Source organism: Heteronotia binoei, chromosome 20 (genome assembly GCF_032191835.1).
Source record: "Heteronotia binoei isolate CCM8104 ecotype False Entrance Well chromosome 20, APGP_CSIRO_Hbin_v1, whole genome shotgun sequence".
NCBI lineage: Eukaryota > Metazoa > Chordata > Lepidosauria > Squamata > Gekkonidae > Heteronotia > Heteronotia binoei.
This window is the reverse complement of record NC_083242.1, coordinates 8,530,564-8,640,587: the sequence shown is the minus strand read 5'-3', so window position 1 is coordinate 8,640,587 and position 110,024 is coordinate 8,530,564. Positions and strand designations below refer to the sequence as shown.

Sequence of the window (110,024 nt, the reverse complement as noted above, 5' to 3'; positions counted from 1 at the left end):
AAACTAAAAACACACAAAACACAGCAAATCGGATGGTCCAAAATGAATACTAAAAAACCTGATACAATATGCATTCAGCATCGTAAGAACACAAATGTTGTGATCTTGCCGGTCTTGAGGACAAAAGGAGCTTGAGGAAGAATCGCACTGCTATAGCACCAACCCCAAATCAGACTTTTCCCTGCAGCCACTGTGGCCGGACCTGCCTGTCCCGCATTGGTCTTGTCAGCCACCAGCGAGCCTGCAGCAGACGTGGACTACTGCACCTTTTTTAAATCTTCGTTCGCGAAGTCAAGCCGAGAGAGAGAGAGATCTTGCCATTCTTCAAGCACCTATGAACATAGTTTTCACCATTTAAAATAGAAACATATCTCTATACCCAGGTTTGGAAGGTAGAATATCTTTTTCTGACAGAAGTTGTAGCATAGGATTACTGAACACTTACAAAATAATGATTACTTTCTTTCTGAAAAAGGGGGTTGCCAAGTTCGCTGTTATTTTAGACGGTGCAAAATAAGACCATATTTGAGTATACTTTATGTTCAAATAGAGTTCTGTTCTCTTTTGGTACTGGGGACGGTGGCGTTGTTATACTAGCCATTATCTTTTCAGACAAAAAAAATAACCGCTATGTTTTAGGATGATCATTGTGACCTGAGATTGTTAGATATTAGGGATGCCAGCCTCCAGGTGAGACCTGGGGATCCCCTGGAATCACAGCTCATCTCCAGACTGCAGAGATCAGTTCCCCTGGAGAAAATGGCTGCTTTGGAGGGTGGACTCTGTTGCATTATGCCCCACTGAGGCGCCACCCTGTCCTCCCCCGGCTGCACCCCCCAAATCTGCAGGAGATTCCCAATCTGATCTAGCAATCCTACCCCCCCCCTTCAATTCCCCAGCGGTGGACAGGGGGGACTTGGTAACCCTATTGGGTATTCAGATAACATACAATATCTTCGGTGGTAGGGAGATGAGTGAATCGATTATATATACTATTCCTTAATATGCTTAATAGGTAAGGTACTGCTTTGGAAGAAGAGTCTTAGTGTATCAGACTGACTTGGTGAGTTTTATTGCAAGCAATTGTTCAGATCTTAAGAACATAAGAGAAGCCATGTTGGATCAGGCCAACGGCCCATCAAGTCCAACACTCTGTGTCACACAGTGGCAAAAAATTTTATATACACACATACACTGTGGCTAATAGCCACTGATGGACCTGTGCTCCATATTTTTATCTAAACCCTTCTTGAAGGTGGCTATACTTGTGGCCGCCACCACCTCCTGTGGCAGTGAATTCCACATGTTAATCACCCTTTGGGTGAAGAAGTACTTCCTTTTATCTGTTTTAACCTGTCTGCTCAGCAATTTCATCGAATGCCCACGAGTTCTTGTATTGTGAGAAAGGGAGAAAACTACTTCTTTCTCTACTTTCTCCATCCCATGCATTATCTTGTAAACCTCTATCATGTCACCCCGCAGTCGACGTTTCTCCAAGCTAAAGAGTCCCAAGTGTTTCAACCTTTCTTCATAGGGAAAGTGCTCCAGCCCTTTAATCATTCTAGTTGCCCTTCTCTGGACTTTCTCCAATGCTATAATATCCTTTTTGAGGTGCGGCGACCAGAACTGCACACAGTACTCCAAATGAGACCGCACCATCGATTTATACAGAGGCATTATGATACTGGCTGATTTGTTTTCAATTCACACATCTTGCATCCTTTAACTTTCCACTGGTGAAGATCGGCGAGAGCACGGTCTGAACCCTCCTCCATTGCTCATCTTTTGCTAATGAATCAGCAGTTTCCAGTTCAGCTGTTGGACCAAAGTCCTGATTGGGAGACCAGAAAGAGAGAGGGAGAGAGAGAGAGAGAGAGAGAGAGAGAATTTCTATTATTGCATAGGCAACTATTTCTTTAGAACTGATGAGAATACGGCGAGGATTCCCGAGCAATCTCCCCAGATCAGCACTGTGCTATTTTTCTGACTTTTCTCAGGGTAGATTGTCACTGTTTGTTTGTTTTTTAAGCAGGCATGGTCAAACTGCGGCTCAGGAGCCACATGTGGCTCTTTCACACGTATTGTGTGGCTCTTGAAGCTTCCACTGCCCCGTTGGCTGGCTTGGAGAAAGCATTTGACTCTTTGAATCATTTCTCCAAGCCAAGCCAACCAGCAGCATAGAGAATGCATTTAAAGTTGCTTTCTTTCCACCTTCACCTCCCCCATCTATTAGCCTGCCTGCCTGCCTGCCTTCCTGCTTTTTGGCTCTCAAACATCTGACATTTATTTTATGTGGCTCTTACATTAAGCAAGTCTGGCCACCCCTGTTTTAAAGTGTCATATTTCAAATGTTCTGTTTTTATGGAACAACCAGCATCCACTCAGATTTGCCTGTTGAGAGCATATTGGGGAGCGGAGATTGCTCAGTGAAGGAGCATCCGGTGTGTGTGTGTGTGGGGGGGGTGTTGCCAGCGTGGTGTAGCATTTAGAGCAGGGGTCTCCAACATGGTGCCAGTGGGCACCCTGGCACTCGCTGACACATTTCTTTGTGCTTAGTGGGGTTTTCACCCAGCGGCCTTCCGATTGGTCACTGGAGATTTGATTGGCTGTCAGATTTTTAAAGATGTTGCTGGGGCAGCAGCTGTGACCAGAGCTCAAAGACCTTCACTGGGGTAATTTGTGGCAGCCATTTTGTTTCTGGCTTCACCTCCCACAGCAGCCATTTTGGGGCTGTGACCATCATGCTGCGTCAGAATTCCAAATGTGCCCACAGACTCAAAAAGGTTGGAGTCCCTGGTTTATAGTGCGAGGCTAGGCCTGGAGAGACCCAAGTTCAAATCCCCATGGTCATCATGAAAATGACTTGGATGCATTTCATCCAATCATTTTCATTCTTTCAGTCTCCCCCAACTCAGGAGGAGGAGGAAGAGATTGGATTTATACCCTGCCCTTCACTCAGAATCTCAGAGTAGCTTCCAATCCCCTTTCCTTCCTCTCCATGCAATGGATACCCTGTGAGGTAAATGGGGCTGAGAGAGCTCTGGGAGAACTGCCCTTCAGAGAAAAGCTCTGAGAGAACTGGGACTGACCCAAGGTCACCCAGCTGGCTGCATGTGGAGGAGTGGGGAATCAAACCCGCTTCTCCAGAGTAGAGTCCACTGCTCTTAACCACTACAATAAACAGACTTCCTGTACCGCCATGGAGGGTGGTTGTAAGGATCCAGTAGAGGATGGAGGAAGAAACTATGTACCCAGAACTCCTTGGAGGAAGAATGAATGAAAAATGCACTAAGCAAACACCTACTGATTGTATTCCCTTTGAAGAACTTACCCGGTGGTTCGTGAAGATGGAATAACACTCTTTCACCAATACTGTTTAAATGATGGCTGGATCAGTGATAGCCAATATGGGCGTTCGGCCGTCATAAATCCTAAGGCAAAGCGTTCAAGTGATTAAATTGGGCCATACACTGTTGGTTGCCAAGAGGAAAATAACAGGCTCTGTGGAAATTCTTGTCTCAAAGCTCCCATGGTCATTACGGTTTTAAAGGAAGCTTGGTGCTCTCGCAAAAGCATTGGTTTACAATCATCAAAAGCACTGGCAACTAAAATGTGGAACTGGCAGCCAGAGGATGCAGTGATGGCCGCAGGGAAAAAACAATTTTAAAAGGGGATTAGGTAGGTTCATGAAGGATAAGTCTATCAATGGCTAACAGCCATGGTGACTGAGGGGAAACTCCACATTCAGATGCATTAATCCTCTGAATCCCAGAGCCAGAAGGTAACATCAGGGGAAGGCCTCAGGCTCTATGTCCCATTGTTGGCTGTCCAGAGGAACTGGTTGGCCACGGTGTGAGTCAGGATGCTGGACTAGATGGACCACTAGGCTAATCCAGCAGGCTCTTCTGATGTTCTTATGAAGGCCTCGGCCTCTCTGCCCTGCTGTTGGCCCTCCAGAGGGACAGGTTGGCCCCTGTGTGAGTCAGGATGCTGGACTAGATGGACCACTAGGCTAATCCAGCAGGCTCTTCTGATGTTCTTATGAAGGCCTCAGCCTCTCTGCCCTGTTGTTGGCCCTCCAGAGGGACAGGTTGGCCCCTGTGTGAGTCAGGATGCTGGACTAGATGGACCACTGGATTAATCCAGCAGGGCTCTTCTAAAGTTCTTAGGATGGGCCAAAATTGTGCCTGTGCCAGAACAAATCAGCTGGACGGTTTTGCCCGATGATGTGTGACGATTTTTGCATGTAAACACTCTTCCCTGGTTGTCTTTTTTTTTAACACTGGACTAGCTGGATTTGACAATGGATTTAACACATGAAGAAGAAGAAGAATTGCAGATTTATACCCCGCCCTTCTCCCTGAATCAGAGACTCAGAGCGGCTTACAATCTCCTATATCTTCTCCTCCCACAACAGACATCCTGTGAGGTGGGTGGGGCTGAGAGGGCTCTGATAGAAGCTGCCCTTTCAAAGACAACTCCTGCGAGAGCTATGACTGACCCAAGGCCATTCCAGCAGCTGCAAGTGGAGGAGTGGTGAATAGTCGGCACACTTCACCACGACACCAAACTGGCTCTCCTGTCTGATTGACGCTGCAGGAGGATGCAACTGCAGATCCCCGAGATGACCTGGGAAAAGAGTGCAAAAAGATCTGCTCCTGGCTTTTAAAAAGACCCTGAAACTTCTATTTCATAGGAAATTTTCCAGAGCAACTTAGTTGATAGCTTAATTTCTGGTGTGCTCCATTATGGTGGAGTTCCTAGTTCATGTTCTGTTTATAGAATATTCCAGGTGTGGGTGGGAACTTGGAATAAGATGACATTTTAGAGAAATAGTTGTTGTTAAAGGAAAAGCTGGTGACTCCTGGTTTCAGACATTTGGAGAGGGAAATCCTCCTCTACTGTGAACATGGTAGGGTGATTAAGGAAGCAGTAATTAAGTTTCTGATTTTTGGGGGGGAAGGTGTTCCTTATAGCCAAAATACCCTCCAAGGATAAACCTACAGCTCTTCCAATTAAAATCTGCCCCTTCCAATTAACAGTCTAGAGCAGGGGTCCTCAACCTTTTTAAATAGGGGGCCAGTTCACTGTCCCTCAGACTGTTGGAGGGCCGGACTGCCATTACTGTACAAGGCCGCGGGCCGTCAGTTCTCCGTCTTCTGCATCTCTCTCCCTTCCCCACACCACACACCCTGGCCTGGGAACTCACCTCACCTCGGTATCACCTCACACTCTGTCTCCACCACCTCAGCCCAGTGCCGGAAGTGTGCGTTGCTAACGCAAGTTTAGGTCGAACGTCACTTCCGGTCTGATTTTGCCATAACCCGGCGGGCCGCATAAACGTCCTCAGCGGGCCACATCTGACCCACGGGCTGTAGGTTGAGGACCCCTGGTCTAGAGCTTCAGTGGATTGACTGACCAACCAAAACAATTGCAATTTACAGCGTTATGGGGAGGGAGTGGGGAAAACGGCATACTCACCCCCAGATTTTTCCATATTTCTTATAACAATCTTGATCAAACGTCATTAACCCCTGCAAAGGACATTTTAATGTTCAGTTGTATAATGCAGCATGGCATTTTAAATGGATGCAAAGAGGGCTTTTTTTTGTAGAAAAAGCACAGAGAAACTCATTTGTATATTATGCCACATCCCCTGATGCCACCGTTGTTTCACACAGGGGTTTTTGTTGAAAAGGCCTAGCAGGACCTTATTTGCATTTTAGGCCATACCCCCTGATGCCAAGCCAACTGGAACTGAGTTCCTGGGCGTTCCTGCTATTAAAAAAAAAAAGCCCCGGATGCAAACAGGATTTGCCTACAGCATTTCAGGGGGTTTTCAGGATGTCCGGGAAAAGGAGCGCAATCCAGAACATGGGCCAAAGAGGGAAATATATTGGCAGCTTTGGGATTTTTTTTTTTTTTGGGTCACCTGCAACCTTATATCATAAGGCTCCATCTCTGAGTTGCCTGTTACCGCCCAACTCTGCCCTCCACCTGCTGACTCATCACGTGACATCACCTATTTATCGCTAGGCTCCACCCCCTTGTTCTAAGGCCTTCCATCAAGCTATGAACTTACTTGGCGATAGTGCAGTGCTGTGCCAAAGAAGGGGATGGGTCTTGGTCTAAGGATGCCGAACTTCTTGAAGACTCCATAAGACCAGATGCCGTACCTGTAAAACAAACGGGAGACTCTGAAGAACTGTTGTGAGTCGGAGTGGACAATACTGACCTTTATGGACCACTGGCCGGATTCAGTATAATATGCATTCATACAAAAATACCAGCAGAACAGTACATTTTAAAGGGAAGGCAACAGTCAAATCTCATACAGTTCTCAATTCAACAGGTAAGTGCAGTTCCTTTTCTTTCCAGGGTGACTAGTCACTTCTCCCACTTTATGTAGATATTAAGACGGACTTCAGGATGCAGAAAAATATGCTCCAGTCCGAAAGAAGGTTCTTTAATGTGCAATAATTTCCAATATTCTCTGTACAGGCTGTGCAAGCTAAATGGGCCTCCCGGGATGTTTAGACCACGCTTTCACCCAAAAGGGCTTTATGCAAGCTTTCATACATGTCAGTACACTTCCAGCCGATCCAGTGTTTCAAACTCTTACACTTCCCATCAAGGTTTCAATTCTTACTGCACATCGAAGAACCTTCTTTTGTCCTGAAGTCTCTCTTAATATCTACAAATTTTTCTCCAAGTGTGAAGACCCCTGATTCATACATTCCATCATTGCCAGTAGCCAAGTAGCGCAGATCCGTGTGCAGATCAACCTCGGCAGGACATCTTAGAGACAGTGTCAGAGTTCCCGCGGACATGGATAGTGCTAAATAGTGATGAGAAGGGGCGGGGGGGAGGGAACTACCTGGGGAAGAAGGAAGTACGTGTCAAGCATGCATATTTCTGTAACACAATGGTTCCTTCGACAGGGAACAGGTCAACCATCGTTTGCTGCTCCCCCTTCCTTTACAACCTTTGGGCAAGTAATAAATCCATCTGGCCCAAGGATGTTTATGCTACAGCCTGGCTGTTACCACTTTCTTGCCGCCTCTCCCCCAGGTTCACCAGACAGTCTTATCTGAGCTGAAGAGTGTGAGAAAGGGAGATGTTTTTAATAACCTAAATTCCTTAGTAATAAAAGAGATAGCATGTAGTAAGCTTTGAACCCAGGACTCAAGCTGCATCTGCATGGTACCCTTTGAAGTTATCCTATATAACAACGGTGGAACTCTGTGTATGTCATTGCTATGTAGTAACTGTATAGTAACTCTGTGCATGTCATTGCTATATAGTAACTGTATGGTAGCTCTGTGTAGGTCATCACTATATAGTAACTGTATAGTAGCTCTGTGTAGGTCATTACTGTATAGTAACTGTATAGTAGCTCTGTGTATGTCATTACTATATAGTAACTGTAGAGTAGCTCTGTGTGCGTCATTGCTATATAGTAACTTTATAGTAGCTCTGTGTGCATCATTACTATATAGTAACTGTATAGTAACTCTGTGTGCATCATTGCTATATAGTGACTGTATAGTAATTCTGTGTAGGTCATTGCTATATAGTAACTGTATAGTAGCTCTGTGTAGGTCATTACTATATAGTAATTGTATAGTAGCTCTGTGTGCATCATTACTATATGGTAACTGTATAGTAGCTCTGTGTACATCATTACTATATAGTAACTGTATAGTAGCTCTGTGCACGTCATTGCTATATAGTAACTGTACAGTAGCTCTGTGTACATCGTTGCTATATAGTAACTGTATAGTAACTGTGTATGTCATTGCTACATAGGAACTGTATAGTAGCTCTGTGTACATCATTACTATATAGTAACTGTATAGTAGCTCTGTGTACGTCATCGCTATATAGTAACTGTATAGTAACTCTGTGTATGTCATTGCTATATAGTAACTGTATAGTAACTCTGTGTATGTCATTACTTCCAAGGCTTGTGTCCTTGGCAAAGCTTCTGAGTTTCTTAAATAAAGCAACTTTTGATTCAACAACAAAAGACTGACTATTGGGAAATATCGATGCTTGACATTACATCCCAGGGGATCGGAGGAGGAGGTGGAAGAGAGAGAGAGATCAGTCTTTATGAGCGCTAGGGCTTCACCCAAGGTAGGTTCCCTTCCCAGCCCATCCTATGAGATGGAGCTGTAATCTGTTCTGGGCAAAAGAACTTGGGCTTGAAGACTGTTGCAGAGAAGTTTAAATTTAACTTCAGAAGTGGAGGGATTCTTTGACTCTTTAACCTTCCTCTGCAGTTTGCAGCTGTGGTCTAGGCTGGGGAGGGACAAAGTAAGAAACTGATGATGATGTTGTTGTTGTTGTTGATGATGATGATGATCTGATTTATTGGGTTGCCCTTCCCTGCCAGCAGATGCCAGTCCATTTGTGGGTCATTGTGTTGTGGAGGTTAGAAGACAAAACCAGACTTCTGGTTGCAGCTGATAAACAAAATTTAAAATGTACCATTTAAAATGAAAATTAGCTTACCTGTTCAAAACACCAGCACTCCGTCCCTTAATAAATTGAACACAGTGCAAGGATGAAAGATCTTCAAACCTTTCCCGGAGGCACTGAATTGTTAATGCAAACTCAGGAATTAAGCATTTACGCAGGGAGGGGAGGAAATGTTCAATACCCCCCTCTACCCACCCAGATAGCTGCTTTGTAAGATTGTTTAATAAGAGTCGGAGTTGATAAAAGCCGGATGCCTGCTGCTTCGGCAGAAATCTTCAGAGAGAGAGAGAAAGAGAGAGATAACCCCAAGGTAAAAGCAATCATTTCATAAAGGAACGGGCGCCCCTGTAGAAGCAGTGCCTTTCAGAGGCATCAACTCACTTTTTACAAGGGCCGGATCGGACATAAAGGTCACTTTGTCAGGCTGGATCATATGTGCCCTAAAAAATAATGCCAGGTACCAGGGATGTAAACTGTATACAGGAACGCCAACAACAGGGCAGAGGCTTCCCCTTGATAAGAACATCAGCAGAGCCCCACAGGATCTAGCCCACCGTCCTGTCTCGCACAGGAGCCAACCAGTTTGGATAAAAGGAAGCACTTCTTCACTCAAAGGGTGATTCACACATGGAATTCACTGCCACAGGAGGTGGCGGCGGCTGCAAGAATAGACTGCTTCAAGAGGGGATTGGATAAACATCTGCAGCAGAGGTCCATCAGTGACTATCAGCCACAGCATATAGTTGGAGCCAGTTTGGTGTAGAGAGCCAGTTTGGTGTAGTGGTTAAGGGTGCGGACTCTTATCTGGGAGAACCAGGTTTGATTCCCCACTTTTCCACTTGCACCTGCTGGAATGGCCTTGGGTCAGCCATAGCTCTCTTTTCTGGGAGAACTGGGTTTGATTCCCCACTCCTCCACTTGCAGCTGCTGGAATGGCCTTGGGTCAGCCATAGCTATTGCAGGAGTTGTCCTCGAAAGGGCAGCTGCTGTGAGAGCCCTCTCAGCCCCACCCACCTCACAGGGTGTCTGTTGCGGGGGGAGAAGATATAGGAGATTGTAAGCCGCTCTGAGTCTCTTATTCAGAGAGAAGGGCAGAGTATAAAGCTGCGGTCTTCTTCTTCTTCTCTGTCTGGGGCAGTGATGCTTTGTATTCTTGGTGCTTGGGAGGGGGCCACGGTGGGAGGGCTTCTAGTGTCCTGGCCCCACTGATGGACCTCCTGATGGCGCCTGGGTTTTTTGGCCACTGTGTGACACAGAGTGTTGGACTGGATGGGCCATTGGCCTGAGCCAATATGGTTACTCTTATGTTCATAGGGTCAATAACAGAGTATAGAGATCGAGGCCTTCTTCTGATGCTGCCTCCTGGCTCTGGGATTTAGAGGTTGACGGCCTCTGAATGTGGAGGTTCCCTTCAACTGCCAATGGCTAGTGGCCACTGATAGCCTTCTCCTCCATGCACGTAGCCAATCCCTCTTTCAAGCTGTTTATTCCTGTGGTATTTTTGAATGTTTCCATCTGGCCCTGGGGGTGTGTGTCACCCTGCCTGCCCGCCTGGGAGGGCAGCCGCCCTCTGCAGCTGCTCGGGTTGCCAGATCTGGGTTGGAAAACTTCTGGAGGCTTTGGGGGTGGATCCAGGAAAGGGCAGGTTTGGGGAGAGGAGGGGCCTCAGCGTGGGCCAATGCCCTAGAGTCCACCTCTCAAAGCACCTATTTTCTCCGGGGGAGCTGATCTCTGCCAGCTGGAGAAGCAGTTGCAAAAGCAGGACTCGCAGGCAGGGTTGCCAAGTCCCATTCAAGAAATACCTGGGGACTTTGGGGGTGGAGCCAGGAGACTTTGGGGGTGGAGCCAGGAGACATTGGGGTGGAGCCAGGAGACATTGGGGTGGAGCCAGGAGCTAGGGTGTGACAAGCATAACTGAACTCCAAAGGGAGTTTTGGCCATCACATTTCAAGGGACCGCACAGCTTTTAAATGCCTTCCTTCCATAGGAAATAATGAAGGATAAGGGCACCTTCTTTGGGGGCTCATAGAACTGGACCCCCTGGATGCTATACTGGATGCTATACTGAAAATTTGGTGCCTCTACCTCAAAAAACAGAGCCCCCAGAGCCCCAGATACCCGCAGATCAATTCTCCATTATTTTCTATGGGAATAAGTCGCCATAGGGAATCATGCGTACCCAGCAGACATTTCCCTCCCCCCACACACACACACCGCTTTCTGATGACCCTGAAGCAGGGGGAGGGCCTCCAAATCGGGGAATCCCCTACCCCCACCTGGAGATTGGCAACCCTACTCGCAGGGGGGCTCCAGGCTCCACCTGAAGGCTGGCAAACCCTAGGTGGTGTGGCTCCCTCGGCCTCAGAAATGAAGGGGGGCCCTTAGGCTTACCCCAGTCCCCCTCCCCAAATTGGAGAGCCGAGCACCCCCACCCCAGTGCGCAACTCTAGACGGCCCCTGGAAAAAAAACTACCTCAGGAAATGTATTAATAATTTGGAGAAAACCGCCCTGGGCAGCCCTAGCGGAACCAAGATGGAGTCCAAAGACCAAAATCTGTGCCTGCTGCTGCCCAGGAAAGCCTGCAGTGCCCGAAACTGAAACTTGGCTGCTCTTTGAGGAGCCACTACCAGACTCAGAGTGCGACACAGTTTCACATGTTTTTCTTTTCTTTTCAGAGATGACAGGTCAGCTGCAGAACATGAAAGAGTGTGAAGGAAATGTCAGGCTTTTTAACTCACAGCAACAGCAGGCTGACAAAGGCGGTGAGAAACACCCAAGTCTGGAGGGAGAGAGCTGAAAGGATCTATATGGCCGCTGTCGCTCCAGGTGGGTCTCTCCGGCTTCTCTCTCCCTCCCCATCTGTGCCTTGGAAAAGAGCAGGGGTCATTTTGTAGAAAAATAGGTGGTGGAGCTCATCCAGGTATTATTATGCAGCTGCACATACTAGTCAATGGACAAGGAGTTGGAACTCTCAGAAGGAGGTGGTGGAACTCTCAGAAAGGTTCGGGAGCTTTGCTCCTGTGAGTTCCCACTGAATCGGAGACCTGGAAAAGAGCAAAGTCCAAGGGCACCGTGAAGTCCGGCAAAGTTCTCAGCTCTGCCTGGGGAACTTGGGGGAACAAAGGGATTGGCCTTGGATGTCCTGTGAAAGGGGTGGAACCACCCCCCACCCCCCAAAGAGAGAGAAATAAGCCAGCCTGGAAAGGATTGTGCCATGTCAAAATAGGGACGCATATAAATAGGCAAATAAATATAGAACACCCCGTGAGGGTTTTTACTAATGCATGTACCAAAAACAATTTTATACTAAACAATATTCAGTATTATTCCAAAAAATTCCTTTCTACAGAAAATTGTACAATGTTCTCTCTTTGTAGAGCTACACAAAGTCCCCAAAAAATTCCAAAATGTGACTGCTTCCCAAAACAGGTGTGGCTGCAAAAGGACTGCAACTTCTGTCCTCTTTCGGAGTATCCTTCTTCAGGCAGCTCACCAAGGGGGTAAATTATTTCAATTGGCTGTGCTCTGTGTCTTCAACGGATCCGGCTCACCACTTCTTTTTGCTCCGGGCTTCTCTGGCCCTTTCAAGAGTATGTGAAGAGCCAGCAGTTTCATGGTTACAAAGTGTGTATTGGATTCGCGCTGGCCTATCCCTAACCCTATTGCGCTAACCCTAACCCTAACCCTATCCTCCGGTGAGGTCACCGGAACAGTGGATGTGAAATCTAGCGCTATGGAGGGAATATTCTTCCTTCTGGGGCTTGGAGTGATGGGAATTCCTCCTTAAACCAGAGACCCAGGCTTCTGGGACACATGCCAGTGTTTCTGATTTATAGCAGGAAGGGTAACCAAAAGGTATGGCTAAACACGCAGCGCTAATGCAAAAATATACCATGTATTTTAATTATACCTAGAAAATGTTATAATCACAATAACAACCCACATATCTATGGTTCTGTATGTAAGTACTGATACCTAATGTCAACACAAATGCCAAAATATATAAAGGTAAAGGTAGTCCCCTGTGCAAGCACCAGTCGTTTCTGACTCTGGGGTGATGTTGCTTTCACGATGTTTTCACAGTAGACTTTGCCATTGCCTTCCCCAGTCATTTACACTTTACCTCAGCAAGCTGGGTACACATTTTACTGACTTTGGAAGGATGGAAGGCTGAGTCAACCTTGAGCCAGCTGCCTGAACCCAGCTTCTGCCAGGATTGAACTCAGGTTGTGAGCAAAGTTTGGACTGCAATACTGCAGCTTTACCACTCTGTGCCATGGGGCTCGTTCCTGTCAAAATATATACATACGGTTAAAAGGCACAAAATGTATCCCCCATACAAGAATCAAAAAAAGCCTTCCCCAGTGGTAAAATAGAAGCTAAAAAGCCTTCCCCAGTGGTAAAATAGAAGCTAAAAAGCCTTCCCCAGTGGTAAAATAGAAGCTGAGCACTCCATAACGTAAACATCAATGCATTTCAAACTAATCATACAGAACAGACCTAAAAACCAGCAATTACCAAATGTAGTGAAAACTTATAATGGTAGGAAAAAAGAGAATTAAATTATCTCCATAACCTCCCTCCCCGAAAAAAAAAACTTTATATGAGGCAATTTATTAATAATTTGAAATAAATGAAAACCAAATTACTACCTTACACAGAAATGTTCTCACTTGGAATAAGTAGGAATAAATATTCTTAAAATGCAACACCAGCCACTCATCCAACCATGTTTTATTTCATATGCCCATGGATCTTTAAAAAAAAAGCCATAAAAGAAAAACTAAAGAACTGTAAACTCAAAAACGACAACATTTTAAAAGGGAAATATAAGCCAATGTAAAATACCTGATTAGTGAAATATGTCACCTGTTTAAGCCCAGTCTGCAGTATTCAAAATCCAGCTAGAGTGCTCAGCTGCAATACAGAAAGGAGCAGCTCTATGGTAGTCCGCACTCCTGATTATATTGATAATGTGGGTGTGGGGGAAAATACGATGCAACAGCGAATGCAATGTTTATTTCAGATTATTAATAAATTTCCTTATAGGAAGATTTTAATAGCAGTATGCTAGCCCCTGTGTTGCCAGTGACTTCGCTTCTGTAGTGACCCGGAAGTGGCGTTATCATGTCATCAGCAATGCTCTAGCATTTGCCCAACACTCTATGGTTTAACCATAGAGTTTTGAGTGAGCCTGGAGTGTTGTCCAACATTATGAAGTCACTGTGCCCCAAGTGATGCCATGGTGTTGGGTGGCACCTATTTCTCCTCCTTTAGTTTCCCCTCCTCTGCCCAGTTAGCAGTACTGGCAAAAAAAAGGGCATCCAATTAAAATTGGACCCCAAGCAAAGCTGACAGAATGGAGACACCAGACCCCATCTGTGTACTCTGTAATGTGTGAATCAGCAAAATAAGGGTTTAGGGAGAGGGTTGTTAGCTCTAAGGTCTGAACTCTTCTGGTTCTGGCCAGTATTCCGGGTCCTGATGGGGAATGTTAAGGTGAGATATCACCACGTCTTTCATAATTGTCACATCATTTCTTTCAACGTCTCTCTCTTGCTGAGGGGAGGGTTGTCTTATTAGAAGAATTCGAAGGAAATGTTTTAACTAGGTGAGGTCATGCGGACAAACCAGCCTAAAAATGTAAAAGTGAACGGCCATTGGCCTGTCTCGCCATATCCCAAAGCCAGCGAGAATCGTTCTCACGCTGAAGAAAGCCATCCCTTCCAAATAAATAGTCCTGTCAGTTTCTCTGCATCTTGTTGTGCTTCCTAGAAGAAATGCAACAAAACAAACTTTCATTTCTGCAATCTCTAGGAAAGAAGTACGGAAGAAGCAAAACTTTAAATATTTTGAGACATCGAGAGAGGGTGCGGTTGGAGGATCTTCATGCTTCATAAGAACATAAGAGAAGTCATGTTAGATCAGGCCAATGGCCCAGCCAGTCCAACATTCTGTGTCACACAGCGGCCAAAAATATATATACACACACACACACACTGTGGCTAATAGCCACTGATGGACCTCTGCTCCATATTTTCATCTAAGCCCCTCTTGAAGGTGGCTATGCTTGTGGCCGCCACCACCACCTGTGGAATTCCACATGTTAATCACCCTTTTATCCATCCCATGCATTATCTTGTAAACCTCTATCATGTCACCCCGCAGTCGACGTTTCTCCAAGCTAAAGAGCCCTAAGCGTTTCAACCTCTCTTCATAGGGAAAGTGTTCCAGCCCTTCTATCAAGCATCCTGGGCCCCACTTATTTGTAGTATTGCAAATATAAATATTGTTGGCTGGAGAAGGCAGGAGAGAATGGTGGGTGAGGAAAACAACAGAGGGAACAAAGTGTAAGATACAGATGCTGCAGTGCCTGTGATCATTTAAGAATACAGAGTAGACCATTCCCTTCCTCGGATCACCACAAACAGTGAAATCCACAGAACAAAGTTGAAGTCCAGTAGCAGCTTGAAGACCAACAAAGTTTTTTTTTTTTCCAGAATATAAGCTGTTGTTCTTCAAAGTCCTACTGGACTCCAACTTGGTTCTATTGCTTCAGACCAACACGGCTGCTCGCCTGGCTCTATCTACATGAAATCCACAAATACTTGTAGGCAAGATTCTACTGTCGGCCAATAGATTCTACTGCTGACCAAATTTTGTGGGAAATTTAACAATGCAACCATTATAACGGTGCAGTGGGAGTGAAAAAAGGCGAGAGGTCACATTATGTGATCAGAGCATGAATAAATTAAATTGTGAGTCATGAATCCACAAACGGCGAGAGTCTTCTGTCTAAGCACAATAAGAGCTGGCAATTCTGCCTTCTATGGAGCTCAGCAAGACTTGGTAACAAAGGCTCCCTTGTTAAACTACTGCAAAATGTAAGAAATTAAGCAGCCATCACTCCAGTATGGTGTTATCCCAACGTTTCACGTGAGAGTAAGTTGGTGATGGTGTGGTAAAGCACATATAGAATAAGTGCATAGATGTGTTTTGTTGCTCCTGATAATGCACAGTTTTTTTGTCGGGGGGGAAAGTCACTGGTGAATTAAATATAGAGACAAGGGGTGAACATGGACTCCAGTGTTGCTTATAGGGCTGCTAATCCCATTGGGGGCAGGGGACCCCCAATTTAGATGTCCTCCCCCCGCTTCAGGGTCCTTAGAAAGTGGGGGGGGGGGAGAGAAATGTCTGCTGGTCACTCCATTATTTCCTATGAAGAGCGATTCCCATAGCGTATAATGGAGAATTGATCTGTGGGTATCTGGGGCTCTGGGGGGGCTGTTGTTTGATGTAGAGGCACCATATTTTCAGAATAACATCTGGTGCCTCTCCTCAAAACACCCTCCAAGTTTCAAAAAGATTGGACCAGAGGGTCCAATTCTATGAGCCCCCCAAAAGATGCCCCTATCCTTCATTATTTCCTATGGAGGGAAGGCATTTAAAAGGTGCGCGGACCCTGTAAATGTGATGGCCAGAGCTCCCTTTTGGAGTTCAATTATGCTTGTCACAACCTTGCTCCTGGCTCCACCCCCAATGTCTCCTGGCTCCACCCCCAAAGTTCCCAGATATTTCTTGAATTGGACTTGGCAACCCTAGTTGCTTATATTCGCAGAATATCCTCCCTGTTTCATTCAGGTCACAAACTTGCTTTTCTTCATATTTTTCCCCTCCTGCAAATGCCAAAGATTCCTCTGGAATTAGACAGCAAAGACTTCATGTGACCCATAAAGCTGAAGATGTCCCCAGAGCCCATGCTGAACCTGAGTAATAAAAGAATGGACGCCTATAAAAAGTCTGGTACCAACTCTTCCCCCACACTATTTTCACAAAACGTGTTTACTGCACATCCCGGTGGAATTTTTTTAAGTGTTTCCCACAGATGCAAAAGAAAGTGCAGTAATATAAACTGCTGAATATTCTGTAGGAAATGTTGCGAAAGAAGGGTGCACGAGCCACTTAAGAGAGCTGGTAAAGTTCTCAAATGCTTTACTCGAAGGACAATGTGATATGCTGAGGCAGTGTGTTACCAGCCATTACTTCTCTCACTCCTGAAATGTTCAGTTGAACAGAAATGACACGTGTGGGAGAAGGTTTCTTCTATTAAAACTGACAATGTGTTTGGTATGCTGAGTGAGTGCTTCAGCGATACTCTCCATAATCTCTGTCACTGTCTTGCTTTTGTACACTCTTCCGCCCCCCGCCGGCCCCATTTCTGGTTGATGAACACATATTTCTTAATCTCTTATGTTGCTCTCTTTTCCACAATAAATCCGGTTCAATGCATATTTTGGTTTTAAACATCTGTTCACACATACATGAATGCCCCTTGTTCTTTGCCAATAGGCTTTTCCCGCCTTTTTCATAGTTCTCCTCACTTAATAAATGGAAATCCAAATGCCTCAGTTAGCTCAGTATTTCTGTATGATTATCTGTCAAAACAGTGCTCGCCAGTTAAGAGGGTTTGCAGAAATCTTTGATATTTTACACAGCTTGAGTGTTATTTTTCTATATTTTAAAAATGTTGTCTTTTACCCCCTCCAGGTATTTTTTTTTCTTATTTTCCACACATTCTCTTATTATTCTGCCAGGAATTGTGTCTTGAAGAGAATTCAAAGGTTCTTCTGCCCTTCTTTTTTGGATTATGAAAACAATTGTATTTATAGATATCTCCTGCCTTTTTTGTGGTATATTTTTACAATACTTCCTTCTACTTCCCTTTACTTACATTATATGAACCTTCTGTGTTACTCTAGGCCCTTTCGAGACATATTTCCAAATATCTGTCTTAATTAAGCTCAGACACATTTTCCCCCACTCTTTCCATACCCATTTTTATATCAAGAGCCAGTGTGGTGTGGTGGTTAAGGGATTTATATCTGGAAGACCTGGGTTCAAATCCCCACTTGTGCCATTGAAGCTCGCTGGGTAACCTTGGGCCACTCATGATACTCTCTCAGTCTAACCTACCTCACAGGGTTGTTATGAGGGTAAAATGGGGGAGAGAAGAAAAATGTAAGCTGCTTTGGGTCATCACTGGGGAGAACAGCAGGGTATAAATGATTTTTTTTTTAAAGTCTTTGACTATCAATCTCTGGTACTGAACTTCAATGGAACAATCCCTGTTCTCCTCAGAGTTTGTTTTATATTATTTTTCTGAGGAAGAAATGTAAAAATATCCCCTCCCTTTCACTGAATATGTTCTATTAATTTTCTGTTCCATTTCTTCAGCATGGGCAATGCTGCCAACAATCCATCCCCTCACAGATTCTTGCACTCTGATTCATATCTTTCACAGGACATCTTCTTTTGTGGCTTTCTGTCACTGTCTTATTTTTCATTTTTATCCCTTTCCTAATTGTTCATCCTTGCTGCCTTTTTGCCCTTTGTAATAGTGCCTATCACGTTGGTGATATATATATTTTTTCTCCTCAGTTTCAGAAATTGGCTCTGGTTCAGTCAGTGGCCCTTTTTTCTCACACAATGTCTACAACCACGTTGGAGAAGTTGCCGTTTTTCAGACCAGCTGTCAAGGTCAGATGTAACTAAGAGTCTCTCCCAACTGCCAATTTCTTCTCTCTTAGCTCTTGACAGAGATTTCACAAGGGCCCTATCGGTAGTGGCATGTGGGGCTTTTTGGATACACACTGAAGAAATGAGAAAGACTTGTTTGTAGGACTAGATTTGGATTAGGATTGCCAATTTCCAGGCGGTTATTAGAGATCTCCTGGGATTACAACTGAATTCCTGGTCAAAGAGATCAATCATTTCACCTGGGAAAAGTGGCTGCTTTGGAGGCTGAAGTCTATGGCATTGTACCCTACTGAAGTTCCTCCTCAAACCCTACTGTCCTCAGGGTCCACCCCCCAAATCTCCAGGTCTTTCCCAACCCAAGGTTGGCAACCGTAATGTTTCCGCCTACTAAAACATCATTCACTGTAGTTAGATCCAAAAGGGCAGCCGTGTTGGTCTGAAGCAGTTGAACAAAGCAGGAGTCAAGTGGCACTTTTAAGACCAACCAAGTTTTATTGAGAATGTAAGCTTTCGTGTGCTCTCTAAGCACACTTCATCAGATGAGGGGATCAGGTATTGTGGGCTGAAATACATGCAGTTTGTTGTACCTAAGTGTGCAAACTGGCTGTGATCACATGATAAAACAGTGTGGCTTGGCCATTTGGTCTGCATAGCCATAAAAGGTAATAAAGTTCCCTGCCAATTGGTGTTTTTGCAAATCACAGAAGGACACAGAAAGACATGTCCTTCTGTGATTTGCAAAAACACCAATTGGCAGGGAACTTTATTACCTTTTATGGCTATCCAGACCAAATGGCCAAGCCACACTGTTTTATCATGTGATCACAGCCAGTTTGCACTCTTAAACAACAAACTGCATGTATTTCAGCCCACAATACCTGATCCCCTCATCTGAAGAAGTGTGCTTAGAGAGCACACGAAAGCTTACATTCTCAATAAAACGTGGTTGGTCTTCAAGATGTGACTTGGCTCCTGCTTTGTTCCATCATTTACTGTAGTACTCATTTCTTTTTTTCTTTTAAAAAATTCTTAAAACCATAATATTGCTGTGAATATATATATATATATATATATATATATATATATATATATATAGAGAGAGAGAGAGAGAGAGAGAGAGAGAGAGAGAGAGAGAGAGAGAGATTAGTAAATATTAGCAAACTAGCATTAAAATGGAGTTCTATTATTGCCTAACTGCTGAAACATCAATATCCTAACAATTTTAATTATCACATTTATTAGACATGCATAAAAGTTAAAACAAAATAGATGGAAGGTATCTAGGATGCACATAAAACACAAATATTAATATGTGAACCATTCTACAACCTCTGGGGTTTAATTTCTAAAGCAGACATTCAATGGAATTCTAATTTGCCAGGTAGTCACACTTCCTTACTTGAAGTTCTTAATCTGTGGGTATAACTAGTGGGTTGTCTGACAGTTCATTGGCATCAGATGTCCCCTCCATTAGTCTCTCCTGGCTTGAAACAGGTGCCAGTTGGCTCTAACCATTCCAAAATTTTCTTCTTCCTGACCACTGCATACTTTGAATGGGGCTGAGTTTTGCTTGTTTTCCTTCTCTGCCCCTTGTTTTTTTTGTTTGATAGATGTTTGTACATTTATGCACAGGGTAGAGAGAGTGGACAAAGAGAACATTTTCACCCTCTCCCCAAATACTAGAACTCGAGGGCATCCAATGAAGCAGATAGACAGTAGAATTCTTGATGGACAAAAGGAAGTACCTCTTTACACAGAGGCTGATTAAAATGTGGAATTCGCTGCCAGAGGATGTAGTGATGCTCACAGGCATAGACAACTATGAAAGGCAATCGGATGGATTTATAGAGGACAGGTCTAATAGTGACTACTAGACATGGTGATTGAGGGGAACCTCCATGTTCAGAGGCAGGCAACCACAGAATCCCAGTGCCAGAAGGTAACATTAGGGGATGGCCTCGGCCTCCATGCCCTGCTGTTGGCCCTGTGGAGGAACTAGTTGGTCCCCACTTCAGCTCGGCCTGATTAATTCTCCACCCTTTCCTTAGGGTTCCCAACCTCCTTGTGATACCTGGAGATCTCCAGCTGCTGCAATTGATCTCCAGACAATCAAGATCAGCTCTCCTGGAGAAAATGGTTGGTTTGGAAGGTGGACTCTATGGCACTATGCCATGCTGAGGTCTCTCCCCTACCCAAACCCCACCCTCCCCAGGCCCCGCCCCCCAAAACTCCAGATATTTCTCAACCCAGCAATGAAAAACCCTACCTTTCTGGGACTTTGGCAATGATTGGGGGAGGGGGGAAATCAGTGGAGAACAAGAGCACTTTTATTTATCCGTGCATTTATTTAAAATGTTTATCAACTTACACCGTTCTCCTGACCCTTTAAAGGTGATGAAAGTGTTTGTTTATTTATTTGTTTATTTATTTATTTATTTATTTATTTAATTATTTATATCCCGCCCTTCCCAACAAGTGGCTCAGGGCGGCTCACAACACAAAGTTTCATATAAATAAGATTTAAGCATAAAACAGTTAAAATAATTAATACATTTAAAATTTTAAGACATTTAAACCATTTAAAACATTTAGGGACAGCAGAATTCTAGTATAACCACTAGGCTTCCCAAACCTCCCGCTCTGGCGGGAGACTTCTGGGTTCGCAGCCTCATCTCCCGCTCTTCAAAACTCTGGAAGCGGGGGTGGGGGGTGGAGGGGGGGGAGAACATACCTTTAGGCTGCATGTTGTAGAGCTCCTGAGCCGTTTGCAAAATGTCTGCCCCTTTAAGGCTGGGCAGGAAGCAGGAAGCAGAAAGGGCTTCTGAGAATGGCCCCTCCCTTTCTTTTGCTTTCGTTTTCACAGGAAGTAGAGTTGTCTGGAGGAAGATCTGGTAAGTGTGTGTGTGTGAGAGGGAGAAGGCAGGGGATTCCCTTGTTTGGAGGCCCTCCCCCCCTTTAGAAAGCGTGGGGGGGGGAGGGAAATGTCTACTAGGCACTCTATTATTCCCTATGGAGAACGATTCCCATAGGGAATAATAGGAAATTGATCCGTGGGTATTGGGGGCTCTGGGGGGGTTATTTTTTGAGGTAGAGGCACCAAATTTTTAGTATAGCATCTAGTGCCTCTCCCCAAAATACCCCCCAAGTTTCAAAACGATTGGACCAGAGGGTCCAATTCTATGAGCCCCAAAATATGGTGCCCCTATCCTTAATTATTTCCTATGGAAGAAAGACATTTTAAAAGGTGTGCTGTCTCTTCAAATGTGATGGCAAGAACTCCCTTGGAGTTCAATTATGCTTGTCACATCCTTGTTCTTGGCTCCACCCCCAATGTCTCCTGGCTCCACCCCCAAAGTCTCCTGGCTCCACCCCCAAAGTCCCCAGATTTTTCTTTAATTGGACTTGGCAACCCTAATAACCACACTTGGTTTCTTGAACCAGCTAGTTATAGGCCAGCCGGAAGAGGGTTGTCTTACAGGCCCTGCGGAACTGAGCAAGGTCCCGCAGGGCCCTCACCTCTTCCGGCAGCTGGTTCCACCAGGAAGGGGCCACAACTCAGAAGGCCCGGTCCCTGGTAGATTTTAAACGGGCTTCTTTTGGCCCGGGGATAACTAGGAGATTTTGAGTTCCCGATCTCAGTACTCTCTAGGGAACGTGTGGGGAGAGACGGTCCTTCAGGTAGGCAGGTCCTAGGCCATATAGGGCTTTAAAGGTAATAACCAGCACCTTGTACCGGACTCGGTAAACTATTGGCAGCCAGTGCAGATCCCGGAGCCCCAGCTGGATATGCTCCCTTCTTATAAAAGAACCGCCCCCCCCTCTCCGGCCGCCTTTTAACTCCGACCTATGAAATAAGCACTGCACATGCATTGTCTTCTTTTGGAACAGAATGAGCAAAATCCATCTCTCCTGATTCTCCTTCAGCCATGGGCATGCTTACATACAAGCAGTAAAAAAAAAAATGTACATAATATCGCATGCACACACACCAATGATGTTATTTGGAAAAGAAAGCTGAGATGTTCTTGTAATTCCATGGCAATTTTTCCTGCAAATTAGCCCGCAAGCCGTGGTTATGCCAGAATTGCAAACAAGAAGCTATGTGGAAACAGCAGATCTGGTGGTGCAGTAGCTGAGATAATATTCTGTCCACAGTTCTGTACAGGTCAGACTTTGGAACAGAAGTCCAGGGGCCCCGGTGCCTGAATTCAGCTAAAGAGCCCTCCGGGTGGCCTGAAGCATTGCATTTGAAGTTATACAAGGGGACTCTCAAGTCTAGACTCTAAAATTACCAAATGGTATCACTGCATTCCTAAAAGAGTTGGTAGACAGAAACTCCACTAGCATGTGGAGCTGGCTCTGGGAACAAATTTCAGGATGATCGGTTTGGCAGGTCTTGCGAATCCACGCGTAGACAGCTGCAAAGGGATCTAGGACATCAAACAGAAAAAAGGATCATGCTGAGAAGCAAAGTTCCCTCTAAGCTGTGGAATCTTGTGAGCAACAATTCTACTTTGTGAGCTACTAGCATGAAAGTTATGAGCTTACTGCATAAATTAGTGTGCTCTGGGGCCATTTTTCCTGAGCAAAGACAAAAAAAATTGTGTGATCCAGAGGCTTAAAAATTGTGAGCTAGCTCACACTAACAGCTTAGAGCAGGGGTCCTCAAACTTTTTAAATAGGGGGCCAGTTCACTGTCCCTCAGACTGTTGGAGGGCCGGACTGCCGTTACTGTACAAGGCCGCGGGCCGTCAGTTCTTCGTCTTCTGCATCTCTCTCTCTTCCCCACACCACACACCCCGGCCTGGGAACTCACCTCACCTCAGTATCATCTCACACTCTGTCTCCGCCGCCTCAGCCCAGTGCCAGAAGTGTGCGTTGCTAACGCAAGTTTAGGTCGAACGTCACTTCCGGTCTGATTTTGCCATAACCCGGCGGGCCACATAAACGTCTCAGCGGGCCGCATCTGGCCCGCGGGCCGTAGTTTGAGGACCCCTGGCTTAGAGGGAATGCTGCTGAGAAGCCAGGCAATCAGTGTTCTTGGGTCTTGTGTGTCATCTACTGTTTTGCATGCAGAAGATCCCAGGTTCAAATCCCTGGCATCTCCAGTTAAAAGGACCAGGCAGTAGATGATGTGAAAGACCTCAGCCTGAGAGCCTGGAGAGCCGCTGCCGGTCTGAGTAGACAATACTGACTTTGGTAGACTAAGGGTCTGATTCAGCGTAAGGAAACTTCATGTATACTAGCTGATCCTTTTAACTGGAGATACTGGGGGTTAAATCTGGCATCTCCTCTACAAAAAAAAAGAAGTTCTACCACTGGGTTATGTACTTTCCCTTACCTGAGAAGCTTGCAACCTCTGCTAATTCAAGATAGCCACCCCCATTTTGCCCCTGGAGACACAGAGAAGAGAGGATAGCGGGGAAGGAAAAAGAAAAAACAGGCATGATGGACATCCAGTTCCTTATCTTTATCTAATGTCCATGGCCAGGAGAAATGGGCCTTCTCATGAACAAGATCTAACTCATAAATTAAGCCCTGCTGGGGAGTAGAGACCTACTCATCAGACAGGAAAGGAGGGATAATGCAAAAGAAGCTTGGTGGTTTTCTATGACCAGAGAAGGAGCCAAAGTCCCAAGAGAAGAAAGAATGGGATAGAAATGTTGGCTGAGGTGTTATAGCTTGCCCCCCCCCCACCTCCTCACAAATCTGGATATGGGGAAACCAAAGCAGTTGTCTCAGGCAACTAGGGCTGTGTACCAACTCCCCTTCCAAGGCAGACGTCTGTCCCAGAACACCTCAAAAGGTGCACGTAGCTGGTTCATTGAGGGCCTAAGTTGAGCAGCCCTTAGAAGATGTTAATATAACATGTTAATATAATGTGGCGTTCCCTCTAGGGGTTAAATTGGCCACACACTGTCTTCAGCAGGAGATACTTGTTGCATGCCACGTCTTGGCTGCAGTGGGAAAGCGTGACTGAATTCCAACTGCTGTCTAGATGAGTGCAAATTGATCCAGGTCTCTCACCTGTGTTTCCTTGCAGGGCTTGAAGCTGAAATGCTGCAGAAGACCAATGATAGCCGTTTTCATTGTCAGCATAGCAAATCTCATTCCAATGCAAATTCTGGGTCCGGCTCCAAAAGGCATGAACACGTAGGGATCTATTTTGTCTCTCATCTCCTTGCTGAACCTGTTTCCGGACAAATGAAAAGGAGGAAGAAGAAGACTGCAGATTTATACCCCGCCCTTCTCTCTGAATCAGAGGCTCAGAGCGGCTTACAATCTCCTTTATCTTCTCCCCCCACAACAGACACCCTGTGAGGTGGGTGGGGCTTAGAGGGCTCTCCCAGAAGCTGCCCTTTCAAGGACAACTCCTACGATATCTATGGCTAACCCAAGGCCATACCAGCAGGTGTAAGTGGAGGAGTGGGGAATCAAACCCGGTTCTCCCAGATAAGAGTCCGCACACTTAACCACTGCACCAAACAGAGAAGGCTTCGTTATTTGCAACATGGGAAATGGCTGGTTAGCCTGATAAAAATATAAGGTACAAATTCACTATCAAATCCCGCATATATCAGGATTTATCCACAGCTGTAGGATTATCTGGACACTGGATTTTGCAGCCCCGGAGAGAACTAAGGAAAGAGGCGGGGCAAATCGCAGCTCCACGGCAGCCTGTTCAAGATTGGGCAAAAGCGCCATGGGGAAAAGGGGCTTGAGAACCTGGCAAAGCTAGTGGGGAATCGGTATACCATTGAACCACAAAGGCAGTTTTCACCACTAGCTGAAGATCCCAACCTTTACCACATACAAAAATGCATAGCAGAAAGGAACTAACTTCACTTTTTTAGCAATAGAAAAAGCCAGGAAGCAATACGGTGAAAAATTAGGGTTGGACCTGGATCTGGCAGAACCAGGTTTGAATCTGCCATGGAAAGGTGAAGTGATGACTTTGGGCCTGTCACTCTCATGTTAAACTACCTCACAGGAGGACAAAACAGAGGGGAGGAAAATGGGGGTAAGCATTTGTGTCTTCACCAGAGAGGAATGCGGAGTATAAATTTAAATATTTTTAAATGGACATGCAGAGACTTCAGGAAAAGAGACTGGTCACTCAAAGAAAACACTTTAGTTTCACCAAAGTGGGGGGATAACCTGGTACTGTTCAGAAGCACTGCCCAAAAGCCCCATATGCTCATGAACCAGGTACATGGACTGGTACAGGACATGGGCTACTACAGAGGTGGCCAAACTGTTGCTCTTTCATACATATCATGTGGTTCTTGAAGCTCCCACCACCCTGTCGGCCAGCTTGGAGAAGGCATTGGTCTCTTTAAACCCCTTCTTCAAGCCAAGCCATCCAATGGCTTGGAGAATTCATTTAAAGTTAAAGTTGCTTTCTACCTCTCCCTCCCTCATCTATTTGCTTTCTTTTCACCTTTCTTACCACCCTTCCTTCCTTCCTGTCTTGTGGCTCTCAAACCTCTGACATTTATTCTATGTGGCTCTAACATTAAGCAAGCTTGGTTACCCTTGGGCTACTAGCTGTTAGTTGCTGGGCTGTAGAAACAAGTAGAAAACTTTTGATCCCATTATTTACCTTTCAGGTCTAAATTCTTTGGGTTCGGACCAGTATTCTGGATCAAGATGCAAGACGCGTGGTGGAACCATCACCACAGTCCCCTTTGGAATGGCAATGCCGTTGATCTCCACGTCTTTCTTGCACTCCCTTTCAAGCCGAAAAGTGTTCGCATACAACCGGAGGGTTTCGTTCATTGTCATGTCGAGGTATTCCATTTGCATGATGGACTCGTAGGTAAGAGGAGCCTTTGGGACAGAACATTATGGAAAAGTTTGCCACTGCGTATGAAGAAGGAAAGTAGGGGAAAGTTTCTCTTCCTCTGGGCCAATTGGCCTGTTTTGTGCAGCATAGCAGCACCACCACTGGAGATGGTCACAAGATGCTATTAGGAATAAGATGAAGTAAATAGATGATGACTTGGAGTTACAATGCTATAATGTTATAACACCGTACAGTAGAAATAAGATGAAGTGAATAGATGAGGACTTGGAGTTGCAATGCTATAATGTTATAACACCGTACAGTAGAAATAAGATGAAGTGAATAGATGAGGACTTGGAGTTACAATGCTATAATGTTATAACACCGTACAGTAGAAATAAGATGAAGTGAATAGATGAGGACTTGGAGTTGCAATGCTATAATGTTATAACACCGTACAGTAATAATAATAATAATAAGTTTTTATTTATACCCCGCCCTCCCTGCCAAGGCAGGCTCAGGGCGGCTTACAGACATGATACGATATCATGATATCACAATAACAGATAAAATCAATTGACAATATAAATACAAATATAAATTAGTTTTAAAAAGCTAAAACAATACAGTGGTGCTACAGTCTCTATTTATCCAGGCAGCGTAATATTCAGTAGAAATACAGTAGAAATGAAGATGAAGTGAATAGATGAGGACTTGGAGTTGCAATGCTATAATGTTATAACATCATACAGCAGAAATAAGATGAAGTAAAGATGAGGACATGGAGGTGAGGAGAGGAAATACATCTGGTTCTGACCACAGCTTGCTTCTCAGGGTCAAATTTGATGAGTCGGAGATCATGGATATTCATGTGTCTTTCAAGGGGCCCAGTTTAATCAAAACTCTGTGCAAAATCTCACGGATGAGTTCTTTTGCCTCAGCCAGCATCAAATTTAAATTGGGTCTTAAAAGCATGGTAGGCAGAGAGACTCTGCTTTTGCTCTGTGGGGTAGGAAATGCACTCTGCGCATGCACAGGGGTTCCTTTATTATGCAGTACCACTTCACATCTGGGGGTTTTTTTGGCTGCAATGTCTGACTGGTGTGGATGAAGGCAATCCACTGATGCTCATACGTAGCCGTACTGTACCTTATTGGGCAGAACCAAGTCAATCTCCTCCTGCAGTTTCTGCTGGACGTCAGGGTGGAGAGCTAATTCGTAAGCCGTGTAACTGAGGTTGTTGCTGGTATCCTCATATCCTGCAACTATTAAGGTAATAGCTTGTGCCAGAATCTCACTGTCCGTCAAAGCTGTTGGTGGAAGGGAAGGGAAAGGTGAAGGCCGGCAACAAAAAGCAAGCAGCATGCATTGCACTTTTGGATACAAAGATGGGCTTTACCTCCTTTCATGTGACAGGGCAAGGCTAGAGGGTGGAACTGGACTCCCATTCCTGGTGTTATTTATTAGTGTTCTCAGGGTGCTATCAAAGGACTCATGCCAAGGGTCCCATGTTTGCTGACCAGTTCATAATCCCTTATTTCTTCTGTATTGCATTCACAAACCCACCTTGGAATACCCTTGGAGTTGTTCCTGTTGGAAAACTTGGGGGGTGTTTTTCCCCCCATGGGTTGCATAGTTTGGATTTGTCTTTTCTGATGGGCAGCAGCTCCCCAAGGTCTCAGACAGAGAGTTTTTTGCCGACAGCTGCCAGGGGAGACCCTTGAACTGAAGACTGAACATGGGACTTTCTGCGTGCCAAGCTTGTGCTCTCATCTGGCTCTCCTCCTGATTTCTTCCTCCTGGGAGCTGAGAGCAGAGTGCATTGGCTCCTGTTCCTCATTTGCTCCTCACAACAAGCCTGCAGTGTAGGTTAGTCCAAGAGAAAGAGCGACTGGCTCAAGATCACCCAACAAGCTTCATGGCAGAGGCTGGATTTGAGCTAGGGAGACCTCGTCACACACTCTGATCGTTAAGGGAGACACCCCTCTGGCCTTTCTAAGCAGCACGTCCACTGCACATGCTCAAGCAATCTCTCTATAGGCCACTTCAACTGGGCAATGATTCTCTATGTAGCTTTCACTGCCACTGCAGCAATGAAATGATCACAGAGCAATTTTCCTTGTCTCAGCGCCTTGCCCCATGACTACTGTTTCCCCTTCCCCAGAGGGTTTTTCAGGCTTTGGGTTTAAAAAAAAAAAAAAATCTGCAATTAACTTATTGCTGTAGCATTACAACATTATAACAACCCATCTGCTAGATCCTTTGACTTAAAAAAAAAAGGCATATTTGCGATGTACAGAACCTGGAAATACAGAGGAACTGTTAGACATCATTACAATGCTATAATGTTATAACGCCATTAATAACATTATGGTGATATGTCAGCTGAAAATCCCTGTGATGGCAGATAGAAAATGGCAGCCACCACGAGGAGGCTGTGGCAATAATAATAATAATAATAAGTTTTATTTATATCCTGCCCTCCCCGCCGAGGCAGGCTCAGGGTGGCTCACAAGACATGGTGTGTACCATGATTATAATAATACAATTCATATAACAAAATTCAGTTAATAAATACGGTTAAAAGACAGTTACATAAATATTTAAAAAATCACAATAAATTAGAGGTGCTACATTACAGTAAGCAAAAGAGTACCGATGGAGTATAAAAATGATCACCTTCCCATCCAGGTAACATGCTTAACATACTTTAATTGCGATCTTTCCAAAAGGATTATACCAAACTAGATTTGGAAAAGACTGCAACCAAGAAATGGAAAAGCTAGAAATTATGAAACAACATGTGGATATATGCTCCAGCGAGCACTTCGGTCTGGGTTCCAAAACCTGTTGACAGTTCCCAGCACCAGAGAAGCGATGCTCAAAACAATGAGAGGCAGGGCCTTTTCCGTTGCTGCCCCTAGCTGGTGGAATGAGTTGCCGGAGGAGGTTAGGGCCCTGTGAGAGCTCTTACAGTTCCTCAGGGCCTGCAAAACGGCACTCTTCCGCCAGGCATTTACATGAATGGTAACATCTGCAGCAATGGGACTGGCCCATAAGAACACCACCAATGGCCTACTTCACTACACTATGGTGATCCTGAGACCTCTGAGTAGAGCTAACCACCAGAATTTAAATCGCTGCCTGAAATTATGATAGTAGCACATGCAACTGTTTTAAATTGTTTTTATGTTTTATGATTTTATTGTTGTTTATTGTATCGGTCACACTAATGTGGTTGTGTCGACCCTTGGATTGTGAGCCGCCCTGAGCCTGCCTTTGGTGGGGAGGGCGGGATATAAATTAAATAAATAATAAATAATATAATATAATATATTTTTAAATTACTCCAGTTTAGACACCAAACTGGACCAAACCCTCTATGTGGACACAGGTAGATTCCCAGCTAGATATACTCTGGCAACAAAATGAGAAGAAGAAGAAGAAGAGTGCAGATTTATACCCCGCTTTCTCAGAGACTCGGAGCGGCTTACAATCTCCTTTACCTTCTCCCCCCCACAACAGACACCCTGTGAGGTGGGTGGGGTTGAGAGGGCTCTCACAGCAGCCGCCCTTTCAGGGACAACTCCTGTGATAGCTATGGCTAACCTAAGGCCATTCCAGCAGCTGTAACTGGAGGAGTGGGGAATCAAACCCGCTTCTCCCAGATAAGAGTCCACACACTTAACCACTACACCAAACTGGATTTGAGACCTCGCTCATTCCCATTCAGCTGAGGACAATTTGTTAGTGTTACCTTTGTTAGCTACCTCATTGCTTCTTTTTGCGTCGCTTGCTTTTTGGTACTCTATCATCAACTGTAAGAAATCCACTCTGCCCTGGGAACAGAAACAACAGAACAGAAATCAGGATGTCCTGCCACTCAGAAAAGAGACAGGTACCCCAAACAGTACCTGCTCAGACGTACTTCCTGTTATTTCCAGTGAAAGCCACTTCTGGGAAAGTTCCATAGCTAAAGATGCCACTGAATTTCATCCTGCTTCCTGGCTATAAATGTGTAGCTCTAAACCTGGTAGATTAGTGTTGGGCAGTCCAGTGCAGGATAGAGTTGGGGGTGGGGATATCAACCATGATCTAGAAAGGTCCAATACTGTAAGTACAGGTTAACATAGCATGACAATGTGGTGGCACTACATGAGCATGTACAGAGTGGCCGATTTATCACTGTCTAAATTATTGATATCCTGCCTTTATATTTTAAAGGTGACGTGTGCATATTTCTGTGGTGACATCCCATGCAAGCACTGACCAACCAGGTCAGTTTTTTCTCCTTATGCCTGTGCTCTTACTGCTTGGGTAAGGGGGCTGTTAGCCCTCTATTTTTTTGAAATGCATGTTTCTAGAATTCCCCTGAATTGTAGCTATGGGCTGACCCCCTTGTTCAGATTTTCTATCCATATGGGGACCAGCTGTTTCTTATGTATTTCATTTGTACTCTGATTCCCTCACCCAGCAGGGAGTCATAGTGACTTGCGTCGTTCTCCTCTTTCTCTTCACACCAACCCTGTGAGGTAGGTTAGGCTGAGTGTGTGTGGCTGGCCCAAGGTCACTCAGCAAACCTCCTTAGCAGAGCAGAGATTCAAACCAGACTATCTGAGATCCTTGTCTAACCACTACACCACATTGCCTCGCTCCAGCTGTTAAATGTAACTATTAATAGACTCCCAGCTGTAGGGTTTGAGTTCCTGGCAGCAGGCCCCATTTTGGAGCTCCAGAACCTCTAAATTTTATTGTGCTTTTTCTTTTTAACACCCCCCCCCCAAAAAAAAATGGTTGATTCTGGGCTCCATTGTTCAAACCCCCTGTGAGAATTTTGCTGAACTCAAATTTGACAAAATTTCTAATACGTTTCCCCACAAAAAGAGGGGGGGGGGGAAATAATCCAAATATAAAGCAGACGGATGGAAATCTTCATCTTGCCACTGTGGCCACAGAGGAGAAAGTAATTTTAAAAGCATGATGGGAGTAAGGCTTCATTATGGCTCAGTGGTAGAGCATCTGCTTGGGAAGCAGAAGGTCCCAGGTTCAATCCCCGGCATCTCCAAAAAAAGGGTCCAGGCAAATAGGTGTGAAAAACCTCAGCTTGAGACCCTGGAGAGCCGCTGCCAGTCTGAGTAGACAGTACTGACTTTGATGGACCCAGGGTCTGATTCAGTATAAGGCAGCTTCATATGTTCATATGTTCAAATCAAGAAGCATTTTAAGGTAGAGGCTGAGCTGATTTAATTGAGTCCCCCTTCTGGCGATGTCAGGGGTGTGTGGCATATGCAAATGAGTTGTGCTTATAAGCTCCAGCACCTCTTTTTCTATGAAATGACGCCTGCCTGCCAGCCGCCTCTTTCGTCCTGCCTGCTCTTTTTCAACGTGCAAAATCTCCAGTCTTGTGAAATACGGTGAATGGGAAACAAAGCCCTTGAGCTTTAATCAAGCCTGTGTCACTTTGTACCGCTAATACTGTGCTTAGATCGCCATTCCAAATGTTGCATGCATCAGCGTTAACTCAGGAGAAGGCAACGGACTGGGCTTTCTTGCTCTTACCTTTTCACTCCCTTTCTCCCGATTCTCCTTGATTTTGGCAAATGATTTTGCAAAGAACTTCATGGCGTCACGGGGAAAAAAGCTCATGCCCATCATCGTCAACAGAGGTCTCAGGAACGGGAATACATCTAGAGGAGAGGGCAAAAGGCGACATCGTAAGAAGGGCAGAATATCCACCATAGCTAGCAAAAAGTGGGAAGGTATAAGGATCAGAAGAACATTAAATGGGTGCAACATCCGGACCGCTCGTCCCAATGTGAGTGGATTCAGATGGCATGCTTTATTAACGAGATCCAGGGCTTTTTTTGTAGCAGGAACTTCTTTGCATATTAGGCCACACACCCCTGATGTAGCCAATCCTCCTGGAGTTTACAGTAGGCCCTGTAAGCTCCTGGAGGATTGGCTACATCGGGGTGTGGCCTAATATGCAAAGAAGTTCCTGCTACAACAAAAAAACCTGAAGAGATCTGTTGGCTGGAGTGTTGGAGAGGTTAGCTTAAATGTAAGCTCTCCGGATGTCAGAGCTGTGAACTGGCATACTAGGAACGAGGCCCAGACAATTTGGGGTCCCCGAGATGTCTTCGCTTCCAGCCACAAGACTCCTCCTTCAGTCACCATGTCCCCAGCCATTTATAACCGTGGCTACCTCCCCGATATCTCCTGGCTTCCATTTTCCATGTGTAAATTGGGTATCAAACACTATCTGCTTTAGGACAGGTCTAAACTACTAATGCAAAGCTGTAGGTGGATGCAACTGCCACTGTTTCCCCCCCAAAAATACTGGGAAATTGTATTTTGATTAAGGCATTAGGGATTCTGTGTTAGATTATCATTAACTCTTCTCACAGAGCTATGTTTTGCTGGGCATAAGGAAGGGCTGGTAAACTAGATCCAAGAAGTTTATAGACTCATAATGTAAATATACCCTTGGCAGTGTTCCCTCTAAGTTGAGTTAGTGTGAGCTAGCTCACAGTTTTTTAGCCTCTGGCTCTCACATTTTTGTCTTTGCTCAGGGGAAAATGGCCCCGGAGCAAGCTAATTGATGTAGCAGCTCACAACTTTAATGCCAGTAGCTCACAAACTAGAATTTTTGCCCACAAGACTCCACAGCTTAGAGAGAGTATTGGCCCTTGGCAGCATATGGGCAAAGATGAATTGTGAAACATATTGATCTCCCACTAATTTTAATGTATTTTTCTCCTAATGGCAAACTATATGTATGTTACATGTCAAAAGGTAAATTAGTTGGATGGGAAATCTTCTGAGATATAAATACCTTCCTTTTGACCCAGGCTTAATACAATATAGCAGGGGTGGCCAACGGTAGCTCTCCAGATGTTTTTTCCCTACATCTCCCATCAGCCCCAGCCAGCATGGCCAATGGCTGAGGCTGATGGGAGCTGTAGGCAAAAAACATCTGGAAAGCTACCGTTGGCCATCCCTGCAATATAGTCATTAACAGGCATTCTCACATTTTAACATATTACTGTTTTGTTGCTTTTGCATGCTCATGCTACTCGGATCAAAAGTTTGCTCAGTTTGTTAATTTTACTATTTTGTCACTAAGTCTTAAATTTGTACCCTTTTGCATTCTAAACCACTCCCTACCAGATAATTTTACTATACTGTCATTGGTAGTCACTGACTGCCAGCTATGTGTGGCTTTGCTCACTGTACCGGATTCCTCGACTGATGAAGTGTGCTTAGAGAGCGCACGAAAGCTTATGTTCTAAATAAAACTAAGTTGGTCTTAAAGGCGCAACTTGATTCCTATTTTGTTATATTGATCTACAGATACGCTATAGTCATGATCAAGGTTTGCTTGCTCTTAGAGGCCCAGGGGACATCTGCCACACAGAAAGGTGGTTTCACTGAACATGATTCTCAACCCCTCCCTTCTGCATCCATTTACCTCTTGCTTCCCAAACCTCTGTGCCCAGACTTTGGTGAGAAAAACACTGGGGAAAAGAATTTCCCAAAGTTGCAGCCTAAAATCCCTGAAACCTGCCCTGCCCTGGATAGTCCAGGCAAGTCTGTTCTTGTCAGAAATGGAAGCTAAGCAGGGCCAACTCTAGCAAGTATGTGGATGTGATACCTCCTTGCAATACCAGCAGCCAGGAGGGCAGGGGCAGGCTTTATCCAGCCATCTCCCTGAATATCCTCCAGGCCCCCAGTAGGGGTCAGCCACCAGAGGTTGCATGATTTCCAGGTGTGCATGCTCACGCACACATGCATAAAAGCACACATGTACATAAAAATACAAAAAAAAAATCACAGAAACTTGAAACAAGCTAGTTTGGGGCATTGGAGGTTGTGTGAAGAAGAAGACCGTAGATTTATACCCCATCCTTCTCTCTGAATCAGTCTCAGAGCGGCTTACAATCTCCTTTATCTTCTTCTCCCACAACAGACACCCTGTGAGGTGGGTGGGGCTGAGAGGGCTCTCACAGCAGCTGTCCTTTCAAGGACGACTCCTGCGAAAGCTATGGCTGACCCAAGGCCATTCCAGCAGTTGCAAGTGGAGGAGTGGGGAATCAAACCTCGTTCTCCCAGATAAGATTCCGCACACTTAACCACTAACACCAGACTGTGCATGTGTGTGTTAAGTGCCGTCAGGTCATTTCTGACTTATGGTGACCTGGTGACAGAATGACCTCCAAACTATGCTATTGTTAGCAGCCTTGCTCAGGTCTTGCGAATGGAGAGCCCTGGCTTCCTTTATTGAGCCACTGGAGGTTAGGAGTACCCCCAAATCCCATTGGGACAGAGTAGAGTCACTAGAGGGCCATCTGGTTGCCCCACATTAGCCTTTCTGGAGTTCCTGTTACGTGGGATATTCCAGATTGGGTAAGCATCAGAATTTGGCTGCAAGCAATAAACGTAAAGAAGATGACGACAACTGCAGATTTATACCCCGCCCTTTTCTCTGAATCAGAGACTCAGAGTGGCTCACAATCTTCTATATCTTCTCCCCCCACAACAGACACCCTGTGACTGTGAGGTGGGTGGGGCTGAGAGGGCTCTCCCAGCAGCTGCCCTTTCAAGGACAACCTCTGCCAGAGCTATGGTTGACCCAAGGCCATTCCAGCAGCTGCAAGTGGAGGAGTGGGGAATCAAGCCCAGTTCTCCCAAATAAGAGAGCTATGGCTGACCCAAGGCCATTCCAGCAGCTGCAAGTGGAGGAGTGGGGAATCAAACCCGGTTCTCCCAAATAAGAGTCTGCACACTTAACCACTACACCAAACTACACTAAAGCCCCACCCAAATAAATTTCTTCAGGTGGGAATAACTTCTTCCATTTTCCAACCAGGAGATGCCACTTGTCTGGTCTTTTTTTCCCTCAAAAAGGAAAACTCAGTGGCTATAGATTGCAAATACAGATTTTGGTGGTCGCCAAGGCAACTTACTCAACAGCATTAAAACAGGAGAAGTGAAATTAACATCGATTAACTTCTCCACTTCCTTGAGAAAGGGGTCATTGGGGTTGTTGATGGAGTCGGTGGTCACGCCAAATGAGGTGCTGGTGACGACGTCCATGCTGTATGCTCCAAAGAGGCTGAACAGAGGCGGGGAATAGGAGAGGAGAGAAAATTCCAAAACAGGTCAATTTGGGTTTTTTCCCCATCAATGGTGGTTTATTCAAAGGAAGCTGCCTTTTTGACTCGGGGTCCATTTTGTGGTGTTCATGGGAAACTCTGACCCCAAGCTGAGGCAGATGGTGTAGGCTGTTTCATAGCCTTTTGCTCCACCATGTCACAGGTCTGTAGTGGGAATGCTCTAAGGTTGCCAGATGTGGGATGGAAAATACCTGGAGACTTTGGGGGTGGGTCCAGGAGAGGGTGGGGTTTGGGGAGGGGAGAGGCCTCAGCATGGTACAAGACATCGAGTCCACTCTTCCAAGCAGCCATTTTTTCCAGGGGAACTGACATCTGCCAGCTGGAGATCAGTTGTATAAGTGGGAGATCTCCAGGCCCCACCTGGAGACTGGCAACGCTAGAACTCTCTAAAGCTTTAACGAATAGGGTGAGGTCCCAGGCTGCAGGGAGGGGCAGCTCAGTCCTTTCAAAGCCTAAATTTGGAAACCAGAACTGATGGTCAGAGGTGTAACTGTAGGCTATTATTTGGTGATGCCAGTGTATGGCTCTAGGGATGGAATTCTAGCAGGAGCTCCTTTGCATATTAGGCCACACACCCCTGATGTAGCCAACCCTCCAAGAGCTTACAAAAGAGAGCCTTGTAAGCTCTTGGAGGATTGGCTACATCAGGGGTGTGTGGCCTAATATGCAAAGGGGCTCCTGCTAGAATTCTACCCCTTCAGGCTCTTTGCATTCAGGGGCAAAGAGTTCAGTGAACTTCCTTGGGAGGGGCCATCAAGAGCATTTTGAGGTCCTGCACATCCTGATTCCAACATGGGTTCGGTTAGCTAAAGCAGGCATTCGGGGTTTGTGACCCACTGCTGAGACTCAAATTGTATCGTATGGTAGCAGATCGGTGTGTTTAAATCTAGGCCTGTCCCAGCTGCATAGAAAGCAGGGAGGGGTCTGGTTTAAGAAGGAGAAGGAGCGAGAGAGCAAAGAGGGTCTTCCCACTATTGGCTTACCTCTCTGTTCCATCTCTTTATCCCATTTTTTTTTCCTGAACTGGGCAGGGCCGGATTAACAAAAAGACCAACCAGGCACTGGCCTAGGGGCCCCCGCACCTTTAGGGGCCCCACTTTGCTTCTCTCTGCCTTTCCCCTGCAGCTTTGTCAAAGGGGCTTTTGAGAATGTGCCTGCAGGAGATATTAGGAGATAATTTGCCCCCCCAAAAAAAAATATTTCAACTGTCTAGCGGCCTCCATGTCCAGCACTGGAACTAGGCTCACCTGTGTCCTGCAATCCCAACTGAGCATTCAGTTTAACTCCTTTCCCCCCCTCTTGCTTTACTTCTGAGTAGAGTTGCCAATCCCCAGTTGGGTATGGGGGATCCCTTGATTTAGAGATCCTCCCCCCGCTTCAGGGTTTTCAGAAAGCAGGGAGGGGAAATATTTTCTGGTCACTCCAGTACACCCTATGGAGACTAGTCCACTCAAGGTGTAATGGAGAAGCGATCTGTGGGTATCTGAGGCTCTAGGGCAGGAGTGTCAGATATGAAGCCTGGGAGCTGAATCAGGCCCCCAAGCAACTGGCTGTTGTCTGCTTCCTTCTCCTTCCTTTTCTTTCTTCTGCATCACAGCTTGCTTTGCCAGGCTTGCTCAATTGCACAGGAGCTACAGAGCAAAGCCTCTGTTTCTCCATTGGCTGAGGCCCCTTCCTTGGGGAGGAAGGGGGGAGGGATAGCTTGCTTTGCCAGGCTCTCTCAATCACACAGCAGAGCTACTGAGCCAAGCCCCTCCTCTTTCTATTGGCTGAGGCTCCTTCCCCTCCTGGGGAAGGAAGGAAAGAGCCAGTGCTTTCTTTGCACAGTTCCCTGGACCTCAGAGGAGAGATACAAAGAAAGCACCTTTAAGACCAATGAGTGCTAATGTTTTAATCATGTTTTATTTAAAGTTTTATTTTTTTAAAAAAAAAATCTTTAATTGTGTTTGTCTGTGTCCTTTTTAAAAGTTATATCTCCGCTACCTGACATTACATTTTGTGACACATGGCCCGGTTTGACAAGGTCTCATTTATGTCAGATCCGTCCCTCATAACAAATGAGTTCGAACCCCTGCTCTAGAGGGCTGGCTGTTTTTTGAGGTAGGGGCACCAAAATTTCAGCATAGCATCTGGTGCCTCTCCTCAAAAAAACCCTCCACGTTTCAAAAAGATTGGACCAGGGGGTCCAAGTCTATGAGCCCCAAAAGAAGGTGCCCTGATCCTCCATGATTCCCAGTGGAAGGAAGGCATTGAAAAGGAATGTGGTCCCTTTCAATGTGATGGCCAGAACTCCCTTCAGAGTTGCTTGTCACAGCCTTGCTGCTGGCTCCACACCACCCCCCAAAGTTTCCTGGCTCAACCTCCAAAGCCCCCAGATATTTCCCAAATTAGACCTGGCAACCCTGCTGCTGAGGTAGCCCCAGGTTCAAGGGCTCTGCTTTGCCACTGTTGCAGTTAAGTTTGAAAATGCTTGGCTCCAGCTGAAGAAATTGCATATATCGGCCTAGTCCAGTGCTGATTGCCCCGAAGGCTCAGCCTGACCTCAGCGGGACTGAAAAGCCATTTTCCTTTAAGAAGAAAAAGGGGGGAAGTTTCTTTTTAATCTGCAGGGTTTCTTCCAGTGCATCTATTCTGGTCTGAAGGAGGCCTCAGTGAGTCAGTTATCTTTTTCCTCGGGAGGTTATTCCACCAGCTTCACTCACAGTCCTCCTAAATTTTCCTTTTCCCGCCTAGTTCTCCAGGTGGAGCCACCCATCACTTGGAGAAGTACATTGCTCTCTTCCCTCCTGCCCAAGGCATCCTCCAGCTCCCTCCGATGATGAACGAGGCACCTGCGGTACCAGGCTGTTACTCACCCTTTAATGTCCAGCGGTTCTTCCCTCTCCACTTTGGCTTGAACATTTTTCATGAGGCTTTTCGCATAGTGCACAATGATGGGAAACATCTAAGTTTGGGTTGGGGAAAGAAAGAGAAATTGCCAAAAAGAAAAAATTTATGTGTTCCTGTACATCAAGGCCCTTTCTACACTCAGGTTTGATCCAGATTTTGTGAGCACTCAATCTGCCTGCTACAGAGCCATATCACCTAAATTGATGCTGCTTTTATAACTTTGTTTTGCATCTTTCCAAATGAAAGAGTTTGCTGTGGAGAGCCAGCTTGGTGTAGTGGTTACGTGTGCGGACTCTTATCTGGGAGAACCGGGTTTGATTCCCCACTCCTCCACTTGCACCTGCTAGCATGGCCTTGGGTCAGCTATAGCTCTGGCAGAGGTTGTCCTTGAGAGGGCAGCTGTTCTGAGAGCCCTCTCAGCCCCACCCATCTCACAGGGTGTCTGTTGTGGGGGAGGGAGGTAAAGGAGATTGTGAGCCACTCTGAGACTCTTTGGAGTGGAGGGCAGAATATAAATCCAATATCTTCATCTACCTCACAGGGTGTCTGTTGTGGGGGAGGAAGGTAAAGGAGATTGTGAGCCGCTCTGAGACTCTTCAGAGTGGAGGGCAGGATATAAATCCAATATCTTCATCTACCTCACAGGGTGTCTGTTGTGGGGGAGGAAGGTAAAGGAGATTGTGAGCCGCTCTGAGACTCTTCAGAGTGGAGGGCGGGATATAAATCCAATATCTTCATCTACCTCACAGGGTGTCTGTTGTGGGGGAGGAAGAAAGGAGATTGTGAGCTGCTCTGAGACTCTTCGGAGTGGAGGGCGGGATATAAATCCAATATCTTCATCTACCTCACAGGATGTCTGTTGTGGGGGAGGAAGGTAAAGGAGATTGTGAGCCGCTCTAAGACTCTTCGGAGTGGAGGGCGGGATTTTTTACTTCTGTATTTGCATTGTTTAATGTGCTTTTGGGCTATATTTTTCTTTCAAAATCAGCATTTTTGTGGTTCTATAGGTTGTGTGCTAGATGGTGGTGCCTCTGCAATATACCCTTCAGCTTGATATGTTTAACAAGACTAACTTTGGCTTTAGTTTAAAAGCGACAATTATGTTCACTTATCAAAAACTCTACAGATTCTTTCATTGTGTTGAAGATGGGGCGGGGGGGGGGCATATCGTAACTGAACTGCAGTCCCCATACAAATTAAAATTAGAAGCTAGATCGCCATAGAACATACACTATGTGTAAATTAACACAACAGTCTTAAATTTAAACGCAAACTATGGCGGGTTGGGGAGGAGTTTGGAAACCCAAAGGAAAAGTTCTACAATTAAGACTTGGATCTGGAGCGAGCTTTAGGCCAAAACAAGTTTTGAGAACTGCAGGGCAACAGGAGGGTGAAAGTGGTGTTGGTCTACATTCGCACAAAACAAATGTAGAAGCTAGAGGAAACCACGAGGCAAGACAGAACTGAAGGTGGTTTGTAATGTAGAAGGTAGTTTTGGAATACACACAAAGAAGGGATCAAATGGCTAGTGTAGAAAGGGCTAAAGTGTCTTATGAAGGTGCAACGCAGCGTGTAAATAAAGGAAAAGACCCAATGAAGTGACAAAAACAAACTCATTTAAAACTATTTTTTGGGGGGGAAAGTAAACTGTGATTATGGCAAAATTAACACATGTTGTTAGAGTAATAAAAGTAACAGACAAAATTGCAATGCTAATGAAAATTGGCATTTGTTTGTTCAGCTCCAGTGCAGCAAAGCAGCAAACACCAACTGATCTTAAGTACCTTTTTAATTTATTCCAATTTTTGTTTCTTGTTGTAAGCATGCCAAGACACAGCTATTTGTATCAATTACCTTCTGAAGATCAGAACTTTAAAAAATGGAGGGGGGGAGTAAAACCAGCTACCAGAGTAAAAATAATGCATAGAAACAAGTGCACACCCAACAAAATACTTGAAAAGAATAACATCAAAATTTATGTAATGTTTGTATGTGCCATTTTCACCTCTCATCCCAGATTTGTGTTAGAGTAAATATAACGGGGGAAAATCCAGAGGGACTAAAGTGAACCAACAAGTATGACAGAATAAACATCATGCAACATAACTTTACAAAGTCTCTATATATTGTACTATGCAAAATCCTGTATTCCAGGACATAGTCACATTCAGGGCCTTTTTTTTTTTTTTTAGCAGGAACGCACAGGAATGCAGTTCTGGCTGGCTTAGTGTCAGAGGGTGTGGCCTAATATGCAAATAAATTCTACAAAAAGCCCTATGTGAAACAATGGTGACATCAGGGGGTGTGGCCTAATGTGCAAATGAGTTCCTGCTGGGCTTTTACGCGAAACAATGGTGACATCAGGGGTGTGGCCTAATATGCAAATGAGTTCCTGCTGGGCTTTTTCTACAGGAAGCCCTATGTGAAACAATGGTGACATCAGGGGTGTGGCCTAATATGCAAATGAGTTCCCGCTGGGTTTTTCTCCTACAAAAAGCCCTATGTGAAACAATGCTGGCATCAGGGGTGTGTGTCCTAATATGCAAATGAGTTCCTGCTGGGCCCTACGTGAAACAATGGTGACATCGGGGTGTTTGGCCTAATATGCAAATGAGTTCCTGTTGGTTTTTTCTTCTACAAAAAGCCCTATGTGAAACAATGCTGGCATCAGGGGTGTGTGGCCTAATATGCAAATGAGTTCCTGCTGGGCTTTTTCTACCAAAAAAGCCCTGGTCACATTGATTTCCTTTTGTTTTAGTAAATATACATCAAATACACATTTGAACAACGGTACCAAAAGGCTTTGGAAAGCACAAAAACATACACAAGAATCCAAATGCAAAACGTAACATCACTGAATTAGGGTTCCAAGAGACTCCAAACAGTCTGTGTAGGAGTCCAAAATAGACCAATGCACAAAAGTGTCAACTCCCTGAATAGGGGACCAAGAGTTACCAAATGGTCAGTGTACAGTTCCAGAGTGTCAGAGAGTTTCCAATCTTCGTCAAGACCAGGGGTCGTTTTGTAGAAAAATAGGTGGGGGAGCTCATTGGCATAACTCATTAGCATATGCAACCACCACCCCAGCAAAAGCAACCTAATGCAAGAAAGGAGAGCCTTGGGCAAGCAAGGCCTGCTTGGGCTGGCTAGAGATCCAGCCAGCCCATCAGGCCTCGCTTGCCTGGGGCTCTCCCGGGCTGCCCCCCCCCCTCCAGTCAAAAGACCCAGCAAGCCACATAAGAAGCCGAGATAGGGTGGTGTAGATTTCTCCAGGGGCTAATGAGGGCTGCTGGGGGTGTGGCAAAGCCCCTGGTGGCTGGCTGGCTGCCTGCTCTCTTAATCCAGGGGTTGTTTTGCAGCTGCACCTACTATTCAATGGACAAGGTAGATGTAGAGGAAGAGGGGGAACCCTTAGGAAGGTTCAGGAGCTGTGCTCCTGTGAGCTGCTGCTGAATCTGAGGCCTAGTCAAGATCATTGAACAAACGGAACCTATAGCTTAACAGTAAAAAAAAATGCTTCCCTTCGAGCCAGATGACTGTCTAGTTGATTTCTAATCAGCAAGACAGTTGGCAAGATGGAATTTGATACTTTTGTGCATTGATCTATTTGGGATTCCTATAGAGACCTCTTGGAGTCTCTCGGGAGCCTAATTGAGTGACTTGTTACATTGTGCACTGGGACTCTTGTATATGTGCTTTCAGAACCCTCTTGGCGTTTTTGTTCAAATGTGTATTTGCTGTAGATTTACTAAGACAAAAGGATATAAATGTGACTATGTGTGGAATACAGAATGTGCATAGTACAATAGAGAGAGAGACTTCATTAAGTTACTTTGCACAGAGTAAAAATAACAGAAGAGTTTGAACTCTGTTTTAAAGAGATGTGTGTTTTTGAGAGCCAGTTTGGTGTAGTGGTGAAGTGTTCGGACTCTTATCTGGGAGAGCCGGGTTTGATTTCCCACTCCTCCACTTGCACCTGGTGGAATGGCCTTGCGTCAGCCAGAGCTCTGGCAGGAGTTGTCCTTGAAAGGGCAGCTGCTGTGAGAGCCCTCTCAGCTCCACCCACCTCACAGGGTGTCTGTTGTGGGAGAGGAAGATAGAGGAGATTGTGAGCCGCTCTGAAACTCTGATAAATCCAATATCATCATCAACATTTTAATCCCTTTAGGGATTAAAGAAGAGCAGTACGGCTGTTTCCTTATGCTGCTGCTTCTAAAGCCAAGGGGGCCACCCCAGAAAAAGCCCTGCATTAGTGCTGAGACTTGAGCCAATTCCACACTAGACATTTAACCCTGGCCGAGCCCTGACCCCAAACTGAAATTCTACAGAGAACCAGTTTGGTGTAGTGGTTAAGTGTGTGGACTCTTATCTGGGAGAACCGTGTTTGATTCCCCACTCCTCCACTTGCACCTGCTGGCATGGCCTTGGGTCAGCCATAGCTCTGGCAGAGGTTGTCCTTGAAAGGGCAGCTGCTGTGAGGGCCCTCTCCAGCCCCACCCACCTCACAGGGTGTCTGTTGTGGGGGAGGAAGGTAAAGGAGATTGTGAGCCGCTCTGATAGTCTTCGGAGTGGAGGGCGGGATATAAATCCAATATCTTCTTCTTCTTCTTCTACGCTTGAATCATGGAATCATAGAAACCAACTCTATGTGTTTATAATTCTATTATTCTAATGTAGAAAAGAGTCAGGGTGCTGGAGGTGGCTATTCTAGTGAGGTAACCTTGGAAGTCAACATCATCCAAAATAACAGAGAGAGACTTTTGGCATCTTAAAGACTAGCAAACTTATTGTGGCATAAACTTTCAAGAGCCAGAGCTCACTCTGTCAGATGCACAAAGCGCTACAGATGTGGAGAAATACGGAACACTCAAAGATCAAGCAAAAAGTTACCCAAAAACTCTGTCGCTTGAAAAAAATAGTTTGCTTAAAAAAAAAAAGATGGAAACAAAGCCAACAAACAGGAAAGTTCAACTCTTACAGATCTGCTGAATGGCAGAAATCAGAGATTCTGCTTTCTGTGTGTCTTGATTATATGCTACTCCTTAATATGCTTAATAGATAAGCTACTCCTTGGGCCAGCAACTGGGAGAAGAGACTTAGAAGAAGATAGTGGATTTATATCCCACCCTATACTCTGAATCTCAGAGTCTTAGAGCAGTCACAATCTCCTTTACCTTCCCCCCCATAACAGACACTCTGTGAGGTAGGTGAGGCTGAGAGAGCTCTCCCAGAAGCTGCCCTTTCAAGGTCAACTGCTGCAAGAGCTATGGCTGACCCAAGGCCATTCCAGCAGCTGCAAGTGGAGGAGTGGGGAATCAAGATAAAAGTCCGGGCGCTAAGCCGCTACACCAAACTGGCTCTTAGCGTATCAGACTGGCTCAGTGAGTTTTATTGCAACCTGTCATCTGGGTCTTACATCTTTTAGCTTTCCGCTGGTGAAGGTTGGCGAGAGCAGGGTCCGAAGCCTCTTCCATTGCTCATCTTTTGCTGTTAAAACACCTTCTTCCAGTTCAGCCATTGGACCAACGTCCTGAATGGGAGATCAGAAAGGGAGAGACAATTTCTATTATTGCATAGGTAAGAATTTCTTTAGATCTGGCGAGAATATGGCAAGGATTCCCAAGAATCCAGAGTTGACTGCTCCCTAGATCAGTGCTGTGCTATTCTCCTGCCTTTTTCAGGATGGATTGACAGTCATAAAGTGTTCTGTTTTTGACTTTGTGTTTTCCTAAAACAGTGGTGGCCAAACTGTGGCTTGGGAGCCACATGTGGCTCTTTCACACATATTGTGTGACTCTTGAAGCCTCCACTGCCTCGTCAGCCAGCTTGGAGAAGCCATTTGTCTCTTTAGATTACTTCTCCAAGCTCAGATAGCCGGTGGCTTGGAGTATATATTTAAAGTTAAAGTTGCTTTCATTCCACCTCTCACTTCTACCTTCCCATTTATTTGTTTTCCTTCCTTCCTTCCTTCCTTCCTTCCTTCCTTCCTTCCTTCCTTCCTTCCTTCCTTCCTTCCTTCCTTCCTTCCTTCCTTCCTTCCTGTTTTGCAGCTCTCAAACATCTGACATTCATGTCTTGTGGCTCTCAAGCATCTGGCGTTTCCCTAATGTGGCTCTTAGGTTAAGCAACTTTGGCCACCCCTGGCCATGAGCCTGACATAGATGTGCTTGGGCCAATCTCTTTCAGTCTTCCCTACCTCCCAAGGTGATGGCGAGGGACCAACGGAGGAGGGAAGAAGCCATGTACCCTGAGCTCCTCAGACAAAAGGTGGAAGAAAAAGGCTCTAAGCAAATACCTAATGATTTTATACTGTTTGAAGAACTTACCCGGCGGTTTATAAAAGTAGAATAGCACTCTTTCACCAGTACTGTTTTAATGATGGCTGGATCAGCAACACCCAACACAGGCGTTCGACCGTCATAAAACCTAGGGCAAAACATTCTGATGATTAAATTGGGCCATCCACCGCTAGTTGCCAAGTGGAAAGTCATGGCCTCTGTGGAAATTCCTGTCTGAAGTTTCCTCTGATGGTTCCAGGCTCTTTTCTTTGTGCTTTGATAGAAAGCTTGGCTTTCTTGCAAAAGCATGGGGTGGGTTTAATTGGATCGGCTCACTGGTTTTACCCTAAGATGTGTGACAACTCTCACATGGGCACAGTGTTCCCTGGTTGCCAGTTCTGTTGACACATGATGCTCATAAGCGCCTGTCTGACTGACACTGCAGGTGGATGCAGCTGGGGATCCCCAAGAAGACCCAGGAATTGATCATGCAAAGATCTGCTCCGGGGCTTAAAAAAAAAAAGTTCTGTTTCATAGGAAATTGCCCTGAGCTGCTTAGCTTCATTTCTGGTGTTCTTCATTATGGTGCGAAGAGTCCCGTGGTGCAGAGTGGTAAAGCTGCAGTACTGCAGTCAGAGCCCTCTGCTCATGACCTGAGTTCGATTCCAGCAGAAGCTGGTTCAGGTAGCCGGCTTGAGTTTGACTCAGCCTTCCATCCTTCCGAGGTCGGTAAAATGAGTACCCAGCTTCCTGGGGGGGAAGTGTAATGACCGGGGAAGGCAATGGCAAACCACCCCGTAAAAAGGTCTGCTGTGATAACGTTGTGGAAGCAGCATCACCTCAGAGTCGGAAACGACTGGTGCTTGCACAGGGGACCTTTCCTCCTTTCCTCATTATGGTGCACTTTCTAGTTCAGGCGTGTCAAACATGCGGTGCGAGGGCCAAAACAGTTCCCTGGAGAGCTCCTATCAGTCCCTCAAGTAGCTCACTGTCATCTACTTCCTTCTTTCTCTTGCCTCCTTCTGCATCACAGCTTGCCAGGCATGCTCAATCACACAGGAGCTACAGAGCAAAGCCTTCTATTTTCTCCATTGGGTGACCAGCACAAGAAGTAACTTATGCCCAGCCGTTTCATGTTTTCCCCTGGGTTTTAGGCTCAAAGCATTGACCGTGAGATTTCTGTAATAAATGTCAAATCAAAAGTAGGTTTGCAACTTACAGACACACACCTGAACAGCATACTCGGGACTGCTACAGCACAGACATTGTGTCCAGATTTTGATGCGGTAATTCAGAGCAAGAGGTTTCAATGATCAGAAACCGTTAAATAAACAAAATATTGCAAGAGTGCTAATCTTTTAAGCATATTTTATTTTTAAGTTTCTAAAAAAATCTTTAATTGTGTTTATCTGTGTCCTTTATAAACTTTACATCTCCACTCCCTGGCATTACGTTTTATGACACACATGGCCCGGCCCGACAAAGTCTCATTTATGTCAGATCCGGCCCTCGTAACAAATGAGTTTGACACTCCTGGACCTTTAGTTGATCAATGGACCAGCCAAACCCATTGAAACTTACAGTACTGGGTGTGTGTTTGGGGGGGGGGGCAGGAAGAATTGCATACTCACCCCCAGATTTTTCCATATTTCTCATAACAGTCTTGATCAAACTTTATTGACCCCTGCAAAGGACATTTTACTGTTCAGTTGAAAATGCAAGATGCTGTTTTAAATAGATGCAAACAGACTTTGCCTCCAACATTTCAGGGGTTTTAACTTCCTTTTCAGGGTCTCCGTGATAAGGAGAAATATCCAGAATGTGGGCCAAAGAGGGAAATACATTGGCAGCTTTGGGATCTTTTGCATCCCCTGCACCCCTCCATCATGAGGCTCCGGAGGCCTCTGAGCTGCCTGTCACCACCCAGCTCTGCCCTTCCTCTGCTGACCCAGCAGGTGACATCGCCTACTGAGAGTTGCTAGGCTCCACCCCCACACTTCCAGGCTCCACCCCCTTGTTCTAAGGCCTTCCGTCAAGGTCTGCGCTTACATGGCGATTGTGTAGCATCGTGCCAATGAAAGGGAGAGGTCTCGGCCCAGGGATGCCGAGCTTCTTGAAGACTCCGTAAGGCCAGATGCCGTACCTGTAAAACAAATGGGAAGCTCTGACGAACTGCTGTGAATAGTAGTTGACAATACTGACCTTTATGAACCATTGGATGGATTCAGGATAAGGCAGCTGAATGAGTGCAAGTTTGAAGATCCCTGATTCAGACAACAAAATCTGAGCCCTAGAGGTACCTTTAAAATCGACAAGGTTTAAAGCTGAGTATAAGCTTTTGTGTGCATGCACTTTTTCAGATGAAAGCTCATACCCAGAATAAAACTCTGTTGGTCTTCAAGGTGCCACCGGACTCCACCTGTGTTCTATTGAGAGCCAGTTTGGCGTAGTGGTGAAGTGCGTGGACTCTTATCTGGTAGAAGTGGGTTTGATTCCCCACTCCTCCGCTTGCAGCTGCTGGAATGGCCATGGGTTAGCCATAGCTCTTGCAGAGCTGTTCTTGAAAAGGCAGCTTCTGGGAGAGCTCTCTCAGCCACACCCATATCCCAGGGTGTCTGTTGTGGGAGAGGGGGGAAGGTAAGGGAGATTGTGACCACTCTGAGACTCTGAGATTCAGTGTATAGGGCAAGATATAAATCCAATATCATCATCTTCTTGTTCTTCTTCTTCTCAACACAGCTACCCATCTGAACCTGATTCAGTCAAGGGTGGGGGTGGGTGGGAAAATGACAAGAGTATGGGGGGTGGGTGGGTGTTACTGTTAGCCAAGGCTGGGAGTGGGGGCGTGAAGACAGCTATGGTGGGTGTGTTGATCCCAAGGTGTCGGGGGGGGGGGGGCTATGGGAAAACAGCCCTGTACCTCTCCCCCCCCCCCCCCAGCACCACACCATGCCAGGGTACTCAAGCCCAATCTTTGTCTAGTGCCCCTTGTATTTTTGGGCACAAAGGGCCTTTCTCCTAGCCATTTCATAAAGGAATATAGGTGCTCCTGTAGAAATGGTGTCTTAAAGGCTTTAGCAAAAAAACATTTTTTTAAAGGGCATGGGTGGGTGAGAAATAGAAATTTCTCTTTAGGTTCGTTCCCCACTCCAGACAAGAAGACAGAAAAAGGCTGGGAAGGAGGGAGCGGAGAGAAATAAAAATGTGAGCAGTATGTCAGAGTGACTTTACTTACAGCATCAGTAGACTGATGAACGCAGTTAGAAACACCCAGGTCTCGACAGAGAGATCCAAAAGGAGCCACATGGTCACTCTGTATCTTGGGCTTCCCTCCGCCTCAGTCTTCACCTATGAAGTCTTCGCCTTTGCGCTCTGGGAAGGTGGGATTGAAGAGGTTTGTTGCTGCTGCTGCTGCGACTGGCTTTGCCTTAGGTAACTTGGGGAATGAACAAGTTGGCTGTTTATACCCTGTGAAAGCGTTGGATCCACAATCCCCCAGAGAGAGAAATAAACCAGCCTGGGAAGGATTGTGCAACTTGCACCTAATCTCTGGATACATAAGGTCTTGCAAAAAAAAATAAATCAATGAGCAAGTAAGTGAACAGCCAGCAGTTGTTACTTTGGCCCTTTGTGAGTATGTCAGGTGAAAGAGTCAATTATGTGTTTTGTGGCGTAGACTGAAAGGTTGATGACAGATGTACTCCTAAACGACCTGTGAACTGAGCCCGTTTTGGGAAGGACGGAATAGAAATGTAAAGTAATAAGTAAATAAACAATAAATCATGTATTGGCATGTTCTCATATCCATATGTGAACCTTTAGTTGTAGATTTTCCATGCTTTATAGTCATGGTCTTGGCAAAGTGGTACCTGACGTTTTGCCAGAAGCTGTGACCGGCATCCTCAGAGGTATAACACAGAAAGAGAGTTCTCTCTGTGTCGAAGGGAAAGGAAAGAGAAAGAAATAGTAGGAATTTATATCTACTCAAGAAGGTGGGTTGGGGCTGAGTCATTATCTTGTAAGAATTTCCCAGGCTGTGACATGTTATTGGAGATTTCCTGAGGAGGTTCCTTTGTATATGGAGCTTTCCTGAGGAGGTTCTTTTGCATATGTTGGAATTCTAATTTTATCTGTGGTACTCTTGAAAGCTATAGAGCATTTTTTGTTTTTTCGGGAATGGAAACCATGTCCTATCCATTTTCAGACTCTCTTATTTTCTGTTGAAAATGTGTTTATGTTTGTGGCTTTCAATGGCTTCCCTGTGTAATCTGACATGGTAACTGGACGTGTTGTTGATCATTACAGTGTGTTGGAATAAGATACTGTGTCCTGTTTGAGTTAGGCTGTGTTCAGCCACTGCTGATTTTTCAGGTTGGCCTAGCCTTCAGTGTCTTTCCTGTTCTTTTATTCTTGTCTGGATGCTACATTGTGTGGTCTCAATGTAAACCTGTCCACAACTGCAGGGTATGCGCTATACTCCTGCAGAAGTGAGGGGGTCTCTTCTGTCTGTTGCTGATCATAGCATCTGTTGTATTTTTCTGGTGGGTCTGAATATTGTTTGTAGGTTGTGTTTTTTCATACGTTTTCCCATCTATCTTTCTGTGTTATACCTCTGAGGATGCTGGTGACAGCTGCTGGTGAAACAGCGGGTACTACTATGCCAAGACCATGGACATACAGCCTGGAAAATCTACCACGACTAATGGACTCCGGCCGTGAAAGCCTTCGACAACACATGTGAACCGTCCACATGTTGAGATTACCTGAACAGTGGTTGTGAAACCTAGTACGATGGAGGGAATATTCTTTCCTCTGGGGTCTCAAATGTCAAGAATTTCTCCTTGAACACAGACACAGACATCATAACAGATTTCTTATAATAACTATTTTCCCAGCGCCCTACGTTTTATGGTTCTCACCTGAGGCAAAGTAGTATTTCAACAAACCCAGCCATTTGGAGGATTTTACTTGTCTTGGATGCATGTTTCTGGAGAACCAGTGTGGTTAGAGCGTTGCAGAGGGGTTAAGAGGGCAGCAAATGAGTGGTGAGGAGGGGTTGGGAAGGTTGTAGTGGGGAAAGCACTGTTGTCGTGCACGTACTCAAGCAAAAAGGCATATCTGTATTCATTTTGACTCATCTGAGCAGCTCTTTGGTCAGCGACCCAAATCTTTCTGTTGCTTCAACGAGCGCAGTGTTTCTTTCCTGCCGATAGTAGGAGCACTTAGAAGTAGCAGAGGATAAAAAAGACAGAAGAATTGTGTTCTGGTAGATTGTCCTTTTGGGGAAGTGGTGATGGTGGTTGTGGAAAGGAAAGAACTGTAAAACGAGGGGGGCATAAACCTCGGATGTTGGGAGCGGGGTGAAGAGGTTCTTGGAGTAAGCAGTGTCTGGTGTATCAAAGAAGAGAAGAACTAACCTTCAGGAGACAGTAAGAGGAAAGACCCGTTAGATAGGATAGTGAAGTCAGCACCTTTTTTCCTGACAAGTGCCATTCCTTGCCTGTCACTAGTTTGCTATTCTTAGAGTAACGTCCTACTTCTCCTTTGAAGTTCCATACTCGCAACTCTCTCTCTCTTTCACTCTCTCGCTCCCTTAGTGATGTAGCTACGAGCCTCTGTCTCTGCTCTTTGTTATCAAGTATGCTAGTTCCTGAATAAAGCTTTCATTACATTTTAATCCATTTGTGAAGCTCTGTTGTGTAAACACTCAGCCAGTGCTGTGAACTTGGAGGGAGGAGACATAGGGTTGCAAAGTCCACCCTGGTCACTGGCACGGGGGTGGGGGAATAGAGTTGCCGGATCCAGGTTGAGGAACTCCTAGAGATTTCAGGATGAAGTCTGGAGAGGACAGGGACCTCAGAGGGTACAAGGCCAAAGAATCCACCCTCCAAAGCAGCCATTGTCTCCTGGGGAACTGATCTCTGTAATCTGGAGATGAGCTGTAATTCCAGGAGATCCCCAGGTCCCACCTGGAGGCTGGCATCCCTAGGGCAACATCTGTGATGGGAGGGGTCAATGGACAATTTGTATTTTTAAGACTAGAGGCCACAAATATCGGCAGCCATCCCTGGGGGAAGAATCCAGTCTCCCAACACATCTGTTTTTTTGGAGTTCACCACCATCTGGTCCCTGTACACTTCTGTGTGCATGTGACTGTCCTAAAAACCTATATTGGCACCCATAGTGAATAAATATTTTCCCTGCCGCCAGATTCCAGGAATGCTTTTGGAGCATTTGTCCCTTTGTGTGCGTGTGTAGTTCTTTACAAAGACGTGCAAGCAGAGTGTGGTAACCTCACCCTCTTTGCAAACATGTTTGATGTCTGCAATGTGATGTTTTCCGCATGCATAAGTACAAGTTACTTGTAAGTGTCTCTGTCTCACCCTTCCAGGAAAGCAAGGAAAGAGTCTTCCCCCGTACCCCTTCTTTGGGTTTGTGATCTCGATCACCAAGGGCATTGACTCCTTGAAGAAAGGACTGGCTAAGGAAGGAATTAAATAATAAACATTGGGATTGGGATGGGGCTGGAGGGATGCTGAGGTGAAGCCGAAAGCCTGTTGAATTTTAATTCAGAAAGCTCAGCGCTTTTTCTCTTAACAATCTGCCAGACAGACCATGTGAAGAGTGAAAGAAGTTCGCATGCTTTACTCACTTGGACCTTGGCCTTTTGCGAGTGTGTCAGGAGAAAGCGCCAATTATCTGTTTTGCAGTGTGGACTTAAAGTCTGATGACAGATGAACTCCTAAGCGACCCATGAACTCATTTCATCAGTCATTAGAGTGCAGTCTCTCTGCAGATTGACAGGGGCCAACTCTCTCCCCACTTAAAACCCTCGTTCAGAAACCTCACAGACATTCTTTCTGCAGTGTTTGTTTGCATCCTCCTGAGCATACCGCCATGATGGCAGCTGCCAATTTGGCCTCAAACACAGAGACAGTGCCAGTGGCAAAGCCCAGTGTGGCATTGAATATGCAGCCAACATAACTTTGCATATGCAGCCAACATAACAGAAACATAACATTTCTGGTTCTTTAACCTCTGTTAAATGCAGCAGATCAGGTCTGACAGGAGGCATTAACAACCCCCTATCACAGATGTCCCCAGCTTTTTAAAAAAAATCTTTTTTGAGCCTGAGGGCACTTTCGGAATGCTGACACAGTGTGGTGGGCACAGCCACAAAATGGCTGCTGCAGGAAGAGGAGCCAGCCACAAGATGGATGCTGCAGCTTACTTTCAGCAACACAGCAAAGATTAGGGTTCTGAGCTTCCCACCAGGGGCAGGTTTCCCCCCAATTTTGGGCCCCCCAACTCACCGCCACCTAACTGCCTGCCAGTGGAGCCCCACCCCCAAAGAGCGCTGGCACACCGCAATGTGCCTGGTGCAATGACATTACCTGGAAGTGACGTTATTGCACCGAGCATGTTGCCAGGGGTATGCTCTATCACTCAGGAAAAACTCTATGGTAACCATAGAATTCCCCCCCAAATTACAGAGTCCCCCCCCCCCGGCAACATGCCCAGCATGATAACATCACTTCTGGGTGATGTCATCTCACTGTATGCACTTTGCATGCATGAAGGAGATCTCCTACCTGGAGCCAGGAAGGACCTGGCAACCCTAGCAAAGATCCTTGTACTATGGTAGTACCCACTGCCAAGCAATGTTTCTAAAATCGGCATAGCCAGTTAAATTGCCAAAAACACTTGGTGGGCACCAGGGGTCGATTTGTAGAAAAACAGGTGGTGGAGCTCATCCAGGGATTGTTATGCAGCTGCACATACTATTCAATGGACAAAGAGGTGGAACTCTCAGAAGCAGGAGGTGGAGCTCTCAGAAAGGTTCAAGAGCTGTGCTCCTGTGAGCTCCCACTGAATCTGAGGCCTGGTGGGCACCATGAAAGGTGTTGGCAGGTGCCATGTCATCTGCAGGCACCATGCTGGGACCCCCTGCCCTACTGGATACCACCTCTAGATAACGATTAAATTGAAACGACTTTATCACAGATCCCCACAACATAGGCCAGGACTTAGTTTTGTTAGGACCCTCAGAATTTCTTAGTCAAAGCTTCCCGGCTGCTAATTAGAATGATTGTACCAAGGTTTCTTGAGAAAAGGAAAGCAAGAAAAACCATCAAAAATAGGATTGTCCTGTTGGCTCATTTTGTATTACAGTGCCTTGGCCTGAATGCAGGATTCGCCTATTATGCTTGGAACTTCAGCAACACTCTCCACAATCTCTGTTACTGGCTTGTTTTTGTACAATCTTTCTTCCCCCTGTTTCTGGTGGATGAACACATATTGCTTAATCCTTTTTGCTGCTCTCTTTCCCCCCAAAAAATCTGGTTGAATGCATACTTTGGTTTTTTTTTAATCTGTTCGCACAAACATGACACTAATGCCCCTTCTTCTCCATTAGCATTTTCCCACGTTTTTCATAGTTCTGCTCACTAATCAATGGAATCCCAAATGCCTCAGTTAGCTGCCGTCTATTGTATTTCTGTATGATTATTTGTCAAACAGTGCTTGCCACTTCAGAGATTTTGCAGAAGTTTTAGATATTTTATATAGCTTCAGTGTTATTTTTAATCTATGTTTTAAAAATGTTCCCTTCTACCCCCACCAGGTATTTTTTATTTTCCACACACTCTCCTATTACCCTGCTAGGGACTGTGTCTTGAAGAGAATTCAAAGGTTCTTCTGCCCTTCTGTTTTGGATTATGAAAATAACTATATTTCTAGATTTCTCCTGCCCTTTTTATGTGGTACATTTTTACAATACTTCCTTCTGTTTCCCTTTACCTTCTGTGTTGCTCTTGGCCCTTTTGAGACATATGTCCAAATATCTGTCTTAATCAAGTTCAAGCACAATTATGAAGAGATTTCACCCCCCCCCCTTCCCGTACCCATTTTCATATCAAGAGCCTGTGTGGTATGGTGGTTAAGAGTGTTGGACTAATGTCTGTAAGACACGGGTTCGAATCCCCAACTCGTGCCACTGGGTGAACTTGGGCCAGTCACTTTCTCAAGTCTGACCTACCTCACAGAGTTGTGAGGAGAAAATGGAGGAGAGGGGTATGTAAACTGTTTTGGGTCTCTGTTGGGGAGAATGGCAGGTTATAAATTAATTATTTTTTTTAAAGTCTTTATTTGACTATTAGTCTCTGGTACTGAACTTCAATGGAACAATCCCCCTTTCTCTCAGAGTTTGTTTTATGTGATTCTAGGAAAGAAATATAAAAATATCCCCTCCCCTTTCTCTGAATTTTCTGTTCCGTTTCTTCAGCATGGGCACTGCTATCAACCATTTGTCCCTTCACAGAATTGATATTCTTGCACTCTGATTTGTATCTTTCACAGGACTTCTTATCTGTGGTTATCAAACTGCCGTTGTCTTATTTTTCATTTTTATCCCTTTCCTAATTGCTTCCTTGCCACCATTTTTTCTTTGTAATAGTGCCTTGCCTATCACTTCAGTGATGTATTTTTTTTCTCCTCAGTCTCAGAAATTGGCCTCTCGTTCAGTCTCTGTACCCTTTTTTCTCTCACAACCAGGTTGGAAGAAGTTGCCATTTTTGAGACCAACTATCAAGTTCAGACATAGGGTGGCCAGACCGTCCCGGGCTCCTGGGAAAGTCCCTCCCCTGCGCCCAAATTCCCGCCTCCCGGCTTAGCTATCCCGGGACCATTAAAAGTCCCGGTTTAGCTAAAATGGATCCAATGGTGAGGGCTCCACGTTAGCTGCCAGCCTGCCCAGCCACTGGGGAGCAGTCTTGAAGTGGTGTGGGGGCATGGCAGGCAGCTAGGGGCCCTCACCATTGGTCCGTGGGACGTGGCTGCCCACCCCCGCTTCCCGCTTCCCACGCTGCTTCTAATTCTTTCCCTTTCTACTCTGGGCTGGGCAGCAGACGAGCTGCTCGATCTGCTGTCCTTGCCCATTGCAGAGAGAGAGAGAGAAAGAGAGAGAGAGAGAGAAGAAGAAGAAAGAGAGAGAGGAGAAGAAGAGAAAAAGATTCCCTAGACTAAGGTAAGTGGCCCTTCCCCCCTTCCCCCCATTTGCCCCCAGGGATCCCCGGCCTGGCCCCCGCCCCGCCCTGCTCCCCTGCTGCCTGGGTGGCTGGGCCCGCCGCCGAGAGAGAATAGTAAATGTTAGTAAACTACCACTAATATGGCATTCTATTATTACACGATTGTTGAAGCATTTATAGCATAACAATTTTAATTATAACATGCATTAGACATGCATAAAAGTTAATGCTTACAAAATAGTTGGAAGGTATGTAAGAGGCACATAAAATACAAATATTAATCTGTAAGCCATTCTACAACCTCTAGGGTTTAATTTCTAAAGCAGTCATGCAATGAAATGCAAATCTATCAGGAAGTCACATTTCCTGACTTGAAGTTCTATGCTCTTAATCTGTGGGTATAATTAGTGGGTTGCCTGGCAGTTCACTGGCACCAGATGGGCAGACATGTCCCCTCCATTAGTCTCTCCTGGCTTGAAACAGGTGCAAGTTGGCTCTAACCCTTCAAGAATTTTCTTCTGCCTGACTATTGCATAACTTTAGGTATGAGTTTTGCTCGTTTTCCCTCTCTGTCCCTTGTTCCTTTTGTCTAATAGACGTTTTTAAATTTATGCACAGGGTAGAGAGGGGGGACAAAGAGAATTTTTTCTTCCCTTCCCCAAATACTAGAACTCGAGGGCATCCAGTGAAGCTGATGGGCAGTAGAATTCCAGAAGGACAAAAGGAAGTACCTCTTTACACAGACACTGATTAAAATGTGGAATTTGTAGGGTTGTCAGCCTCCAGGTGGGGCCTGGAGCTCTTCTGCTTTTACAACTGATCCCCAGTTGGCAGAGATCAGTTCCCCTGGAGAAAATGGCTGCTTGGAAGGGTGGACTCTGACATGACATTGTACCATGCGGAGGCCCCTCCCCTCTCCAAAACCCTCCTGGATCTACCCCCAACGTCTCCAGGTATTTTCCAACACTGACCTGGCATCCTTATTGCTGCCATAGGATGTAATGATGTCCGCAGGCATAAAAGAAAGCAGTCCCCTGTGCAAGCACCAGTCGTTTCCAACTCCGGGGTGATGTTGCTTTCACAACGTCTTCACGGCAGACTTTTTACGGGGTGGTTTGCCAGTGCCTTCCCCAGTCATCTATACTCTGCCCCACCCCCAGCAAGCTGGGTACTCTTTTTACCGACCTCGGAAGGATGGAAGGCTGAGTCAACCTGGAGCTGGCTACCTGAACCAGCTTTTTGCTGAGATCGAACTCAGGTCATGAGCAGAGGGCTCCGACCGCAGTACTGCAGCTTTACCACTCTGCGCCACGCAGGCATAGACAACTTTAAAAAGGAGATCAGATAGATTTATGGAGGATAGTTGGAGCTACGGTGACTGTGGGGAACCTCCATGTTCAGAGGCAGTCAACCCCTGAATCCCAGTGCCAGGAGGTAACATTAGGGGAAGGCCTCAGCCTTCATGCTCTGATGCTGGCCTTATTGAGAAACTGGCTGGTCTCTGTGTGAGAAAAGATGCTGGACTAGGTGGACCACTGATTCAGCAGGACTCTCTTTATTTGGGATGGGCACAGACCAGAAAATGCTGGTGCAGTTCGCGAACCGAACCAGACCAGTCTCTGGACTAGTTGGCAAACTGAACCACAGCCTGGTTCACAAACCGGTTCGCGAACCAGTCTGGTTCATAAAAAAGCTCCCCACTGGGTCTCAAGGCTCCAAAATGGCGGGGTGTCTCCAGATCACTCTCCTCAATGTACCCACAAAGTTTGATCCACATTGGACTTTGGGGGGGCTGAATCACAGACCCCTAAAAAGTCACTCAATTAAATGCTTTTCAATGGGATGTCACCTCCACTGGTTCAGGAGTGACAAAAACTGACCTGGGTGAGCTAGAGGCCTTCAACAAACATAGTTCCTCCCTGGGGTGACCCTCCACATGCCCCACATGTTACATGCATGTCAGATTTGGGGGGGGGGGGGTCCAAGTAGCAGACCAGACCACCAAGCAAGGTACCCCCCCCCCAGGAAACTGTTTTGGGAGACTTGTCCAGGGCTAGTTTGAGACATTACAATGTGGACCTGGTAGCTCCCCAGGGACCACCCACATGGTTGCAGGCAGCTGTGTCTTCCTGGGACCAGCCACCCAGGCCTGGTGACATGACTGATTGAGGCCAAACCTCCCATCCTACCTGGGAAGGAGACAGAGACAACCAAGCCTGACAACCGGGACATCATGGGTGTTGGCTGTGGGGCAAGCCCAACACCTCCCGGCAGAGGCGGCCTTCCTCCCACCCAAGCGCCACCCTGCAGGCAGCATGCCGGGATCACCTAGAGAGGAAGGAAAGGGCGGGGGGATACGAGGAAGGAAGAACGAAGACCACAGACTTACTCCACCCCATCCAGAGCAGGGTAGCCGAGCGTTGATAGACTGACCTTCAAAAAGGACAGCTCATCCACCCTGGCCGGGTCAAGGCGAGCTTGATGTGGGCAGAGGATGTCTCCCAGATGTGAAAATACCCACTTACTCTGGACACTAGCTGGAGGGCAGGAGAGTAGACTGATGGCCACACTGGCAAGATCAGGCCATAGGGTGGCCTTGCTGCACCCAGTACTCAAGTGGGTCTGAGTTGGCGGGCTCAGAAGGCTCAGCCAGGAACTCACGGACCATCACATCATATGGACAGTTTGCCCTCGTGCCTTGGCTAGCTCTGTTTTGACCAGCCGCACCGCGGAGTGATACATGGAAGGCACCACTCGCTGGCTCATGGTCCTCCTGGAGGGGATGGTATACCAAGGGGCCACGTACTGTAGAAGCCCCCAGAATCCCACATCCTCCACCAGAGAGAAAGGCTGACCATCCAGCGTGATCATCCGCCCAATTTGCTGAGTGATTGCCTCATGAGCCCTGAACCTCATCCTCCGCCCTGGTGATGGAGAGGACCCCAGGAGCATGACCTCTTGAAGGGTGGCTTGTCTGAGGGAACTCATGGCAGAGGCTGGAGACCCCGTTGTACTGCCCCGCCCCTTCTGGCTCCCCTCTCCTCATTGACTGGGAGTGTGCAGCCCATGCCCAGCAGCAGACTCTGAAAGTCCACTCTCCAGTGGTGTCAAACTAGGGTGTGACCTATGCAAGTGCCTCTGTAGAACGCTAGTGGTTAAGTGATGTGGGTCTCATCCCCTACGAATATGTGCCTTGCATACCTGGCACTCTACCACACAGGGATCACTGGGTGGGATGCGGAAGTACTTCCATGCAGGAGACCGGAGCCATGCCTGAATTCCCATCGCTGGGGCACTTTGCAGGGATGAATGATTGGAGGGGGTGTCCCAACAGAAAAGGAATAGGCAGGGGAACTTGATCGGGAATCTCTGGGCACAGAACAGGAAGACATTTTGTGGCCAGCATCACAACCCTCAGCACTAGTGATGACAGCTTCCCCTCTCCCACTCATACTTTGCCTCTGTAGCCCATCCAGATCTGGTGGGAGCTCTTGAGCGGCAACCACTGTGGATACTGCAGTGGAAGCTGATGTGGAGGCCACTGATAAGGTACTGGTGTGGGAGACGGTGGTCTTATCCTTCTACCTGCGTTCACTTTTGCCAGTCTCCCCATCTGCCTGCATTCATGGCCACGACCCCTTCTGCTCCCCTTCATGACCCTGCACATCAGACACTGGTAGTAGGGGTGGAACGATTATATCACAATTTGCAAGGGAAGACAACAGTGGTGGATTGGTGCTTATGTGGCAGAGGAGAAAGGATGCTTTTTTGGAGGAGCGCAAAAGGAACCCACAGCAGAGGAAGAGGCAGTTAGCCAAGCCCCCCAGAAGTCTGCAGGAAGCTTGGGTGTCTGAGTGGGAGAGGAGAGAGGGGACCCACCCAGGCAGAGACTGAAGTGACCCAGGAAGAAAAGGGGGTGCTTTTTGGAGGGATGGAAAGCAGAAATCTATTCACGTTTCCCACTCCTCACAGCAAAGAAAAGGGGGGGGGGGAGGGAAATGCAGAGAAAAGGGCAGTTTTCAGAACTTAAATCAAATCAAAAACCTATTTTAAAAGTTCAGAAATCTATCCACGTTTCCCACTCACAGCAAAGAAAAAAAATGGGTGGTGGTGGGGGAGAGAAATGTAGCTCTTAATGCAAGGAAAGGAGAAAAAAAGGGAGAGATGATGCTTTTCCTCTGGCAGTTTGGCTAGAAGCCAGGAGATTCCATAGTTTTCTCCACCCACCCCAGTAATTCCCCCCCTTCAGTCCACCAAAAGCATAAACAAGCATGGACAGCTTCAGGAGGGGATTGGATAAGCTGATGGAGCAGAGGTCCATCAGTGGCTATTAGCCACAGCTTATCGTTGGAACTCTCTCTCTGGGGCAGTGATGCTCTGTATTCTTGGAGCTTGGGGGAGCAACAGTGGGAGGACTTCTAGTGTCCTGGCCCCACTGGTGGACTTCCTGATGGCACTCGGGAAGGAGAACAGGACTCTCAAAAACCCAACGCAAACAGAGGACAGGAACGCACCTCCAGTGATTATATACATCCCCCCCTCCCATCCTGAGGAAGTCAGATCGATGCCTGTCATTGGAAATTAGACTTGCCTGTCAGCTTCAGGCTGTCACTATTGCTCCCGAGGGCTGGAAAAGTGGATATTTTAGGCACAAAATACCGGGGGGTGGAGCTGCTTTGCCGAGAGTGTATGAAAACTTCCGGAAGCTTCCGAGCCAGGCAGAAAGCTCGGGGTCTTTCTGGTTTGGACATGTGATTTCGAACCAAGTTATCCAAGCCTGGAGCAAAATAAAATCTGGACCGGATTTTAGTTCGATGTTCGGGTCTCTGCCCATCTCTACTCTTTATATTTCATTTATGTTAGGTTCCAGGAAAGCCTGTTCATCTTTTTTTCCCTCAAAACAAACAAAAAAAACCCCCTGAAATTCTAAGTGGTAAATAAAATGCTCTGGCTGTCCATGGGGTTCGATTAATAGCCACAGAAAGTACGGAAGAAGGAAGGAGTCGGTATTGATCCAAGACAAAATGTGTGCATTTCCTGCACATTTGTTGATTCTCTGGATCCAGAATCGCTTGTCCTTGTGAGACTCTCTGGCATGCCAAAGGCATGCGTGTCATCTGGGTTCAGGAAAATAAATGACGCTTTTGGTGTTAGGAAGCTTGATAGAGCCTGCATAAATTATGCAAAGCTGGGTGGCTTTTAATAACTCGCTCAATTTGCATGGATTTATTTCCCTGTGTTTGTCCTTTTGCATAATATATTCTGGTTCTGCTAGTCGCGAGGAGAGCAAAGGGCACAGAAGCCCCACCCTGGACTGTTAAAAGTCTTATTAAGCCATCTCTCTGGCTTCGAGGTTTTTGCAGGCACGCTTCCAAAAATAATTTTGCAGCCTTAAAGGGTGGGAATACTGGCTGTTTTCTTCTCTTTCAGAGTTTCAGGACAGACACAGGCTGTGAGGTCTTGTCCTCTATATTCTTCCTATCGATGGGCTATCTGGCAAGTAAGGTTGCCACCCTCTAGGTGAAACCTGGAGAATTGCTATTACAATTGATCCCCGGACAACAGGGATCAGTTCCCCTGGAGAAAATGGCTGCTTCAGAGGGTGGAGTCTATGGCATTATACCCTTCTGAAGACCCTTGCTTCCCCAAACATAAGAACATAAGAGAAGCCACGTTGAAGCAGGCCAATGGCCCATCCAGTCCAACACTCTGTGTCACACAGTGGCCAAAAACCCCCGAGTGCCATCAGGAAGTCCACCAGTGGGGCCAGGGCACTAGAAGCCCTCCCACTGTGCCTCCCACAAGCACCCAGAATACAGAGCATCACTGCCCCAGACAGAGAGTTCCAATGATAAGCTGTGGCTAATAGCCACTGATGGACCTCTGCTCCATATGCTTATCCAATCCCCTCCTGAAGCTGTCTATGCTTTTAGCCACCACCACCTTCTGTGGCAGTGAAAGCTAACCCTACTCAGGCTCCCCCCCCACTCCCCAATCTCCAGAAATTTTCCAACCCAGAGTTGGTAATCCTACTGGTAAGCTGCAGACTTGGAGCAGAAAACCGTAGCTTTGCCTTTCCCCCCCCACAAAGCTGTATTGCATCAAAAGGATGTGCTGCTATGACTTATATCCCACCCCCTCATTCTCAAAAACTGGACTATTTGATGGCTGGCAACTGGTGACAGTCATTCTGGACCCTACTATCATCAAAACCATCCCGGTGAAAGAATTATATACCTATTCCATGAACTGCTCAATAGGTATCCTATTGGAAGTTGTGATTGTAGACTGGATGACCCATTGGCTTGATCCAACATGGCTTCTCTTTTGTTCAGTGAAATGTTGATGGCCTTCTACTGATGAGTTGCCTGCTATAAATACTGCTGCCTGTACAATCTTTATTTACCCCTGGGTGCTAGCTTGGCCTCTGGCAGCTGACTGCTAGAACAGGGCTATGATGACTCAGCGAGCTAGCAATTTAATTGTCTGAGAGCGCCTCTTGTGGAAATGTCTGCTGTGCTTCTCACGTTGGGTTCATCTAACGTCCTTCAGAGTTCAGCTTTTTCCTTGTTTGAAACGTCTCAAAGATCTGGCAACAGGATGAAATACCTCCTCCCTCCCCTTCCCCCCACCCCCAGCTTTGAATTTCTTAGAGCAGAGGAGTCAAACTCATTTGTTATGAGGGCCAGGTATGCCATAAATGAGACCTTCTCAGTCTGGGCCATGTTAGGCCATGCCGTGCTCTGTGTGTAGCTATTTAAGGTTTAGAAGCAGAGGTATAAATATAAAGGACACAGACAAACACAATTAAATATTTTTTTAACTTAAAATATGCTTAAACAGTAGCACTCATTGGTTTTAAAGGTGCTTTCTGACTCTTTCCTTCCTTCCCCAGGGGACCAGAAGGGGGAGGAGCCTCAGCCAATAGAAGGAAGAGAGACTTAGCTCAGTAGCTCTAATCCACGCAAATAGAGAGAGCTCAGCAAAGCAAGCTCTTCCTCCCCAAGGGAAGAGCCTCAGCCAATGGAGAAAACAGAGGCTTTGCTCTGTAGCTCCTGCGTGAATAGCAAGCTGTTATGCAGAAGGAAGCAAGAGAGAGGGAGAATGAAGCAAATGACAGCCAGTCACTTGGGGGCCTGATTCAGCCCCCGGGCTGCATGTTTGACACCCCTGCCTTAGAGAATCTACTGGGGATCATTTTATCTAGAGACACTACACTGTTGAGAATGGAAAACGCAACTTGCTCCTGATGTGTTCTAAGCCCCTCAGGTGTACATGCCTTGTTCCTGAACTCCACACCCTTGCAAAACATCTTTCTAAATTGACTGCTGCCTTTCTGTCTGTCCCGCCCAGCCCGGGCAGGGACTGCGCGGAGGAGACCCCCCGGCGCCTGCCAGCCGCTCCAAGCCCCCGGCATCGCCCCAAGAGCCCCCCCCACCTCTCCAAGCTCCTGTGGAGGCCCCACCCCTCACCTCGACTGACGGGGCGAAAGCAGCCACCCGAGCGACGCCTCCCAGACGGCGAGCCCGGCTTCGAGTCCGTGAGGTCTGGCCGGGGCAAGACGCCGGAGAGCAAGAGGGAGAGCCATTCAGCTCGTCGCAGCACGAGACGCTCCCTTGCAGCACGCCGCTGAGGGCTGGGACGCCTGAGGCACGCCCAGTCAGCCCGGCCCCGACGCACCTCTCCTGGGCGTCTGGGGCTTTGAAGGGGGGAGGAGCCAGAGAGGGGCAGGTCCTGGGAGGGGGGAGGATGGGTCGGGAAGCATAAAAGGAGGGAGGGAGGAGGTCGCTGAGGAGAGCTGGCTGATGCGCAAAGAGGCTGCCTCGCGAGAGAGAGGGACAGGAGCCATAGCACAGCCAGGAGGGAACGGGGGCCTGCGGTGAAGTAACCCAGTGCCCACCCCCCTGTTTCTGAGACCTCCGGGGAACGCCCCAGACTGCCCGGGTGGAGCAACGGCGACGCCGGGGGACCGGGAGGGGCACCAAAGACCTGACAACGTGGTGGAGGAGGCGGGCACTCTCCCGAGCCTAGGACGACCACGCCCCCATATTCCGGCCCCGCCCGGGTGGCACTCAAGCCGAGTGGCGACCCCAACCATTGAGCCGGAGTCCAGCGAGTCGTCGACGGACGAGTCAAGTGAGGACTCCGTGATACACGTGGGGCGGACCGCCGCCATGGACACTAACCCCGCCCCCGTGGATTTGGCCCAGTTCGGGCAGTGGCTCGCAGACCACCAGGCGCAGCTCCTACGGGAGGTCACCCAGCAGCAGACGGCGGCCCAAGCCACCCTCGTGCGGGATCTTCACCAGGCGCTCCTCGCCCGCCCGGAGCCCGCAGGGCCAACACCATTCGGCGCCGGGAGGAGCCCCTGGCCCCCTCTAACGAAGCTGGGGGCGGAGGACGATGTCGAGGCATACCTGGAAGCGTTTGAGCGAGTGGCTGAGGCCGCTCATTGGCCCAGAGAGCAGTGGGCCTTTATTTTGGGACCCTACCTGACCGGGGAGGCCCAAGCTGCCATGAAGGCCCTGGAGCGGGCTCAGGCGGCGGACTATACAGCGCTCAAGGCAGCCATCCTGGACCGCCTGGAGATCACGCCTGAGGCCCACCGCCAGAAGCTGCGTTCCTGGCTGCCTACGGGGGAGACGCGACCACGCTCAGCAATAGCGACCCTCAAGGATGCCGCCACCCGGTGGCTCAACCCCACCACCAGCGACGGGCGGCGCATCGTGGAGCTGGTGGTAGTGGAGCAGCTGCTGCAGGTGCTGCCGCCGCGTACCCGCCATTGGGTGGCCTGCTGGAAGCCAACCCGTCTCAGCGAGGTCCAGGAGCTGTGGGAGAACTTTCAGGCCGCCGACCACCGCGGCCTGCCCTTCCGCGCAGAGGGCGGCAAGCCAGGGAAGGGCTTGCCCCCACCCGGCGGACGGGCCGCCCCAGGAGCGACACCCGGGAGGGCGCCCGGGGCCGGAGACCGGGGGGGCCGGGCGCGGACGCCGCCGGCCCGTGCCACGCCGGGGTGGTGGAGGCCCGGAGCACGCCCGGCGCTACCCGGACTTGGTCTACGCCCCGGAGGCCGCGAGGGGGAGAAGGAGGGGCACCCGCCGCCGGAGGCCCGCCGTCCAGCAGGAGACATAGGGCCCTGCTTCACCTGTGGCCAGTGGGGCCATCTCAAACGCGAGTGCCCCCTGATGGAGTGCGACGTGAGCTGGGAAGAGTCCTGGCAGACGGCTGAGGCGGGGGCTCGCCCCCCCCCCTGGACGATCCCGGTGTCCTTGGGAGGGCGGCAACTGCAGGCCATGGTCGACAACGGCAGCTCGCTGTCTATGATACGAGCCCACTTGGTGCCCGCCCCGCTGCCTGTCATCCGCACCGCCGCCATCCGGTGCGTCCATGGGCACATCGAAAGAAGCCCGGTGGTGTCCATCCCACTGAAATACTTAGGCCGCTACTGGAGCGTGCCGGTCGCCAAAGTAAGCAGCCTGCCCTACCCAATACTGCTCGGGCGGGACGCTCCGCGTTTTGGCGACGTAGTGGAAGCAGCCAACCCCGGCCGACCAGGCCAGCCTGCCGGGGCCGGTTATGATGACGCCGCCCCCGCTGGGGAGACAGAGGACAGCGACCCCGGGGAGGGCCCGTCCAACGCAGAACGTCCCGTGGCGGGGGGCCGAGAGGCGTGGCCGGCGGACCCGCAGTTCGTGGAGGCTCAGGCCGAAGACGAAGAATTGGAGGTGCTGCGGCGGCACGAAGCAGTCCGAGACGGGGTGGTTGTAGACGAGCGCCGGAGCCGGCGCCTCCCTCGAATCATCCGGGAAGAGGGCGTGTGGTTCAGAGAGGTAAAAGGGCGGCTGGGCCCCGGGAAGCAGCTGTTGGTCCCTCACAGGTACCGGCCCGAGGTCCTGAAGGGCGCCCACGACCACCAATGGGCGGGCCACCAGGGGGTGAAGAGTACTCTGACCCGGGTGCTAGCCAACTTCTTCTGGCCTTCCGTAGCCCGGGAGGTCCAGGCCTACTGTCGCTCCTGCGGTATCTGCCAACGCCTCGCGTCTAGGGCCGAGCCGCAAGCCCCCCTAGCCCCCTTGCCCATAGTGGGGGTCCCGTTCGAACGAGTGGCTATGGACTTTGTCGGGCCCCTACCCCGCACCCCACGTGGGGCCCGCTACATCCTGGTCCTCATGGACTACGCCACCCGGTACCCGGAGGCTATCCCCCTGCCCACCATGAAGAGCGCGGGCGTGGCCAGGGCCTTGATGCACTATTTCGCACATGTGGGGTTGCCCCGGGAGATACTCACAGACCGAGGCACACCCTTCACGGCGAGCCTCATGCGGCAGGTGTGCCAGGCGCTGCACATCAAGCAGCTCTTCACCTCCGTCCACCACCCCCAGACTGACGGGCTGGTGGAGCGGATGAACCAGACCCTGAAGGCCATGCTGAGGAAGACAGCATATGACCACCCCACTGCCTGGGACCTCTATGTGGACCCGCTGGTCTTTGCCATCCGAGAGACGCCCCAGGCATCCCTGGGGTATTCCCCGTTCGAGCTGCTGTACGGGCGGCAACCCCGGGGCATCCTGGGCCTGCTCGGAGAGCAGTGGGTGCAAGGCAGAGCAGTGCCGGGAGAGGCCCCGGAGGAGTACGTCAGGCAGCTGCAGGGACGCCTAGAAGACGTGCGGCGGGAGGCCCGGGAGAACCTCGCACAGGCCCAGGAGGTCCAGAAGAGGCGTTATGACAAGGGCGCTAGGGCCCGCGGGTTCCAGGCGGGAGACGATGTCCTGGTCCACAGGGGAGCGATGGGCCAGAGCCAGGGGGACCCGTGGCGGGGACCCTTCCAAATCACCCGAGTCCTGGGTCCCCTGACGTACGAGGTCCAGTGCGGGCCTCGTGCTCGCCAAAGGAAGACCCTCCATGTGAACAGCCTAAAGGCCTGGGTGCGGCGGGAGGCGCAGCCGGAGCAGGGGCTCGTGGCCGAAGATCCGGGCGAGCTCCCGGACGGAACCCTGCCCTGGACGACCGCGGGGGGCGCCGGGGGAGGCCCGGTACCTCTCCGCCCTGGACCTCACCAAGGGCTATTGGCAGGTGCCCATGCACCCGGCCGACAGAGAAAAGACCGCTTTCGCCACCCCACAAGGCTTGTTCCAATTCAAGCGCATGCCCTTTGGCTTGAATGGGGCTGCGGCCACATTCCAGCGGCTGGTGGACAAGGCCCTAGCCCAATGCGAGGGTTTCGCTCGGGCCTATATCGACGACATCGTGGTGTGCAGTCCCACCTGGGAGGCCCACCTGCTCCACCTCCGCCAGGTACTCCACGCCCTGCAGGCCGCCGGGCTCCACGCTAACCCGCGGAAAAGCCGCCTCGGCTTCCAGGAGCTAAAATATCTAGGGTTCCTGGTAGGGAAAGGCCAACTCCGACCCCTGCCCGAGAAGGTCGTCACCCTGGAGCAGCAGCCCCGCCCGCGCACCAAGAAGCAGCTACGGCGCTTCTTGGGATTCGCGGGCTATTACAGCAAATTTATCCCCAACTTTGCGGCAGTGGCCACCCCGTTGACGGACTGCCTGCGGAAGGCGTGCCCGAACGTCCTCCAGTGGGGGCCAGCCCAAGACGCAGCGTTTGAGGCACTGCGTACGAGCCTCTCCCGAGACCCCGTGCTGAGAAACCCGGACTTCTCCCAGCCCTTTGTGTTGCACACAGATGCTTCGGGGACCGGTATCGGGGCAGCCCTGCTCCAGGGGGGGCCCTGGGGACGAACGCCCGGTCCTATTCATCAGCCGCAAGCTCCTGCCCGCCGAGCGGGCGTACTCCACCGTAGAAAAGGAGGCCCTGGCGGTCAAGTGGGCCGTCGGGGCATTGAAATTCTACCTCACCAACAACCCTTTCCGGTTGGTGGTGGACCACGCCCCCCTGCTGTGGATGTCGAGGATGAAGGACTCCAATGACCGAGTCCTTCGCTGGTATATGTCTCTTCTCCCCTTTTCTTTCACAGTGCACCATCAAGCCGGGGCCGACCACCGCGTGGCCGACTACCTCTCCCGGGTCTTCGAGGAGGAAGCGGAGAAGCAAGGGACACGGGGGGGGGTGTGTCCCGCCCAGCCCGGGCAGGGACTGCGCGGAGGAGACCCCCCGGCGCCTGCCAGCCGCTCCAAGCCCCCGGCATCGCCCCAAGAGCCCCCCCCACCTCTCCAAGCTCCTGTGGAGGCCCCACCCCTCACCTCGACTGACGGGGCGAAAGCAGCCACCCGAGCGACGCCTCCCAGACGGCGAGCCCGGCTTCGAGTCCGTGAGGTCTGGCCGGGGCAAGACGCCGGAGAGCAAGAGGGAGAGCCATTCAGCTCGTCGCAGCACGAGACGCTCCCTTGCAGCACGCCGCTGAGGGCTGGGACGCCTGAGGCACGCCCAGTCAGCCCGGCCCCGACGCACCTCTCCTGGGCGTCTGGGGCTTTGAAGGGGGGAGGAGCCAGAGAGGGGCAGGTCCTGGGAGGGGGGAGGATGGGTCGGGAAGCATAAAAGGAGGGAGGGAGGAGGTCGCTGAGGAGAGCTGGCTGATGCGCAAAGAGGCTGCCTCGCGAGAGAGAGGGACAGGAGCCATAGCACAGCCAGGAGGGAACGGGGGCCTGCGGTGAAGTAACCCAGTGCCCACCCCCCTGTTTCTGAGACCTCCGGGGAACGCCCCAGACTGCCCGGGTGGGGCAACGGCGACGCCGGGGGACCGGGAGGGGCACCAAAGACCTGACACTGTCCTTTTTGGAGCCTCCCATACCAGCACAGTCACATTGCGGTACTTCCCGGTTCAAGATGGATCCGCGCTTTGCAAAAGACGCTGGGCTGCCCCTGAAAATGGCATCCTTGTTCCTTTGCCAAGGTTGCGCTTTCCTTTTGTAATAACACTTCACACTGTTGTCAAGAGTTTGTTCCTTTGTGTGTTTGTTTGTCGACATTACCGACTATGGCTGGCAGAGATAAGAGTGGCAACGTGAGGATTTGTAAGGTGAGTGTCATCATGAAGAGGGTGGCGAGAATTTGACCCAGGGATGCCCCCCTTGGCACAATTCCTATGTCTTTTGTAACAGGCAGTTCTACTCTTACTTTCATATGGTATTTGTCATGTTCTGATGAACTTTTAAACCTTTGCGATATGAATACCTCAAAGACGAGTCCCTTCGCTTCTTTCTTTGAAACATAAAAGAAAAGTGCAGAAACCTCTTGGGTATTCAGCCAGAATTGTTTAAAGGTCTGTGCACTTTTGTGGATACATTCAAGCAAGAAAACAATGGTTGACATTCCTCCATGAGTTCTCAAAATCTATTTGCATTGTGAGATGGATGGAGTAGCCGCTGAAGAAGTGTTTCTAGCAAAGGGTGGACCCTCAAGGCTAGTATTAGCATTGATGTTTTCCATGGGATATACCCCAGAAAATATGGTATCCAATTTGGAGAATGGTTCATATTATGACTTGGCAGAAAGTAACAACTATTTGTGGAGAGGAGAGCTTCAGTGTAGATAGTACTGGAGCTAGCTAAATCAATGGTCTGATTTGATGTTATGGGTGTTTTTACAATGACAGTTTGTGACTATCACCACATTGGAAATTCACCTTTTACATTACCTAACGTTCTCACAACTGTGTTGCATCGTTGCTGCCCGAAGCATCTACATTTGTTTCAGTGAGATGAGTTCTGGCGCTCCTGCTGCAACGTTTTTCTCTAAACTAGTTTTGAAAAAACTAGTCATTTCTCTGAAGGCGGTTCAAACTTGTATTGTAAAAGTTTTCCTGCGTTTTAAAAGACTCCTCCAAAAGCCACAAGGTGCAGTAATTTGCATGAGAACTGACAGCACTTGAAATTTTTACATATCATTGCTTGCCTCATCTTGTAATTTAAATGTGCATTGTTTTTGCAGTGTTGACACCATTTCCAAGCAATCATATACATTTAACTAAGCACTGGTATTCCGGCTGCCCTCTGATCAGAGACACCCCCCCCCCAAAAAAAGATGGAAACGCTTTCAGCAGGAAATATAGAAGTTTGGCTATGCAAAATGAGCTCAGCAAATCCGCCAATGTAAAAGGAAAATAATTAAAGCAGAATGGTGGCAGACAATTTGAAGACTCTAAAACTCTGGATCAAAATGAATGTAAAAAAACCCTATGTCATTTTCATAGGTGCTGCTGTGTGACACAGAGCGGGGACTAGGAGAGCCAGTTTGGTGTAGTGGTTAAGTGTGTGGACTCTTATCTGGGAGAACCAGATTTGATTCCCCACTCGCACCTGCTAGCATGGCCTTGGGTCAGCCATAGTTCTGGCAGAGGTTGTCCTTGAAAGGGCAGCTGCTGTGAGAGCCCTCTCAGCCCCACCCACCTCACAGGGTGTCTGTTGTGGGGGAGGAAGGTAAAGGAGATTGTGAGCCACTCTGAGACTCTTCGGAGTGGAGGGTGGGATATAAATCCAATATCTTCATCTACCTCACAGGGTGTCTGTTGTGGGGGAGGAAGGTAAAGGAGATTGTGAGCCGCTCTGAGACTCTTCAGAGTGGAGGGAGGGATATAAATCCAATATCTTCTTCTTCTTCTTTGCTCACAAATAGTTGCTGCTTCTTGCCATGTCATAATATGAACCATTCTCCAAATTGGATGCCAGGTAAGTTATTTTATTATCCCGAAGAGAGTCTTTTTTCTTCTGAGAACCCTAAGATTCTGTTTGGGACGTGAGCTGTGCCTAGAGTAGTGTGGAAATGGGGTTCCGTTTTTCAGCCGTGTAACTGATGAAGAATCATTTTGAAACATCTTGTATACCTGGGAAGGACATATTGGCTGTAGACATTTCTCTGAGACCTCCTCTGCCTCTTCTTTGGACTTTTGGAGGCCTTTTGGACACTGTTATATGAAGGAGTACAAAGGAGTCTCTTCTTGGGTTTATTATTACCCTTGAAAAATGTGTTTTGAATCGTAATACCTATTTCTTATTACTTATTTCTGAATTGTCGCTGGTAATGCCGGGGGTGTCCCTTGGTGATGCTGCTTATGTCACTTCCAGGCTCAGGGAGGAAGTGATGTCAGCATGTTCGGACGCTGCTGACCCCCACCCCCTGGTTTTTGTGCTATTTTGGTGCTCTGTTGGCCAGCTGAGACCCTGGCAACGCAATACTCCTTTCCCTTCCTGGGCATGTGTTGCTGCCATTGCAGCCACCCCCCTCCCCTTGGCTGGGACCAAGCTGGGCTCCTACAGGGTCTCTATGACCCCTCTCACTGCGCCACCCCAAGCAGTGTATTGGGTGGCTTGGCTAGAGAACCAGCCGTAAGTAAGCTTGTAAGAAACTTCAAGTAAGAAATGGGGAACCAGGCAAGGACAACAAAAATATGCTTCCGTAGACTGGGCATAGGAACATGAGTACACATTCTCTACTGCAAGGCGTCCTTTTCTTGGCTTCAATGTTATCTTGGGCACACAGCAACTGAAATATTGCTATTTGCATATCCTTATCCACCTGTATGCCTGACCTAAGCTCAAACACAATACTGAGTTTAATCCTCAACAGATGAAAAGCTAGGGTTGCCAAATCCAATTCAAGAAATATCTGGGGACTTTGGGGGTGGAGCCAGGAGACTTTGGAGGTGGAGCCAGGAGACACTGGGGGCAGAGCCAGGAACAAGGGTGTGACAAGCATAATTGAACTCCAAGGGAGTTCTGGCCGTCACATTTAAAGGGACAGCACACCTTTTTAAATGTCTTCCTTCCATAGGAAATAATGAAGGATAGGGGCACCTTCTTTTGGGGCTCATAGAATTGGACCCCCTGGTTCAATCCTTTTGGAACTTGGGGGGTACTTTGGGGAGAGGCACTAGATACTATACTGAAAATTTGGTGCCTCTATCTCGAAAAACAGCTCCCCCAGAGCCCCCGAAACCTCCAGATCAATTCCCCATTATACCCTATGAGAATCGATCTCCACATAGGGAATAATGACGTGCTCAGCAGACGTTTCCCTCTCCCCCACCCCTTTTCTGGTGACTCTGAAGCAAGGGATTGGCCTCTCTACTCAGGAGTTGCTGCCAACTTCTTCAAAGTAACACAGACACACCATCCCAAGAGGAAGCCTTTCAGTCAGAGTCTGAAGCCTCCGGAGGTGCAAAGGCACATGGTCCTGTGGGGGCGGGGCTTCCCCCCACCGGCCAGCTGACTGGGGGCGGGAAGGAGTCTGGGAAAGCGGAAGAACCCCCGCTGGGACCTGGGGATTGGCAAGCCTATGAAAACTTCAGGCAAGCAGCAACAACAGTGTCAAGTGACAGGACGAGGCCCGCACTTTCCTCTGATTGTACTGTCCTATCCAGAAACAGATCTCCTGAAAACACCTCATAAAAACCGCCTCCGTTGAAACAGACCAAAGTCCCTTGTTCAGATTCTTACATAAGCAATGCCAAGGAAATTCTTACGCCAGTCTTGAAGATGACAGCCATCTCATATTGATGGTCCCCCTGTGATATACGGTTACTGAATGTGAAGTTTCTGTTTAGCCGGTATCTTGAAAGAATCATGAATCTGCTTCATCTGCTTCTAAAAGCAGGGTTGCCAATCCCTGGGCGGAGGCAGGGAACCCCCCCCCCCAGTTTGGAGGCCCTCCTCACGCTTCAGGGTCATCAGAAAGGGGGGGGGGATGTCTGCTGGGCACTCAAGGACAACAAAAATATGCTTTCATGGACAGGGTGTTGCCTGGAACATAGGAACATGAGTACACATTCTCGTCTGCAAGGCTTCCTGGTCTTGGCTTGAATGTTATCTTGGGCACCCAGCAACTGAAATATTGCTGTTTGCATACCCTTATCCACCTGTACACCTGACCACCTGAAGGAGCGCCACTGCAATTTTATTTGATTGTTTTATTGCTTTACTGTTTTAATATTGCTTATTGTGTACTTTATGTTGTTAATTGCCTTGAGTCTGCATAGAATGGGTGGGATATAAATATATAACATAAGTAAATAAATAATTCCCTATGGAGACTGATTCCCATAGGGAATAATGGAGAAGTGATCTGTGGGTATCTGGGACTTGGGGGGGCCTGTTTTTTTTTTTTAGGTAAAGGCACCACATTTTCAGCATAGCATCCAACACCTCTCCTCAAAAGACCCTCCAAGTTTCAAAATGATTGGAGTGAGAGGTCCAGTTCTATGAGCCCCAAAAGAAGATGCCTCTATCCTTCATTCTTTCCAATGGAGGGAAGGCATTCAAAAGGTGTGTGGTCCTTTTAAATGTGATGGCCAGAACCCCCTTTGGAATTCAATTATGCTTGTCACGCCCTTGCTCCTGGCTCCACCCCCAAAGCCTCCTGGCTCCGCCTCCAATGTCCCAGATATTTCTCAAATTGGACTTGGCAACCCTATATCAGGGCAATGCTCTAGTATTCCAAGCTGGAGTTGGCATAGGATTGCAAGCTCCAGGTTGGGAAACCTGGATATTTGGGAGGTGAAATCTAGGGAGGGCAGGGTTCAGGGTGGAGAGGGACCTCCACAGGGTATAAAAAGGTAAAGGTAGTCCCCTGCGCAAGCATCAGTCGTTTCCGACTCTGGGGTGACGTCTCATCACAATGCTTTCACGGCAGACTTTTTGCAGGGTGGTTTGCCATTGCCTTCCCCAGTCAGCTACACTTTACCCCCAGCAAGCTCATTTTACCAACCTCAGAAGGATGGAGGACTGAGTCAACCTTGAGCCGGCTATCTGAACCCAGCTTCTGCCGGGATCGAACTCAACAGGATATAATGCCGTAGAATTGTCCCCCCAAAACAGCCATTTTCTCCAGGGGAACTGATCTTGGCAGTTTGATGATCAAATGCAATAGCAGGAAATCTTCAGGTGCTACCTGGAGATTGGCAACCCTTAGTTGGCAACTCTAATGAGGCAGCTATTCCTAGTGAGGGGGGGAAAGCAGAGTTGTGATGAACTAGCTCAGGAAACTGGTTTCTGTATAACCGCTGAAGGACCTCAGGGTCACAGTTCAGGTGGCCTAAAAACAAAAGCCTAGAGCAAATTTCTTCCAAACATCTCCTTAGCCCCCACCAACCTAGTATGTATTTAAGTATGTATTTTTTCTCTCTCTCTCTCCATCTGTTACTCCAATTGATCTGTATTGCTTTGCTCACAGGTTTTACAAGGGTCAGCCACTTATGCCGGGTTTAATCGATCATGCAATAATTTTAAAAACCTGCTTGTGAAAGAATGTCGTACCACCTTCACCAATCGACAGGTAGGTTTCTCTGTACAATGTCTGTGTCATGCCCTGGGCTTGGGGACAACCAGGGGTTATTTTGTAGAAAATGAGGTGCCAGAGCTCATTAGCACAACTGATTGGATAACAATATGGAGCAGAGGTCCATCAGTGGCTATTGGCCACAGTGTGTGTGTGTGTTTGCATTTTGGCCACTGTGTGACACAGAGTGTTGGACTGGATGGGCCATTGGCCTGATCCAACATGGCTTCTCTTATGTTCTTATGTGACGCAGAGTGTTGGACTGGATGGGCCATTGGCCTGATCCAACATGGCTTCTCTTATGTTCTTATGTGACGCAGAGTGTTGGACTGGATGGGCCATTGGCCTGATCCAACATGGCTTCTCTTATGTTCTTATGTGACACAGAGTGTTGGACTGGATGGGCCATTGGCCTGATCCAACATGGCTTCTCTTCTGTTCTTATGTGACACAGAGTGTTGGACAGGAGGGGCCATTGGCCTGATCCAACATGGCTTCTCTTATGTTCTTATGTGATACAGAGTGTTGGACTGGATGGGCCATTGGCCTGATCCAACATGGCTTCTTTTCTGTTCTTATGTGATACAGAGTGTTGGACTGGATGGGCCTTTGGCCTGATCCAACATGGCTTCTCTTCTGTTCTTATGTGAATACAGAGTGTTGGACTGGATGGGCCTTTGGCCTGATCCAACATGGCTTCTCTTCTGTTCTTATGTGATACAGAGTGTTGGACTGGATGGGCCATTGGCCTGATCCAACATGGCTTCTCTTATGTTCTTATGATTTGCATAACTCATTTGCATATGCCACACCCCTGACATCATTTTTTTAGATTGTTTTTAGATTATTTAAATATTTAATTGTTAATTGTATTGAATTGTATTATCTTGTTTTATTGTTTTAACATGGCTTTTGCCATGTCCTGTAAGCCACCTTGAGCCTGCCTTGGCAGGGAGGGCGGGGTATAAATAAAATTTATTATTATTATTATTATTATTATTATTATTATTATTATTATTATTATTATTATTATTATTTCATCACCAGAAGGTGTACTAAATTATATCAGCTCAGCCTCTACCTTTACTACCTTTAAAACTTTACTCCCATCATACTTTGTAAATTACTGTCCCCTATGTGGCCACAGTGGCATGAGGAAGATTTCCATCTGTCCGCTTGATATGTTTTGGTTATTTTCCCATTTGTTGTGGGGAGGGGGAAACATTAGAATGTTTGTCAGATCTTCGAGTTCACCAAAATTCTCGCAGGGGGGTTGAACAATGGAGCCCAGAAGCAAGTATTTGGGGGAGGGGGGGGTAAGAAAGAACATAATAAAATTTCGAGGTTCCGGAGCTCCGCTTCTGTGAGCTCCTGCCCAAAATGAGGCCTGGAGACAACACTATTGGGTAGGGTTACCAAGTCTGGGTTGGGAAATATCTGGGAATTTTGGGAGTGGAGCCTGAAGGGGGCAGGATTTGGGGAGGGGCAGGGCTTCAATAAATTATAATGTCATATAGTCCACCTTCCAAGGGGGCCATTTTCTCCAAGGGAACAGATTCTTGTCACCCGGAGATAAGTTGTAATAGCGGAAGATCTTCTGCAACCACTTGGAGATCAGCAGCCTTAGGTGAAAGAATATAAGGAACTCTGGCCAGCAGCTCCAGAATTTACATCACTTCTCACGTGACCCAGAAGTGAAGTCATCACATCTGAGACGTCAGGGTGATGCTCTGGTATTTGGGGACGAACTCTATGGTAAATTTGGTTTCTGCCATAGAGTTTATGCCCAAATACCAGATCATTGCCCCAACATCTGGGACACGATGACATCACTTCTAGGTCAAGTGGGCAGTGATGTAGACATGTTGTTGCATGTCTGATGGCTCTCCCTCTTTGTGGGGGGTAAGTCCCCTCGCATCCACTGGCCAGCTGATTGGTGGCGAGGCCCAGGTCTTTTTTTGTAGCGGGAACTCCTTTGCATATTAGGCCACATCTCCTTGATGTAGCCAAACCTTCAAGACCTTACAGGGCTCTTCATACAGGGCCTACTGTAAGCTCCAGGAGGATTGGCTACATCAGGATGTGTGGCCTAATATGCAAAGAAGTTCCTGCTACAAAAAAAGCCCTGGCGAGGCCTGTTATGTTTCACTGTCTATGTTCGAGGCCCAGCTGATGTTTCCTTTTTCTCCTTAGTCATAGGATCAGTCCTGCCGGATTAGTTCTCCATCCTTTCCTTGGGGTTCCTGACCTCCAGCTGATCCCTGGAAATCTCCCGCTACGACAATTGATCTCCAGACAACCAAGATCAGCTCTCCTGGAGAATATGGTTGCCTTGGAAGGTGGACTCTATGGCATTATGCCATGCTGAGGTCCCTCCTTCCCCAAACCCCGCCCTCCCCAGGCTCCACCCACCAAAACTCCAGGTGTTTCTCAACCCGGAGCTGTCAAAACCCTATCTTTCTGGGATTTTGGCATTGATTGGGGAGAAGAAGAGGAAGAAAAAGAGATTGGATTTAGAAGATATTGGATTTATATCCCGTCCTCCACTCCAAAGAGTCTCAGAGCGGCTCACAATCTCCTTTACCTTCCTCCCCCACAACAGACACCCTGTGAGGTAGATGAAGATATTGGATTTATATCCCGCCCTCCACTCCGAAGAGTCTCAGAGCGGCTCACAATCTCCTTTACCTTCCTCCCCCACAACAGACACCCTGTGAGGTAGATGAAGATATTGGATTTATATCCCGCCCTCCACTCCGAAGAGTCTCAGAGCGGCTCACAATCTCCTTTACCTTCCTCCCCCACAACAGACACCCTGTGAGGTAGATGAAGATATTGGATTTATATCCCGCCCTCCACTCCGAAGAGTCTCAGAGCGGCTCACAATCTCCTTTACCTTCCTCCCCCACAACAGACACCCTGTGAGGTAGATGAAGATACTGGATTTATATCCCGCCCTCCACTCCGAAGAGTCTCAGAGCGGCTCACAATCTCCTTTCCCTTCCTCCCCCCCAACAGACACCCTGTGAGGTAGATGAAGATATTGGATTTATATCCCGCCCTCCACTCCGAAGAGTCTCAGAGCGGCTCACAATCTCCTTTACCTTCCTCCCCCACAACAGACACCCTGTGAGGTAGATGAAGATATTGGATTTATATCCCGCCCTCCACTCCGAAGAGTCTCAGAGCGGCTCACAATCTCCTTTACCTTCCTCCCCCACAACAGACACCCTGTGAGGTAGATGAAGATATTGGATTTATATCCCGCCCTCCACTCCGAAGAGTCTCAGAGCGGCTCACAATCTCCTTTACCTTCCTCCCCCACAACAAACACCATGTGAGGTGGGTGGGGCTGGAGATTGGAGATTGGATTTATACCCTGCCCTTCACTTGGGGTCTCAGAGAGGCTTACAGTCTCCTTTCCTTGCACCTGCTGGAATGGCCTTGGGTTAGCTATTAGCTCTGGCAGAGGCTGTCGTAGAAAGGGCAGCTGCTGTGAGAGCCCTCTCAGCCCCACCTACCTCACATGGTGTCTGTTGTGTGGGGAGAAGATATGGGAGATTGTAAGCCACTCTGAGTCTCTGATTCAGGGAGAAGGACGGGGTATAAATCTGCAGTTCTTCTTCTTTCCCTTCCCCTCCCCACAACAGAGGTAGGCGGGGCGGAGAGCTCTGAGATAACTGCTCCCCCGGCTGGCTGCATGGGGGAAGAGTGGGGAATCAAACTCGGTTCTTCCAGATAAGAGTCTGCACACTTCACCGCTGCACCAAACTGGTTCTGCACCCACTACACCCGAACTGGAGGGAAATCAGTGGAGAACGAGAGTACTTTTATTTATTGGTGCATTTATTTAAAATATTTACAGACGTACATCTTTCTCCTGACCCTTTAAGGTTGACGAAAGTGTTCGTAAAAGAACCCTCCCCACCCCCCATTTCAACTCAGCCCTATGTAATAAGTGCTGCACATGCATTGTCTTCCTTGGAACGGAATGAGCAAAATCAATCTCTCCCAATTCTCCCCCAAACCTGGCATGCTAACATTCATACAGAGTAAAAAAAAGAATGTACATAATATCACATGCACACACACCGACAACATGGTTTGAAAAAGAAAACTGAGATGTTCATATAATTCCATGGCAATTTCCCTGCAAATTATCCCCATAAAATGGTCATGCCAGAAGTACAAACAGGAAGCGATGTGCAAGCAGCAGATCAGGTGGTGCAGTGGCTGAGATAATATTCCCTCCATGGTACTGTACAGGCCAGATGTTGGAGTGGAAGTCTAGGGCCCCTCTGCCTGGATTGAGCTCAAGAGCCTCCCAAATGGCCTGACGCTTTGCATCTGAGGCATACAACGGGACTCTCAAGCCCAGAGCCTAAAATTACTAAATGGTATCATTGCGTTCCTTAAAGAGTTGGTAGATAGAAACTCCACTAGCATGTGGAGCTGGCCCTGGGAACAAATTTCAGGATGATCGGTTTGGTGGGTCTTGCGAATCCTTGCGTACTCAGCTCCAAAGGGATCTAGGACATCAAACAGAAAAAAAAGGATCATACTGAGAAGCCAGACAATCCGTGTTCTGGGTAGGGTTGCCAAGTCCAATTCAAGAAATATTTGGGGACTTTGGGGGTGGAGCCAGGAGACTTTGGGGGTGGAGCCAGGAGACATTAGGGGTTGAGCCAAGATCAAGGCTGTGACAAGCATAATTGAACTCCAAAGGGAGTTCTGGCCATCACATTTAAAGGGACGGCACACCTTTTCAATGCCTTCCTTCCATAGGAAATAATGAAGGATAGGGGCACCTTCTTTTGGGGCTCATAGAATTGGATCCCCTGGTCCAATCTTTTTGAAATTTGGGCGGTATTTTGGGGAGAGGCACTAGATGCTATACTGAAAATTTGGTGTCTCTACCCCCAAAAACAGCCCTCCAGAGCCCCAGATACCCGCAGATCAATTCTCCATGATTTTCTATGGGAATAAATCTCCCTAGGGAATAACAGAGTTCCCAGTAGACATTTCCTTCCCCTCCCCCCGCTTTCTGACGACCCTGAAGCGGGGGGAGGGCCTCCAAACCGGGGAATCCCCTGCCCCCACCTGGGGATTGGCAACCCTAGTTCTGGGGTCTTTTACGTCATCTGCTGCTTTGCGTGCAGAAGGTCCCAGGTTCAATCCCTGGCATTTCCAGGCAGGAGATGATGCGAAAGATCCTCTGTCTGAGACCCTGGAGAGCTGCTGCCGGTCTGAGAAGACAATACTGACTTGGGTGGACCAAGGGTCTGATTCAGTGTAAGGAAACATCATGTGTACTGTCTAATCCTTCTAACTGGAGATACTGGGGGTTAAACCTGGCATCTTCTGCACAAAAAGCAGGTGTTCTGCCGCTGGGTTATGCACTTTCCCTTATCTGAGGAGCCTGCAACCTCTGTTCATTCAGGATAGTTGCTGGATACAGAAGCAAGAGGATAGAAGGGAAGAGGGGGAAAGACTCATTATAGACTTCCAGTCCCCTATCTTTATTTAAGGTCTGTGGCTAGAAGAAATGGGCCCTCCTCGTGATCGAGATCTAACTCATGAGTAAAGCCCTCCTGGAGAGTAAAAGACCTACTCCTCTGACAAGCAAAGGAGGGATAATGCAGAAGAAGCTTGGTGGTTCTCCCTCACCAGAGATGGAGCAAAACCCCAAGAGAAGACATAACAGGATAGAAGCAGGGCTTTTTTGGTAGGAAAAAGCCCAGCAGGGACTCATTTGCATATTAGGCCACACCCCCGCCATCACTATCAGTTCACATAGGGCTTTTTTGTAGAAAAGGCCCAGTATGGATACATTTGCATATTAAGCCACACCCTCTGATGCCAAACCAGCCGGAGCTGTGTTCCTGCTCAAAAAAAGCCTTGGATAGAAGTAACTTTTTGGCTGAGGTGTTATGGCTTGTCCCCCTTTCCTAACACAATCAGGTTAAGGTGGGGGGACCAAAGCAGTGGTCTCAGGCAATTAAGTCTGCATAACGACTCCCCTCCCAAGGCAGATGTCTGTCCCGGTATTCATCATAAGGTGCATGTAACTGGTTCATCGAACCCAAATTGAGCAACACCTTAGAACAGGGGTGTCAAACATGCGACCCGAGGGCTGAATCAGGCCCCCAGAGGGCTCTTATCACAGGCCCCCCAGCAACTGGCTGTCTTCTGCTTCATTCTCCCTCTCGCTTGCTTCCTTCTGCATCACAGCTTGCTTTGCAAGGCTTGATCAATCGCATAGGAACCACAGAGCAAAATCACTATTTTCTCTACTGACTGAGGCTCCTTCCTTGGGGAGGAATGTGGGGAGGGAGAGCTTGCTTTGCCAGGGTCTCTCAACCGCACAAGCCAAGTTACTGAGCCAAGCCTCCCTTCTACTGGCTGAGGCTCCTCCCCCTCCTGGTCCCCTGGGAAGGAAGAAAAGAGTCAGAGCTTCCTTTGCTTAGTTCCCAGGATCCCATGGGAGAAATGCAAAGAAAGCACCTTTAAGACCAACGAATGCTAATGTTTTAAGCATGTTTTATTTTAAGTGGTTTTTATAAAAAAAAAATCTTTAATTGTGTTTGTCTGTGCCCTTTATAAAGTTTATATCTTTGCTACCTAATCTTAAATAGATACAAACATGGCCCAGCCCGACAAGGTCGCATTGATGTCAGATCTGGCCCTCATAACAAATGAGTTTTTCTGCTTGGGGGTAAGCATGTAAGGCTCATTCTGTATTAGGGTTGCCAAGTCCAATTTAAGAAATATCTGGGGACTTTGGGGGTGGAGCCAGGAGACTTTGGGGGTGGAGCCAGGAGACATTAGGGGTGGAGCCAAGATCAAGGCTGTGACAAGCATAATTGAACTCCAAAGGGAGTTCTGGCCATCACATTTAAAAGGACGGCACACCTTTTCAATGCCTTCCTTCCATAGGAAATAATGAAGGATAAGAGCACCTTCTTTTGGGGCTCACAGAATTGTACCCCCTGGTCCAATCTTTTTGAAACTTGGGGGGTATTTTGGGGAGAGGCACTAGATGCTGTACTGAAAATTTGGTGCCTCTACCTCAAAAAACAGCCCCCCCCCAGAGCCTCAGATACCCGCGGATCAATTCTCCATTATTTTCTATGGGAATAAATCTCCCTAGGGAATAACAGAGTTCCCAGCAGACATTTCCCTCCCCTCCCCCCGCTTTCTGACGACCCTGAAGCGGGGGGAGGGCCTCCAAACCGGGGGATCCCCTGCCCCCACCTGGGGATTGGCAACCCTATTCTGTATGTAGCCATCCCCCATCAGAAGGAATCAAGAAGGACTAGCGTGTGATTGCAACAGTTTGTCTCAGGCGGAGGGTGATGTTTGAACACTGGGCCCGCTGGTTGTATTTTTCAGGATACTCAGCGTCACGCATGTTCATATAATGTGGCATCCTCTCTAGTGCAGGGGTGTCAAAACTAATTTGTTATGAAGGCCGAATCTGACATAAATTAGACCTTGTTGGGCTGGACCATGTCGGCTTGGGCCGAGCCATGTCGGGCCGGGTCATGTATGTACCTATTTAAGATTAGGTAGCAGAGATATACATTTTATAAAGAACACAGATATATATTTTTAAAAACTTAAAAACATGCTTAAAACATTAGCACTCACTGGTCTTAAAGATGCTTTCTTTGTATCTCTCCCTTGAGATCCAGGGAGCTAGGCAAAGGAAGTTCTGGCTCTTTCTCTCCCTTCCCCAGTGGACTGGGGGGGAGCCTCAGCCAATAGAAGGAAGAGAGGCTTGGTTCAGTAGCTCTGCTGTGCAACTGAGAGAGCCTGGCAAAGGAAACTATTCCTCCCCCCTCTTCCTCCTCAAGTGAGGAGCCTCAGCCAGTGGAGAAAATAGAGACTCTGCTCTGTAGCTCCTGTGTGATTGAGCAAGCCTTGCAAAGCACGCTGTGATGCAGAAGGAAGTAAGAGAGAGGGAGAAGGAAGCAGACGACAGCCAGTTGCTCAGGGGACTGATAGGAGCCCTCTGGGGGCCTGATTGCATTTAACCCCTGCTGTAGGGGTTAAATTCGCCACACACTATCTTCAGCAGGAGACGTTCATTGCCCGCCACGTCTCTGCCGCAGCAGAAAAGCGTGACTTAATTCCGACGGGCTGTCCTGTGTGTAGATAAGCACAAATTGATCCAGGTCCCTCACCTGTGTTTCCTTGCAGGGCTTGAGGGTGACATGCTGCAGGAGACCGACGATAACCGTCTTCATTACAAGGAGAGCAAACCTCATTCCGATGCAATTTCTGGGACCGGCTCCAAAAGGCAAGTACACGTAGGGGTCTATTTGGTCTTTCACCTCCTTGCTGAACCTGTTTCCGGACAAAGGAGCAGGAGGAGAAGGTTTTGTTATGTGAAATGGCTGGTTGGCCTGATAATAATAGAAGGTACAAATTCACTATCAAATCCCACAGATCTGTATATCAGGCGTGAGTTCTCTATGCCCCGTTTTACCAGAACAGCCAGTCAAAGAAAAAATGACCGGCATTTTAGGGCCCTGCAAGAGCTTTCATAGTTCCGCAGGGCCTGCAAAATGGTGCTCTTCTGCCAGGCGTTTTTGAATTAAAATCTACAACAGCAGAAAAAACAGATTTTAAACCACTCGGCCCAATAAGAAACGGACACTGTTTGGCCCATCTTGAACACTCTACCATGGCCTGGGACCTTTCTCGGAATAGGACATCTAGCAGTCTTAACATTGACTGAATTGGTAGCTCCCCGCCATTACGAATACATCCATATATTCTACTGTTAGATCATAACAGCACCTGACTTAGTTTTATGATATTGTTTGATATGCTTTTATTTATGACGTCCTTTATATTTTTATGTTATGGTTTATTGATACTTATTCATAATTATAGGAGCTCCGTGGCACAGAGTGGTGAAGCTGCCGTACTGCACTCCTAAGCTCTGCTCACGACCTGAGTTTGATCCTGGCAGAAGCTGGGTTCAGGTAGCTGGCTCCAGGTCAACTCAGCCTTCCATCCTTTCGAGGTCGGTAAAATGACTCCCCAGCTTGCTGGGGGGGAAGTGTAGATGACTGGGGAAGGCAAGGGCAAACCACCCCGTAAAAAAGTCTGCCGTGAAAACATTGTGAAAGCACCGTCACCCCAGAGTGGGAAATGACTGGTGTTTGCACCTTTACCTTTTTAAAAATCAATACTGGTTTTTATGACCTTTCAATGTGATCCACCCTAAGCCTGCTTCGGCAGGGAGGGTGGGATATAAGTCAAATGAAGTATGAATGAATGAATGAATGAATGAATGAATGAATGAAATTTTGAGCCAGTCTTTGAGCCAGGTCTATCACAGGTTGGGATATGTACACATGCAGTGGGTTGACATACAAGATGGCAGAATATCAGCTCACTGAGGTAACATCAGGCTAGAAAAACCATAAAAGGGGAGGGCATAATCCCCAACTGCAGGCACAGCATGGTCACAATTCAAAGCGAGAGCCCAGATGCCTGAGAACTGGTTTTGAAATGTGGGATGCTTTGAAAATGAACCAGTCTTCTTTGATTCTCGGGTCTTCCCTACTTCATAGGATTGTTGTGATGGCACAACGAAGAACAGAAGAGCGCCGGGTGTCTCTGAGCACCCTTTGTGGGGGGGAAGCAGGGCAAAAACCAGGCAGATACTCTGCGGTTGCTCCTCCTGGCTCATTTTATTGATGGGAATGAAGGTGGTGTCCCCCAAAGTGATGCTAAAGGTGGCATCCCCCAAAGTTAGGGTTGCCAAGTCTAATTCAAGAAATATCTGGGGACTTAGGGGGTGGATCCAGGACACTTTGCGGGTGGAGCCAGGAGCAAAGTCATGACAAGAACAATTGAACTCCAAAGGGTTCCCTGGCCATCACATTTAAAGGGACTGCACACCTTTTAAATACCTTCATTCTGTTGGAAATAATCAAGGATAGGGGCACCTTCTTTGGGAGCTCATAGAATTGGACCCCCTGGTCCAATCATTGGTAGATGTTTTGAAGAGAGGTACCCGCTGCTATGCTGAAAATTTGGTGCCTCTCCCTAAAAAAACAGCCCCCCCCCCAAAGCCCCAGATACTCACAGATCAATTCCCCATTATACTTTATGGGAATCAGTCTCCATGGGGAATAATAGAGTGCCCAGCAGACATTTCTGAGCTTACAGGGTTCTTAGTAAGCTCCAGGAGGATTGGCGACATCAGGGGTGTGTGGCCTAATATGCAAAGGAGTTCCTGCTACAAAAAAAGCCCTAGTTCTGAACGTTCCTGCATGGAGAAAGAGGTGCTTCTGAAGACCTACGCCGTGCAATTTCTTTTTTTAATTAGGGAGATAAAGATAGCATCCTCTGGTTTGTCTACCTTATCTTTGTACGGTCTCTACATGCCTTCTTTTAGGGGTGGAAAGGATTTTGCTTTATCGTGTTAATAAAACTTTCGTTTGCGTATGTAAATCCAACTCTTCTGCCAACACAAAATGAAAAGCCAAATCTGAGGTGACCCCCTCCCATCCCTTGCAAAACATTCACTTTGGGAGACTGAAATTGCAATGAGATGTTTATAGATACACACCCTGTTCAATCCCATCATTACATGGCTTAATTTTCGCAGAGATTGATTTATATGCAAACTAAATAAGCTACCGTATAGGGCCTTTGAATCGGTGCGGCCTCTGAATACGAAAATATTACTCTGCACAAAAAGAAAAGCAGCCCCATGGCGCAGAGTCTAAAACCACAGTCCAAAACCCCCATATGCTCACGCACCAGGTACATGGACTGGTACAGAACATGGCCTATTAGACATCCAGCAGTGGGCTGTAGAAATAAATAGAACGCTATTAACCCCATTATTTACCTTTCAGGTCTAAATTCTTTGGGTTCGGGCCAATGTTCTGGATTAAGATGCAAGACATATGGCGGAATCATCACCACGGTCCCCTTTGGAATGGTGACGCCGTTTATCTCCACGTCTTTCTTGCACTCCCTTTCGATCCGCCCGCCGAGCGCATACAACCGGAGGATTTCGCTCATTGCCATGTCGAGGTATTCCATTTGCAGGATGGCGTCATAGGTAAGAGGAGCCTTTGGGAAAGAACGTTATGAAAAAGTTTGCCACTAAATATGAAGAAGGAAAGTAGGTGAAGGTATCTCTTCCTGTGACACATCCGGGATCCCCAACCAGGGACTCCAGCAGAAGGGCTGAGGTGTTTTTCTTTCTGTGCCATTGGGCCAGATGGCCTATTTTGTGCTGCACAGCAGCGCCATCACTCATTGCAGTTGCCAAATCAGTGGAAATAAGATGCAGTAAAGGTGCGGAATTGGAGGTGAGGGAGTGGGAACACATCTGGTTCTAAAACACAACTGGCTTCTCAGGGTCAAATTAGACAAGACAGAGATTGTGGATATCCCTGTGTCCTTTGAAGAGCAACATCAGCTGCTCTGTACAAGAAGTGTACAGCTGCTCTGTACAAGAAGACGACCCAGTTCAAACAAAAATCTGCAAAGTCGTACGGGTGAATTCTTTTGTCTCAACCAGGATCAATTTAAACTGGGTCTACAAGCATGGTGAGCAGAGAGAGACTCTGCAGTTGCTCTTTGGAGAAGGAAACGCACTCTGTGCATGCACAGAAGTTCCTTTATTACACAGTGCCACTTCACATCTGTTTTCTTTTTGACCCTGACACTCCAGTGGTGTGGTCAAAAGAGATCCACCGATCCTCGTATCCAGCCCGAAGGTACCTTATTGGGCAGAGCCGAGTCGATCTCTTCCTGCAGCTTCTGCTGGACGTCAGGGTGGATGGCTAATTCGTAAGCCAGGAAACCAAGGATGTTGCTGGTAGCCTCGTATCCCGCAAATATAAAGATAATAGCTTGTGCCAGAATCTCAGGGTCTGTCAAAGCTGTCGGAGGAAAGGTAGAGGAAGGTGAAGGCCAGAACTGAAAGCAAGCAGAGTGCATTACCGTTGTGGATCCAAAGATGGGCTTTACCTCCTTTCGTGTGACAGGGCAAGGCAAGAGGGTAGAACTGGACTCCCGTTCCTGGGATCATTTGTTAATAGTCTCAGAATGCCATCAAAGGAGTCCTCCAAGGTTGCTATGTTTGCTGACCAGTTTGTTATCCCCAGGGCTTTTTTTGTAGCAGGAACTCCTTTTCATATTAGGCCACACACCCCTGATGTAGCCAATCCTCACAGTAGGCCCTGTACTAAGAGCCTGGTAAGCCCTTGGAGGATTGGCTACATCAGGGGTGTGTGGCCTAATATGCAAAGGAGTTCCTGCTACAAAAAAAAGCCCTAGTTATCTTGTTTTCCTTATTGTACTCACAAACCCAGCTTGGGATACCTGTGGAGTTGTTCCCATGGAATAACTCAGGATGTGGGGTTTTTTGTATGCATAGTTTGGATTTGTCCGCTCTGATGGGCAGCAGTCAGGGGGGGGGGGTTTGAGCAGGAACGAACAGGAACACAGTTCCGGCTAGCTTGACATCAGGGGTGTGTGGTCTAATATGCAAATGAGTTCCTGCTGGGCTTCTCCAACAAAAAAGCCCTGTGTGAAACAATGGTGATGTCAGGGGGTGTGGCCTAATACACAAATGAGTTCCTGCTGGGCTTTTTCTATAAGAAAAGCCCTGCTTGCAGCTCTCCAAGGTCTCAGACAGAGAGCGTTCTTTGCCAAGAGCTGCTAAGTGAGACCCTTGAACTGAAGACTGAACATGTGGCTTTCTGCGTGCAAAGCTTTTATCTGGCTTTTAAATATATATATATGTATGTATGTATGTATATATAGTCAGTTGCTGGGCTTTTAAAAAATCCCTTTTATGGCAGGTAGAAAATGGCTTCTGGGGGGGGGGGGTGCTGAGGCAAGCAAAACAGTACCAATGTGGATGGGACCTATACAAATGTTCACCTTCCCATCCAGATGGCATGCACTATGACCTTTCCAAAAAGATCATACCAAACTAGGACTGATTCCACACTAACCTTGCTCTGCACCAGGCTTCCGGTTTCTCACCAGAGCAAGCTAGCGATTTCACACTAGCTGCTCCGTGTGTAGGGAAAACCTGCGATTGTGTAGGGAAAACCTGCGATTGTGTAGGGAAAACCTGCGATTTGTGTAGGGAAAACCTGCGATTGTGTAGGGAAAACCTGCGATTTGTGTAGGGAAAACCTGCGATTGTGTAGGGAAAACCTGCGATTTGTGTAGGGAAAACCTGCGATTTGTGTAGGGAAAACCTGCGATTGTATAGGGAAAACCTGCGATTTGTGTAGGGAAAACCTGCGATTTGTGTAGGGAAAACCTGCGATTTGTGTAGGGAAAACCTGCGATTGTGTAGGGAAAACCTGCGATTGTGTAGGGAAAACCTGCGATTTGTGTAGGGAAAACCTGCGATTTCCCGCGCCACAGTGTAAACCTGTTTTATCGGGTTTACACTGCGGCACGGCAAATGGCGGCGCAGAGCAACTGGTGCAAAATCGCTAGCTTGCTCCAAAGAGAAGTGGAAGCCTGGCGTGGAGCAAGGTTAGTGTGGAATCAGCCTAGCTTTGGAAGAGACTGCAACCGAGAAAGGGGAGCGCCAGAAATTATGGGACAACATATGGATGTTTTCATCAAAAAAAACCCAAACCACTCCAGTTTGGACACAAAACTGGAATAAACTCTCCATGTGGACACAGGTGGATTCCTAGCTAGATATACTCTGGCAACAAAAGTAGATTAGAGGATTTCAGACCTCACTCATTCCCATTCATTGGAATATTTGCAAGTATTATAAATCTGAAAATAAACAAATAAGTATTACCTTTATTGGAGGCAGCTACCCCATTGCTCCCATTTGCATTGCTTGTTTTTTGGGAGTCTATCATCAGTTGTAAGAAATCCACTCTGGTCTGGGAATAGAAATAGCAATGAAATCAGCAATGAGTTTAGGATGTCCTGCCACACAAAGAAGAGATAGGGAGGACCCCAAAGAATACTTGCTCAGTACTTCCTGTTAATTGCTGCGAAATCTACTTCTGGGAAAGGCGCATAGCTAAAGAGACCACCAAATTTCATCTTTATGTCTGGCTACAAATGTGCAGCTCTAAACCTGGGAGAACGGTGTCAAGCGGTAAGAGGTGTGGGGAGGGGGACGCATCAACCATGATCTAGGAAGCTCCAGTCTCGTGGGTACAGGTTGATATAGCATGACGATGAGGTGGCACTACACGATCCCAGGAGGCCCCTGTGCATGTGCAGAGTGGCTAATGATTGACAGTCTGCCTTTATGTGAAATGCACACAGTTCTGTGGAGATGTCCCATGCAAGCAGATCCATTTTTGCCATTCTGTCTATGCTCTTACTGTTTGGGGAAGGGGGCTGTTACACCTCTGTTGTTGTTTTTAAGTCATGTTTTCCTGCAAACCTAGAATTCCCCTAAAAATTCTAGCTATGGACTGGCCCTCTTGTCCAGATTTTCTATCTGTTCAGGGGCCAGCTGTTTCTTACATACTTCATTTGTCCTCTGATTCCCTCATGCGGTGGGAGCCAAAGTGGCTTGCGTCGTTCTCCTCTTTCTCTTCACACCAACCCTGTGAGGTAGGTTAGGCTGAGTGTGCGTGGCTGGCCCAAGGTCACCCAGCAAGCCTCCTTAGCAGAGTGGAGATCTGAGCTAGAGTCTCTCAGATCCTTGTCTGACTCTAACCACTACACTGCGTTGCAATGCCTGGCTGTTAAATGTAACTATTAACAGATTCCCAGCTTTAGGGTTTGAGTTCCTGCCAGCCTCCTCTTTCGTCCTGCCAGTCCCTTTTCAACTTGCAGAATCTCCAGCCCTGAGAAATATGGTGGATGCAGAGCAAAACCCTTGGCTGATAACATTGTAGGGCGGATTGGAGGTGTTCCAAATCGGGCCGGCTTAAAAACCGCCGTCCCGAAGTCTCCGCATGCTCCCCCGCAAGCTGTCCCCATGCCGACCACGGGGCGACACTGGCTGGATCGGATGGCTGTCATGCACCATTCCCATCACTCGGTTTGGGGTTTTCCCCCATACGTTTTAGTGGCCATGCGCATGCATGCGCACATGCGCTAATGTATGTGCACATGTGCTCTGAACGTTTTTTTGTAAAAAAAAAAAAATCCAGATGCAGATTGGGGCAGACTGGGGCAGATTGGCAGTTTCACACTGCCAACGCGCCTTGTTGTTCCCTTCTGCTTCCAGATGTTGAGGAGGTGACTGGCGCGGGGCTCAAAAATTTGCTACCACTTCAAAAGTGGTAGCTTTCTGAGCCGCTTTCAGGACGCCAGAAGACGAGGTGAATACAGGATGAGGGCGGGCAGCAGGTGTTTGTGTTCGGAAGGATTTTTCTAGTCGATTTCTGAGGCGTCTCTGAGCCAGCCCAAAGTGCCAGTCTGTTAGCAGCCCTTGAGATTTAGCCAAGTTTGTGTCACTTCGCACTGTCAGTACTGTGCTTAGTTCTCCATTCGAACAGTTGGACTCAATAGTGGAGTTATCTCAAGAGAAGGCAGTGGAAGTGGGGAGGAAGAGACTGTGCTTTCTTGCGCGTACCTTTTCACTCCCTTTCTCCCGATTCTCCCGGATTTTGGCAACCGATTTTGCAAAGAACTTTGTGGCATCCCGGGGGAAAATGCTCATGCCCATCTTCTTCAACAGAGGAGTTAAGAACGGGAATACATCTAGGGGAGAGGGGGGGAAAGCAACATTGTAAGAAGGGCACGGTATCCACCATAGCTGTGTTTGCACCCTGTTAGCAAAAAGTGGGAAGGAAAACAGATCAAAAGAACATTAAATAGGCGCAACTGAGGCCTCTCATTCTACTGGGACTGGATTCAGATTGCATAGGTTGCAGTCTTTGGCTCAAGTGTCAACTCTCTGAATGTCAGAGCTGTGGACTGGCATACTAGGGACCAGGCCCAGACAATCTGGGGTCCCCCAGATGTTCTAGCCTTCAGCTACAAGATTCCTCCTTCCGCCACCGAGCCCCCAGCCATTTATAAATGTGGCTGCATCGCCGATATCTCTTGGCTTCTGTTTTCCATGCGTAAAATGGGTATCCAACAGTACCTGCTTCAGGGCAGATCAATGCAATGCAAAAGCGGCTGTTTGTGGGTGTAACTGCACTGTTTCGCCTCAAGGGAAATTGTCATGTGACGAAGGTGTTAAGATTTCTCTGTTAGGTTCTCATTAACTCTCCTCACAGAGCTATGTTTTGCTGGGCATAAGGAAGGGCTGGTAAACTAGATCCAAGCAGGTTTATAGACTCATATAGATACGCCCTTGGTAGCGTAAGGGCAAAGGTGAATTGTGAAATGTATTTATCTATAGATATGCTAGAATCCTGTCCAAGGTTTGTTTGCTCTTAGACGCCCTTGGGAGATCTGGACAGTGCTTCACAGAAAGGTGGTTTCACTAAGCATGGTTTTCATACCTTCCTTTCTGAATCTATGTACCTCTTGCTCCCCAAATCTCTGTGCCCAGCAGTGTTCTCTTTAAACTGAGTTGGCGCGAGCTAGCTCACAGATTTTTACCCTCCAGCTCACAGATTTTTGCCTTAGCTCAGGAAGGATGACCCCAGAGCACAATAATTTATGCAGGAGCTCACGACAGTAATGCCAGCAGCTCACAAAGTAGAATTTTTGCTCACAAGACTCTGCAGCTTAGAGGGAACACTGGTGTCCAGTCTTTGATGAGAAAAACACCGGGGGAAAAGAATTTTCCGAATTTGCAGCCTAAAATCCCTGAAACCTGCCCTGTCCTGGATAGCCCAGGCAAGCCTGATTGCATCAGATCTCGGAAGGTTGGGACAAGCATGATTGGACTCCAAAGGGAGTTCTGGTGATCACATTTAAAGGGACCGCGCTCCTTTTCAGCACCTTCCTTCTATTGGAAATAATGGAGGACGAGGGCACCTACTTTGGGGGCTCATAGAACTGAACTCCCTGACCCAATCTTCTTGAGACTTAGAGGGTGCTTTGAAGAGAAGCACCAGACATTGGGCTGAAAATCTGGTGCCTCTGCCTCATAAAACAGTCCCTCCAGAGCCCCAGAGACCCACAGATTGATTCTCCATTATACCCTTTGGGGACCAGTCTCCTCAGGATATAGTGGAGAGCCCAGCAAATATTTAAACATCTCCCCCCCCCCCGCTTTCTGATGACCCTGAAGCGGGGGGAGGGCCACCTGGGGATTGGGAACCCAAACCAGGACAGCAATTGTGGAAGGGAATGAAGGGGTTAAAATAATAAGGGGTTAAAATAATAAGAGCCAGTTTGGTGTAGTGGTTAAGTGTGTGGACTCTTATCTGGGAGAACCGGGTTTGATTCCCCACTCCTCCACTTGCAGCTGCTGGAATGGCCTTGGGTCAGCCATAGCTCTGGCAGAAGTTGTCCTTGAAAGGGCAGCTGCTGTGAGAGTCCTCTCAGCCCCACCCACCACACAGGGTGTCTGTTGTGGGGGAGGAAGGTAAAGGAGATTGTGAGCCGCTCTGAGACTCTTCGGAGTGGAGGGCGGGATATAAATCCAATATCTTCTAAGTATGAGACTGAGACTGATTCCTCAGTCACTGTTACTCCACCCCCCCCCCCCCCGCCCCGGGCTTCTGCTTTCGTCAATCGATTCCCCAGCAGTTGCTGCATGGCTGGATTTTGACCCACGGCTCCCTCCAATTTCCCTTGCCTCTGCTCGGTTGCTAAAAATGACGAATAGAGGCGATTTGCCATTGCCTGCCTCTGCAGACCAACTCTGGACTCCCTGGGTGGTCTCCCATCCAAGTACTAATCAGGGCCCGCTCTGCGCTGCTGTTGAGGTCTGGTGGGATCGGGCTAGCCGGACCAGGGCTTTAAATAGAGAATAGGAAACAGCATATCATTTAGCTTTCCTGAAGTTCCTGTTACATGGCAGATTCCAGTTTGGTGTAGTGGTGAAGTGTGCGGACTCTTATCTGGGAGAACCGGGTTTGATTCCCCACTCCTCCACTTGCACCTGCTGCAATGGCCTTGGGTCAGCCATAGCTCTGGCAGAGGTGGTCCTTGAAAGAGCAGCTGCTGTGAGAGCCCTCTCCAGCCCCACCCACCTCACAGGGTGTCTGTTGTGGGGGAGGAAGGTTAAGGAGATTGTGAGCCGCTCTGAGACTCTTCAGAGTGGAGGGCGGGATATAAATCCAATATCTTCATCCACCTCACAGGGTGTCTGTTGTGGGGGAGGAAGGTCAAGGAGATTGTGAGCCGCTCTGAGACTCTTCAGAGTGGAGGGCGGGATATAAATCCAATATCTTCATCTACCTCACAGGGTGTCTGTTGTGGGGGAGGAAGGTCAAGGAGATTGTGAGCCGCTCTGAGACTCTTTGGAGTGGAGGGCAGGATATAAATCCAATGTCTTCATCTACCTCACAGGGTGTCTGTTGTGGGGGAGGAAGGTAAAGGAGATTGTGAGCCGCTCTGAGACTCTTCGGAGTGGAGGGTGGGATATAAATCCAATATCTTCTTCTTCTTCTTCAGACTGGGTAAGTATACTGGTTGTCAGATTTTTTTTTTCCCAGCAAAGGATTCAAAAAATCCTGTCAGTAAGGAAAGCTCAGTCACTATAGATCACAAATACAGATTTCAGGGGTCGCCAAGGCAACTTACACAACAAAATGAAGAGCGGGGAAGCGAAATCAAACTTCACCAGTTTCTGCGCCTCCTTGACAAAGGGGTCGTCGGGGTTGTTCATGGAGTCGGTGGTCACGCCAAAGGAGGTGCTGGTGATAACGTCCATGCCGTATGCTCCAAAGTGGCTGAACGGAGGTGGGGAACAGGAGAGGAGGAGAGAAGATTCCAGAACAGGTCAATTTGGGTTTTTTTTCCCCATCAATGGTGGCTTATTCTAAGGAAGCTGCCTTTTTTAGGCAAGCCCCATCTTGTGGAGCTAGCGGGCTCTTCAAACTCTGGCCCTCAAGCTGAGGCAGATGGTGTAGGCTGGGTTTTTTTGTTTGTTTTTTGAGGTAGAGGCACCACATTTTCAGCATGGCATGTGGTTCCTCTTCTCAAAAACCCCCAAAGTTTCAAAAATATTGGACCAGGGAATCCAAGTCTATGAGCCCCAAAAGAAGGTGTCCCCATCCTCCATTATTTCCAGTGGAAGGAAGGCATTTAAAAGGTGAGCAGTCCCGATCAATGTGATGGCCAGAACTCCCTTTGGAGTTCAACTGTGCTTGTCACAGCTATGCACCTGGCTCCTCCCCCAAAGTCTCCTAGCTGCACCCCTCCTCCCAAAGACCCTAGATATGTCCTAAATCGGACCTGGGAAGCCTACTGCTGAGGCAGCCCCAGGTTTAAGGGCTCTCGTTTGCCAGTGTTGCTGAAAGAATTATATATACTAGCCAGTTCTGGTGCTGATTGCCCCGAAGGCTCAGCCTGACCTCAGTAGGACAGAAAAGCCATTTCCCATTAAGAAGAAAAGGGGGGAAAGTTTCTTTTAATCTGCAGGGTTTTCTTCCAGTCGTGTCTGCTGCAGTCAGACAGAGGCCTCAGTGACTCAGTCATCATTTTATTTCGGGAGGCTATTTGCTTGTTTGTTATATTTATAGCCTGCCCTCTCCTATAAGGCTCAGGGCAACTAACAACAGTTAAAATATATAATGTTAAAATAGGATACAAAGAAATCATTAAAATTCCATTCACACACGTACAATGACACAGTTACAATCCTAAAATCCAAGATGGTGTCTAGGGTTGCCAAGTCCAATTCAAGAAATATCTGGGGACTTTGGGGGTGGAGCCAGGAGACTTTGGGGGTGGAGCCAGGAGACATTAGGGGTGGAGCCAAGATCAGGGCTGTGACAAGCATAATTGAACTCCAAAGGGAGTTCTGGCCATCACATTTAAAGGGACGGCACACCTTTTCAATTCCTTCTTTCCATAGGAAATAACGAAGGATAGGGGCACCTTCTTTTGGGGCTCATAGAATTGGACCCCCCGGTCCAATCTTTTTGAAACTTGGCGGGTATTTTGGGGAGAGCCACTAGATGCTATACTGAAAATCTGGTGCCTCTATCCAAAAAACAGCCCCCCCCCCAGAGCCCCAGATACTCGCAGATCAATTCTCCATGATTTTCTATGGGAATAAATCTCCATAGGGAATAATAGAGTTCCCAGCAGACATTTCCCTCCCCTCCCCCCGCTTTCTGATGACCCTGAAGTGGGGGGAGGGTCTCCAAACCGGGGGATCCCCTGCCCCCACCTGGGGATTGGCAACCCTAATGGTGTCAGTATTATTGGTTCATATTTAACGCTATATACATTAGTGTTAAATACTGTTTGGCGCTCTGTATTTATACTGGGACGGCTTGGATATTAAAGGCCACTTTGAACAGTTCTGTTTTACAGGCCCTGCGGAATTGTGGCAAGTCCCGCAGGGCCCTGATGTTTCCCACCAGCTTCACTCACAGTCCTCCTAAATTTTGCTTTTCCTGCCCAGTTCTCCAGGTGGAGCCATCCACCACCTGGAGGGCTACACCTGCCCAAGGCATCCTCCAGCTCCCTCCGATGATGAATGAGACACTTGACTTGCGGTACCAGGCTGTTACTCACTCTTTAATGTCCAGCGGTTCTTCCCTCTCCACTTTGGCTTGAATATTCTTCATGAGGCTTTTTACATGGTGCACAATGATGGGAAACATCTGAGTTTGGGTTGGGGAAAGAAAGAGAAATCGCAAAAGAAAGAAAGCAAATATATTCATTTGTATGCTTCTGAACTCCCAGTGTCTCGTGAAGCTGTGACGCAGTGTAAAAATACAGGAAAAGACACAACGGTGTGACAAAACAAACTCATTTAAAACTATTTTTTAAAGATATAAACTGTGATTATGGCAGAAACAACACATTTTGCCAGGGTAATAGAAGGCAGAAAAAATTGTAATGCTAATGAAAACTGGCATTTGTTTATCGAGCTCCGGTGCAACAAAGCAGAAGCCACCAACTGATGTTAAATAGCTTTTTAATTTATTCCAATTTATGTTTCTCGTAAGCGTGCTAAGGCACAGCGATCTGTATCGATTACATTTTGAAGATGAGAACTTCAAAGTACGGGGGTGGGATGGCAAAACCAGCTTGCAGAATAAAAATAATGGGGAAAAAATCCAGAGGGACCACAGTGAACCAACAAGCTTGGAACTCTAGTCAAGTGACTTGTTACATTGTGCACGGGACTCTCGTAGATGTTTTTGTGCTTTCAGAACCCCCTTGGGGCTTTTGTTCAAATGTGTATTTGCTGTATATTTACTAGGACAAAAGGATATAAATGTGACTATATGTGGAATACAGGATTTGACATAGTGCAATAGAAAGAGACTTCATTAAGTTACGTTGCGCAGAGTAAAAATAGCAGCAGAGTTTGAACTCTGTTTTAAAGAGTTGCGTGTTTTGATCCCTCTAGGGATTAAAGAACAGTACTGGTGTTTCCTTGTGCTGCTCCTTCTAGATCCGAGGGGGCCATCCAGAAAAGACCCTGCATCGGTGCTGAGACATGGGCAGTCAGGGGGCTGGAGGTGGCTATTCTAGTGAGGTAACCTTAGAAAACTACATCAGCCAAAATAACAAAGAGAAGGGTTTTTTTTGGCATTTTAAAGACTAGCAGATTTATTGTGGCATAAACCTTCAAGAGCCGGAGCTCACTCTCTGTCAAATGCACAAAGTGCTGCAGATGTGGGGAAATATGGAACACTCAAAGATCAAGCAAAAAGCTACCCCAAAAACTCTGTCCCTTGAAAAGATAGTTTGCTTCAAAAAAAAGATGGAAACAAAGCAAACAGACAAACAGCTGAATGGCAGAGATTCCACTTTCCAGGGGTGGAATTCTAGCAGGAGCTCCTTTGTATATTAGGCCACACACCCATGATGTAGCCAATCCTCCAATAGCTTACAAAGCCTTTTTTTGTAAGCTCTTGGAGGATTGGCTACATCAGGTGGCGTGGCCTAATATTCAAAGGAGCTTCTGCTAGAATCCCACCACCGCCAGTGCTTTCTGCATGTCTTCATGAAATACTACTCCTTAATATGCTCAATACATAAGCTACTCCTTGGGAAACGAGTTTTCGTGTGTCAGACTGGCACAGTGAGTTTTATCGCAAGATGTCATTCAGTTCTTACCTCTTTTAGCTTCCCGCTGGTGAAGGTCGGCGAGAGCACGGTTCGAATCCTCTTCCATTGCTCATCTTTTGCTACTGAAACAGCAGTTTCCAGTTCAGCTGTTGGACCAAATTCCTGATTGGGAGACCAAAGAGAGAGACCATTTCTATTATTGCATAGGCAAAGATTTCTCCCTAGAGTCGGTGAGAATACGGCAAGGATTCCAGAGCAAAGAGTAGTCCCCAGGGATTACTTTTCCTTGAATCAGTGCTGTGGCATCTTCCTGTCTTTTCTCAGGGTGGATTGTCCCTGTTTTCCCAAGTGTCATGTTTTTCAAACATTCTATTGTCATAGAATAACTGCACCCACCCTGACTCTGCGGTTAAGAGCGTATTCGGGGAGGGGACACTACTCAGGGATGGAGTATCCGCTTCACATGCGGAAGGTCCCAAGTTCAATCCCCAGCGTCTCCAGATAAGAGGGTTGGGGCAGTAGCTTGTGGAAGAGTGCTGGATTAAACCCTGTGGAGACGCCTAGGCAGTCCAAATCTCAGGGGGCCCCTTGCAAATTATCTCAGAGTTGGAGCGCCCGCCCTGCGGACTGCAGGCACCTTCTCAAAAGCCCCTTTGACAAAGCTGCAGGGGAGAGGCAGAGAGAGGCAAACTTGGCGATGATGCCAGTGGCAGCCGTACGAGGCAAGTTGGGCAAAGAGCAGCTTAGTTGCTGGCTGCGTGTGCAGGCTGGGAGGGCTGCAAGCAGGGGGAATACCAGGGGGGAAAGCCAGCTCGGGGCCCCTAAAGGCATGGGGGCCCATAGGCTAGTGCCTACTTGAGCTAATTGTTAATCCAGCCCTGTACCACCACCTAAGACCCTGGAGAGCTTCTGCTAATCAGAGGAGACACGTCTGACTTGGAAAAGCGAATGGTCTTAGAAAGCAGCTCTGTGACTGCCACAGATCTCCCCAACCTGCATTGCAGGGAAAAGAGCACAACTCAGCAGCAGAGCACATGGTTTGCATATGGAAAGCCCCAGGCTCAATCTGCAGGAGCAGGTTATGAACTCTGCCTAAATCTCTGGAGAGCTGCTGCCAGTCAGAGTAGACAATACCAGGCTGGATGGGACCATTGGCCCAACTCAGTACCATGCAGCAGAATATTTGGACGTTTGATTCCCCGCTCTGCCACACGCAGCTGCTGGTGTGACCTTGGGTCAGTACAGTTCCCTCAGAGCTGTTCCTCTCAAGAGCAGTTCTCTGAGAGCTCTCTCAGGCCCACCCACCTCACAGGATGTCTGTTGCAGGGAGAGGAAGGGAAAGGAGATTGTTATGTCACCCTGAGACTCTAAGTGAAGGGTGCAGTATAAATCCAATCTTTTCTTCATCATCATCCTGAAGTTTAATTGTTTTAGGCATTTGCAGAATATGCTGAGGTTTATCTCAGGTTTGCTCTTGGCCTGGGTGGAGCAGACCTGGTGGTCCAGTGGGAAACGTGAAGCTCAACTTCTCTTTGTGGCTCCATGGCAGAGAAGGCTGGGCGTGGTTGCTGAGATTTTCTCCCTGGATTGATCGTTATATTGAGACACCCTTGCTAGGCTGTGAAGAAACCCCAGAATTCCTTGGAACATGGTTTGAAAAGCTCTCTCTTTTAATGTCTGTCTATCTATCTATCTATCTATCTATCTATCTATCTATCTATCTATCTATCTATCTATCTATCTATCTATCTATCTATCTGTCTGTCTGTCTGTCTGTCTGTCTGTCTGTCTGTCTGTCTGTCTGTCTGTCTGTCTGTCTGTCTGTCTGTCTGTCTGTCTGTCTGTCTGTCTGTCTATCTATCTATCTATCTAATCTATCATATGTCTATTTATCATCACCCAAGGACTCTGTTTTCTGGGGGGGGGGGGGGAAGAGTTGCCAGTGTGGTGTAGTACTTACAGTATAGGTCAGGGGTGGCCAAACTGTGGCTTGGGAACCACATGTGGCTCTTTCATACATATTGTGTGGCTTCTGAAGCCCCCACCCCATCAGCCAGCTTGGAGAAGGCATTTCTCTCTTTAAATGCATTTAAAGTTAAAGTTACTTTCTTTCCACCAATCCCTCCCTCCCCTCCATCTATTTTCCTTCCTTCCTTCCTTCCTTCCTTCCTTCCTTCCTTCCTTCCTTCCTTCCTTCCTTCCTTCCTTCCTTCCTTCCTTCCTTCCTTCCTTCTTTCCTACCTACCTACCTACCTACCTACCTACCTTTGAAGTTCATGTCTCGCGGCTCTCAAAAATCTGGTGTTCGTTCTTGCTGCTCTCAAACATCTGACATTTAGTCTATGTGGCTCTTACATTAAGCATGTTTGGCCACCCCTGGTATAAGTCTAGCTTGAAGAGAACTGAGTTCAAACCCCCGTGGCCATGAAGCTGACATAGGTGTGTTTGGGCCAGTCTCTTTCAATCTGTCCTACCTCCCAGGGTGATTGTGAGGGACCAGTGGAGGAGGGAGGAAGCGATACCCTGAGCTCCTCAGACAAAGGGTGAAAGAAAAAGGCTCTAAGCAAACACCTAATGATTTTATACCCTTTGAAGAACTTACCCGGCGGTTTGTGAAGGTGGAATAGCACTCTTTCACCAATACTGCTTTAATGATGGCCGGATCCACTACACCCAACACAGGCTTTCGACCGTCATAAAACCTAGGGCAAAACATTCCAATGATAAAATTGGGCCATCCAGCAATGGCTGCCAAGTGGAAAATCATGGGCTCTGTGGAAATTCCTGCCTGAAGTTTTCTCTGGTGGTTTTAGGCTCTTGTCTTTATTGTGCTTTGGTAGAAAGCTTGTCTCTCTTGGAAAAGCATGGGATGGGTTTAATTGGATCGGCTGGCTGGTTTTACCCTAAGATGTGTGATGACTCTCACATGGGCACCGTCTTCCCGTTGGAGAGCCAGTTTGGTGTAGAGGTTAAGTATGTGGACTCTTATCTGGAAGAACCGGGTTTGATTCCTCACTCCTCCACTTGCGCCTGCTAGCATGGCCTTGGGTCAGCCATAGCTCTGGCAGAGGTTGTCCTTAAAAGGGCAGCTGCTGTGAGAGCCCTCTCCAGCCCCACCCACCTCACAGGGTGTCTGTTGTGGGGGAGGAAGGTAAAGGAGATTGTGAGCCGCTCTGAGACTCTTCAGAGTGGAGGGCGGGATATAAATCCAATATCCTCATCTACCTCACAGGGTGTCTGTTGTGGGGGGGAGGAAGGTAAAGGAGATTGTGAGCCGCTCTGAGACTTTTCAGAATGGAGGGCGGGATATAAATCCAATATCATCTTCTTCTTCCCTGGTTGTTGTGATTGGCATTGCAGGTGTTACAACTGGGGCTCCCTGAGGTGACCCAGGAAAAGAACGTGCAAAAATCTGCTCTGGGCTTTTTAAAAGAAACCACAAAAATTCTCTTTCATAGGAAATTGTCCTGCGCTGTTTAGCTGATAGCTTCATTTCTGGTATGCTTCATTATGACGTGCGCTTCCTGATTCATGTTCTGTTTATGGAATGTGCTGGCTGTGGGGGGTGTTGGAGCTTGGAATAAGTTGTCATTACTCCAAAGTAGCCGTCATTCAAGGCAAATCTGGTGACTCCTTGTTTAAGAAGTCCTGGGTGAGGGAATTCACCCCTAGCTAACTCTACAATGGATACGGTAGGGTGATGGGAGAGGGGAGCTGTAAATGAATTAAGATACTTTAAAAAAAAAATAGAGGAGTTCCTTACAGCCAAAATACCCTTGAAGGATAAAGCTACAGCTCTCCTAATTAAAATTGCCACCGAGCGACATCACTCATGAGGAATTACGATCACCATAGGATCACTGCCAGAAGAAAGAAAGTTATGATCCCGCCTATACTGAAACTTTGAGTAGCGCCATGAAACGTATCTTAATTGTTATGTCATTGTTTTAAATTGTAACCTTAACTTGTTTTTAAATTGACTGTTAGCCGCCCTGAGTCCACTTGCGGAGAGGGCGGGATAAAAAACCAAAGCAATAAATAATAAATATATGATACCTAAATATAATAAATAATAAATAAACTAAAGTAGTAAATAAATAAATAAAAATTTGCCCCTGCCGATTAACAGCCTAGAGTTCTAGCCAATCAATGGACCAACCAACCCATTGCAACTTACAACATTTTGGGGGGGTGGGGAATTGCATACTCACCCCCAGATTTTTCCATATTTCTCATAACAAGCTTGATCAAACTTCATTAGACCCTGCAAAGGACATTTTACTGTTCAGTTGAAAATGCAGCGTGCTGTTTTAAATAGACGCAAACAGGATTCATCTCCAACATTTCAGGGGTTTTAACTTCCTTTTCAGGGTCTCCAAGGAAAGGGGTAATATCCAGAACACAACCAACGAGGGAGATGTATGTGCAGCTTTGAGATCTTTTGCTGTCCCCTGCACCCCTATCTCACGAGGCTCCGCCTCTGAGCTGCCTGTCACCACCCAGCTCTGCCCTCCCTCTGCTGACCCAGCAGGTGGCATCCCCTATTGAGCGTTGCTAGGCTCCACCCCTACACTTCCAGGCCCCACCCCCTTGTTCTAAGGCCTTCCGTCAAGGTCTGCGCTTACATGGCGATAGTGCAGTGCTGTGCCAAAGAAAGGGAGAGGTCTCGGCCCAGGGATGCCGAGCTTCTTGAAGACTCCGTAAGGCCAGATGCCGTACCTGTAAAACAAATGGGAAGCTCTGACGATCTGCTGTGAGTCGGAGTGGACAATACTGACCTTTATGACCCATTGGTTGGATTCAGGATAAGGCAGCTGAATGAGTGCAAGTTTGAAGATCCCTGATTCAGACAACAAAATCTGAGCCCTGGAGGTACCTTTAAAATCAACAAGGTTTAAAGCTGAGTATGAGCTTTTGTGTGCATGCACTTTTTCAGATGAGAGCTGATACCCAGAATAAAACTCTGTTGGTCTTAAAGGTGCCGCCGGACTCAGACTTTGTTCTGTTGCTTCAGACCAACACGGCTGCCCACCTGAACCTGATTTGTACATTCAGTCATCGCCAGTAGCCAAGCGGTGTGTCTGCATGTGTGAATCAGCCTCTGAGAGACATCTCAGAGACAGGGTCAGAGTTCCAACTTGGACATGGTGCTGAATGATGACGAGAGGAAAATAACACCCAAGAACATAAGAGAACATAAGAGAAGCCATGTTGGATCAGGCCAATGGCCCATCCAGTCCAATACTCTGTGTCACATAAGAACATAAGAGAAGCCCTGTTGGATCAACCCAATGGCCCATCCAGTCCAACACTCTGTGTCACATAAGAACATAAGAGAAGCCCTGTTGGATCAACCCAATGGCCCATCCAGTCCAACACTCTGTGTCACATAAGAACATAAGAGAAGCCCTGTTGGATCAACCCAATGGCCCATCCAGTCGAACACTCTGTGTCACATAAGAACATAAGAGAAGCCCTGTTGGGTCAGGCCAATGGCCCCTCCAGTCCAACACTCTGAGTCACATAAGAACATAAGAGAAGCCCTGTTGGGTCAGGCCAATGGCCCCTCCAGTCCAACACTCTGGCCATTTTCCCACAGAGCTTACCGCGGAGTGACGTCCCTCTTCACCGCGCAGCGTCTGCGCGGATTTCCCACCAACTGCTCCGCATAACCAGGAAGAGCTGCGGCTTTTGCGTCGCTAACGTAAACTGGTTTTTAGCGGTTTACATCTGCGACACAAAAGGTCCGGCACTTCCTGGTTCCGCGGAGCAGTTGGTGGGAAATCCACGCAAACGCTGCGCAGTGAAGAGGGACGTCGCTCCGCGGTAAGCTCTGTGGGAAAACGGCCTCTGTGTCATACTGTGGCCAAAAAAAACCAGGCGCCCTCAGCAGGTCCATCAGTGGGACTAGAAGCCCTCCCACTGTACCCCCCCACCCCCGAAGCACCAAGAATACAGAGCATCATTGCCCCAGATACATTGTGGCTAATAGCCACTGATGGACCTCTGCTTCATATGTTTATTTACTTGGGGAGAAAGGAAGTACATCCCAAGTGACTGGAGGAGGAGAGAAAGAGGTTAGTCTTTAGGAGTGCTATGACTTCACCTAAGGGCAGTTCCATTCCCAGCCCATCCTATGAGGTGAAGCTGCAATCCGTTCTGGGGGAAAGAACTCTGTCTTGAGGACTATTGCAGGGGAGTTGACATTCTTCTTCAGCAGTGGAGGGATTCTTGACTCTTTAACCTTCCTCTGTGGTTTGCAGCTGTGATCTAGGCTGTGGGGGGGGGGGGGTGGACAAGGTAGAAACGGAGATGCCAGTTCTGAGAGCATCACCCATTTGCATGTGGGCCGTTGTATTGCTGCAGTGGAAGGCAAAACCAGACTTCTGGTTGCAGCTGATAATTTTTTTTAAAAAAAGCCGTGTTCCATTTAAAACGAAATTAGCTTAGCTGTTCAAAACGCTGACACTCTACCCCTTAATAAATAGAACACAGTGCAAGGATGAAAGATCTTTCAAAACTTTCCCCCGGAGGCTCTGAGTCGTTAATGCTAACTTGGGAATTAAGCATTTACTCAGGGAGGGGGGGAATGTTCAATACCCCCCACACACACACCTCTGCCCACCCAAAAAGCTGCTTTGTAAGAGTGTTTAATATGAGTCGAAGTTGATAAAACCCGGACGCCTGCTGCTTCGGCAGAAATCTTCAGAGAGAGAGAGAGATAACCCCAAGGTAAAAGCAATCTTTTCATAAAGGAATAGGTGCTCCTGTAGAAACGGTGCTTTAAAGGCTTCAGGAGAAACATTTTTTAAAACGGGGTGGGTGGGGAATAGAAATGTCTCTCTAGGTTCATTCCCAGCTCCAGGCAAGAAGAAAGAGACAGGCTGGGGAGGAGGGAACGGAGAGAAATAAAAATGCTTCTTCCAGGTGTTTATTGCTGAGAAATCAAAGCAGAACTGGAAGTTATGCTCCAAACGGTGTTTTCATTAAGGAAGCTCTTCGTTTTGGGTTCAAAGGCTCTTTCCCGCACACAACCCCTCTTTTCTCTCAACTTGAGGGTGCACCAAGAGAGCTCTGGAGTTGGAGAGAATCACTCCTGGTTACAGGATGAGGCCGGCTGCAAAAATCCCTGTCATTTTTGTTGCAAGGTTACCTGAAGGAATTGCTATCTTTGCTGTAAGGCGGAGGGTTAGGACACCTGTTTTGGATGCATAAGGTGCCCATTTCCATCCCTGGCCATCTCCAGCTTCAACAAAATGACAACAGGTAAACACAGTCCAGGGGCGTGACACAGAGTCAGGCAATGGCAAGCCACTTCTGTCAGTCTCTCGCCTTGAAAACCCTCCATAAGTCAGCTGGGACTTGATTGCACTTTCCAACACCACCAGAGGCCATCGGCAATGTGAAAGATCTCAGCCTGGGACTCTGGAGAGCCGCTTCCAGCCAGAGTAGACAATTCTGACCTACACAGTCCAGTGGCCTGACTCCGTATGTGACCGTTTCATATGCCGGGTTAAATCACCGGCATCTCCCGTTGAAAGTAACCATCTTTACTAGGTAAAGTTGAAGGAAATTTTCCAGGGTGGTGGTGTTGGAGTACCACCTTTCAGTACAGAGCACAACAGAAAAGTGGGGAGTTGTGAGGCCCAGGAGGCAAGAGGAAGAACAGGGTGAACTGGGAGAGGAGGCTCAGTGGCAAATTTAACCGGCCTTTGGCACCTTCGCAAAATAGAGCATGCTGTCCAATAACGCTTACGTGAAAACTAGTCAACTTGTCCTGCTTCGGCTGATGCCAAATTTTTGTGTTTTGAGCTGGGGAGGGAGAAAATAGCATGGGGGTACTTTGCAAGTGGATCCTGAAAAGCAGACTATGAGCGCTTTCGCACTTACCTTAAGCCAGAGCGACGTCCCTCTTCACCGCGCAGCGTCTGCACGGCTTTTGCACTAATTGCAACGCGGCACCTGGAAGAGCCGCAAAGTCCCGCGGCTTTTGCGTCGCAAATGTAAACTGGTTTTTGGCGGTTTACATTTGCGACGCAAAAGCCGCGGGACTTTGCGGCTCTTCCAGGTGCTGCGGAGCAATTAGTGCGAAAACCGTGCAGACGCTGCGCGGTGAAGAGGGACGTCGCTCCGGCTTAAGGTAAGTGCGAAAACGCTCTAAGTTTAGAGGTGGCTCCCGACTTTAAGAAGTCTGAGAACTGCTTTAACGGCATGCTTAAATTGGGCCCTTGTGTGGGACTCCGGAGAGCCACTTCCGGGCAGCACGGACAGACGAATCGTCAATCTGATCCAGTATAACAGGTTTTCTCCCTGTTCCCCTTGTTCCGCTCCCCCCCCCCCAAAGATAACAAATAAGAGACAGACACTGAACTCTCTTGGGGAAGAATGCAAAAGAGCATGAACAATATGTCAGGGAGACTTTACTTACAGCATCAGTAGGCAGGTGAATGCAGCTAGAAACACCCAGGTCTCGACGGAGATATCTGAAAGGAGCCACATCGTCGCTGTGTCTCAGGCTTCCCTCCCTCTCTGTCTTTACCTATAAGCTTTGAAAAGGCTAGCGCTCTGGGGAGGTGAGGTCGAGAAGGCTTGTTGCTTCTGTGACCAGCTTTGCCTCAGATAACTTGGGGAATGAAGGAGTTGGCCATTTATATTTTGTGAAAGGGGTGGAACCACCGCCACCAAAGAGAAAGAAATAAGCCAGCCCGGGAAGGATTGTGCAACTGGCACCTAATCGCTGGAGGACAGAAGGTCTTGCAAAAAAAAAAAAAAATCAATTGACTAGTTACATAAGCCGTGTCTTAGAGCCATGATATCATATTCTTGTGTGAACTGATGAGGTTAACTGAACGGTGGTTGTGAAATCTAGTACAATGGAAGGAATATCTTTCCCTCTGGGTCTTGAGAATCTATCCTGAAATACAGACCCTGAAATACACACCCATTCAACGTAGGCCTTGCTAGTTTCCCATAACAAATGTTCTCCTGGTGTGCTGCCTTTTATGGTTTTTACTTGGGGCAACGTAGTATTTTGACAAACCCAATTGTTTGGGGTTTTCTTACTTGTCCTGGATACATGAGGCACAATATTTCTGGAGAACCAGTGTGGGGAGGCGGAGGAGAAGATACTGGATTTATACCCCACCCTATACTCTGAATCTCAGAGCGGTTTACAATCTTCTTTACCTTCCCCCTCCCCCACAACAGACACCCTGTGAGGTGGGTGAGGCTGAGAGAGCTCTCCCAGAAGTTGCCCTTTCAAGAATAGCTCTGTGAGAACTATGGCTGACCCAAGGCCATTCCTGCAGCTGCAAGCGGAGGAGTGGGGAATCAAACGCAGTTCTCCCAGATAAGAGTCCACGCACTGGGGTTGCACTGGGGTTAAGAGGGCAGGGGATGAATGGCAGCGAGGGGGTGGGAAGGTTGCTGTGGGACAAGCTCTGTCATTGTGCAGGAAGGGAGTGTAACCACACAGACTCTGAATTCAATTTGACTCATCTGAACAGTCTCCCCATCATAGGCTTCCCAATCCCCAGGTCCCAGCGGGGGATCCCCAGGTTTTACAGGCTTTCCCCTGCCCCCAGCCAGCTGGCCAGCGGGGGAAGCCCCTCCCCTCCACAGCCACCATGTACCTCTAGATCTCTGGCAGGACCTGCAAACAGGTCCGGTTTTAAAATGTGTGTATGCCTTTAAATTGGAGCAGGAAGTACTTCATGGGGAAGCGTTAGCAACAGCAGACCTCATCAGAGTGCAGCCCCTTGTTTTGCTTTCGTTTCAGACAAGTGAGTGTGTGTGTAAAAGAGAGCAGCGTAGCCCCTGTACTTTCCAGACCTCGTTTTGGAGGCAACAGAGACAGTTAAATGTGTGTGTGAGTGAGAGATAGAAAGTGGGGGGAGGGGAGGGAACTCTATTATTCCCTAAGGAGACTTATTCTCATAGGAAATAATGGAGAATTGATCCGTGGGTATCTGGGGCTCTGGGGGGGCTTTTTGGGGGGGTAGATGCACCAAATTTGCAGCATAGCATCCAGTGCCTCTCCCCAAAATACCCCCCAAGTTTCAAAAAGATTGGACCAGGGGGTCCAATTCTATGAGCCCCAAAAGAAGGTGCCCCTATCCTTCATTATTTCCTATGGAGGGAAGGGATTTAAAAGATGTGCGGTCCTTTTAAATGTGATGGCCAGAACTCCCTTCGGAGTTCAGTTGTGCTTGTCACACCCTTGCTTCTGGCTCCGCCCCCAATGTCTCCTGGCTCCACCCCCAAAGTCCCCAGATATTTCTTGAATTGGACATGGCAACCCTACCCAATCAGTTGCCCAAACCTGCCCATTGCTAGAGGGAAGGAAGATGACATAAGCATCACTGGCTTAGCGAATGGATGATTCATCATTCCTCTGATAGGGATCCCCCAGAATTACAGCTCATTTCCAGGCAGCTCATCTCCAGAAAGAGGAGTTCCCCCTGGAAAAAATGGTGGCTTTGGAGGGTGAATTCTATGGCATTGATATTAATACATGTGTTTTATTTTTTTACATCACTCAGAGCCTGGCACTGGCCAGGATGGGGTGATTCATTAAGTCATAATAATAATAATAATAATAATAATAATAATAATAATAATAATAATAATAATAATAATAATAGTAGTAGTAGTAGTAGTAGTAGTAGTAGTACCCCACTGAGGTCCCTGTCCTCCTTAGATTCCATCCCCAAATCTCCAGGAGTTTCCCAGCCTGGATCTGGCCATGCTCCCCACCATCTCCCACTGATAAGCTGGAAGCACCTGGCAGCCCCACCCGTGGCTTCGAGGAGCCCAGTGGTTTGTACCTGCCAAACAGTAGGAGCACTTAGAAGTAGCAGAGGAGAAAAACACAGAAGAATTGTGTTCCGGTAGGTTTTCCCTTTCGGGGAGGGATGATGGTGGGGATGGAAAGGAAAGGCCAGCAAAATTAGGAGGGCTTAAGCCTCGAATGTTGAATGGAGAAGAGCAAGGGCGCTGTATGTTGGAGTAAGCAGCATCTGATGTGCCAAAAAAGAGAAGAAACTGTCTTCAGGGGACAGTAAGAGGAAAGACCAGTTAGACAGGATGGTGAGGTCAACACCTTCTTTCCTGACAAGTGTCATTCCCTGCCTGACACCAGATCACTGTTCTTAGGGCAATATCCTGCTTCTCCTTGGAAGTCCCACAATCACAACTCCCTCTCTTTCACACGCACGCCGTGTCTCTCTCTCTCTCTCTCTCTCCCCTCCTCTAGTGATGTAGCTAGGAACCTCTGTCTCTGTTCTTTGTTATCAAATGTGAATAAAGCTTTTGCTACACTTTATTCCAGTTCTGAAGCTCTATTGTGTATCTACTTAGCCAGAGTTGTGAACTCAGTGGTGGTGGGGGGAGGCATAGGGTTGCAAGGTCACACTGACCGCTGGCAGAGGGTGAGGGGATCGGGTTGCCGGATCAAGGTTTTGGGAACTCCTGGAGATGTGGGGATGGCACCTGGGGAGGATAGGGATATCTCTGCGGGGTGCAACGCCACAGAGTCCACACTCCAAAGCACCCATTGTCTCCAGGGGAACTGATCTCTGTAGTCTGGAGATGAGTTGGGATTCTGGGGGATTCCCCAGGCCCCACGTGGAGGTTGGCATCCCTAGGGCAGCAGCTGTGATGGGGAGGGAGGGTCAATGGACAGTGTGGACTCAAGGCTAGAAGCCATGAATGTTGGCAACCATCCCTGGGGTAGGGGGTGAATCCAGTCGCCAAGCATGTCTGTTTTCAGAGCTCACCACCATCTTGTCCCTGTACATTTGTGAATGGGGTTGCCGATCCCCAGGTGGGAGCAGGGGCTCCCCGGTTTGGAGGCGCTCCCCCCCCACTTCACAGTCATAAGAAAGTGTGTGTGGGGAAAATGTCTGCTGGGCACTCCATTATTCCCTGTGGAGAATAATGGGTATAATGGCGAATTGATCTGTGGGTATCTGGGGATCTAGGGGGGTTGCTATTTATTGAGGTAGAGGCACCAAATTTGCAGCATAGCATCCGATGCCTCTTCTCAAAACACCCTCCAAGTTTCAAAAAGATTGGACCAGGGGAGTCGCCTGGCTGCACCCCCAGAGTCCCCAGATATTTCTTGAAGTGGACTTGGCAACCCTATTTGTGTATGACTGCTCTAGGAACCTATCAACAGCCATAGAGAATGAATATTTTCCCTGCCACCAATTCCAAGAACGCTTCGGGAGCATTTGTCCCTTTGTGTGCACGTGTAGTCCTTTAGAAAGACAAGCAAGCAGAGCACGGCAACCTCACCCTCTTGGCAAACATGTTGGAGGGAGAGGACCTCAGCAAGTGTGACTTTGACTCACGCATAAGTAAATACAAGTTACTTGTAAGTGTATCCAACTTGCCTTTCCAAGAAAGCAGGCAAACAGCCTCTCCTCACTCTACGGTTGCCAATCCCCAGGTGGGCAAACACCAGAAATAAGCCAGTTTTTTTTTTCTGTTGCAAATAAATGCTGAAGCAATTTCTTTCGAAATGACGCAATTATATTATTATCATCGCAAACCGAAATTCATTACATGGCCACAGAAAAATCAAAAAGTTATTTCACACCTCTCTTGTAAGGTAGCACTTTCAAAATCAAAATGTTATTTCACATCACTCTTGTAAGGTAGTACTTTACTTTACAGTCCACTGTCTCAGTTCTCCTTTGCTTGAAAGACGTAGACAGGACCACGCTTGTATAGGATTCCCCCTGTGGGTAGCAGACTAAAGTCTGACAGGTGTGGCAGCTACACAGGTCCTAGGTTTAGTTCTGTGTTTCGTTCACCTTCCACTGGCCGCTTTCTTTTAGCTTTGAAACCCACGCTAAAGGGAATTGCTCACACATTACAATACATTGTTACTTTATAGCTTGCACGAATGGTGATTTGATCTGCAGGTATCTGGGGCTCTGGGGGGGGGGGTGTTTTTTGAGATAGAGGCACCATATTTTCAGCATATCATCCAGTGCCTCTCCTCAAAACACCCTCCAAGTTTCAAAAAGATTGGACCAGGGGATCCAATTCTGTGAGCCCCCGAAAGAAGGTGCCTCTATCCTTCATTATTTCCAATGGAAGGAAGGCCTTTTAAATGGCAAGCTGTCCCTTTAAATATAATGGCCAGATCTCCCTTTGGAGTTCAGTTATGCTTGTCCCAACCTTGCTCCTGGCTCCACCTCCAAAGTCCCCAGGTATTCCTTGAATTGGACTTGGCAACCCTACCTCACTCCCTTCTTTGGGTTAATAGGTTTGCCAGGACCTGGCCACCAGTAGGGGTAGGCCTGGAGATTAGGAAATAGAGCCTAGAGAGGCCAGGGACCTCAGTGAGGTACAATATCACAGAGTCCACCCTTCAAAGCATCCATTTTTTCCCGGGAAGGGATTATCTTTGTACTCTGGAGATAAGCTGTAATTCCAGGGGATCTCCAGGTCCCACCTGGAGGCTGGCATCCCTGCTTTGGGAGTTTGCTCATCGGGGAAATGCTTCCCCCGGAGTTCTTGAAGGCAGGGCTGACTAAAGAAGGACTTAAATAATAAACACTGGGACGGGGTTGGTGAGGTGAGATGCTGAGGTGAAGCCGAAAGCCTGTTGAATTTTAATTTGGAAAGCTCAGCACTTTTTTTCTCTCTCTGAACAATCCGGCAGAAAGACCACATTAGGAGTGAAAGAAGTTCACTAGCATTACTCATTTGGACCTTGGCCTTCAGTGAGTGTGCCGGGCGAAAGCGCCAATTATGTGTTTTGCAGTGTGGACTTCAAGGTTGATGACAGATGAACTCCTAAGTGGCCCGTGAACTCGTTTCACCAGTCATTAGAGTTCAGTCTCTCTGCAGATTGACAGAGGTCGGCTCTCTCCCCACTTACAACCCTCATTCAGAAATCTCAAGATCTTTCTGTGGCGACCTTCGCTTGCCTGCATCCTCCTGAGGATACCGCCATGATGGCATACATCAATCGGGCTTCAAATGCCAATAATTTAATTTATTTATTTTTTATATATATACCCTGTCCTATCCCGCAAGTGGGCTCTGGGTGGCTTACAACATTAAAAACCTTACAGAAACATTAAACAAACCACATCCAGACTAGATAATATCGTAATTAACAAAAACCATGATCCACCTCATTGGCAGCAAGTCATAAACTACATATAGGCTGGTAGTATTCAGCATAACATAAGCTCCTAGATGGTTAAGGTGCTGGGGGGAGCAATGACTTCAGGGGACACATAAGAACATAAGAGAAGCCATGCTGGATCAGGCCAATGGCCCATCCAGTCCAACACTCTGTGTCACACAGTGGCCAAAAAAAATTATATATATACACACACACACACACTGTGGCTAATAGCCACTGATGGACCTCTGCTCCATATTTTTATCTAACCCCCTCTTGAAGCTGTCTATGCTTGCAGCCACCACCACCTCCTGTGGCAGTGAATTCCACATGTTAATCACCCGCTGGATCTATTAAAAGCATGGCAGGCACAAGAAACTTTGGAGCACTTATATAATGGCCAAAATCTCTGACAACATTAACCAACTAGAACGTCCTCTCTATTCTTCCAACTTCTATGCTATGTGGTTTCCTATTCTAGAATATCTCATTTCACAAGTTATTCCAGATGTTCTTTGTGGTAGTGTTTACATTTTGGCTAACAAAGTGATTAGAGGTCAAAAATACAGGGATTTTCAGTACTATTTTATTTTCATTTCTTATTTCTAAATTGGATTGATTTTATAGTTGTCTCGTATTATTGATTATTTGTAAATGTTTTTGGGGTATCTACAATAAGTACTATGTGATCTTATACTACATCAGTTCTTCATCTCGTATCCATATTCTATATATTATGTAAAATTACAACAAAATGTATTTGAAAGAAAGAAAAGCCTGGCGGAAGAGCTCCGTCTTACAGGCCCTGCGAAACTTAGATAAGTCCTGCAGAGCCTGGATCTCCAATAGGAGTTCATTCCATCAGATGGGGGCCTGGACCAAAAAGGCCCTGGCCCTTGTTGAAGCCAGTCAGGTGTCCTTAGGACCAGGGATCACAAGAAGATGTTGTGCAGCTGACCTCAGAGCCCAGGGGGACTCGTATGGGCCACTGGCAAAGCCCAGTGCGACATCAAATACCTAGGCAATGTGACTGTGGAGCTGTCTTGTCTTTTACACACTCCTGATTATTTAAGCACAATATTTGGATGCTGTTTGTAAAAAGCAGAGGCTCATCGCTTATTAATGTATTCTTGATTCCTCTGTAGGCTCTCTTGTGCAGAAGATGGAATTTCGCCTTGCCTTGCCAAGGTAAGAAAAGACACACATGCCGAAACCGGTTGCCTTTTCTACCCAATTATTAAAACTCCAGGAGACCCAGCATTCCTTTTCAGACTCTAGTTTTGAACCTGCCTCCGGGGCTGCCCCTTTAACAGCCGCCTGAGCGGCAGCAAGCAGCAGGTAGCCCCGCTTAACTCTGTATTGCATTGTGAGAAGA

General features: G+C 47.6%; 2 protein-coding genes across 2 annotated transcripts; both read right to left on the bottom strand.

Moving 5' to 3' along the window:
* Positions 1–21,995: 21,995 nt before the first annotated feature.
* LOC132588162 (cytochrome P450 3A21-like) lies at positions 21,996–47,733 on the bottom strand. Its single transcript, XM_060260503.1, has 13 exons — positions 47,387–47,733; positions 46,201–46,294; positions 45,783–45,835; positions 44,200–44,299; positions 43,290–43,403; positions 37,840–37,928; positions 34,775–34,923; positions 31,368–31,495; positions 29,566–29,647; positions 26,958–27,118; positions 25,626–25,852; positions 24,050–24,212; positions 21,996–22,452 (listed from the first exon to the last, which is right to left on the bottom strand). The coding sequence occupies exons 1-13, from the start codon at positions 47,455–47,457 to the stop codon at positions 22,363–22,365; spliced, it is 1,521 nt and encodes a 506-aa protein (XP_060116486.1). The 5' UTR covers positions 47,458–47,733; the 3' UTR covers positions 21,996–22,362.
* Positions 47,734–76,236: 28,503 nt separating this feature from the next.
* On the bottom strand, positions 76,237–103,210 carry LOC132588161 (cytochrome P450 3A21-like). Its single transcript, XM_060260502.1, has 13 exons — positions 102,932–103,210; positions 99,129–99,222; positions 98,715–98,767; positions 97,106–97,205; positions 94,552–94,665; positions 92,995–93,083; positions 91,051–91,199; positions 87,974–88,101; positions 86,228–86,315; positions 84,169–84,329; positions 83,285–83,511; positions 80,595–80,757; positions 76,237–76,937 (listed from the first exon to the last, which is right to left on the bottom strand). The coding sequence occupies exons 1-13, from the start codon at positions 103,000–103,002 to the stop codon at positions 76,848–76,850; spliced, it is 1,527 nt and encodes a 508-aa protein (XP_060116485.1). The 5' UTR covers positions 103,003–103,210; the 3' UTR covers positions 76,237–76,847.
* Between the last annotated feature and the right edge of the window lie 6,814 nt (positions 103,211–110,024).

Excerpts from the sequence above, each read along its gene's own strand:
- LOC132588162 (XM_060260503.1), bottom strand. The coding sequence starts at position 47,457 with ATGTGGCTCCTTTTGGATCTCTCTGTCGAGACCTGGGTGTTTCTAACT. Across the intron at positions 34,924-37,839 it reads GAACCGCTGGACATTAAAGG|CCTCTTTGGAGCATACAGCA; the intron begins GTGAGTAACAGC and ends GCCTCTGTTCAG. Across the intron at positions 24,213-25,625 it reads AAAGAATTTAGACCTGAAAG|GTTCAGCAAGGAGATGAGAG; the intron begins GTAAATAATGGG and ends GTCCGGAAACAG.
- LOC132588161 (XM_060260502.1), bottom strand. The coding sequence starts at position 103,002 with ATGTGGCTCCTTTCAGATATCTCCGTCGAGACCTGGGTGTTTCTAGCT. Across the intron at positions 99,223-102,931 it reads TTCACCTGCCTACTGATGCT|GTACGGCATCTGGCCTTACG; the intron begins GTAAGTAAAGTC and ends TTTGTTTTACAG. Across the intron at positions 91,200-92,994 it reads GAACCGCTGGACATTAAAGA|CCACTTTGGAGCATACGGCA; the intron begins GTGAGTAACAGC and ends ACCTCCGTTCAG.